Source organism: Trachurus trachurus (assembly GCF_905171665.1).
Source record: "Trachurus trachurus genome assembly, chromosome: 11".
NCBI classification, from domain to species: Eukaryota; Metazoa; Chordata; class Actinopteri; order Carangiformes; family Carangidae; genus Trachurus; species Trachurus trachurus.
The window spans coordinates 6,611,932-6,756,110 of NC_139904.1; the positions used below are offsets into that span (position 1 = coordinate 6,611,932).

General features: G+C 41.8%; 3 protein-coding genes across 3 annotated transcripts; 2 read left to right on the forward strand and 1 right to left on the reverse strand.

Annotated features, from left to right (window-relative positions):
* Positions 1–4,664: 4,664 nt before the first annotated feature.
* Positions 4,665–105,646, reverse strand: LOC310993877 (uncharacterized protein; the record flags this gene model as incomplete). The annotated part of the gene is made up of 12 exons (XM_083982360.1): positions 4,665–4,889; positions 5,706–5,840; positions 6,748–6,867; positions 9,564–9,745; positions 9,831–9,986; positions 11,943–12,083; positions 13,150–13,368; positions 16,827–16,932; positions 36,161–36,198; positions 86,383–86,437; positions 99,157–99,286; positions 105,564–105,646. 12 exons carry the CDS (start codon positions 105,644–105,646, stop codon positions 4,665–4,667), a joined length of 1,590 nt encoding a protein of 529 aa, XP_083838486.1.
* A 2,670-nt stretch (positions 105,647–108,316) lies between these two features.
* Positions 108,317–116,621, forward strand: LOC310993417 (glyceraldehyde-3-phosphate dehydrogenase-like). Its single transcript, XM_083981761.1, has 12 exons — positions 108,317–108,422; positions 108,759–108,806; positions 113,157–113,256; positions 113,524–113,633; positions 113,740–113,830; positions 114,485–114,600; positions 114,811–114,892; positions 114,997–115,148; positions 115,413–115,491; positions 115,673–115,756; positions 116,038–116,135; positions 116,274–116,621. Exons 2-12 carry the CDS (start codon positions 108,784–108,786, stop codon positions 116,341–116,343), a joined length of 1,005 nt encoding a protein of 334 aa, XP_083837887.1. The 5' UTR covers positions 108,317–108,422; positions 108,759–108,783; the 3' UTR covers positions 116,344–116,621.
* An 8,226-nt stretch (positions 116,622–124,847) lies between these two features.
* On the forward strand, positions 124,848–141,751 carry LOC310993878 (non-homologous end joining factor IFFO1-like; the record flags this gene model as incomplete). The annotated part of the gene is made up of 10 exons (XM_083982361.1): positions 124,848–125,264; positions 126,334–126,944; positions 136,634–136,694; positions 137,424–137,519; positions 138,329–138,469; positions 138,563–138,732; positions 138,866–138,983; positions 140,025–140,126; positions 140,253–140,383; positions 141,598–141,751. The coding sequence occupies 10 exons, from the start codon at positions 124,848–124,850 to the stop codon at positions 141,749–141,751; spliced, it is 2,001 nt and encodes a 666-aa protein (XP_083838487.1).
* Positions 141,752–144,179: the final 2,428 nt, after the last annotated feature.

A 144,179-nucleotide genomic window follows, 5' to 3' on the forward strand; every position in this document is an offset into this window, starting at 1 on the left:
GATTGACTGGGAGTGAATTGCTGCGCGGCCAGCCCAGTATTGGTGAGTGACAGCTATTCATCATCATGCTGCCTTTATGGCGCTAGGCTGTGCATTCAGCATGTTTCTTTATTTTATTCAAACCGAACAATAACTAGAAAACCCGCTATTGTTGTGCCGCCGGATCTCTATAGATGGTGAAGAGTGTCATAAGGTTGTTGTTGTTGTTGTTGTCGTCGTCGTCATCATAAGGTTGTTGTCATAGAATGGATCTGATCCCTAACAGTCTGTCTGTGTGTCTCCGTTGTGGCCTTCAGTAGGCTACTGAGTTGTTTGCTGCTCCCTCCTTGTTCTCATTTGCTCTGAGTTTGCTTTTGTCATCTCATGATGTGGATTCTTAGCTTATATTCTTCATTTAGGCTTGTGTGATTGCTACAGTGCATCCCTGATGAACACATCACTAACAATAGAAAACACTATAACTTGATAGTCCTGTAGAATTCTGAGGTGACAAGTTAATTTCTCTGAAAAATGAGCTCAGAACCAAAATGTTACTTGATTCTAGTAGATTATGGAGTGTCTTGTCTGTTGACTTCCTCTGTGATGGCTCTATCAATTCAGTACAATATAATATTTGTGTTGTTAAATAAATATTGAATGCTTTGAAAGTGGTTGCTTATTTATTTTTGTGTGAAAATGGAGGACACTTTCCTCTCTTTCTATGTAGTGGGTCAATTTTGCCAGATTATACTGATGCTGATGTGTTTTGTTTTCATAGCATCATATGTGAGTGAGTGGCTTTGACAAGAGGACATTGTGGTGTATTTGTAGTTCTGAGCATTTGCACATCTGCACATCAAAGTGCACTTAATGACAGTTAGATATTGAAGTATTGAGTATATTTACTGTGTATTACTGGAATTTATTCTGTATTTTGACAGATTATAGTGATCCTGGGGTCGTGATGATGGGGCCCTTGAATATTGTTGCCCAGGGTACGGCGAAGTGTTAATCTGGCCCTAGTTAGATTACTCGTTACTGAAAAAAATAACGCCGTTAGTATTCCCATCACTGACGTAACCTTTTAAAACTGTTAATATAGAACCTAGAGCTGCTTTATAATCAAAAATATGTGCAGTTTTGATTAAACTAGCCACAAAAAAAAAACATTTCTTTTCTTTGTGACCATAAAATTAATAAAAGTTTCTAGTTTAAGTTGAGCACCTTAAGCCAGTTTGATGGTCTGCTGTGTTATACTTTATTTTGACAGGATGACGGTCTCGTATCCGCCGGTGTTTTCATGCCTTACTGGCTTTTTATCCCGTTCCTTTGTTTTAAAGAGTAGGTGTCCTTTATTTATTCAGTGTTGCTCTGCAGGGAAGTGAAAGTGATGCTTAGCTCATTGTGTGAGACTTTCTTTCTGTGATGTGATGTGGTGGGCACAGGCTCTGCAGTGGTAATTTAAAGTGACAACAGTGAACACCAACGTAATTATTCATCATGACTGACGTCTCAGTCATTTGGATCTGACAGAAATACCATAGTTAGTTTCACTCGTGCTCAAAAAAGGACAATGCATTTTTTTTTCTTTTTCCTCCGCTCTTCATTCTGCACAAAAAGGTGTTGCTTATTTTAAGCTTGTGCTCCTCTGATGTGATCTGAGTGTGCGCTGTGGATGAGGATGAGATCTGTGAGCAACAAGAGGACAAATAGAGGACGGATGATAATCGCAGCGATCAGGGCATCGAGGTCTTGATCAGCGGAGTGTAAGAGTGAATCGGCCTCTCAAGCAGCTGCAGCCGGAGACTTTTAGAGGAGACGATGCTTAAAGTAATGTCACAGTAAAAGCTTGATTCCCCTCTTTATGTGTCCACAGGTTTGATCGTTTAGTGCCCTCCCATTCTCTGTCCGTGATCTGAAGGAGCATTAACACAAAGGCACACACAAAAGCCTCAATAGGAACTCAAAGGATAATAGCACTTAAATGGACGAGGGCACTTCTCTGCCTCCAGACAGTGATGAAGTCTTAACGCGGCCCAGTGTAATGAATGGGGCTGTAGCGGTGATCAGTTAAAGTGTTTTAGTGGAATTGATGACTACAAGAACTATTGCAGCCCTGTGGAGAAAACCTTTCACCTTCACACTGCAGCTTTAGGACATGTTCTTCCTCTTTTTTTTTTTTTACTCAGGGTTAGAAATAGGAGAAAATAAACCAGGAATTAAACTCTTGAGTTATTGCAGTGGTTGTGATGGTTTAGGCTGAGCAGTGGGCCAGCAGCATTATCTCAACAGACACATGTGCATGTGCTCTTTTATAAATGTTATCACTGAAGCTGCTTTTTCTGCCTCCAAAGAAAAGACGGAGGATTTGTGTATCGTGAACACCACATCTCAGTAACTTCACCTCGAGGCAATTTCTTCAAATTTCACACAATCGCTCACTTGCACTCGGAGATGAAGTGATCCAATTTTAGTTGTGAAAAGGTCAAAGTTCAAGCTCACGATGCCCTTGTGTTATCAGCAAATAAATGCCCTGAGGGAATTTCATTACGCCTGCCTCAAACATGCAAGACTTGGACTTTAGAGATTAAAAGGTCAAAGGTCATAGTGACCTCTGCAGTTCATGCACCAATTATGGCATAATTTAAAGAGGAACTATGCAGGATTTGTATCTTAACTATGCTACATTTTTACTTCAATTAAACAGCTTTGGAGTAATTGTGAAAACCAACCTTTTAAGATCAGAGCCTCCGACTCGGTGTCCCAGCTCTCGTCTCTGCAGCACTGACACACAAACACGTCCTGTAACCCGTAATCTCTTGTTTACGACAGATTAAACTACACAAATATACATGTTGTAACATCGTATAACATTATCTACTGCTATATTGATTGATTTCTCGCCGGCTTCGTTATAAACAAATGCACATGGTCAGGAGGAGGGTTAGCAACACAGAGGAAAAGCGACCGGACTTGCATAGTTCCTCTTTAACTCAAATATCTGACAGGATAAAATGACAATGTGATGATATTTTATATTCAAACAGAAAAGGGTAAACTTCAGTGTGACACTTTTCCTACATGAGGAATTCTTAGTGCAGTGGTGTTAAATGTGCGGCCTGCAGAGTGTCCAATCCAGCCCTCAGGATGAATCTACCAAGTGTGAAAATTACATAGAACACAGAAGAGGCATAATATTGTTGAAATTGCACATATTTCTTATCAAGAAAATCCAGGTTGTTCATAATGTTTTGTAAAAGGATAGCTCATTAACTGTAAACATCTTAATAATGTACTAAAACAAAGAGAAGAGCCATTATTTTACTGGTCCGGCCCACTTGAGATCAAATTGCGCTGTATGTGGCCCCTGAACTAAAGTGAGTTTGACAGGCCTGGATTAGAGGAAGCCATGCTAATGCTAATGCTAACTGGTTTGACTCCAGGTATGAGGGGGTTAAAGTTGGGACTGCATTAGTCTCAGACCTGGTATTAAAATCTGTCTCAGGTGATCAGACAACGTTGAATCCAGGTGTGAACAGAAGTACCAACCTGTGTGTGTGTGTGTGTGTGTGTGTGTGTGTGTGTGTGTGTGTGTGTGTGTGTGTGTGTGTGTGTGTGTGTGTGTGTGTGTGTGTGTGTGTGTGTGTGTGTGTGTGTGTGTGTGTGTGTGTGTGTGTTTGCACTAAAGTGACACGTTGGGACAAAACAGCACCAAGGAGAATGTGTTTCCCAGAATATATATATTTTACACACAAACAAAGCTACATTCATACAAACATACATACACACATACTATACATACATACAATCTTACATTCATACAAATACATATCGGTTTATTGGATTTTTTCTTTTATTATAAAAGGCAATTTGATATATTATTACTTTGTATACTGTGTTACACTGTTAGGGCTAGGTCACTGTTAAAAAGCATGCACTTTCTTTTGGTTGTGTCCAGATCACCTGTTTGCAAGTAACTCTGAGTGCACGCCACGCGCTCATCAGCCCAGACTGGGTTCACAGCGTCAGAACCGCTCACTTAGGGCTCAGACAAGCTGTCAATCAACCAATCAATCAATCAATCAATCAAACCAAAACTCATTCAGAAAGTCACACAGCTCCAGGTAGAGTTTCACACATCTCTCAGGTGCACTCAGAGTCATTTGCAAATACTGTTTGAAGTCTGGCTGTGTCTATGTTTGTTGTATTGCACTGAATTTTTTAACTAGGCCTCTTCTTCTTTTTCTTCTTTTTCTTCTTCTTCTTCTTTTTGTCCTACCTTTTTTATTTTTATTTTGTTTTATTTCATTTTTTTGAGAATTCACATCCATCTGTTCGCCCACTTGTTTGGCTTCCAGTCCCCTCGGTCCACTCCAAACTTTTTCCGTTAATCCGTCTCATCCTCTCGCAGATTGTTTCAGCAGTCACTGAATTCAAGTCTGTCATCTGCCTCAGAGTTTCACATACGTAATATTCCACATGTCCCCATGGAAACAACAGTTTGTGTACATTACATCCCATATTCCACCTGATAAAAAGTCTTCTGTTTCCTCTCACTCGAAAAGTGGGTAAATAGTTGGGAAGAGGTGGGGTGGGGGGAGGGGGGTGGGATAATAGCTTGATTGATTATTGGAGTATTTATTTCCTGTTTCCTCGGTCAGTCTGTTTGTGACCCGTATTATGATTCAGTTGGTCGCGACAACAACGACCGCCTCCTCGTCCTTCTCCAGCGATTGGACGACGCAGGGCGTGACGTCGAAGGGTATCCTCCCCGCCGCCACGGGTTCGGCGGCCGTCTGTGCTGACAGTCCTCCCGGGCTGGAGCCTCTGGTCGACGGGGCCTCCTCCCTCAGCGGGGACGGGGTCAAAGAGCACGGCTCGGGCTCCAAGGTCAATGTGACCTCCTCCACCTGTTGAGACAGGAAGTGGCGCGTTAAAACGATACGGCCACAGGTAAGTGAGGCTTTTTATGAGACCATGTTGTTCTCACTTATATTATCTAACTTTGTCTTTTCTCTTTTTGTTTTTAGATTGATCTCCTGATTAATCAGTGATTAAAGGGATAGTTGAACATTTTGGAAAATTCACCTATTGCCGTAATCCCTATAATTATCGGTGCATGTTGTTTTGAGATCCGCGGGGCAGAGAGGTGAGCTGCTCAGTGAACACAGTGGAGGTGAAACTCATCAAATACACAATCCAACAACTCCAAAACGCTCTGGTGGACAAGTTGTGACCTGCACATTCTCCACGCTATGAGATAATCATGTATAATTATGTAATATTACAACACATGAAGCAAATACTAGTTCCAGCTGCATTTGCCTCGGAAACTACTCGTCTGTCTCGTAATGTTACATGATTATTTCATAGCGTGGTGAATGTACAGGTCACAACTTGTCCACCAGAGCGTTTTGGAGTTGTTGGATTGTGTATTTGATGAGTTTGATGAGGGACAGGTGACCTGTACCGTTCAACTCCATTGTGTTCACTGAGCAGCTCACGTCTCTGCCCCGCTGATCTCAAAACAACATGCACCGAGAATTAAAGCCGGTAATGAACCTACTGCTATGACTATAGGTATTATGGCTATAGGCGAATTTGCCAAAATGTTGAACTATCCCTTTAAGACACGTGCAGCAAAAACCGAAACCAAAAAGGACGTTCCAGCTGAAACGAGACCTTGTTTTTAACGTTTGAACGAGGAGTTCATGTAGGAAACTTGCCTTCGTCACCTCCTCGTCTTCCTCTCCGTGCTGCCCAGGCGTGTCTTCAGACTCCGGCTCCTCCCCGACCGTCTCCACCACCACTCCTCCGACCATGTCCGCCATCGGTCCGCTCAGCTGCCCAGCGATCTCCACCTGCAACCAGGTAAGTTTACGCATTTGTTGCTTCTTTGGTCTTTGCTTGCACAGACTTTTAATTGGGGGAAAAAGGGGGATTCAACAGGCTACTGGCGTTTTTTAGCACGAAGTTCATCACTGACTGGCATCAGATCTGCAAGTCTAATATATCCTAGTTAACAGACAACAGGAAGAGATAAAGTACAAGGAGAGTAGATGGACAAGCAGCTCTCCCGTGCTGAATTTAGCAGGACATCAGATAGAGAAAACGCAGACACACACAGATGTTGAATCCAAATGCCTGGAGTTGTAAACTTGTGGACTTTACAGCATGCTGCTCTGAGGACCAGGCGGATTTACAGAGATCCGTTGTCAGAATTCATCAGATCCGCTACAGGCTGTCATGCAGACTTTTGGCAGTGCTCCATGCAGACTTCCAGCCTGTCTCCTACCTTGCCGACTCGCCTGGCAGTTTTTCCCCATCATTCACTGCACTATAGATGTGTGCTAAATATCCCTGCTGATATAAACAAAGCCAGAACCCAGAAGACAGAAATGACAGATATCAATGTCAAGCAAAGCAAAAAAAAAAAGAACTATTATCAAGAACTGGTTTCACCTTTTTGAAGATGGACGGCATCACACAACATAAACCTGGGCATCCTACAGTAGCAGGAGGGGTTAATGCACAATAAGACATTCCGCGTGGTCACGATGACTGTGTCGTTTCACTCTTTCTACAACAGTGACTAAAGGGAGACGTCTGTCCTGTTTGCCTCTGACGAGTCACGCAGCCCCGTGTGCCCTTGCAAACTCTCATAGCTCTTCTGTCAGAATACATTAAACCGTCATCTCGTCCGCACAAAGTCTGTAATCCGACCATTTGGATTCAGCAGGGCGAGTGGCCTACCTGGTGCGCCTCGACCTGCGCGGCTCCCCACAGGTCGGCTAGCCGGGGGTGGGTGGGGGGGCCGAGGCTGTGGATGGTGCTGTTGGGCGTGGCTTGGAGGGAATGGGAGGCACTGTGTAGCCTGTGATCCATCGTCTGAACAGAGACAGAGACAGAGAGAGAGACAGGAAACAAGACGTGCACATCAGTCACTACATTTAAAAAGATGTTTAAAACTAAGGCATTTGGGGCGTCGTTTAGCTCAGTTGGTAGAGCAGGCGGCCCCATATGCAGAGGCTTCTCTCGACTATACTATCAATTAAAGGCAAAAAAGCCCAAAAATATACTTAAAGCAGTAGTAAGCGGAATATTTGTGTTAATATAAGTCTTAAATAGTTATATCTTCCGACAGCAATCACTTACATAGAGTGTTTGGTCTGAAACACGGGTCTGTCAGTCACTCTGCTCTGCTGTAAGCCGAGGAGAAAACTTTCCTTGTATCCTACAACCTTTATCCAATGAGGAGAGAGAACGGCATAAAGGGGCGGTCCTCTCTGTGTGTGCAGCCAAGGGATGCGCGTGAATGTGGTGACGTAGGGACGAGGGCGGGGACTGCTAACTCAATCAGCTGACAAGAAGTTAGCCAAAACGAACGGATCGCTTACTTTTGCTTTTAAAGAAAACCCAAAAACGAAGGTATTCAATAAGCCGGTGCATATTCTCATTTGTCCAGGTCATAGTATTTCAAAGGAGGTTAAATCGAAAGCAACTGGACTTAGTTATTTGTCTAGGAATAGAGAAATAACTAAGTCCAGTTGCTTTCGATTTAACCTCCTTTGAAAAAAGAAGGTATTCAATGAATATAAAACATTATGATAAAGTAAGCCGTAAGTATGTAAGTATTAGTAAAAAAAATTGAACATAATAATGTATAATGACAAGTCAAAACAAAAATACGATACACAAGGATAAATGCATTGATTACTATAATGAATGTATTGACCTGTGTATTAAACTTGGTACTGCGATTGATAGTGCAGTCCATCCATAATATGTGTATATTATGGATATTAACACACATGTGTATGTATATAAGGTATAAGGTATAGAAACTTGATAAATTGTAAGACTCTTGCTGAGATTAATCTTGTTTATTCTTCTCAGTTTAGTTAAACAAATCAATGTTTAAATTGTGTTGCTCTGTTATGCAACTTTCTTTCTTTCAAATAGGCAAAATAAGCTGCTGCCTCAGCCTACACTCTGTATATATTATGTTCTGTTGAATGGACAAAATAAACTACTGTAGTCAATCAAATCAAAAGACGAGAGAGGAGAGTTGATATATTTGTTTTTTAGTGTTTGATTTGGTTTCCAGTCGAGACGCATGACTCAACAAGTCACTTGGCCCGGTGGCTGCATTTCTTGATTTTTTTTTCTTTTTCTTTTCTAATAAACTTTTGTTTTTCCCCCGGAACGAAAATATCGCCGCCCACTAGAGATTTAAAACAACCCCCACAGCTCCTGACATTTTCAGCTGCTCATTAATGGACAACAATGCCACAGCAAGCCGCCGCATCAAAATGCATTTCATCTGGGAAAGTTTTTAAAAGCCTCATCATGGCAAAACAAAATGACAAAGCAGTTTTATTCTTCCAGCATTTAGCAGTCTCAGTCAGACTCTTTTACAGGAGGATGATACTTTTCGCCATTTTTCACTTCCTCCCAGTCACTAGTAACCGTCTGAGTGTGCTTTTAATATCTCTTTAAAATATGAGTCGGTGAATGTGCTGCAGGGAACATCGGGAAAATGTCTCAGTCGGCTCTTCTGCATTGACTGATGCTCTGGAAATTTACTGACTGATTGTTAAGGCTTTATTATGAAGCTAATGTAATATATTCACAATGGTCTCCCTTCACTGGGGAGGGGAGGGGGGGTCCATACAATACACGCAGTAAAGCTAACGGGCTCATCTCCATTTTTTGGTTTCGGATGAGTACACCTTTTATATCGACACAGTCTCTGACCTTTTCAGGATATTATTTCTTAACCCTCAGTTATTTAATGAGCTCAAATACAAGAAGCCGAAAAAGTCTCTGGGTGTCACAGCGGAGCACGGAAACACTTTAGTTAGCAGAAAAACTCCCAGCGGGCCGAGCGACAACAGTTCATTTACAAAAACACACAAACTTTCACACTTTCAAACAGTTTAAAGTGGAACTATGCAGGATCTTCACCTCAACTATGCTATATTTTTAATTAAACAACTTGTGATGGTTTAATAAATGACTTGTAACTAGTTCCAGGGAGAATGGAGGCTCTCTGCCTTCCACCTAGCGTCTCTTGGCTGAAAACCAACCTTGTAAGATCAGAGCCTCCGACCCGGTGTCCCAGCTCTCGTCTCTGCGGCACCACCACAGAAACCCACCCCGTAACCCGTAATCACTTGTTTATGACAGATTAGACTACACAAATATACACATGGTAACATCGTATGTGATAAATATCGTTATCCACTGATCTATGGATTGATTTCTCGCCGGCTTCGTTGAAAACAAATGCACATGGCCGGGAGGAGGGTTAGCAAAACAGCGGGAAAGCGACCGGACTTGCATAGTTCCCCTTTAAGATAGTGAAGCCCTTCACCTTAGTGACAACACACATTATCTTCTTTGAATACTGAAATAAAGACTCAGTGGCAGTATTTTTGTTCCACTGCAAGATGTGTGACTGAGATGATAAAGTGCAGCAGCAGACCTACGTGTTTTGCTTTGCATTTGTGCATTTTGACATCATAAATAGTATCAGTAATCAGTGCGAGTGCATGAACGTCCACAGATGTAGAAACGCTCACCTGTTGTTGTTGGTACTGCAGAATCTGCTGCTGGTAGTGGTGAAGCTGTTGGAGCTGTTGGAGCTGTTGGAACTGACCCTGCTGCTGAATGGCGAGCTGAGCCTGGTGCTGCTGCTGAATGAAACCACCTACCGTCCCCTCGAAGCCCTCACTGGGCGTACCGCCCGCTCCGTTGCTGCCACCTGGAACAACCATAAAACACTTAGCACCTTTACAGAGCTCAGGGACGCCATGCGGTTGCTCAGAGACCAGATATTTAATCCTCACCAGCAGCCATGATGTAGGAGCCGGCTGCGGGCGAGGCCACGCCCGACGGCTGGCTGGTGATCGGGTCCCAGGCGTCGGAGGAGGACAGGCAGTACAGGCCCTGGGAGACGTAGGTGTGAGGCCAGACGTCCGCAGAGGAGTGGTGGAGCACCTGGTCTGTACGGGAGAGCACAGGCAGGTGGGAGGCGTTAAATGAGGACGCAAAGGTGGCACATGTTTAAAGGGATAGTTAAACATTTTGGCAAATTGGCCCATTGCCATAATCCCTATAGTTATAGCAGTAGGTTCGTTCACCACGCTATGAGATAATAACAGAACGTTACCAGACAGAGTTGTTTTAGAGGTAAATGCAGAGACTATTTGCTGAAAAACTGCCCCTGAAGGCAACGCGCATCAGCGGTTTTGCATGAATTTACCTCTAAAACAACTCTGTCTGGTAATGTTCTGTTATTATCTCATAGTGTGGTGAATGTGCAGGTCACAACTTGTCCACCAGAGCGTTTTGGAGTTGTTGGATTGTGTATTTGATGAGTTTGATGAGGGAAACCAAGAAATCCCATTAGCCTCCTTAGCGTAGCTCTGAGCAGCTCACGGCTCTGCTCCGCTGTTGTAAAAAATAGCTTGCACCGACAATTAAAGGTAACAAACCTATGAACTATGACTATAGCGACTATGGCAATGGGCCAGTTTGCCAAAATGTTGAACTATCCCTTTAAAGCACCTGGGTGTGTAGAGTTTGTTGAGAAATACAGACACTATAGAAGATGCAACTGTTAATTCAGACACTCAGTTAAATACCATAAAGCCACACACGGGGATAAAGCTGATCTCATCCAAAAGCAACAAACTCTAATAGCTGTAATAGGAGTATGATTAACCTATCCAACACAGTGTTGTTATTATAGAGCAGAGAGGGGGGGGGGGCAAACACTTAAACACTCTGGAGGAGAAACATCCCTTAAGTCCTAATGCTGATATTAAGGACCTTTTTAATTGTTTTTCTGTGTGTGTGTGTGTGTATGTGTGTGTGTTGGTGTTGCATGCAAGATAAAGCACAGAGCAGAGCCCATATGGTGTTGCTAATGAGAGCAGGGCTAAGTCCTTGTGCTAACCTACAGGCTCCCTCAGGGTTTGGGCAGCGGCGGCGCTTTGCTTTGCTAAACACCAGCAAGAGCAGAAAAAGGAAAAAGTGTTCGCAGCGTGAGCGGCAGAACCACGGGCCGCAGAAATGTTGTTTTGTTTAGGGTTTTTATGAGGTGATGTGGCTGCTCCCTCCCTGTGAGGTCAGACGGGGTTCCCTCATCTTGCCTGCGAAAATTGCTCCCTTCTCTTTCCTTTCTCTCCGTTTTATCGTCCTGTGTGCAGCTAAGCCACACAGACTTCTTACCACCTGAGGCTCAAACCACAAATCAGGATCTGAGTTTGTTTTCCAGCCAAAGTGGTTTTTGTTTTATTCAACCAAGTGTGAAGTGAAAAATCCTCCTCGCTTCATTTTCTTACTCGTCTTTTTTTTTCTTCGATTTTCGGAGGGTAGATTCTCTTATGCAAGCTTGACGTGACGCAGCGTCAGGATGTGCTCTGATATTTCAGATATGACAGGCTGTTATCTGAATTCGTCATTTGGAGATTTTTTTTTGAGCAAGTGCCCAGTAGCAGTGAAAGGCAGAAATGTGCAGCTGTGTGCCTGCCCTCCAAAAGTCCTTTACAGCTGGTTGGGAGAATAACTGACGTGGCTGTTTTTAGTTTCCAGCAGGGCGCTGTATTCCCCAAACTGCTTCTACGCACAACGGTTAAAGAATAATCACGGAATATGAAGTCTGGAGATAAATGAGTGAGTGAGTGAGTGTGCAACATTTGATGTGTGCACTGAGAATTGAGCTTCTGTAGTTATGTAATTTAAGGCACATTATAAAAGACTCACTGCTCTTCCTTATGTCCAACCTCTAACTGCAGGTTTATGACAGATCCACTCCCTCGCCCTGAGTCCAAACTGTGTGTCGCCATCAATAAAAAATAAATAAATAAATCCAACACAACACAGCAGCAGTAACACCCTGTTGTCATGCCCCGTGGCCATTTTCAGAGAAGCTTCAGGCGCTGGTCGGTCGGTACCTCTGCTGGTGATGCTCTCCTGGTTGACCTCGCTCAAGTGAGCAACGCTGCCCTGGTTGGAGCCGGCGCCCATGCTCTCCCCGTCCATCGAGTTCCAGCCAAACAGTGTCGCCTCGGAGATGGCAAACTGCTGCATGATGCCTGAGGGAGGGGGGATGGATGGATGGATGGAAGTGAAGCACAAATATTAGCTGAGATGTAGCAGCACAGTTAATAATAAAAACATTTATTTTAGTCATTCACTGGAACACAATTGGAGCTACGGGACATAAAGCAAGAATGAAATGATAATAAAAGCAAGGGTCATTAACTTGGAGTATTTATCCTAAATCCAGACTCTTTAAATGTGGCAGACAAATAATTGGGTGTAAATAAAAGACAAAAAAAATGTAATTGAACTTTGCTAGACGTCACAGATCGACCAAAACCAATTAGATTTTCCAATCCTCGGTGTGTTAACACTTTATAGGGCTCTTAGAAATTCAAAAACTCAACCCTGAACAATTGTTGGAGGATGTTAGAAGAGTCTCTCTTTTTTTCCCAGAAGGTGTGTATATAAAAAGATATATTTAAAAAAAAACACACGTTAAAGGAATATTTATTAAAGGAATAGTTCACCAAAAAATGAAATTCTTAACAAATTGTATTGCGCTCTGACGTTCACGTGCATGAACGTGAGAGTGCGCCCCAGGCAAATTCAATACAGGACTGTTTAGGCTGTAAAATTGACGTCGTTTTGAGTAAACTCTGGACTATATCCCCTCAGGACACTTGGATTGCAGCGGACGAGCAGTGTGGAGGAATATTAGAGGGTTTTTATGTAGTTTTAAGGACCATTTTGTGTCAGGCCCTATTGACTCTCATATAAGGATTTCGAACCCCCCTCTCGGGTCTCCAGATGCACTTTGAGGAATAAAAAACTATTCCGGAGTATTCATCAGCATGAAGGTGAATTTCCCCTTTTGGTGAACTATTCCTTTAATATATAAAAATGTGTTAAAAAAAATTCAAAACTAAATTCTTAGCTTACTTCTACTTGTCAAAAATTAGTTGTGGTCACTTGCCCAATAAAGGGTTCATCGTTGGCTTTCCTCCAGAAATAATGAACATGGTCTCGTTTCTCTTTCATTAAAATCCTTTGACGCCTTGTAGATTACAACACATCTGCACCTGTTTCCATTCAGCGAGCGCCCAGATGTTCCCTCACCTGCAGCGAAGCGAGCCTCCTTCTCGCCGTCGCTCAGGTCGCTGTACAAGTCGTTCTCCATCCTCCTCTCCTTTTCCCTCTGCAGGTTGGTGTGTCCGGCCCCCCCCATCGGCCCCGCGGTTGGTTTGCCCCAGCTCTGCCACTCGATCATGTGAGCGACGCGGCCCTGGGCCATGGCAGTGGGCTTGGTCACTTTGTCCTTCATGGAGCGACTCACACCTACAGCAGGTAATCGAGGTGGAGGTGGAGGTGGAGGTCGGGGGGCAAGGCGGGGGCAGACCAGCAACATACACACAACACACACACACACACAGCACACAAAACACACACCAGACACACACAAACACTGTCAAAACTACTTCTGGCCTCTGGAGTTGACGTCATCATCTCCAGCGGAGGCTCGGGGGGGAGATAGAATGATAATGAGAGACTGGGATGTAGGAAAACTGATTAGCTACAGCGTGATTGATAATGTCCGTGGGGTAATCAATGTATCAGTGTGGATGGGTTCGGGTACTTCTGTGACTGGGTATGAAGATATGACAACAACCTGGGTTTGCATGTTTAATTTTCTAGGAATTATCCTGCTTTAAGACTCGATTTGGCAAAAACAGAAGTTTTTATTCCTTTTCAATCTTTCTTTTTCTTAAATAAGTTCACTTTTATATTTTTTAACCAGCGATTTATTCCTCAAATCCACACTTTGAGGCTGCTCTGCCTGCACCGCCTCGGTCAAACTGCTGGAGAGGTGGGCGGCTACATGTCAAGAGCACAACAGTGGTGTTAACATTAAGCCGTCACACAAAAGCGTCTTCCCTCTAACCTTTAATCTGCTGCTACTTTTTTAAACTTCCTCCAGCAGAACATCTCCCACCAAACGTCTGCAGCCGCCTCGTCAAAAAACCTTTCTCAATCACTACTTACGTATGTGCTGCTAATTATAAAAAAATGAGCCGAGCGGTCAGAACTCACCATCAAGTCACATCATTATCTGCTTCAGGCAGGTTTCAGATGATAATGATGTGAGCACAGACAAGAGGTTAACTACTGCAGCTATGAGTTCGTCTTTACTCCCTGATATTTTATACTAGAGGTTTTGGTTCAATATTTCAACTCCTCTAATTAACTAAAAGTGTAAATATTTCACTCTTGAATAAGCGCATCAATTAACTCATCAGTCATGGTGCTGGGTTTACGTCCTGGGCTGACATAAAGACACACCTATGGGGAATTTAAGTGTCACCAATCGGCCTAATCTTTGCATAATGGGAGAAAGCTGGACCTTTGCTACATCTGCCACACCTCTGGTCAGCTGACGGACTGACACTAACAGGTCAAAGGTCAGACGACGGGAGCTAACCGCGGTGACAAATTGGACAGGGGTTGCGTCTGTGCGTTCGTTAGTTTGTCGATTCAAAGAGAAAAGGACAAGAATGATGGCCGATACGCCGTCAAACCCATATTAATAATCAAAGCCATTACTCTTCTCCCGGTAAACAGAATAAATGAGATTCATTAGACTTTACGTAATTAAAACCGTGTTACAGAGACTGAGAGAGGCAGAGGGACGTAATCCTTGGGTGTAAACAGAACGTCGAGGAGCCTCCACCGGCAAATCTCTGCCCAATTTAGATGCAAATACGAGATTCAAACGAGGGACATATTCACTGAGTCAAATGCTTGCAGAGACGCTGATCGATAAAAAATTAAATTGAAGTCAAACAGGCGTGAATAAACAGAGACGGAGCTTTGGAAATTGCTCCCTGGGTCCAGGGGGCAAGTTACAGTCTGAGTTATTAATAGAAACAGCCCCCACCCCCCTTCTTTAGACAAAGAGAGACAATCTCATTTGAAAATCAAACACTCCCTGCAGAGTCTAATTGGGGATGGAAATAGGAATGAAAAGAATGAGGATGAGGGATGAGGGATGAGGGAGGGTGTTGGGGTCTTGGCTTTTCAAAGACTCGAAAAAATAATAATAACTATACACTGTTAAATGATACCAACAGATTAAATTAATTAAAGTGCACCAGACACAACAGAAATAAGACTTTTTTTTTTTTAAACAAACACAGAAACTCTGAGGCGCTACACTCAAACAGTACAAAGCACAGAGCACTACAGTGTGAAGCACAAAGCACGAGAGAGCACAAAAGAGGCACCAGTTCACAGATATCGGCTCACACCACCACCACCAGCACTGCCACATTACAAATACACTACATTTCCCAACACGCCTGTGGAGATGCTTCAGGAAGTGGTTAAAGTAAGTTAATCCCACTTACTTTAGTTTCTTTGAAATTAAAGATCTGATTGGATTTCCATCAATGACTCTGCGAAATGTGTCCGTCATTGACGTCTGTTGTTGATATCAATGGAAGAGAGGGGAAAGTATAGGGGGGTGATATAGGAAGTGTAGGGGGGGGGGGGCACCCACAGGGGCGGCCATGTTGGTTCCAAGCTCCTCTTCCTCCTCCTCCTCCTTGTGCTCTAGAGTGAAGTTGTGTGTTGATGCGAAGATCGGTTTACAAAAGTCACCATTTAAGGCAAAAGTATATTTTAAAAAAAGATCATTCCTGTTTTTTCTCACTGTGTCAGGTGATTATTTGTCCTGAGAGCAACACAGAAGTCAAAGTAGAAGCAGAATGGAGTTTTTATTATTCACACAACAAGTCTCTGGTGGAGCATCCCTGGCCACAGCTCTTGTTACTTCCTGTTGGCTCTTTACTGCTTATACCACATAAAACTGATAAACTGATAATCGATAAACTTGACTAGTATTGGATCTGTGTTCAAAATAAAAAGTATATCTCATTCTTTCTGTTGCGATCCAGGCCTTCACGATCTTGTAAAATTAGATAATTGTCTTCATAGATATGGACTAGTATGGCTATTTGGAGCTATGATAGTAAACAAACTGATGATATTTTATGGCTGTGTGGTCTTTTTTAGGCTCCATGATGTCTATGTACATCACAAGTGTTGATTTCTTGCTTTTAAACGAAAATTTGTTTAGTAATTAGTTTATCTGTAGGTGGAGGTGTGTTAATTCAAGATGCAGTTTTAAATAATAGATACAGGAGTTAGAAAAGCCCTAGAAAATGTCAAAGCACAAGCACAATGAATGTGATTTATTAGTTTGAGGATTAAATTTTCCATCTTGAATAATCTCCCAATAATTTATCTAAACTAACTTTTTTCAACCTCTCGAGAAAAAATTAGTAAGAGCAACAAACTCCATTCTGCAAAGTGTAATGAATGATTTGGCCTTAGCATGCTAAAGCTAACACTAAATGAATGGTAGCACTTGGCAGATTTGATTTACAACTTCATCAATACTAATGAGTTGAGAAACTTTTAAGTCGCTTTTCTGCCCCATTTACTCTGATTTATGTTCCAACAGTCTGGGTAAAAATTAGTCGCTAATATTGTCGTTTGATTACAATTAACAGCCAAAGCAAAACATTGATCACTTGGCTGCTGCGCTGCTCCGCCGCCAAATAACCATCTGAACAACTCCGAAGGAAAAACAGAAACAATCTTTTCTTCACAAGACGGGGAGAAGACGTTTAGCCCCCGTCGCTGCTCAACAACAACTTCACCCTCGACCCCTCGGTTGCGGAGCGTGTGGAGGCAACATGGGGGCTGTTTTACCATCTAGCAGCACAGACACACACCTGACACACCTGTCAGAGAGGACTTAGCCAGAGCACCGATCCCATAGCTGTTGTTGGGCTTCCTCTTGAGACGAGGCAGAATGGAAGTAGTGTCCTCCATGGACAACTAAAGAGAGAGGGAGGGAGGGAGGTGAGGTGTGGTCGGATCAGGGAAATAAAGATGGAGAGCAGAGACAGAGAGAGAGCAAGAGCAGGGAGAGGAGGTAGATATGATGAGAGGGAAAAAAATGTAATGTGACAGGAAAAATGACAACACAAGAACACGAGAGAGAGGGAGATAAATGCGAGAGGGAAAATGGAATAAAAGAAATTGAGGTGAAAAGAGCAGATGATTGAAGATTCGGAAAAACAGTTAGAGAGAGATAGAAGAAAAGAGGAGGGAGGTTATAATAGAAGGGAATAAGAAAGGACACTTAATTATTCAAAGAACTGTAAAGGGCTTACAGGGATAACTGTCTGGAAAGAAGAGAGAGTCATACTGTAGATACAAACGTGGCTTAAAAAGGAAAAAAACGGATGCTTGAAGTGGTGATTTCAAAGCAAGACAACAGGGAGGCTGCTGTGACCAGAGCAGGTGGTAATTTGCACAAAAGATGGAGTCACTAATAGATGTAGTGTTGTAACCGGTGAAATGTGGAATTGATTATATTCGGTGCAAAGTTTACCGACAACCTGATGGATAAAAAAAAAGAAGAAAAAAAAGTGGAAACAACAGCCAAGAGACTTATTTATTCATAAGGATGTGTTTCAGCAGGAGATGGTTTTATGATAATGAGAAAATGTGGAGCTTGTTTTGTTCAAGGTCGAATCTTCAGAGCTTAAACCTGTGTCCTCTAGTTAAACACTGGTCCTCCCACACACACACAGGTTGTTGTTTTCTTTTCTAGTCTTGACCCTGACTTGGCGCATTGTGACGTATTTTACCGAGCTTACCCGCCTCAAACGCCCTTGGTTATATTCACCCTTTAAGTGGAGGGAAAAAATAATAATAATTATAGCTGCTGCGCAGCGATGGGTCGGGTCCGGGCTACTTTTGGGCAAATTTAGGCAATTCTGAGCAACAAACAGGAGAATAGGAAGACAAGACAGTTGACCTTATAATGTTCAATTTGCATCAGCTGAGGATTGAACCCACAACCTCGGGATCCTAAGACCGTTGTCTATCACACTGAGCTAATTGACAAGTGGCAGATCAACAGTGGCTTCACAAATTGATTAAGCCATTCACTGTCGTGTAGGCAGATTTGAAACCACAGTAAAAAGAAAAATCAGTTTTTGAGGTAAAATAATGATATTTGTCAAACATCTACTATGAGTCTAAGATGTTAGGAGCCTTCGCACATGGACCAGTCCAAGCTATTTGTTTTTTTTTTTTAATTTAGAGGCTTGCTGTGATGCCACCATTAGGACAATTGTCTTGTGTTTCATATTGAGGTCAACTGACATTTTGATCTGTCATCATCATCATCACCCTTGCTGGGTCTCGAACTCACAACCTCTGACACGAAGAACCAGCTCCTAACTCGCTGAGCTAATTGGCTGGTAGTGAGACCTGCTGTGTAGCTTCATTTATCCACTCAGGGAGTCAGTGCCCAGGCAGCTGTTGTCAAGGCAGATTTCAGAAAGTCAGAAATTCTATTATCTAAACAAAAATCTGTTAATACATAAATTGCATTTAGACAGCAAAACAGCTTAAGGACATCTGACATTTTGATCCGTCATCATCATCATCATCACCCTTGCTGGGTCTCGAACTCACAATCTCTGACACCAAGAACCAGGTCCTAACTCGCTGAGCTAATTGGCTGGTAGTGAGACCTGCTGTGTAGCTTCATTTATCCACTCAGGTGAGCCAGTGCCCGGGCAGCTGTTGTGATGAAATGGTCAAAATGTCAATAATTCAGTCATCTAAACAAAAATCTGATAATACATAAATTGCATCTTTACAGCATGGAAATGTTGGTGATTTGTTTTTAATGATAAGTGTTTTGCTTCATAAGAGAAAATATGATGTTTATAAATTCCACTCTCACATTGACTGCAGTTGTTCCCATGAGAGCAGAATTCAAAATGTTCTAGAAAATTCAGTTTTTGAGATAAAATTCTGATATTTGCCAAACTTCATCAACCATGACTCCAGAATATTGTCATTTTTTTTCAGGAAGATTGAAAATGTATTTATCAAGAATTTGATGGTATATGTTTACAGTACTGTTTGCAGTCAAACGTTTTCATGCACTGTAGGCTCAATTTTTGCTTAATCAAAAATCCGAGAAACAAGTTTTGTGGAGGACAGTCTGGAGATGCTCTGTAGCAAGTTTGGTGTCAATTGAGCAAAAATTGTGGGAGGAGATACATTTTAAAAGTTTTACAGTTATTGAAAAAAACAGAGTGATGGACTTCATAATTTGTAATAAGTTTAAGTGGACAAAAGTTTCAGCAGTATTGAGGCTACATTGTGGTGAAGTTTCAACACTGTAGCATCTATCGTTGGTTTGGTAGGAATTTTTAAAGTTTTTAAATTTAAACGCTTATTGTGCCCCCCCTAGGAGGGGGGGGCACATGTCCTTGGAGTTGAGTGAATCTGGCATGGGACTGGACCTTTGTGCAAAGTTTGGTGAGTTTTCGCCCATGGGAAGTATGACTTCCTTGGAAGAAGAAAGAAAGAAAGAAGAAGAAGAAGAAGAAGAATTCCTAGGAATACAATAGTGTCCTGTCAGCTGCGCTGCCCGGACCCTAATAAAGCCAACTGAGAGAGGCCATTGTAAACATTATCGGTTCACGCGGTCTCAAATGACACGTGCGTAGGGTAGGCTTGGGTGTGATCCAAAATGTCATATTACGATGCGGTGCAGTCCAGATATGGCGATTGTAGACTGTAAATAAAGATGGACGTAGCATCTGTGACCCCAACTACTAGATAATCTGAAGAAAAAAGGGCGAAGAGGTGGAGCAGAGATTTAAACCCCGTACGTTTGAGGAGTGATACTGTAACATCAAGACCGTGTGGTTATTTATAGCTCCATTACATAGCCAGTGTTTGGGTAACTGTTTGTAAAGCCAGGCCGAGGAGAATTAGGTTTGTAGAGAGTCCAGATCGCATGCGGTCGAGTGAACAGCGCGCCGACCTGAAGGTTGCTGCTCACGCTTGTGTGGTTTCTACTGTACTTCCTGGCGCCAGCGCCCGTGGCAAACCAACAGCAAAGTAATGAACACAGAGACAGATCCCGGCTCCTAATGAGGTCCTCCCAGCGGCTAATTACAGTGGGAAATAGTAGGCGAAACATGTGCTCTCTGTTAGACCAGGGGGATTCTGGGATAGATGTGATGTTATATTTTGAGTGAAAAGTGCATTAATTACCTCACGGAGGCAAAATGATACGAGCTCCCTCCGTGTGTGGTGCGCATGCAGAGTATCGTCTTGTTTGTGTGTAACAGTAACATTATAAGGTGTTGACTCGTAACACAGCAGCCAGTGAGTCTGCAGCATACAGATGAAGCTGCTTAAAGGATCCATGATCACGCATTTCTCCTCCATTAGTCCTGCAGCCACCAGTTCACCCTCGAATGCAGCTGAACACATAAAAAGCCTCGAATCCACAGTCTAATACTAATGATGCAACCGAAAAAACAGTTCACTACTAAGCAACATAGATCTTTAATCTCTATTTTTAGATTAAATCAAGTGGTGAACTCCAGATATACAAAGCTTTCTAACCTCTTTTAGCTCTTTGTTTTGGTTTTACTGCCGGTTTACTAAGTGGTCACCTGGTTTTCAGGAGCAGACTAAATGTTTTAAGTGGAGAGCGCTGAGGAAAATCCCACGGTACTTGACCCACACAGCTCCGAATAACGGACAGAAAAAAGGTTAAGAGACCAGCTTGTGCAGAAAGTGGAGCAGCTAAACAGCATTTAGACATGAGAGAGAATTTGTTTTAACTTTAATTCAGAGTTTAGCTTCAGGAGTTTCTCACATTTTAAGTATGAGGAGATCAGACGAGAACAAATTGACCATCAGTATTTCTATTTCTATTATCTAACCAGGTGCAGTGGGTCAGATAAACAAGCCAGAGGAGTGGGTGTTAAATCTCAGTCAGTGCAGCCTTAAGTTCAACAAGGCCTCTGTTCATTAGAATATTTCTTCACTCAGATGACAAAATGTGTGACATGTGAGATTATTTGAGTTTGAGCTGACCAAAATGTGCAAATAAATTCTGCTGAAGGTACAGAAACTGTGGAGTTGTGATGCACTTCATCACGCAGCGCTTCCAGTTAAAAAGCAGGACTTGTACAAAGGCTTCAGTTGTGGATAAGATAAGCTTATTACAGCCTGTTATCTGTGACTCTGTGTATATATGAAGCTTGCAGTACAGTAGATTAGCAGAGGGCCAAGAGAGGAGACGGATGGGAGAAAGAGTTTAAGGGGAGAAATAGGAAAAAAAAAGTGGGGGATAAGAGAGAGGCAGTGGGAGAGAGAGATAAGCAAGAGAGAAAGAGTGGCAGGGAGGGGAGGAAGGATAAACGAGTGGGATGTCAACTTATGTACTCAGAGCTCAAACTCAGGTAGTGGAGGAGTGATGGAGGGGAGGGTGACGAGAAGAGGAGATTTAAACAAGGAGACTTACATTGATTCCTTCCCAGGAAAACTCGGCATGGCCATGCTGGGGAGGGGGGAGTGGGGGAGGGAAAAAGTGGGGAGGAAGGGAGGAAGAGGAGGAGGAGGACAGGACAGGAAGGTGTAGTAAAGGAGAGAAGAGAAGAAGGAGATTTAAAAGTGGAAAAGAGGAGATTTGGAACATAGAAACTGGTTTTAAGCCTCAGCCCTGAATTATAGTAATTTGAACATTTGCATTTCTGAGGCGTCAGCGGTTTCCTCGGTAAATATACCAGATTTTGTTTTGTAAGCATGTGTTACACTCAGGGAGATGTCCAGCACTACAGCTCTGTGTGAGTCTACAACACACATTTTAAAGGTCATAAGGAATTTACCTGCAGTGAAGTCTTGTCTTTGATAGATCTACTTTTTTATTAGCATCTCTAAGTTAAAGGCCCATATTTTACACTTTCCTTGGATTTTATATTGAAATGTTGATCCATCAGAAGATATATTTGTAGCTTTTAGAGCCAAAAAACATCTTGGTGTAGTTTCCCATCTCCTCTCTCGGCTTCTTTCTGTAGTAGCTCTAGTAACAACAGGTCAGTGTCAGCCAATCAGAAGAGAGGAAGCTCCAAATCTTTTTTTTTATTGACTGACTGCTTTCTGAGTGACCCAATAGATAATAGAGCCGATTTCAGGTAAAACACTGAGAAAAAACAAATCCTGCAAGTGTTGGGTGGTGGGCGGGGCTTTGGGTGTCTGCTTTGTTGTGACATCACAAAGTGACAGGAAGTCCTGACGGCTGGTTTTAAGGCTCAGTTTCTGAATACAGGCTGTGTGCATTTTGATACTTTCACAGTATTAATATAGAATCTAGAGCTGCTTTATAATCACACTACACATGGACATCTACCTTTATACTGTATGGAGCTTTAATACAAACATCTACCTTTATACTGTATGGAGCTTTAATACAAACATCTACCTTTATACTGTATGGAGCTTTAATACAAACATCTACCTTTATACTGTATGGAGCTTTAACACAAACATCTACCTTTATACTGTATGGAGCTTTAACACAAACATCTACCTTTATACTGTATGGAGCTTTAACACAAACATCTACCTTTATACTGTATGGAGCTTTAACACAAACATCTACCTTTATACTGTATGGAGCTTTAATACAAACATCTACCTTTATACTGTATGGAGCTTTAACACAAACATCTACCTTTATACTGTATGGAGCTTTAATACAAACATCTACCTTTATACTGTATGGAGCTTTAACATAACATCTACCTCTATACTGTATGGAGCTTTAATACAAACATCTACCTTTATACTGTATGGAGCTTTAACACAAACATCTACCTTTATACTGTATGAAGCTTTAATAGAAACATCTACCTTTATACTGTATGGAGCTTTAATACAAACATCTACCTTTGTACTGTACGGGACCTTTCAAGAAGTCTTTTAATGTGCAGAGACATATTTGTGATAAGCCTTAGTAGGATTTCTACAAAAAATCTTTCTGTTTTCTGAGTTAATAAGATTATATATCAAAGTTAAGTAACTTGTATTTTAATCCAACGAGTCAAACGTGTTTCTGCAGTCAAGACAAGTCTAGACACTGTGTTCGTGTGTAGTAGTGAGATTTTGTGTTTTCAGCTGCTCCACCTCTTTGTTCATCCTCTACACTGCCCAGAATGTTTAGGTAACCATTGGATACCATTCACTAGTGACTCCGTTGCCAAGAGCAACAGCAAATCCGTCCAGGCCAAACATGTCGTGTCCTCATGCAAATGTATACGTATATATACAGTGCATGTACACACAACAACACAATTGTGCATCACACTACAGGCAACACCAGGCGGCGAGGGGAAACATTTTGAAAAGCTGCGTTTGCTCCAGAGAATTTAAATGTGCTGCTGCTGTCAAAAGGATTCTTTTCTACTTATTTTATTTTGTTTTTAACATCAGATCCTTTTGTCACAGTCGCTGCACTGCCCTGAAGAGTTCCTCCACCGGCACTTTGAGCTTGTTATCGTAGTCGTACCGTAGGAAGCCACAGATCACAGACTGCATGGGAGGTGAAACGGAAAATGCCCTAAACTTTGTGTCAAAGTAAATGCCAAACTTTATGTCACATCTTCACCGAGCGTGTGGTTCCCACAGAGGGGGATCAGATCATTAGAGACATTCAGGAGTGCCATTTATAGTCAAATATAAAGCTTAAACTATGTACTCCTGGTGTCATTTACACTCAATTGTGCTCTGGAAGGAGGAAAATGACATTTAAAGAGCTTTTCAAGTCAAATCTCAAGTTTTTTTTTTAGGAATAACAAGCTTTTGGGGTAAATATGGGCTAATGTAGATGTATGTAAGAATGAAAACATGAATCTGCATGAATTTGCCGTCTTGCCGTCCTCGGGGTGCCTTGTCAGAGATGATATTATTATTGCTGGTAAGCGTGGCCACAGTCCAGCATAAGAAGCAAAGCGAATTATAATAAAAATGCTAATACAGTAATAACACGGCCGGCGGAAGACGGACAAGCTCATTTTAATTTGGCAATAAAAGGATGAATAAGAGGAGAAAACCTGTAGCAGAGGTGATGAAACATTAAGATGGACGTCGCCGGCCTCTGTCTCTGTATTTATTCATTAAAGCAGCAGCTGCCGGGAACCGAGACTCCATAACCGGAATATCTAACATGCATGAATGTAAATCTGGCTGTAACTCGGTTTAAGGCCGCGCCACCCTCATTAACATTTCTCATCCGGTGTCAGACGCAGGGGTTGGTTAGTAAATTCAAACCGTGGCCCGAGCGGAAAGTGAAATCTAGAATTAATTCTCTCTTCCTTCCTTCAGGCCCCTTTCACTTCCTCCGAAGCGTCGATGTAATATTCATGTCAGAGATGTTTAGGTTCATGACAGGTGAATGAGGAATAAGAATAATCCTGCTCTAACAAAGCAGCCCCCGAGATGCGGCGCAGGGATTTAGCAAAGCCCCCCGAACAAGTCACCAGACGCCTTGTTTGGTTTTTGCCTCGGATCCACATTAACAAGAGCGAGAGGGAGAGAGACCGGGAGAATAATTCAAAGTGCCCATGCAGCGCAGTAACAAGCACAAACACACCTGAGTCGGAGCGGCGCACCTGAGCAGCAGACAAACTGAGAAAGAACTCCCTGTCTCTTTTTTAACCTTCGTTTATTCACGGATGAGATTTTCTGAGCAAACACGCCGTTAATCACCGACGCTCACTGTGGAAAAGTCACACAGCTGACAGACTAAACTGAACTAATTGAATAATGCTTTATTTAATCTCGGGGAAACTAATGAACATGCTCAGCTCAGCAGTGGAGCTGCAGCTCGGACTGAAGCAAATTAACTTTGAACAACAAGAATAAATCAGAGATCTGAGGCGACCGAGGACAAATCATCTCATCCTTAATGTGACGTTTTATTACAGAAATATTACGGCGGCAGTAAATCGTTGCTTGTTTGTTAAATGTTAATGCATTCAGTGTTCGCAGGACGCTGACTGATCTGTGACCTCTGTTGACCTCTGGTGTTGTTTACACTGATAAACACGGCCTTGTACTTCTTGGGTGGTACAACCTTCAAAATAAGACGCCCTTTGTAGAGAGATTATAAGTTCTTATAAGAATTTATGTCTTCGTATTGGTTTGTTGATAAGTATTAAACCATTAGTAAGAGAAAATTATGTGTTTCTCAGGCTATAAATCCTCCTTTTTTGTCATAATCTGCCCTATAGTCATGTTCTGGACTCTACTATTTCGTGTCTTATTTTGAAATTTCCAAGCATTTCTTTTGGTTGTTTTGCTTCTTGCTGAAGTGTTTCCTCCTGATTTTGCTCATGTAGTTTGGATTTTTTGAGTTTTTTTCACCACATGCCACAATAAACAAACTGTAAATATGTTCATTGACGTATTATTTAGATTTTACAGCCGTCAACGTGAACATGTTTTGTAATGATGCTCATTTTGTAACGTTTGTAACTGTTGGTACAGAGAGAGACACACAAAAACAATTTTAATAGTTTCTAATTGATCAAATATAGATGGGCTATCTCTTGACCATTAACACTAACTGTATGTGCTAAGAGCTAAATGCTAACATGCTTTCAATGATGATGTGTAGCCGATGTGAAGGGACATACAGTAGATACATTTAATGGTGATTCAACCATTACTTAACCACTCAGTGTCTCTCTGTCAAAGTCAAACCTAGAGAACGGTATCGGCCCTGAAATCCTGAAATCCTGAAAGACCGTGGTGCTGATCAATGACGACGACCTCAGCTGATAAATTATGATCAGTAGTTTGTGCTGTGGAGCAGAAAACTGTGGTTATTACCCTCTAATGATTCAGAAAATGCAAACACAACAGGGTTCAGGGTCAGTGTGTTAAAGGAATTAATAACTGTGTGTGTGTGTGTGTGTGTGTGTGTGTGTGTGTGTGTGTGTGTGTGTGTGTGTGTGTGTGTGTGTGTGTGTGTGTGTGTGTGTGTGTGTGTGTGTGTGTGTGTGTGTGTGTTATAGCGTTTGTGAGAGGTTTCAGGATCTGGATTCAGAGCATCCTCTCTCGTCTGCGTGTGTGTGTGCTCATATTTTTTTTGTATTTAACCCTCCTGTTGTCCACCTGGGTCAAGGAAGGAAGGAAGTTAGAAGGGAAAGATGGGAGGAAAGAAGGAAGGGAAAAGGAAGGAAAGATAGATGGAGGGAGGGAGGGAACAGATTGGGTCAAAAAGGAAGGTAGAAGAAAGGAAGGAAGGGAGGGATGGAGAGGGAGGGGAAAATGATTGTGGAAAGAAGGAAAGAGGAAGGACAGAAAGATGGACGGAGGGAACAGATTTGTTCAAGGAAGAAGGAATGGAAAGGAAAGGAAAGAAAGATGGAGGGTCAATTGGATCAAAAGAGGAAGGAAGAAGAAGGAAGGATGAAAGGAAGGAAGGAAGGAAGGAAGGAAGGAAGGGGAAAATGATTGTGGAAAGAAGGAAGGATAGAGGAAGGGAACAAATTGGGTCAATTTGACCCAGAAAGACAACAGAGGGTTAAATAGTAGTTTAAATAGTTTGTCTCAAAGGTCTTTACATAGCATCATAACAACATCCTCAGCCCTTAGACCCTCACATCGACTGAGGAAAAACTCCCAAGAAAAACCAATTTAACAGGGAAAAAATATATAAAATATTCACAGTCTATTACAGTTGAGCTCTTGAACATAACCTTGTGGTGGCAGCGCTGTGTAACTCACATCTATTCAGCCACAGTTAGATTGAGCCTCTGAGTGAATTGGTGTTTGCAGCTCGCGTCTTTAAGCCGTTTCCTGAATCACACAGTTTATTCAACCATAAATACCTTCTCTCCATCCGTTTGTTTGTCCGTTTCCTAGACCTGTTTATTCATGATCACTGGGGTGCTTCAGCCTTTCCCAGCATGCAGTGGGCCAGATGGAGGCTACATAGTGTAACTTCTTCTCATTTATTCTTAATTTCCATAGAAATATTTCACAGTCATAACAGGAGAATCGACCAGTCACTTTGCTGTATACTGTAATTTAATCTTTTAATGATAACAACCACTGATTTAAGTTGAGGATGTGTTCAGAGAAGAAGGAAAAACATGTTTTATAGTTGTGATAATGGAGGACAGGAGGTTTTTAATTACTGTTCTGACATTAAAAGTTTATTAGTGGTATAATAGAAGCAGTGAGGGGGGTTAAGAGCTGTGAGATCATCTCTCTGACAGCTGTTAATTGTTAAAGAGTTTCAAAAGCTTCCTCTCATTTAAAACATGTTTGATGGGAAACATCATGGGAAATTTTAAAAACATTAAAGCAATTGAATGGATTTGAATTATCTAAGTGTGGCTTTTAAGGAAATGTCTTTTGTGGCTTCATCTTTCAGAGGCTTCATTTGAAGTCTTAAAATCCTGCTTCTGAGGAGAAAAAAAAGACTAATGGCCGACACATTAAACCGAGAGCTGCAGCTGGATCTCAGTCAGGTCCGTTTTGTGTTTTCGTTAAGGACTCGTGCGAATCCTCTGAGGAGATCTGAGAGGAGCTCTCAGCAGCATTGATCCGACTTTTAGTGGAACCACAAACGGGCTGATGTTTCAGCTAATGTGCTTTTCGCTGAGACTAATGCAACAGGGATGTTTCCCTCTGTTCAATGTGCGAATGTGAGTCGATGAGCTCATGCCTTTGATTTCCATGTTCGCTGGTTCGACGTCGACTGTAGTTTGTGTCCGATGTGCAGCGAACGCTACGTTTAATCGCTGGAAGGAAGTTGTTTTTGTTGCATCTTCAGTCATGATTAAGGAAAGTGGAAAAGTAAATCAATGAAGATAAGATTATAGGCCACGATGAATTATGAATGAGCTCATGCAAACCTAATAAAAAGTTAGTTTGTTTTATCAAATGCATCTTAATAACCGATGATACATTTAGTGCATCATTTGTTGTGATGCTCTTCCTGTAAAACTTCAAACAGAACCATAATGTGGAAGTGGAAGATGAATCAGATGTATGTTAATTTCTTCTAGTCCCTACAGAGTTTAGAGGAAGCTGCAGGATTATACGTTTGTCGTTTTAAAGAGGAACTATGCAGGACGGTTTGATCTGCATCTCAAAGTGCTGCCTCTGTCACCTACGTAGCAACCCTGATAACAGGTACTGTAACTTTACGTCACAAAAACCTGAGGTTGTTACCAGGCCCTTTGGTTTTTGACAGTCGTATCGATCGCTGCAGAGCTGAGCTGAAACACAATCGGCTCTCTGTGTTTGTGTTGCTTTCATTACGCACCCGCAATGAATCTTGGGATGTATCGGGACAGGAAGGATCCCTGTGTCGGATCCCTCGGCCTCAGCTGTGGTTTTGATTTGATTTGATGAGTCTGAATATTAAAGGGATAGTTCAACATTTTGGCAAATTCGCCCATTGCCATAATCCCTATAGTCATAGCAGTAGGTTTGTTACCTTTAATTGTCATTGCATGTTGTTTTGAGATCGGCAGGGCAGAGACGTGAGCTGCTCAGTGAACATAATGGAGGTGAACGGTATAGGTCCCCTGTCCCTCAACAAACAAACAAACGGTTTACTTCTTCTATTATTGTTATTATATTAAAGGGAAAGTTCAACATTTTGGCAAATGCGCCCATTGCTTTAATCCCTATAGTCATAGGAGTAGTAGTAGTTTTGAGATCCGCGGGGCAGAGATGCAAGCTGCTCAAGTAACGGTAGATACAGTAGTCCCCTGTCCCTCAAACTCATCAAATACACAATCCAACAACTCCAAAACGCTCTCGTGGACAAGTTGTGACCTGCACATTCAGCACACTATGAAATAATCATGTAACATTACGTGACAGAGTTGTTTTCGAGGTAAATGCAGCCGGAACTACATTACAGACACGGCTGCTGGGCGGAGTGATTTCAAAAGCGCAAGTAGTTAAGAGTATTCACTTTGTGTGTCATAATATTACATATTAGCGTGGTGAATGTGCAGGTCACAACTTGTCAACGAGAGCGTTTTGGAGTTGTTGGATTGTGTATTTGATTAGTTTGATGAGGGACAGGGGACTACTGTATCTACCGTTACTTGAGCAGCTCGCATCTCTGCCCCGCGGATCTCAAAACTACTACTACTACTCCTATGACTATAGGGATTAAAGCAATGGGCGCATTTGCCAAAATGTTGAACTTTCCCTTTAATATAATAACAATAATAGAAGAAGTCAACCGTCAGAAATTTTGTCAACAAAATAATAAGAGCTAAATGTTTCACAGACGTTTCCCTCTGTCTGCTCCTGTAAATGTTTTCTTTCCACATTTCTGTCGTTCACCAAGCTGTTGTTCAGCTGTGGTCTGAAGTTTGGACTGCAGCAGCCTGTACTTTTCTCTTCCATCTTCTCTAACATGTGTTTGTGTCTCTGACCCTGAGTGTAGTATTCATCCAATCTGCCTCGTCTGTAGTGGTTTGTCTGTTGCACTTGGTTCAGTCTGAATCATCTCTCCAAGCCGGTGTATTATATTCTATCAGGTGCCTCTCCACCTGCTGGCCTCTCTCTCTCTCCGTCTCTCCCTCTCTGTCTCTCTCTCTGCAGGGCTATAAATTACACAGAGGAGTCATGTTTGAGGAAGTAAACAACTGGAGGGCTGTGGAGCCGTGGGATCAGCGCTCCACAGGAACAACACTTGATCAAAATGAATTCTGCTGCTGATCCTGTGACCCGCTGAATGTCAACACCTGAAAAAAAAATCTTGAAATATGTGTTTATGGGAAATCACCTCCAACATGTTTCTTCTCTGCAGCGGGTGGTTAGATTGCTTGCTTTGCTTAATTTGTTTTGTTTTGAATGCGCAGCTATTTTATTTTATGCTTTAGCGAAATGCAGAATTAATGTGTGAATATTATTCATTTGAACCTTTTTTGCACTACTTTTAATACAATTTATTTAGTTTATATTATAACTAAGTGTAAATTAAAGTGTGCAGAGGCTATAAAACCTTTTTGAGTTATATTGGAGTAAATGCTATCAAAGTTAATTCTTGTTTTTTTTAAGTGTTTTTAATCCGTGTTTGTTGGGATACTGTTTTGTTACATAATATCTGCTTCTGTGCTGCTCATTATGATTCATCTGAACAGATCTCTGTCGTTCAAACCACTCTGGATAGGCTTTATGCACAGCTCCACTACTTCCTGAACTCAAACAAGCTCCTTTATTTCCTGTCTTACATTATTGGACAAACTGATTAATCCAGGTGTGTCTGAACTCACAACAATGGTCAGACACACCTGGATTCATCAGTTTGTCCAATAATGTAAGACAGGAAATAAAGGAGCTTGTTTAAGTTCAGGAAGTAGTGGAGCTGTGCATAAAGCCTATTGTGGTTTTAAACTTTAATAGTACTGTAAGAGACAACTTATTACAAAAGAAATTGGGTTTAAACGCGAGTCGGGTCGGACTGGATCTTTAGGGCGTCAGAAAACCACAGGGGTTTGTGGGAAACGTGGTCCTGCTTTTAGAGGAAAACCCCCCCTGGGACTCACCAGCGACGAGGCTACAGGTCGTTTCTATCTGGCGTTCAGGTGCGTGCTGTAATTAACTCAGCGGTTATGTAATGATGTCAACAAACAGACCTTTAAAGTATTTATACAGTAATGAAACCACCGGTGCGTGACGGCCTTCCCACCGCCGCGTGGGAGGGAAAAAAATGACAACACTAAAGAAAAGAAAAGAAAAACAGCAGCCAGCGATGGAAAAACAATAAGATGGATGTCTCTGTTTTTGTCTCTCCCTCTCCCTCTCTTCTCCCATTCTTTCTCTCTCTCTCTCTCTCTTTTTCTCTCTTTTTCTTTCCCGTCCCCAGGGTCCACAGCTGAGAAGTGATACATGGCTCAGTAATAGTCTGAACCCTGGGGGGGGGGGCAGCGGCGGCTCTGTGGCCTTGGTAAGAGACTATCAACACACACACACACACACACACCTTCACACCCAGTCACGCACGGCCAGACTGCAGCAAACACACACACACACACACACACACACAGGTTTGACTAATATGAGCTCCTGAAGGCCGACAACACCTGAAAGAGCTGAAACTAGGGATGTCAACGATTACTTGTTTTCACAATTAATCGCGGTATTAAACACCACAATTAATTACAGTAATCGTAAAGATTCCTAAATACCGTTACTTTCCAAAAAAAGATGATGTTGGAACCGTATCGGCAGATGTGCGGCAAAATAAAGGTGAATGCTCAGATACTGGTCCATTTACTGTAGGTAGCGTAACATTGAGTTGGTAGGAATTTAAATGTTGAGTGTCATTTGTAATTTTAAAGAAAACAAAACAAAACAAAAATCGATTTAAAAAAAACGTAAACATTTGGTGTAGATGACAATTTATGACCTGAATATTTCAAACATTTCCTCTGGGGGATTAATAATTGTTCCTATATTAATAGATACTTGAAATATTTTGTGTAAACGTGGTATGAGTAATGTAATTATATTTTGACTGTATTTGATTTTACGCATTCATAGTGTTGTGAAATTAATTAATGCATAATAATTATTATACCGTGATTATTTCTCTGACAATAATCGTGTCAAGAAAATGTATAATCATGACATCCCTAGCTGAAACCAGTGACTCGTTTGTTGTGTTGTGTTGTCTCTGCGCCGCACAACAGTGGGTTTAAAACAAAACCTCGGCCATGGAGGAAACGTGCCGAAGCTCAGCTCTAATTTGACGGTGTTGACGTGCAGCCACGCCATTCATCCACCGTCTCTACTGTACCTGCCTATCTGTCGTGCCAGAGGAGCGTTTCCTCTCACGCCCTGGACAAGCTGGTGAACTATCGCTGGGTAACACGTGCAGACAGTCTGTTCACACCTCCGCCAATTTACAGCCGCTAATTAATCTCGACTGTGTGTGTGTGTTTGTGTGTGTGTGTGTGTGTGTGTTGGGGTTGGGGGGAACTGGAGCTCCCACAGACTCAGGGTTAACATCCAGACACAAAGGGCCGAGCTGTCTAGGAGATTCACCCTTAGGATCTACAATTAACATGAACTTTCTGATACTAATCAACATGAAGTTAAAGGGATAGTTCAACATTTTGGCAAATTGGCCCATTGCCATAATCCCTATAGTCATAGCAGTAGGTTTGTTACCTTTAATTGTCGGTGCAAGCTATTTTTAGAACGGCGGAGCAGAGCCGCGAGCTGCTCAGAGCTACGCTACGGAGGCTCATAGGATTTCTTGGTTTCCCTCATCAAACTCATCAAATACACAATCCAACAACTTCAAAACGCTCTGGTGGACAAGTTGTGACCTGCTCATTCACCACGCTATGAGATAATAACACAACGTTACCAGACAGAGTTGTTTTAGAGGTAAATTCAGAGACGGTTTGCCGAAAAACTGTCCCTGAAGGCAACGCACATCAGCGGTTTTGCCTGAATTTACCTCTAAAACAACTCTGTGTGGTAACGTTCTGTTATTATCTCATAGCGTGGTGAATGTGCAGGTCACAACTTGTCCACCAGAGCGTTTTGGAGTTGTTGGATTGTGTATTTGATGACTTTGATGAGGGAAACCAAGAAATCCCAAAAAAACCTACTGCTAAGACTAAAGCGATTATGGGCCAATTTGCCAAGATGTTGAACTATCCCTTTAAACTTTTCATATTCAGTGTTTCTGGGTTCAGATCACTCTTCGTAGTTTCAGTCTGGAGCTCTCCGACGCCCCCGGTGTTTCTGCTTCCGTCTGCTCCTCAGCGCTGAAACAAATAATGAGCCGGATTAATGTCAGATCCCCGTCTGACACGACAGGATGTGGAAACCCTCAGATAAAAGAGGAGCGGCTGTAACCAGCCCTCAGATAAAGTCACAGTCACAATAGGCCGTTTTTAAAGAAGCATCAGAGCTCGACGCAGCAGAACCAAAGATACCGTCTGTTTCATTCCACACATTCCTCTAACCTGTCAAAAACTCGGTGCACCTACATTACCCATAATGCATTTCAACCGCCAGTCGTTTAGAGATAACAGCCTGGTATTCTTATGACAGCAGATGTGACGTCCCTTCTTCCTTTGTTTATGTTTTAATGTTAAACAAGGGGTTTTATATGATCATATGATATAGCGAACGTCTTCTTCATAACATTTGTTTTAATTAAATGATGGACTGATTAGATTTTGATGTTCAAAGGTCAAAGTTCAAGGTCACTGTGATGTCACAAATCAGGGTTTTTGGCCATAACTCATGAATTCATACACTAATTATTAGGGATGAGCGAGTACAGCATTATCTGTATCTGTATCTGTATCTGTTAACCATATGAATTATCTGTATCTGTATCTGTACTCGGAGTGGGCGGGGCCTAAACCGGAAGTGGGCGGGGTTTAACCCAGAAGTGGGTCGGGTTGTCTTGAAATGGCCGAGGCTTTAACCGTATGTTATTTTAAGCATGCAATTGATATGGATTGATAAGAAATTGTTATATTTATTGCTGATTAGAAAACTGTTTACAGGACAGCATCAGCATTGAGCTTCAGATCAATGCGGTTTTGATCATGATAGCAAACAAACTATTCATTTACACAAAAACAAGTTTTGCAACAATGAATACAACACATGTGGTTGCAATTATTAAGTAAAATGTAATGAACAAGAGTTTTCATACTCAACATAACTTTCTTTTTTTTTACTTTAAATTTTTTTTTTAATGATCAGTGTGATTTTATTTTTTTATTTTATTTCCACACCAGGTGTGTGTGTGTGTGTGTGTGTGTGTGTGTGTGTGTGTGTGTGTGTGTGTGAGTAAGAGAGAGACAGAGACAGCTGAGTGTCAGCTACTCTGTGTATCACTCATTATTCTGTATCACTGATCATGAGAGAGAGAGGAGGGGGGAGAGAGAGAGGGAGAGGGGAGTGTGTGTGTGTGTGTGTGTGTGTGTGTGTGTGTGTGTGTGTGTGCTTAATTTGTAATAGGCCTATTATTTATACCACTACTATTTTTTTTAAAGAAATACAGCAAGAAAGTGTCAGACACTCAGTGCGTGAACTGGTTAGCGCCAGCTGACGGTTTAAAAAAAAAAAAAAAAACTCCGACGAACGGCGGAGAGAGGGAGAGCGTGTGTGAAAAAAAAAAAAAAAAAAACTCCGACAGGCAGAGACGCAACGCGAGTCGGCACCACGTCTGAACGAACCCACGTTTACCAGAACTCTACTGGTTCATATTAAGTAAGTGACTGAAGTAGGCCTAATAACAAAGCTAAAGCTGAACGTTAAGGGAAAAGACCGGCGAACCTGAGTGACTGAGGGAGAGACAGAGAGAGACAGACAGCTGTCAGCTGTTCTGTGTGTGAGTGATCAGAGGGACACAGCAACACACCTGCATGTGTGTAGGGGAGGGGCTGTAGCCTATCACAGAACGCAGACACAGTCAGCTACCCAATGAGGATTTTCATTCAATCTTTTTTTTTTTTTTTTCCGAGCACAGATATTGACTCGTATTACTCGTATAATACTCGTACTCGGCAAAAGTGCTTTATCCGTACCGGATACTCGTTTTAGCCGAGTATCCGGCTCAACTCTACTAATTATGATGTGATTTGACTCAAATGTCTTTAAAGGGTTAGTTCAACATGTTGGCAAATTGTTGTGACCTGCACTGAAATAATCATGTAACATTACAACACATGAAGCAAACACTCTGAACTACTTTTGCTTTTGAAATCGCTCCATCCAGCAGCCGTGTCTGGGATGTAGTTCCGGTTACACATTTGCCTCGAAAACAACTCCATTACATAATGTTACGTTATTATCTCATAGGGTGGTGAATGTGCAGGTCACAACTTGTCCACCAGAGCGTTTTGGAGTTGTTGGATTGTGTATTTGATGAGTTTGATGAGGGAAAGGCGAAAGTACCGTTCACCTCCCGCCAACCTCCAAACACCATGCAGCGAGGTAATGAACCTACCCCTAAAACTGTAAGGATTATGGCAATGGGCGAATTTGCGAAAATGTTGAACCATCCCTTTAAGAATAAAAATTAAAGGTCAACTTCACTAAGACATTATAATGTTTTACATACTGTAAATCCCTGATCATGATTTGGCTCTGTAACTCAGGAAGAGGAGGTTTTGAACATGTTTCCTGTAACTTGCAGAGTTCCTACGCAAGTATGGAATTAGATTTTATACATTTCCAGGTCTGGAAAAGTATGGAAAATGGAAACTATTGTATGGAAATATAGTTCATATCTGGGTTTGGTCTTATCTGAAGTTATTTGGGTTAATTATTTAGTAAATTATTGTAAATTATTTGGTGGGATAATGGGCATACAAATTCAGAATAATGAAAATAAATGATTAATTGCATGATTTATTTACATGATACACATCTATTAACTCAAATGTCACAAGTTATTTGAATTTTGAAGTCTGGAAATTAGGGTCTGGAAAAGTCTGGAATGGACAGGCTGATGATCTTAGTTTCATTTTCAAGCTGGTCGTCTTCAGACTGAACCAACACGGACTCAGTGCATCCGTCCTCACTGTGGCTTTATACAACTTTTATCAGCTTCATTCTCCATGATTCATGAACAGACCTCAGTGTGTAATAAAATAAAAGCCACATTTCACTGAGCTGCAGCGCAGAGACAAACAACAGACACTCCGGCACTGTCCTAATACCTTCCCAATAGTCTGTCTTTCTCTCACACACACACACACACACACACACACACACACACACACACACACACACAGATGACACACACAGATCAAGCCTCCACACATTATGACTCCGTCCTTTCTTTTAGTTTAGATCTGTTGACCTTTCTTGAGGCCGTGGTCAGGCCGTCTAACAGCAGGAGGCAGTTCTGGGTGAGTAGCAGCGCTTCTTTTTCTCACCTCTAAAAGATTTGAGGAGACATGAAATGACACTTTCACACACATACACACACTCAAACTGACACACACACGCACGTATACACACCACCACCACCACCACTACTATTTTTCAGATAGAAGAGGAGGAGAGCTGAGGACACCCAGCGCTGTCGTCTTTTGTATTCAGTCACAGTGGCTTTCAGCAAAATGGGAAAATAGATTGAGGTGTGCAGAAACGATGGTAGGCATTAAAAAAAAACCAAAAAGAAAAGAAACAGATAATAGCATTTTACCTGATCCCCATCTTTCCGTACCGGCACCGCATCCACGGCTGGAGAGAGAAAAAAAAGAAATAAAAGAGAGAAATGAATTTCAGATCATTTCATAATATCAGGTGTATTGATAGCTACAGGTATCAAGAAAATACAGAAAATTGCAGCCCCAGAATGAAATACGATTGCTTTTTGTCTCACACATCTCAGATAGCAACAGAGGAAACAGGGAGATAGAGGCGTGAGCGAGGAGCAGTGACAGAGAGAGAGAGGAGGAGGAGGAGGAGGAGGAGGAGATAACAGTATGTCAGGCTGATGCAGCTTCAACGTGCTCGCTGAGGGAACATGACAACACTGTCCAGTATTTCTCTCTCTCTGCTTCACACACACTCTCACACACACTCACACACATACACACACCAAGCTAAAATTAGATTAATTATCCACGCCAAGCTTTGGCACACAGAGGGCACCGTGGCCAGTGTGAGTCATGAAGGCCAGAGATGATTCTGAAGTATTTGCGGGTGATGAAAGAAAGGCGGGGAAGCCATTCTGCCTGTTACTATCATAGGAAAACGGAGCCGCTTTAATAATTTAGTGGTAATGAAATAGAAAACAGGGGGCTGTTACTGTCCAGCCGGGGAGGAAAAAAGCCAGACTCTGAGGAACGCTGACGACGGCTGACGTCACCGTCCTCCCTCTCTCTCTCTGTCTCTCTGTCTCTCTTTCTCTCTCTCTCTCCTCGTGTTACACCGCGACCTTGAGCGTGACCTCGGCGCTCCAGTGCAACATCATGTGAAGAGCCTGCGTGTGCGTGGAGCTGCTCTGAATAATCACCGACAGTGTGTTAACTCCGGGTCAGTGACAGAGAGTATTCATGTCCGATCATCACACCGATCGGCTTCGATTAGTTTGGTTTTTTTTTACTCCATTGTCTCCTCAGACCTCGGCTGCACCTCTCTCCTGTTTGTCTTTCTTGTCCCGACCAATTAGCAGCGAGAGACGTTTCGCATCCGTCCCATCAACTTCCACTCAACATTTATTGTCACGTCTGGTAACACAATACATCCATTATGTACTGTATAGTCTATGTAGAGTTGTTATTTCTCTCTTTGTGAGCTGTAATCCTGTGTACAAGGCAGGGCCGGCCCAAGCCTCCATGGGGCCCTAAGCAAAGTCTTTATTTTGGTGCCCTCTATTACTGCCAATAATACTATTTCATATTTTACTCTGTCATTACGAATCATCATATCCTGGCAGGTTTTTACCCATCTATGGTTTTTATTCTGAAATGGCACCAAATTTAACTAAAAGTGCAGCCTGGGGTTGATTTACATTTCTTCAAATTGATATAGTACTTGGATACTGAATGTCACCTCGGTTGACTAAAAGTAACAAAATAAACCAACAGACAATGCATTTACTGTAAACACATCATCTGCTTTTTAAAATTTTTACAGAAAAGTGCAACAACAATTTGAAATACAACAATAATCAAAGTTTTTTGTAATTACGCAGTGTTTCTATAAGGATCGACAAAACTTACGCACTACAATTTAAAAAAGTTACTTGCCTTTTGGGGGCCCCCCAATAGTAACTCTGGCACAAGGCTCTGATTGGCTCAGTTGTCTTTCCAACCAAATAGAATATTTCTTAATCAATAATAACAAAACTAAACATGAATTTTTAGTACATATAGTACTATACTATATGGTTTGAGTTCAAACATTTTAAAACCTGTAAATATGAATATCAATATGCCATGTTCAGAAACAGGAATACTTCATGAATCCAACACAGGAAATTGTTACCTTGCAGTCCTTCATTTTACATATGCATATATCATAAAAATAACACCACCATAACCAAAATATAAGCTAATGTAACCTGCCTACAGTATACTATACATAGATACAAACCTTTAGTTTTTTAGTTTAGTTTAGTTTATTTCAGTCATCATGTCATTAAAAGAGAGGTTACAAACCAGAAAGAAAAAAGTAAATAAAGAAAAAACATCAATCAGAATAAACAATAAGTAAACAGAAAAAGAAAATTTGGACCGAAAAGGCATAGGCTGAAGCATAGCTTATTACGCCTACCCTGTTACAACTCTGATTAATTAAAAAATAAAAAATAAAAATTTAAAATGTACAATTTGTTATTTATTAATAAAAGAAATAAGCAATCACAAAACAGTAAAAAGAGAGAAGCTGCTTGATTCGATTTCCCTTTCTTCTTCCTTTTCTTTCCCTTCCCTTCTCCTCTCCTTTCCCTTCTTCCTCCCCTACTTCCTTCCTCCTCAAAAGAAAAGAGGAAAAAAGAAGAAAAAAGAAGACAATCAAACAAACAGAAAACAGAACAGAAATAGCAGCAGCATAGCACGTGTCACCACTCATTACTCTAACTTATATAAATTAATCATCCTGTTTTTAAGTACTTTTTTAAATAAGATTATGGTATTACATGTTTTTAAGTCATTCTCCAATTTGTTCCATAAATTAACAGCTGTTACCGTAATGCATTGTAATTTGGTGTTGGTTCTTGTTTTTAACTTTCTAAATATACATACTCCTCTGAGATTGTAATGGCTTTGTCTTAAATTAAACATTTTCTGAATACATTCGGGCAGCAAGTTGTTGTAAATTTTGAACATAAGCTGTGCAGTTTTGAAATCCACCAGTTGTTTGAATTTGAGTTCGTTAGAATTAATAAATAATTGATTGGTTGGATGCCTATAGTCGACTTTGTTTATAAGTCGCAACCTTTCACAGTGAATTATAGACATGACTATTATGTTTTAGGAGGAAAACATCATTTTGGATCATTCACTGATTTGTTTAGTTGAATTAATCCACTGTAGTTTATTATTACTGAATTGGAGAGAGAAAGGCTTTCTGATTTAACACAGAAACATCAGTTCACTGGGCAGTTATGATGTTTGATGTTTCATCTCCTTGTTTACTCTCTGTTTACTCTTTGTTGCTGTGTGATGCAGTCGAGTAGGAAACACACTGTGAAAGTTGTGTGAACGGGCCGCTCAGCTTTAATCCAGCTCCAGTGTGAGATGTGTTGACGACGTACTCGGGTTTTTTTTTAGATGTTAAACAAAACTGTGTTGGATTTGACATTTTGTTTTGTTGGATGATGTTTCCTCCTCGACAGGTGACGTACGTCTGAGTGCGCTTCTGTCAAACGTCGACACCTCACTTTGCTCCTCTGTCTCTCAGCTCGGTGTGAGGCTGAGCCAGCAGCAGCCCGTCTTATTATTACAGATGTGTAGATAGATGGATAATAACACACAGTCTGGAGACATGACACCGGGATTAGTGCGTTTTGTGTGTGTGTGTGCGTGTGTGATATCAGTCGGTATCAGCGGCGGCTCAGAGGCTAAATGGGTTTAGATGTTGACTGTCGACTAAAAAACAGAAGAATAAAAGTTAGAATAAGTTGATCATGTTTATTGTGACTATTCATCTGTTGAATGAGAATCCTGTTTGTGTTTGCACATGGAAACATCACATCACAGCTCTGATTCTAGATTTGATAAACCTGAATAAGTGAAACTAATCAAAACTAAAATAGGAACCCTTTATACAAAGATGAAGACATTAAAAACAGTAACATCAGTCAAAAATATGTCAAGATTAACTTAAAACTGGAGCTGCACAATGTGTAAAACTCATCATATTGCGATTATATGGGCCGAGAATGTGATTGTGATTTCAGCTGCTTTTAATTTTTACTTAGAAAAACAGAAAAATAAATTAATGATTGATTATTATTTTGTACCAAACCTTTTACGTCTTGAGAGTATGATTTGTTCGTCAGGGCGTCTCTATAGCAACACAAGACTTACAGTACTTTGCAAACACAATAATAGAATTGCAGCTCTTATTATTTGGATACTGCACTTATAATGTGATTTAGATTAATTGTGCAGCCTAATTTAAAACTAATCAGTATTTACTTTCTCTGAAGAGTGAAAGTTTTATTGTGTTTAGTTGCAGTGACTCCTACATTTGACACAAACATTGTGTTTAGCAGACTGAAGGAGATTCTCTCTTCATGCTGTCGCTCCCATCACGACTTATTGAAACTTTTTAACATTTGAACTTTGAATAAAAATAAAAATAACTGCTTTGTTTTAGTAACAGACTGGTTGAAGCTTGTGTTTCATGCACAATCTGGCGACCTGGACGACGTGAGACGATGTGCGATTATTATTTATTTTAAAGGTCAAAGGCCATGTGAATGTTTTGCGGGAGAAAAAACTCCACTGGGCGCTGAGAGATCATGTTGAAATAGTTGATAGAAAACCAGTGTTGGCAGGTTTGAGGCGACATCATTAAATCGTGTTGAGGCAGCCAGACTTTAAAACCGAGGTGGGTTTGCTGTTAGAAAGGCTCCAGATCTCCAGCGAGACAGATCAGACACTGATCAGACACTTTGAGAACTTTTAAATCACGTAATCGGGGATATGAATAACAGCTCGGCGGCTTCCCTCCCACTCCGTCTGCTGAGCTGAGCTGAGCTCGTTGCTGCTGCTGCTGCTGTGACTCACAGCTGATGTGGTTCACCTGGTCGTCCCGGGGCCCTGAAGGCTGTTAGAGCTCACATCCAGCTGGCACCCACCCCGTGTGTTTTCCCTCTTAGATTTGGCACCGGTCAACACTTTCCACAGCTCACTACACTATCTCACACCTCTCTGGAAGTAATGAGTGTTCTTATATTATTATCACATGAGACACGGACCTGAGGAAGTGTCATTTGACGAGTGGATGACCAGCGTTGGTTTTAATCTTCCCCCCCCTTCGAGCTTAAATCTGAATAAAGACGTCCTGTCTTGTCACAATCTGTCACCCAGACTGTGACGGCGTATTTCCATGTGAGCTTTTGCATAAACAAAAACAGGAAATGACTCACAACCAGACACACCAGGGTGCATGTGCTGCAATAAACGCACCCCAGTCCTCTCACACGTGTTAATCGCGGAGAATCGTCTGAATCCGTTTAGTTTCCTCTCTGATTCGCAGCGTTAGGAGGGGTGAGAATGAAATCTGTGTCCAGTGTAAAACTGAGAGCCACCGCTAAAATTAGATTAATTATCCACGCCATGGTTTGGTGTACGGAGTGGGGGGTGGGCCACGACCTGTGTGAGTCAGCAAGGGCCCGAGATGTTGAAGGATATTAGATTTAAGTGGTGATGAAAGGAGAGCCCCCCCCCCTCGTTAACACAAATCATAATCTACGTCTCTAATATCTCGTGGTAAAACACGAGATAAAAAAAAACGTCGAAACAGGAGAGACGGCGAAAACGCTCAAAGTCAAGTGCTATGAAATTAGGCCGAACTTCATCTTAGAAAATAACCAGAAGTCGAGATAAGAGTGCTTGTGTAGAAATTTGCTTAAGTTGTTGAATATCACTTTATAGAGATAGTTTGGAGCCGGAGTAATCTCCAGTTTCCTCCACATCTCATCAGCGTTTGTCACCGTTGTCGTCGTCGCCCCTCTTTCATCTCCTCTTTGATGAAAGGCTGATTGAAGTGGATTCAACAGCTGAAATCAATGAGGCGGCCTCGACTCACTTTACCAGTCTACTTCGCACTAAATAGCCGATATTTCTTATGTATTGTATTCGCAACATATGGCCCCAACATCCACATCGATGGCGTCCGCATTGATTCCGTGCTCTCTGCCAGGCCCTGGCTGAAGGGAGCGCTGCTGCCGATCGACAAGGGAACCTAAAAATACCTCAGCCTTCATACTCCCCCCTTCCCCTTCCTTCAATGGAGACTTAAAGCTTTCTATCCAAATCAATATCAATAAATCCCCTCTGGGCGACGGGGCGGAGGTGGTGGGAGGACGGCGGAGGGGGGTTGTCATCACTGTTCAGAGGTAGAAGATACAGTCTCTGGATGGAGATGTTGGACGTCACCTCGAGGGACAAGGAAGGAGTGACAGCTCTGAGCCAAAGTTGCTCCAAAGAGATCGATTGGTACGAAGTGACTGTTGTCGAGCTGCAAGAAGAAGCTTCATTTCATTTCAAAGTTTTATCCATGTGTGTGTTTTTTTTTAAAAGAGAGAAACATTCGGTCGAAGGCTGCTAGTGTCTCATATAGCAGGATAAAAAAGTCCATGATGTTTCCAGAAGCTGTAACAGATAGCAGGGAGGCTGCTCGGCCACTGATACGTCGTCCTCCTCACCAGAGGCCTGTTGTGATGGGGAGTCCTCCTGGGGGGCGAAGCTGCAGACTAGAGACGGCTTTGATATCAGAAAAATATTGTAGAACATCACATCAAGGACGCTACATATAAACGTCAGGTTTTGGTTTCAGTCCGTCTCAATCAAAGAGCGAAGGTTTCTTTACAAGGTCTCCAGTCGGCTTCAAGGAATCCATCATCACAGGAGGCGAACAGAGAAACAGACCAGAGAGTGATGCAGCAAAAGTCAGATTACCAGTGCAACCATTGGAGATTAATACAGTAATTTGTATTGGATCGTATTGTATTGACAATCACCATAAAGCCACGCCCCTTATCCACCTGCAGCTGTATGGGATAATCTGACACAAGAAAAGAAGCTGAAAGTTAAAAAGTTTCATTTGCTTATAGACTGTAAATAGAGATGAGATGGACATGTCACCTACAGGTTTCTCAAGCTCAGTGTTGCAACCATCACCATCTTGACTGAACGGGTGAAGACCACGCCATTTACGATCCCATGTTTTAAGACTTAAGAAAATCAAAACAAATGATTTAGAGAAAAATTCAAACCCGATCAGTCGTCATGAATGAGGAGATCAGCTGTAGAGCCTCAAACTGTTTGTGTACCAGGCTGTAAACATGTTTATTTCTGCTGTAAATGTGGACATTTAAACACACTAAAGACCCTAAGGGGACTGAGTCAGACTGAAGCCGTTTGAAGAAGTGCAGTTTTTTTTTGCTGCTTTGTCGGCTTCATTTTTCAGCCTCCGAGGTCGATGCTGTGTTTTTACAACAAGCTCTTTGCAGCCAGATAACAGCGACTCCAGCGCTTTATTTAGTCTGATTAAACAACAACTGATGAGGACCGACTCTTAAAACACACAGCTGAGGGCAGCGCAGCTCTCCAGAGACCGGCTACTACAATAACACACCGCAGGTAACACACAGGAGAGGAAGTGAGTTTACACGACAGAAAAACAAAACCACAACTCCAACACTGAACTTTAAACTCAGAGACTGAAGGAGGAGGAGTTAGAAGAAGCTGTCTATGATTTCAGAAAACATTTTGGCAAATTGGCCCATTGCCATAATCCCTATAGTCATAGCAGTAGGTTCGTTACCTTTATTTGTCAGTGCAAGCTACTTTTAGAACGGTGGAGCAGAGCCGCGAGCTGCTCAGAGCTACGCTACGGAGGCTGATGGGATTTCTTGGTTTCCCTCATCAAACTCATCAAATACACAATCCAACAACTCCACAACGCTCTGGTGGACAAGTTGTGACCTGCACATTCACCACGCTATGAGATAATAACAGAACATTACCAGACAGAGTTGTTTTAGAGGTAAATGCAGAGACTGCTTGTTGAAAAACTGCTCCTGAAGGCAACGTGCATCAGTGGTTTTTCATGAATTTACCTCTAAAACAACTCTGTCTTGTAATGTTCTGTTATTATCTCATAGCGTGGTGAATGTGCAGGTCACAACTTGTCCACCAGAGCGTTGTGGAGTTGTTGGATTGTGTATTTGATGAGTTTGATGAGGGAAACCAAGAAATCCCATTAGCCTCCGTAGCGTAGCTCTGAGCAGCTCGCGGCTCTGCTCCACCGTTCTAAAAGTAGCTTGCACTGACAAATAAAGGTAACAAACCTACTGTTATGACTATAGCGATTATGGCAATGGGCCAAATTTACCAACATGTTGAACTATCCCTTTCAAGTCACTACAGAGCTGGTGGTGTTTCCTGAGCTGCGCTGACCACACACAAACACACACACAATCACATTTCATAACATCATTCAGGCCTGACCCAGTCGTGTGGGTGAAGGACGACATATCTGATGAGTTCAGCTGGCTTATTCAACTCACTCTCTCTTTCTTTCTCCCTCCCTCCCTCCTTCTCTCTCTCTCTCTCTCTCTCTGTTAATGAAAGAGGTGCAGTCTCAGTCATGACTCTGTTCTCTGTGAGTACATTTCAGATGCGACCCAGGGGATCCTGGAGGCCATTTACGCCACACAACACACCACACCCACCCACATGGCGGCCACAATACAGTCTCACACACCCTCCACACGTACACACATACACACACACACACCGTGGACCTCTGGAGCCACGGGGGGAGGGAGGAGAGGGTGAGAGAGCGACAGGGGGGAGGCTGAAGGCTCTCGAAGAAAACAGAGGGAGGAACAAAAACCGAGAGGCTGAATCGAAGCTGGAAACGACGGGGCACGGGGCTGTGATGAGGAAAGAGCAGCAAGGGCTGCTGGGAAAATAAGACAAAGCAAAAAAGCATGAAGGATAAGTAAAGGAGGAGGAGGAGGAGTGGAAGAAGAGAAGAGCTGCTGCTGCTGGTGGTTGAGAAATCTATTGTATTTTTTAGAATCATACAAACTTAACCATCTCTGTGATAAAAGCTGCTTTTGTAAGTCACATTTAGTCGACACGACAAATCAAGGGAATTAAATTAAGTCAGATTTTGCAGGTATTTTATTGAACACTGCAGTTTAATACCAAGATAACTCCCCGATGATTGACAGATCTGGACTTGAATAGAAAAAGAGGAGATGCCGAAGAGAAAGAGGAAGTAATTCCACGGTCCTCTGAGTTACAGGACAAACAGCCGACAGCTAGCAGTGTCTGTTGCCACTTGATGGGCATTTACCCAGAGTTCCCTGCAGTACCTTTTTATCTTTTAGTTTCATCCGTGCAATTCATATCAACTCATTAACTGTCAGTGAACAGTGGTCCAAGTTAAGTGTTTACTCATATTGATAAAAAAAAAAACTCTACAGCCCTGCAGCTGCTCAGCGTTTTATCTCTCTCCACTTTGTTTTGGTGCTTTCTCCAGCAGCCAGAGCTCTGCTTTCATCAGTCTGGTCTCCAGCCACAACAGGCAGCTGTTTTTTTAGCCCCCGAACCTGCAATAAGCAACACAGCACGCCACCTGCCCCGCACGGCACGGCACGGCAAACAGAGATGTGCAACTGTAGCTTGAGGTGAACGTAGCGGTGGAGAGTTTAGCAGCTAAAGAGCCAAACGTTTCCCCCCGAGGAGCTGGAGAACACCGAAACAGAGCTGGAAGGAGAGCGATTATTGGACTTAGATTTGTGAGGTGTCCAGAAACACCACTCTCAATGAATGTTAATGTTGCTGTGTTGGGTTGTGTGTTCAGTTGTGTGTGTGTGTGTGTGCTGGACAGGCTGTCGTTTTTTACAATGCCCAGGTTGTGTTTTCGATATCTGAGTCCAAACAGAGCGACTGACTGAGTGCATGCAAGCTTGTGGACACGTTGTCGTGTGCAGACATTCAGTGGAGTGTAAATAGGATGATTGGACATAGTTTTGTTTTTGTCCCTTAAGACTTAAGTTCACTGTAACAACACGTTTGTGCCATAAAATGAGTTTAACACCAGATACTTAAATGGCCTATAGGTTTAATCAGCTCTGTCCACAGTTGAGCTGTTGGAGCGTGGAGTCAAACTAAGGCCAAGGTCATCTCATGATTTAAAAAAATATAGGTTTTTATGATAGATTCATCTGTTTTTTACTAATTTTATTTAAATCAAATTATATAAAATAGTGAGGAATTGATGCCATCAGATCATTTGTTTTGTTTGTCCATCAGCTCAATACTCATACTTCTTCAAAACATAACAAGAACCAGACGTGGTTTGACCTTTTTACTAACACTATCAGTCATCAAACAGATCGACAGATTTATAATCAGACGGCCAAGTTTTAGTTAGGAGATTCTTTCCACCGGTAAGTGTTGGAGACCTTTGTGTAAATATGTGGATGGTTTTAGGAAAACATGCTAGTCTTACTGAGTAATTAATCTGAGTCAGAGTTTGTTTTCTGAAGCTGCCACGTCAGTTTTTTCTCGGTAGGCTGTGAATCACGCAGCTCAGGGCCGCAGAGGTTCGGTACAGTAGGTGTGAGGCTACTGACCTTTGGGGAAAAGGTCGTCTCTGTTTGTTAACATCTCCAAAGTCTCTGCAGTGGAGTCGGAAAAAAAAAACCTCACAAAGACCATCAGATATAAAAGGAAAAAACTTCACGTAGGTGTCGTTAAAACAGTTAAAGGTCCCTTATCACATAAATATAGATTTCTATATGTTCTTTGATTATAAAGCAGCTCTAGGTTCTATATTAATACTGTGAAAGTATCAAAGCTTCTGTCCACAGAGAAATGTACACAGCCTGTAATTCACAAACAAAGCCTCAAAACCAGCCGACTGACTTCCTGTCACTTTGTGATGTCACAACTAAGCAATCACCAGCCCACCTGGATCCACCATCCAGTCTTGCAGGATTTGGTTTGTCTTTATACAAACAATCAGCCAATCAGAGGAGAGGCTTACCGACCTGGAAGTGAATACACAGTTCAGGCCTTTGCCCTGCCCACCTCCACCTGCTTTGACAAGTGAAAGACCAGAGGGGATGGTTAAGGGGGAAACTTTGCCTCATGTAGTTTGAGCCATGTTTGAGATGTAGAAGTAGCCTACCAAAGACGGTTGTAAATGACCTTTAATATGAGCATAGTATTTTTATAAATGAGTTTTTATGTTTATTCATTAACATTCTTTAAAGCCAGGCTTTTATTTTTTATATATTAAGCAGACGGATATTCAGTGCTTTTATTTTGAAAGCGTCTCGCTGAGACCTCGTACACATCCGGTGCTTCGGAGTTTACCGGCAGAAGGAAAAGTGTGTCTGCATGACTCTGCAAGGCTAAAGGAATGTCTTCAATGCTAAAAGCAAGCAAAGTGTGTCTAACCCACATGAAACGCCCTAGCACCTGGCTAATAAGGGGCACAAGGTTTGTTTTGTTACCATTTCATGCTATATTTATGTCCGGCTCGAGTTTGGTTGCCGTGGATATTTTCATGCATAAAACGTATTGTGGTTAGCGGTAGCTACTATTAGCATCGGCCAAGCTGCCGTGTCGGTCTGTATTGAAGTGAGATGAAGCTATAAGCTAACTCGTAGGTTGTTTTGGTAATGCAACAGGACGTATTTTGTCTGTTTTATATGCGGTCTGCTAAGGTTAAAAACTGTTTATTGGGTTAAAAACGAACGGTTAAAAATGCTTATGTCATGTTAAATACTGTTTTATATTGCACTCTATGGGAGGTTGTCTTTCAGTTAAAATGTGAATTTTCCCTCATGACTGTAACATCAATCGTAGCAGTTAAAATATATATTTAAATTCATGGAGTAAAACCTGTGAGTCTACAATAAGTTTATTAGATAAAAGGTCAACTTACATGATTGTGATAAAGGCAGTTAAAGGTAATTTCAAGTAAGAGTAAAGGTAACTGTATTTTGTTTTCTTCTTTTCATAGCTCTTACGGTGTGTTTACATTGAATACGGTCCAAGGAATAAACCATTGTGAACCATCAGTTTGAGAGTCCGACCATCATTTAGCCGGGGATGCTACAGTAAGAGCTTAGTAAGAGCTTCACCTCATCCGTCACATCACGCCGCTGACCAAGGACAACTGTAGAGGGACCTGATGTGATGGTCAAGGATTGTGGTACCTGCTCACAACATGGAAGCATCAGTAAAGACGCCTCCAGACGACAGAGACTCCGAACAGATGAAGGATAAGGATACTGAAGAGGAGGATCTCCGTCGCTCTGGTCGCCTACGGAATCCCACGGAAAAGATGCTTGCATTTCATGAGGAGGAGGCCCACAAAAAGGAGAAAAGGTTGACTCACATTTATGAACAATGGAAGATCCAGGCACGTAAGGCTAGAAAACAGTTAAAGTTAAACATTCCTGAAAGTGACATTGCAACTCTTATAGACACACTAGAAGAAGGAAAAAACTGTGTTATAAACCTGTACATAGACATCAGAGCTCACCTCACTCCATCTAATGAGACAAGACGTCGTATTGATGCCTGTGAGGCAGTTACAAGGGACATTGTTAAAATTGCTCTTGAAAGGATATCAGGCATAGATGAAGAATTTGATAGTGAAGCTGTAAGGCAACGTCTTCATGAGCTTCTTAACAGAGACTACGCTCGCTCCATCTACGGATCCACAGCTTCACCTCCAAGTCAACACTCAAGTAAAGGTTCCAGTCAACACTCTGTCATAGCAGCAAAAAGAGCAGACGCTGCAGCAGAATTAGCAGCAAAGGAAGCAGAGTATGAAGTGTTATTGAAGGAGGAGAAACAAAAAGAAAAGATGCAAGTCTTAGAACGTGAGTTGGAAAGATTAAAGGCAGAGAAGGGCATTAAAGCTGCACGAGCTAGGTTCACAACTTATGATCAAGAAGTAATGCAGGAAGCAAGTGTTCATTCTGTAGATCAGATGAGAACGAGAGAACATCAGTTTGTGTATCCTCCTCCTTCAGCTCTCATACAGCAGCCCACTGATATCACAGTGACAGCATCACCTGCAAGGACAGATGTAAGTTATCTGGCTCAGGCAGTCCAAGATAGCATAGCTCTGAACAGGCTCCCAATGCCAGAACCGTCTGTATTTACTGGTGACCCTATCCAGTTCATTGAGTGGAAGGCTTCCTTCACATCCCTCATAGACAAAAAGAACATTGCTTCAGCTGACAAATTACATTATTTGAAAAAATATGTAGGAGGTCCAGCTCGAAAGACACTTGATGGCATATTTTATAGAAATGATGATGAAGCCTACAAAGATGGATGGAACCGTCTCAACCACAGGTATGGTCAGCCGTTTGTTATACAAAAAGCATTCAGAGAAAAACTAACAAACTGGCCAAAGGTCCATCAAAGAGATGCTGAGGGACTTAGAGCATTCGCTGATTTCTTACACTCATGTCTGGAAGCCATGCCTTATGTCAAAGGTCTGGACATTTTGAACGATTGTGAAGAAAACCAGAAATTGGTCCAAAAGCTACCTGATTGGGCAGCATCACAGTGGAACCGCAAGGTCACTCAAGTCATGAGAGTTGACCAGGAGTTTCCCAGCTTCCAGGAGTTTGTCTTCTTCATTGTAACGGAGGCAGAAATTGCATGTAATCCTATTACTTCATTCCACGCTCTCCACTCATCAGAGGCTAACTCATCACGTCATCTGAAAGAAAAGAAATATAAATCCAGTGTTTATCACACACAGACAGTTACAGAGAATGAAACACAAGGACAGTTAAGAACAGGTTTAAAGCCACCATGTGTGTTTTGTCAAGACAGTAAACATCAACTTCATCGCTGTCCTGAGTTTAAAGGGAAAGCTCTGGAGGAACGACGGAAATATGTGAAAGAAAAGAAGCTTTGCTATGGCTGCTTGAGGACGGGCCATAACGCCAAGGACTGCCGCAATAGACATTCATGCGACAAATGTAAAGCAAGACATCCTACGCTTCTCCATGATGACACCTACACCAAGGCCAAGCCCACGTCAGTCTCAAATCAAAGTAACACAGAGGAAACAGCAACCACATTGGCTCTCAGTGTGGCAACTAAGGAGCCATCTACCAACACTTCAATGATAGTGCCAGTGTGGGTTTCTTCTGTCATCAATCCAGGTACGGAAAGACTTGTTTATGCGCTGCTTGATACCCAAAGCGATACAGTCTTCATTGACCAAGAAGTCAGCAATAGTTTACAGACTGAAACTCATCCTGTAAGACTGAAACTAACAACCATGACAGGAAAGGATGCATTAATGCATAGTCAAAGAGTGTCAGGTTTGAGAGTGAGAGGTTACTGCTCTGCTATCCACATTGATCTCCCCCCTGCTTACACCAAGGACTGTATACCAGTGAATCGAACACACATTCCTACCTGTGACACGGCACGGAACTGGAATCATCTCATCAAAATAGCAGATGAAATCCCACCACAGCTGAAATGTGAAGTCGGTCTGCTGATCGGCTACAATTGCTCAAGGGCACTGGCACCACGGCAGGTAATCCTTGGAGGAGATAGCGAACCATATGCAGTTCAGACGGATTTGGGGTGGAGTATCGTAGGCTGTTCACCTCACCACAACTCACCAAGCATCACCAACATGTGTCACAGAGTTTCAGTCAGAGAGCTTCCTCCAGTGACCCCAGCTGAGGCACTCAGGGTTCTCGAGTCTGACTTTAAAGATGCCAATAAGGACGGAAAGACTGTGTCTCAGGATGACATCCGCTTCCTGGATGTGTTAAAGGAAGGGATCAAGAGGAACATTCATGGACATTACGAGATGCCACTCCCCTTTAAAGAGAGACCCTATCTCCCTGACAACAAACAACTGGCGATGGTACGGCTCAGTCACCTTAAAAGAAAGCTGGCGAAGGATGACAAGTACAAAGAACATTATGTGAAGTTTATGAATGAAATCATTGAAAAGGGTGAGGCACGTCGTTTTCACACTGTCGTGTCAAATCGGATACAGAAAATACATCTCAGCTCTTCTCCTCAACAATGGAGATATGTTTCAACCACTGATAACCCCGCAGACATCGCATCTAGGGGATCAAGCGCAAATGAGATTCTCACATCAAGCTGGTTCAAAGGACCTCAGTTTCTATGGGAGAAAGAGATACCTCTAGCTACAGATGTTAGCGCAGAAATACAGATTGGAGATCCTGAAGTCAAGAGGATTCAGACTCTAAACACACAGACACAGGAACAGCTGAGTCTCTCAGACCGCCTGTCAAAGTTTTCTTCGTGGTCAAAAGCAACTCAGGCTGTCGCTCGTCTCATTCGTCGTGTCAGACATGATAAGTCAACAGACCACAGCACCGTCCAAGAACGAGAAGACGCACGCTGCATCATCATAAGAGACTTACAGAGACACGCATATCCAGAAGAGTTAAAGTTGCTCAGTAAGGTAATTCAACTTCCCTCTCAGAGTAAACTGTTTCAGATGGATGCTTTTCTTGATCAGGATGGACTCCTCAAGGTGGGAGGAAGACTGAAAAATGCATCACTCCCTACCTCACTGAAGCATCCAGTGATCATACCAAAGAGTCATCCCATCACCAAGGCAATAATTGCTCACTGTCACGAGAAAGTCCAACATCAAGGAAAAGGCTTGACTATTAATGAGATCAGATCAAATGGATTCTGGATTCCAGGAATCAACAGAGCTGTGGCAACGCATCTGCGTCAATGTGTTACATGTCGAAAACTCAGAAGATTCACAGAGGAGCAGCGAATGGCAGATTTGCCGTCTGAGCGTGTGGATCCATCACCACCTTTCACCTATTGTGGAATGGACTGTTTCGGTCCGTTTTTCACCAAACAAGGACGCAAGGTACAAAAGAGATACGGACTGCTTTTCACCTGCCTTTGCTGTCGAGCTATCCACATTGAAATGTTAGACGACATGTCGACAGATGCCTTCATAAATGGACTTCGTTGTTTCATTGCAATAAGAGGAGCAGTACGTGACATAAAATGTGACCAAGGAACGAACTTCGTTGGAGCTAAAAATGAACTGAATGAAGCTCTCAAGCAATTGGATGCTGATCGTCTGACTACGTTTTTGGCTGAGAAGCAGTGTGACTTCAGCATGAACGCTCCGCATGCAAGCCATGCTGGAGGCGTATGGGAGAGACAGATCCGAACGGTGAGGAATGTTCTTCGTTTAACTCTTTCACCCTCATCAGGCAGGCTGGACGATGCCTCTCTACGGACATTCTTTTATGAGGCAGCAGCTATTGTGAACAGTCGTCCACTCACCGTTGACAACTTAAATGATCCAGATAGTCCAGAGCCGCTAACGCCCAATCACCTGCTCACCATGAAACCCACTGCAGCCTTACCACCTCCTGGCAGATTCATCAGAGAGGACATGTATGCTCGGAAGAGGTGGCGCCGTGTTCAGTACCTTGCAGAGCAGTTCTGGGGCCGGTGGAGAAGAGAGTATGTGTACAACATCGCCACCAGACAACGCTGGCATACCCCAAGGAGAAACCTCAAAGTCGGTGACATTGTGATGGAAAAGACAGAAGATCAACCTCGCAACGAATGGAAATTGGCTAAAGTTGTAGAGACAGTGACTGATAAAGATGGACTAGTGAGGAGAGTGAAGATTCGTGTTGGAGACCAGAAGATGGGAAAGAAGGGACAGCGTTCTGGCAAGCCATCCATCGTTGAACGTCCAGTGCAGAAGCTGATCCTGCTCCTTGAGACTGTTTAATCACCCCCTTCACTCCACAACCTATCTTTTACAGTATGAAGAGTTTATGGACATTTTTGACTCAAACACTAAAGGTTAAAGGTCACATGGTTTAGAAATCATTCATGCTTTACATCTAATAAGGGGATGAAAAACCAGTAATGATTTGGTGGGAGTGTAAATGACCTTTAATATGAGCATAGTATTTTTATAAATGAGTTTTTATGTTTATTCATTAACATTCTTTAAAGCCAGGCTTTTATTTTTTATATATTAAGCAGACGGATATTCAGTGCTTTTATTTTGAAAGCGTCTCGCTGAGACCTCGTACACATCCGGTGCTTCGGAGTTTACCGGCAGAAGGAAAAGTGTGTCTGCATGACTCTGCAAGGCTAAAGGAATGTCTTCAATGCTAAAAGCAAGCAAAGTGTGTCTAACCCACATGAAACGCCCTAGCACCTGGCTAATAAGGGGCACAAGGTTTGTTTTGTTACCATTTCATGCTATATTTATGTCCGGCTCGAGTTTGGTTGCCGTGGATATTTTCATGCATAAAACGTATTGTGGTTAGCGGTAGCTACTATTAGCATCGGCCAAGCTGCCGTGTCGGTCTGTATTGAAGTGAGATGAAGCTATAAGCTAACTCGTAGGTTGTTTTGGTAATGCAACAGGACGTATTTTGTCTGTTTTATATGCGGTCTGCTAAGGTTAAAAACTGTTTATTGGGTTAAAAACGAACGGTTAAAAATGCTTATGTCATGTTAAATACTGTTTTATATTGCACTCTATGGGAGGTTGTCTTTCAGTTAAAATGTGAATTTTCCCTCATGACTGTAACATCAATCGTAGCAGTTAAAATATATATTTAAATTCATGGAGTAAAACCTGTGAGTCTACAATAAGTTTATTAGATAAAAGGTCAACTTACATGATTGTGATAAAGGCAGTTAAAGGTAATTTCAAGTAAGAGTAAAGGTAACTGTATTTTGTTTTCTTCTTTTCATAGCTCTTACGGTGTGTTTACATTGAATACGGTCCAAGGAATAAACCATTGTGAACCATCAGTTTGAGAGTCCGACCATCATTTAGCCGGGGATGCTACAACGGTTTAGAAACCAAGACGCCCCAAGATGAGTCAGCTTCCTGTATCTATGTCGTGTGGGTTTCTCCACAGCCCCACCCCTTTAGGAGACTAGCGGCAGTCTTGAGTCTATTGACTCAAATGAGAGAAGTGAACATGAGCTCAGATTGTGGTCGATTCTTTCACCCCACAGTCACTGAAGTAAATGTTGGACTCATTTTCACACGACCAATCTCTTCTGAACATTTTGACACTGAAATAGCAAATTTCAGACAGACATATCAGGAGAAAATGAACTTCAAGTCCTGTCTGTCTCAACAACACACTCGCGTGAGATTTGGCGCAGATCTCCACTAACTTATTTTTGTAATGTTAAATATGACATAATAATATAAATATTGTTGTTACCATAAGAAGATATAATTAGCTCACTTTCATCTACCAACAACATCTTCACAACACATGCGGGGGGACGGCCGGTTGACCACGCCCACTTTAGGAGACAGGAAGTGTAGCTGAACCATTTCATATCATTGGCACAGCTTGCCATGGGCCATTTCATAGTAATAGAGTATCTTTGGAAGTACTATAGTAGTAATATCAATGGTTAGCACAGCTAGCATCATGTTGTTTGTTATCTTGTAACTGACAGTGACTGACACAGTGTTAGCAGCTGTGCTAACGCTAACCCTCTGTACTAACAAGCTCTCAGTGTTCCCATGCACTGATGTGATTGGTTCCTCTCTGTCAGTACGAGACCGTCATTGGCTCCAAGGTGGAAACACTCAGTCGTGGTGCAGAATGATGATGTTGCTCATTGTGTTTTGTATCAAATGAAAAACGTCTTATGGGCCCGTTAACAAGGCCCAACACCTGATTCTCTCCAGAGGTGGTCTTCAGCACGGTAAACAATCAGTGAGAATATGACCTGTTTAATGGGTGTTAATCAGCTCTGGTATAATTAGGAAATACAGTGTTCTGATTTACATAATTGGATTGCAATATTTAGTGTAGGACATTAATTTGCAAAGCGAGAATTGAACTTTAAAAAGATTCACATTAGTTTCTGACTGCAGCTAAACTTCAGCTTTAGTTTTCCGTCGCATTTCCAGCTGTTACAGTTTCTCTCTTTTTATTGTTGTTGTCCTCAGAATCCCTCCTCCTCCTCCTCCTGCACCCGAGGCTGCTCCTCTGCAGACCACAGGGCGGTGGTTGGTGGTAGATGCTGGTGCTGCTCGCTCTAATCTGTTTGGCAACACAGCAGAAGGTCTAAGGGAAAAGAATCTGAGACATCAAAGTATGACGGAGAAGTGCCGCCTGCCAAATGGCCTGCTGGAGCCGCACGCTTCATTTAGCCGGTGAGAGTTTTTATCTCAGTCAATCTGCTCCACGGTCTTGGCAAACGCACTTGTGTTCTTTTTTTCCCCCTTTTTTTTTTTAAACTGTCAGACCAACATTTTTGAGATTTACGCTGAAAGAGGGAGCCAGAGAGAGAGATTTGTGGCTACTTTATTTAATCTGTCTTCAAAGCTACACCAGAAAAAGATATTTATGTAGAAATACATCCATTTTATCAGCATTAAAACATGAAGCATACGATTCTGTCTCCACTACAGCTGCAAATTTAGCTTCTGCTTCTTCTTTTTCTTTTTTTTACTCCAATAATATTCTGCTGTCGAGAGCCGCGTGCTCGTTTCTCCACTCACAGGAAACTAGGAATTACAACTTACGAGCAGAAACTACGACAGCATCATGATGTCTGTCCTCTCGCCATGGGGTGTATTTATCATTTTAAGTATCTGTTAATCTTAAAACTGTCCAGCTACAGAGTGTCAAAGCATCAAATGCCTCAAAACAACATATATGTCGTCATTTGGGGTCAGCAGACAGAAGAAATCTGTGACAACGCAGCAGGAGATGGAGGGATGAAGAGACAGAAAAGGGCGGATTTAAGTTAAATATGTTACATGTAGAGTGGTGTCTCGCTTTAATGGCTCTGTGAGAAGTAATAAAGCTGCATTACTGCACCACAGGGATACAGGTGGGAGGGGGGAGGAGAGAGAGGAAGAGTTTAGAGATTAGAGAAAGAAATGTGACAAAAAATAAGAGAATAAAGGCGGAGAAGGAAAAATAAGAAGCGAAGGATCAAAAGAAGCTGGAGGTGATGGTGCTGAGTGGAGGAGAAGAGGCTGCCACAGTCGAGCTGTCGTCCACAACATACTACACACATGGACACGGTTACACATGATGCACATGCACCTGCACATGTACACTCACTGACACACACACACACACACACACACACACACACACACACACACACACACACACACACACACACACACACACACACACACACAGAAATAAATGTCTAAGGAAGGGTGGCATTGTGGGATGCTGCAACAATAGGTCCTGACAGCTCTCTCTGGCAGAGCCTCGCCTGTCTGCTGCCATCGCTCAGGGCACGGAGTGTGTGTGTGTGTGTGAGTGTGTGTGTGTGTGTGTGTGTGTGTGTGAGGTGACACACGGTCTATGACAGTGATCCGAAGTGAAGTCTGGAGTCTGACTCACCTCCGCTTCAGCGGCGGACGCTCTGAACCAAACACTAAGGGAGTCCTGCTCACCGTGGCTTTGTTGGGGTAATACCTCCATCCATCCATCCATCCATCCATCCATCCATCCATCCATCCATCCATCCATCCATCCATCCATCCATCCATCCATCCATCCATCCATCCATCCATCCATCCATCCATCCATCCATCCATTCTTCTGCCTGTCTATGTGTGTAGCATCTTAGATCTCCACAGATTCCCTCGAGCCTCTGGAAGCTTCTGTTAGATGTTTAACGTCCCAAAAAAAAGGGAAAAAAACACAATGTCCTCTCTCTCTTTTCTGAGCCATAACAACATCATCATAATCACGGTAAATGTCTGTTTTCCTCCTCAGTTCACCTCAGTGAGATAAAACAACAGATGCTCAACTAAAAAAACTAAAATCCAGTGCATCAGTTTGGAAGCGTTTATCACACAGAGAGACAAACACGAAGAGGTCGAACAAAACTTTCAAAGCATTGGACCAAACTTCCCTCGTGTTCCCTAGAGTTTGAGTGATATAAATATCTATATTATAATAACATCCTTTCACCAGAATTGTACTGTTTTGCTAATGATGTGTTGTCTCATTTCTTAAATTACTGTAGCAACCTACAGTACAGAACTGTGGTGATGAGCAACAAACAACTCAGATCTTTCATTATTTCTTTACCTTTCTGTTTTGTTAAGTCATTTTTTTGCCTTTTTTTGACAGGACAGAGACAGTAGGTAGAGGGGTTGACACACACACAGCGAGGGACTGCAGGTCAGATTCAAACCCACGGCTGCTGCAGTTGAGACCAGGTGAGTCACCTGTCATGTTATTTAACTCTGGCGCTTTTGTATTTTGTATTTTCACCAAATACTTTGTGCAACCTAAGAGGGAACATGTGAATCTGCTGCTCACCGATTGGTCCATTGGTCTCCGAGCCAAATTGAACACACTGACTGCTTTCCTTCAGAGTGACGTCTGCTGAGTCTGCACCTTCTACTTGAACCCTCTCACTCAGCCTCGTGCTTTATTATGTTCCTCCAATAAATGTGGTCTGACATCGTCACCATGGTCCTCGGAGCAGGAGCGTCCACCTCTGACCTTAATGAATCCGTTGGACACTCATCTTGTCTCCTAACGCCTCTCACTCTCCAGCAGCGCTTTGGCTCCACGTCTTTACCTGATCTAATTGAACAGACTGAGCCTTTAGTGATGAAGTTACTCTAAAACATTATGATCACGTACTAGATATTAAAATATACGCAGCTCACATGAGGCCTTTTCTAGCACACGATTGGCCAACAAAAGCTCCCAATCAGCCGAGTCGACGGCCTCCCTCGCTGGAGCTCGTATCACGCTGCTGATATTGTTCATTCAGAGTGAGTAACACACACATTACCGCTGCAGTTTGATGATATCGTTTACAGCCTTCTCGGCGTGAGATCCTGCAAAGACATTTTTACACGCTGGGTAAAAAAAGGAAGAAAAAAAGAAAAAAAAAGAAGCGTAGTTAAATTTGTCTTTGTGAGTTGTTGCTTCTGCCTGCTGTTCAGCCTTCCTCCAGGCAAACTCTAATTCTGTTTCTTAAACTCCCCCCAAAAAACAGTAAAGCTTTATCCAGCCAAGCAGCTTAAGAGGACTCAGAGTCCCCGGCGCTGATGGCTGAGCAATTTTTAGGGGGTTTCTTTTAAAACAAAACCTGCTTCCTCACACGGATTAGACCGGAGGAGGCACGAGGAGACGAGCATTCATCTTTATCTATTTCTTTTTCCTGTTGAAACGTGACAACATCTTCATGCTAATGGAAATGGTCATGGTCTCTGTGTCCCTGTGTCTTGTCTTGGTGTCTGTTTCTTTGTGTAGTTGAGTTGTTTCCTGTTTTATTTTGAAGTTCCTGTCTTGTCTTCCTGTTTGATCACCTGTCCTGATTGCACCACCTGTGTCTTCCCTTGTGTATTTAGCCTCAGTGTGTCTCCCTTTGTCCTTGTCTGTGTTTATCCCCTGCGTTACGTCCCGTGTGGCGTCTTCCATGCCTGCCCATCCTGCGTCCTTTTGTGTTTTCTTGTGAGTTTTGTGTATTTCAAGTCCCTTGGTTAGTGCTTTGTTATTTTTCTGTTGTACTTTGGATTCCTTGTTTTTTTCCCATGTCCGAGACTTGGGCTCATTGACTCTTGTTGCTGCTTTGTTTCTGTTGTACTTTGATTACCTTTTTATTTATTTACCTTTGTCCTAAATAAACACTTGCTATTCCGTAACGTGACAGGAAAACCAGACGTCATCACCCAATACCACTGTTGGATCTTCTAGATCTAGATGGTCCAGTTTTTTTTTTTATCCACCTTTTTTCCGAACGTCAAAAACGTAAGCCGGTTTTGCTCTTCCGCTGGAATTGTATGTTTACATTTCCATGGTTTCAGTAGTTGCAGTAAATGCATGGATCTTTTTTTTTTTTTTTTTTCATTGAAAATCTGTAAAACGCATGGATCATCACACCAGCTTTTAACAATGGATATCACACAAATGGACATCCATTGTTAAAGCCCCAGTGTGTAACTTATTTGGCTTTTTATTAGCAAAAATCAAATATTGCTTTCATAAATACGTATTTCACTGAAGTCAAATCACACCCGCATACAAATGAAAGCTTTTTCGTACTTTAGAATGAGTTGTTACAAATACACAAGTAAAGGGGCGTCGCCATTTTTTACGTTCAGTGGCAGCGTGACCGTAGGTAACCATAGAAACTCAACCGGAGCTGTATCGTTTTGCCTCGTGCTGGCGGACCACTTGTTTACATACTAGATGCTTGTTTATCCTGTTACATGCAGCGTCTGTTGTCTGTCTCACGTCTGTCTGACATCTGCCCGATTTCACGTGAATGCAACATCAAGAATACGTTCCGATATGCAACCGCACCGCTAGATGGGGGGAATTCCTACGTATTATACCTTTTAAAAGCCAACGTTAATAGATCCATGTGTTTACCGCAGCTATGACAACTAGTGAAACCAAACCAGAGTAAAACCGGCTTACGGCTTCGGAAACCTGTGGATATATAAGATAAATTGATTATTTTCATTATGAAACGCACCCTCCACTCCCCTCCCTCTCTCTCTCTCTCTCTCTCTCTCTCTCTCTCTGCCCTTCAGGTCTCTCAGGTCAGAGATGCTCACGGCCTCCTGTCAATCAAATCATTGACCCGTCGCCTCGCTCTGCGTATCCGTCACCCTTTGACTTGGAAGCAAGATCACACAATCCATCTGGAAGTGTGCGCACACACACAGAAACAAACACACACACACAGCAGCAGCAGCGTATAGTACACAGGGCATCTGTCAGTCGGTCTGTCTGTCTGTCAGTGAAGGCAACACGGTCAATATTTAGGAGCTGGGGAGGGAGGGAGGGAGGGTTTTTCCTGTGTAAGGTGAAACCTCAAACACCTGACGGAGGAACAAACACAGCGCAGCGTTAAACAGATCAAACAGGAAGTGGAGTCTGGAAAAGACCGACATCCTGTCAGAGTCGACTTGGGATTTGTACAGAACATAAATTGTGTCAAACTCTCTGAGTTTTACGGCCGATTCATTGTGTCACTGTGTCTGCTCTGCCTTCAGGATATTTTAATATATTTTTATCTGCAGTTATTTCAAAGACCTGTAGCAGTTAACGCCTCCAACGAAATGATTTATAGGCCGAGATGAAGGGAGAGGGAAACCAGGCAAATGTTAGGGGCCTTCGTGGAGGATAAGGGCCCCTGATGGCCCCTCAGAGTGGCAGCCATAAATCTCCTCAAACATCCCATAAATACGCTATACAGTGCACTGGTGTCACCCTTTATGAAATCGCCTGCATGTGAGACGTTTACGTGACATCTGTAAATTGTAGTCTCTTGGATTGTCACTGTTTATTAACATAAACAACTACATTATGGTCTGTTATGATTTAATACTTGTTTAGTGTATATCAAAGCCTGATACGGATCATTAGGCCTCCACTGTTTTATAAGCATTTTCCTTTTTTAGCATCAACACACACTGTGGTCAAATGTGGATTAATCCGCTGCAGAAAATAGTCCCCAAGTTTGTGAAACTTGTATTAAATCTGCAGTTACAGTGGCCGCTGGATTTGGACTGTGTGCAACTGAGCATCCAAACCAACACATTATTGGTTTTGGTCCTTTTTGTGAAGTTTGGCAGTTAATATACAAAAAAAATAAACATCCATCTCGCTGAAGGGAGTTATGAGGAGAAATCTTATGTGCTTTCTAAATCTTCCGTAGCTTTCCAGATATCCTGCAAACTGCAAACGGACAAACAGGAAGCGAGTCGGGCTGTCGGAGGTAATAATAAGTGAAGGAACAGGAACAGACGGTTTGACCGAACGAGACTCGCTGTGCCATCGAAGTATGTGGAGAGCCGGGAGATAAGCTCTGGAGCTCGTCCTGATAAATGTTTTTGTGAGAGGACGGAGTGTGCAGGGACAGACTTCGGCCCCCCGTGACTGTGGAGAGGCTAAGTGGGTTAAGACAGTTAATTAATTAAGAAATGTGTGTGTGTGTGTGTGAGAGAGAGAGACGACAGTTTTGGGCGACTGTACATCCACACTGACTCCTCACATGTCTCCTCGTACGTTTGCACCTGACAACAACTACGACGACTGACTTGGATGCAACCCGTCTCTTCTCATTGGCACCGGTAGGAACTGTAAACATGAGCCGTGTGCACTTCACTGACATCACCTTACAGGAATCTTGAGTATTGAAAATTTAAGCAGTTACCTCTGAGTGCCATTTAGAAAAATGTGAAATTGCCTGCTGCAGCTCTTCACTTTACTTCCCGAGCTGCTTGTCACATCTGAAATTCATCTGGCGCGGCAGCTCCAGGCTTCCGTGTCCGCACAAACCATTGTGATGCAAATTTAGAGGAGAAAACCGGGAAACGAGAGACTCAGAAAAGACGAGCCCGAAGGAGGCATCACCTTCTTTTTCCATTACTGGCCTGAATCGATTTGGTTAAAAATAAAACCAGGACGACTCCGACTCTCTGATCTCCGAAGCGTTCGCAGATGACCGCGCGGGCCAAAGTGTCACATCAGATGCGACTTGAATTATCTGACCTGCGTTTATTTATGTGGAAACGAAGCTGCTTTCTGCCAAACACCGAGCAGCAGCGTCTCACTCTGTCTCTGTTTCCTGCCAGCTGAAACACAGCAGCAGAAACCCGACTTCACTTACACACTGACGGATCTGATTCCATCTCATGTGGCAAAAACAAACAAACGTCTGATTAATGTATAGAATCCACTATTTATATCTCCGTGCTATGGATGTTTCACAGGAGGAACACGACAGTGAATCTGCACAGCTGATGGTCGAGATGTAAAGTCTGGAAGCACAACATAATCGTGAGCATATTTACAAGACATAAAGGGATAGTTCAACATTTTGGCAAATTGGCCCATTGCCATAATCCCTATAGTCATAGCAGTAGGTTTGTTACCTTTAATTGTCGGTGCAAGCTATTTTTAAGAACGGCGGAGCAGAGCCGTGAGCTGCTCAGAGCTACGCTACGGAGGCTCATGGGATTTCTTGATTTCCTTCATCAAACTCATCAAATACACAATCCAACAACTCCAAAACGCTCTGGTGGACAAGCTGTGACCTGCACATTCACCACGCTATGAGATAATAACAGAACGTTACGAGACAGAGTTGTTTTAGAGGTAAATTCATGCAAAACACCTGATGCACGTTGCCTTCAGGGACAGTTTTTCAGCAGCAGTCTCTGCATTTACCTCTAGAACAGCTCTGTCTGGTAACGTTCTGTTATTATCTCATAGTGTGGTGAATGTGCAGGTCACAACTTGTCCACCAGAGCGTTTTGGAGTTGTTGGATTGTGTATTTGATGAGTTTGATGAGGGAAACCAAGAAATCCCATCATGAGCCTCCAGCGTAGCTCTGAGCAGCTCACGGCTCTGCTCCGCCATTCTAAAAACAGCTTGCACCGACAATTAAAGGTAACGAACCTACTGCTATGACTATAGGGATTATGGCAATGAGCCAATTTGCCAAAATGTTGAACTATCCCTTTAACTTTGTGTCTAATGAGTGGGGGACTCACCATTATGAGCATGTAAAGTGTGTGTGTGTGTGTGTGTGTGTGTGTGTGTGTGTGTGTGTGTGTGTGTGTGTGTGTGTGTGCATATCTCACCTGTGTAACACTGCAATATTACTGCTCAGTGAGCCAACCGACGCCGTATAATGACCATGCTGAAGCAGGAAATCTGTTAATTAAGGGCTTCAGGGTTGAAACGTGAACGAAATATTCATGATTTCCACTCAGAGGTGACTAAACCCCCTTGTTCTCTGTTTTTATATTCCCAGCTTCTTCTTCTTTTTTTGTGAAAAAGTAAAAAGCTGAATCTAATAAATTTCCTCTCCCTCTCTCTTAGCTAATGGCTTGAGGCGTTTATCTACGATTCAACAGAGGTGTTTCCAGGGGACGTTAAAAAGTGATGAACCTGCTGATTGTTCGACGCCCAGATGTGACTGTTGAAGTCAAAATAACTGAATAATAATGAAGGTATTTTTTACATTAATTCGGATTCAGAGGATGACAGAAGTCAGGGAGAGACAGAAATGATACTGTGGCAGTTTACACATCAAAACGACATAAAGCATCATCAGCGACTGTCCAACATTCACACCCATTATATTGGCTGATAATATATATATATATATATATATATATATATATATATATATATATATATATATATATATATATATATATATATATATATATATATATATATATACTGTATATATATATATATGTAATAACCTAAAAAGTCTATAATCATCATCATCTGCAGACATTCAAATTTATGCAAATGCAAAATTGCTTTCTCCAATGCCTGTAAAGCACCAGTAATTGATCTCATTTGTTTGTAGAAAGAATAACAGAAACTTGGTGCTTTTCATGTCAATAAAAAAAAAACGTTGATCATTGATCAATTCTTCCAAAATGAGTCTGAAAAAAAAGGCAAAAATCCAATATAAGATAGCCCTATTATATTATATTATCCTCTGACCGATTAAAGCTAAATGCTTCACTGTATTCACCAGATAGGTGCTAACGTTTATGTATCGTTTGATTCTGTTGCATTAAGATTGATTAGATCCATTATTAATGTAAAATATTGATTACAGCAGCTTTAAAGTGGAAATGTAGCTGTTAATCAGTTGGACTCATGACTTTAATGCAGTTAAATGGTTCAGTTTTATTAGCAGAGGCATTAAATGTTGTGTACCTGGCTTTTTAATGTGCTGTAAATTTAAGAGTTTGACATCCCAGCTGTGAAACGCGATCACCTGCTATTAGACCCTCGGTGAGAACAGCCCGTCCCACTGAGCTTCACTCTGTGACCTTGTGCTTTTTTTTTGTTTTTTTTACTGTGTTTATTAGGTAGCATTACTTTTTAAAAAGCACAGAAGAGTGTTTTGATGTTTTGAACGCGTCCCTGCTTCCATGTGATGGTGACCAACACCTGATGTCCTGTTTTGCAGCTGCACAAAAAAAAAAACGTGAGAGCAGCAAGTCATGTGGAGGAAAGTGAAAGCTCGAACCGGCTTCGTGCTGCAGAGCTGAGCGTCAGCTGCTGCGGCTGCATGTGGACGGAGTGAAGCAGCAAACGCAGCAGGACAGAGGTGGAAGCCAGTTAGTTTCTCTGCATTATCAGACATTATGTGTAATTTGACAGAGCTCAGAGACGCCTTGTTATCTGCTGCTAAAATACACTGCACAAGTCAAAAGATCAGACGTCGCACAACTGAAGCACAACATCTCACCCATTTTGAATTGTGTTGTTAAAGCTTAAAGCTGCAAATCAAAGCCCTGTTTAATATGTTTTTCATTTGTAGTGCAGCAGCAGTGCAACAAATCAATCACAGTCTAAAGGATCTCAGCTCTCACAGTCTTCTTCAATTCAACCAAAGAAAATGGTAAATGGACTGAATTTACATAGAGCTACTTGTCATTTTTATACAGCGCTTTTACCCACACAATGCACTTTTTTTCTACCATTCACACACTGGTGATACATTAGGGGCAAATACAGCCAGGGATCGAACTACTGACCTTCTGATTTGTGGTCAACATCAACGTCTTCAGCCTCCCCGAGGGCTTGGAGCCAGAGGGGCGTAAGTGGCTTTTGACAAACTTTACAGGAGAGACAAAACAAAATTTTGACCACACTTCAATCAACTGTATTCATTAACCTTAAACCACAACATTGCAACCACAGACATACTTATATGAATGAGTATTTATGTAATAAATATAATAAATATTAACACAATGAACATGTTCTAAAACATTTTAAAATCAAAAAAATATGGCAAAAACGTCAGATACGCCCTTATGGACATATTGGGCATATCTGCTGAACAATGCATTGAATTGATTGAATAATTAACACTTGAATAAGTAATTAATTTTCATTTAACTCATTCATTAATTATTTCAAAAGGATCCTATGTTCCCCGCTGTTGCCGATCAATTGACTCTCTCTACTTATCTGGACTGTCTCCATCTATCTGGCCTGTCTAGCCTCTACCTGGTCTTTTTACTGTATTAAACTTAACCAACTCCTTTCTTCACTGCCTAAACCCAACCAATGGGGCAATTACACGTCCCACTTAAAGTCACAACTCAACTTCTCACTCCAAAATAGGCAAACATCTGCAAAGTCACAACTCCACTGCAGGTATGGGACCAAAAATGGCATGTTCCCCGGATCCTTTTGGGGAAAAGGAACACAAAACAGCTACATAGGACCCGGAGAACATAGGGATGACCCCAGTAAGGCTCTCAAGGCATGATTCTGTCTTACTGTCATCACTCTTGCGAGGACATACATTCAAAAACAACTCTGGCTCATCTTCAACTTCTTCAATATAGGATTAATCAGTTTGTTTCATAATATTCATCAAAAGCCCTTCTGGCTCCAAACATTACTCACACTTTTGTGTTAGGTCTTTATTGTTTTGTTGCTTTATTCAATACAGTTTGATCTCAGATAGGTCTTTTTTGAATAGAGCTAATCAAGACCTTTCTTTTGATATATAGAACTCATTTTCGCCCAAAATGCCACTTACGCCCCTTACGGCTCCAAGCCCATGATCCACTACATCTGCAACATATACAGTAGAGGAAGACCAGGAGGAGCTGCTGTACAAAATCCACAGTAAGTGACCTTGAGTCAAGATTATGTTCCTTTTCGACCACTGCTTCTTCTTCAGGTGGTGTCTCTAACCCTGACGCTCAGTAACGTGTCTTGACGTGTTCAGTCTCTTTACTGGAAGGAAAGAAGCAGATCCTCGATGTGTTGACGTTGCCTTTTATCTACAGCCTGAAAGCTCAGGCAGAACTGTAATGGCTTCCCTGCTGGCATGATTGGCAGTTTCATCTGAGCGGCATGACGAGTCATCACCCTGTCATGTCTGACTCAACAACTGGTTATTCATCCATCCAACCATCCATCCATCTATTTTCTTCATCTTATTCAAGGTTGGTAGCCTGAGTTTACCCATGCTGCCTTGTGCACGATTTTAATCGCTCTGCAAGTCAGCCTGGAAACTATGGACCCAATTTTTCCCTCAACGAAAGGGCCAGTCAAAGAACAGGGGAGGGGGCAGCAAGATGATGACGACACACTGAAGCGACTTTGTTGATAGCTTGTCGATCCAACATGGCAACAGACGCTTTACCTTTCGATGCAGCGTTAGAAAGTGTTTTAAGTAGTTTAGACTGCAAGTTTATCAACATTTAGCGTTTTTTTCCTCATCGAATTTCTGTCGCTCTACATACGTCATCAGGTATGATTGATACGATTGGCTATAAGCTACGTACAGACGCATTTGATAGACATTCGTAGCGCCCAATAAACAGCTCTGGGCTTTCATAAACCACGCCTCAAATACAAATAAATAGGGCTGTTCGATTAATCGATTTAAAATCGTAATCGCGATTATTTGGAATTGTAAAAATCGATTTTTAGAAATCGTAAATATCGATTTTTAGAAATCGTAAAAATCGATTTTTTACTCTAACTAGGGTAATTACGGTAAGCCCCTGTTCATGAATCTGGGCTGCGCTGAATTATCGTAATGACTGCTGCCTCCTTCCTCCCATCACGCTCTCCCACTGCTCTCCCCACACACTGTAAACAAGCATGTCGGCATTTTGCTAAGACCAGTGAGGATTTCGTTGCCAAAAAGACCAACGGCCCTTTTCCACTACACAGTTACAGCTCTCACGGTCCATTAGGTCCATTTAAAAAGACACAAACAGCGCACAAAATAGTTTGTCATTTAACAAAAAAAATCGTAATCGTAATCGGAAATCGATTTTTCAGAGAAGAAAATCGAGATTTTATTTTTGGGCAAAATCGAACAGCCCTACGAATAAATGAACGGGTGGTTCCCAGACTGATCTACATTGAGATGAGGTCTGGTGTTAGCCAGGCTACAAGGTTGGGTCGTAGTGGCGTCTTTCCACTGCACAGTGTTTTCCAGCTTCTTCTGGAGGAGAGCTCCTCCTGAGATGTTCCCACACCAGATGAAATGTACAGTACAGACTCTCTGGGGGGTCTCTCTCTGTTCTGGTTCCTCCTCAGCACCTGATAACCAGCTGGGCCTTCAATTAGCAGACCCTCAGGAGGCCTCGTCCTCACCTGCTCCAGACACCTCAGCTGGCTCCTTTTAATGCAAAGTGCACCGAGGTCCCCTGAGATGTTAGAACCTCCTAATCCAACATCCATCTCAGCAGACTTCTATCTAATATCTCAGCTCAACTAAACGCTGTAAATACATCGAGAACAGAGGATCAACAGGGCAGTTACTCTCCAGCTCTTTAACGGTCAATTTGATGGTGCGAGACATTTAGTTGGAGAATCTGTTCCCCTCCACTACCGCTACTTGGTTTAATTTCTGCTCTGTCTGATATAGGTATTTCTAATCCTGAGACGTTATCCGTTCAACAGATATATTTAGGCGCAGTCTAGACTCAGCTGCAATGCAGTACAGATTTTGTTTTCCAGGTAAAGTAGCTTGAAATCTGCAGGGAAGATCTCCCTCTCACTCACTCTCTCTTTCTCTCTCTCTCACACATACACACACACACACACGGTGGATGTGAACAGACTGCAATGACAATTTACACTGTTTCAGCACATCAAAGATTCCTCGTCTCTCTCTCTCTCTCTCTCTCTCTCTCTCTCTCTCTCTCTCTCTCTCTCTCTCTCTCTCTCTCTCTCTCTCTCTCTCTCTCTCTCTCTCTCTCTCTGCGATTGCGAAAAAGCGCTCGTCAAAACCTGCAGAAAGAAGTCTTGGGGGGGAGATGGAGAGGCGACCGTTTCCCTGTGACCGACGACCGTCCTGCTGTCTAAGTGACGACTGCTGCACATCAGCCTCCGTGTAACTGGAGGATAATTGAGTGTAGTGTGGCAGCCGGCGATGCTTTGGTTAAATGGCACTCCACGACAAACACACACACACACACACACTCACACACACACAACACTGAAGCACCATGATGCTGCAGAATCACTGAGGTAACGGACAATTCAATATGAAATCTATTACTCTGATTCATCGCATTGTTTTCTGACTGAGAGACAGGAGAGGTATTTTTTTCTGTGAGGCACAAAGTCAAGGGTGAGATGTGAGCGAGGGAAGAAGAAGAAGAGGAAGAGGAAGAAATGCAGAGCGGGAGAAAGAGAGAGAGAGAGCGAGAGCTGTTGACCGATATTTACTGTAACATTTTCCCTCCCCTCCCCTCCCTCCATCTCTCATTGACCTCCCTCTTTTACCCCGCGTCTATTTTTAGCAGCAGCCGCTCTAACTCAGGCCTAATATAAGAATAGATGTTCCTCGCAAGAAATGCAGCAGGAAAAAATATTCTGCAGGCGATAAAGTCCCATCACCCTGACCGATTTAACATGCTCGTGATTTTAAACAGTTTGTCTCTTGATCCTTAAAACGCTTCAGTTCAACCCTTCAATCTGAGGACCTGTGGTTTTTCTTTTTTCTTTATCTTTTTTTGTTAAGGAGCCTCTGCTGCTCGAACTGAAGGATTGAAACTGTTGCTTTATTTTAGTAAAACAACAAGTTCCTCCTCCGCACTCATCTTGATGCTGTTTTTGTTAGGTTTGTTTGTCAGTATGTTCTGCTTGTTAATGTTGTATACCAGATGTTTTCTTTGTATACCGGTATTTATATACAGTATAATGTATCTGCTCTGTTCAGGCGGTTACACATTCCTATGCAATTTTCTTTGCAATTAAGGTGCTACACTGCCTTTCTGGATAAACAACATGAAGTGTGAGCGTCTTATCTAGAACATAAAATGTACATTTGGGAGCAACATTGCAGGGAAAAGCATAGAGAGGTTGGATTAATGAAAAAATATCACATAACTTTATCAATGCTTGAGGATTGGGGTTGATGGAGGGGGCTTGAGTGGTTTGCATTTCCATCTCCAACCAAAGGTCAGCATAATAAGATGCCCTAAACTAAACCAAAAGAGAAGCTTTAACTTTCCATCTGCCTTTAAAAAAATTGCAGGTTCAATTACATAATAAGACATAGAAATTAAAAACACTCTGTCCCTGATCAAGGTCACATTAGATGCATCCATAAAAGTTGTTCTCTTGTTAAATCCTTAATGATGTGGGTTTTTCTTCAGTTCACTTGAGATCTAATGGAGCAGTTTGTGGTGGGACTGTGAGGTCTCCTACCTCTGGTTCATTTCTGTTTCATTAGTTTCAGTAGGTGACTCACACACAACAAGACCAACTGTGAAAACTACTGAGCTCCTTGCACAGTAAAAAAGAAAGAAAAAAGCAGAGCCATAGTGCACTGGAGTCGTAGACACTAAACTGGAAACAGACTGAATCACGTCCTTAAGCTGCAGCTCCTCTGGAAGCAGAACAAACATTTGCACGAAATGTCACGGATTGTCAGATTAGCTCGAGTCCCACGGTTTCAACACCACAGTCACATTCATTGTTTCCTCTACTTTTCCCCTCCTTAAAACAGCCCACTGCCTTTTTTTTTTTTTTTTTTTTTTTTACTGCTCCTTCTCCCCACATTTATTTATTTATTTATTTTTAAAGCACAGAGGCGCTGCTGCAGACCCAGTCGACCTCGACTCTTTTTGTCTGGAGCACAGGTTTCCCCCCCCAAAAAAAGACAATTATCAACAATATCAGAGTCAGATAACGTGCCCAGGACATGGCTGGTGTAATACGCTTTGATCTACTTCTCACTCTGCAAATAATGGAGAGAGAGAGGGAGGAGGAGGAGGAGGAGGAGGAGGAGAGGAAAAGAGAGGGAGAGAGACAGAGAGAGAGAGACAGCCAGAGGAGATAAGATGAGAGCAGAAAGCTAAACACAAAGAGGAACACACCCACTTATGAAACCAAAAAAAAAAAGAGAAAAAACACCGGGACGTTTTTTGGCTCTTCACACCAGCAGCTCCAGCTCCCTCCCTGTCCTTATCGCTCCTGACCAACCAACCAACCAACCAACCACCACCCCCCGATCCCTCGCCATCCGCCCGTCCGTCCTCTGCCTGGCTCAATGACAATCAAAGGTCAAATTTTTCCCTCCCTTTATTTATTTAAATCCCCCTCCTCCCTTTCCTTCTCCTCCTCCTCCTCCTCCTCCTCCACCTCCAGCAGCTTCCATTTGTTTTCATAAAGGACCTGATGAGGCTTTGATGGAGCGTTTAAAAGACAGAGGGAGGTGATCGTCCTCTGGTACAACGTGTGTGTGTGTGTGTCTGTGTGTGTGTCTGCATAAATGAGCACACACACCAGCTGTATGCTTCTATTAATGGGAAATGATGATACACAAACACACACACACACACATACACACTCTCTCTCATGGAGGAGTGACCGCGCTTTCCTCGAACAGACAGCGGAGCAGTTTGAAGTGTGTCTGTTGGGTCTTAGCGTCTGTAGCGAAGCGGCTTCTGTAGAAAATTAAAGCTGGGTGTGTGTGTGTGTGTGTGTGTGAGTGAGTGTATGTGTGTGTGAGTGAGTGTGTGTCAGTACGCTCTCGTTTTCCTGTCTTTCTGAGGACTCAGTCGTAGACCTTGACAGTGAGGACGTTTGTGGAAAGTGAGGACATTTTGTTTTGATCCTCGTGTCTTCAAAAAGCTGCTTGAGGTTTAATACTCAAAGCTAGAGAGTTTAAATCAAACTATTTAATATAAGGAAATGTAAACTATCACTGTACAGCAGCTGTTGTGCATGTGGTCCAAAGAGAGGTTAGTTTTTTGGACATTTCTGTGTATCCGTCTCAGATTAGATTAGATTAGATGAACTTTATTGCCCTTTCTTGGACACATTCAGTGACTGCTTTTTAAGAAAAAAGAAATATAATTCAAGATTACAGTGCCTATGAACACTACACCTCACAAAAAATCCACATAGCTACATGTAAAACACAAGCTGAACACTTCCCCTGTATGAATTAAGTGTCTATACCATGTCATGTTATAGACATAAGATTGTTTCTCAACAATGTGACAGTAAACTCTTGACTCTTGATAAAAGAAGCATTAAATAAGAAATCATTAGTTAGTAGTTAACGGTTGACGCCGGATTGTGGGAGGTGCTGATCCTCAAGTCCTTTAGGTTTGGTGCTAATGTCAACAGAAATGTACAAGACTCATATAAGTTTTCATAGATGTTTTATCCTCTTATTAAGAGACAAAGTGAAACCAAAACTTCCACTGAAGGACACAATGTGTGACTTGCAAACATTAGCGCTGATTGTTAAGTGTAGTTCCCACTGTTATCACAGACTATTTATCGCTGTAATTCATGGAGCTTGCTGCCCGGGATCAAACCTGTGATCAATAGACAACACACTCTACCTGCTGAGCTGTACTTATGTGTATAAGTGTGTGTATGTGTTTGTGTATCTGACTTAGCATTAACTGCCCTGTCCTTCACGAGTCCACCGGTTGTGATGATGGGCTGTTTAAACATCTCGTGACCTTTAATTGTGGCCTGTTTGTTGCTCAGTAGTGAAATATGAAACATACAAGAGTCACAGGATATTTATTAGATTTTTCATTATTTTCTATGTTTTGCACCAATCAATCTGTCAAATATCAGCTCATGAACAATTGGTGCATTTGTTTGCTATAGATTTTTAGAAATGCACCTTACATTTTCTGTCCTTTACAAGTTGCATTTATGCCACTTTACTGCCTTTATCTGCATCTTTATTATAGCCTTTATTCCGTGTTCCCTGTGTTTTGCATTGACGCTTTTTGAATTCCCTTGTTGTATGTGTGTGTGTGTGTGTGTATGTGTATGTGTATGTGTGTATGGCTCTGGTTTGGTGTAGAAGAGCCGTGTGTGAAGCCGGTGGCACCATTGACTTTGCAGAATTGACCTACATGTGCAGAGCGTTCAGACTCACACCTGAGTTTACCAGCCCGGTTCTGACTCATCCTGCACGAGCCCCCCTATGTGAGAGTGTGTGCCTATCAATGTGTGTGTGTGCATAACCCGGTGTGCACTGCCTGCGTCTTCAATTTATTACGTCGTTGCATGACGCACAGTAGAGAGCGAGAGAGTCAGAGAGATGGAGAAGAGAGAAGAGAGGTGAGGGGGGAGAAGAAGAAGAAGAGGGAGGATGGAGATAAAGAAGAAGGGATGAGGAGGGGAGAGAGTGCAAGGAGGGAGGAGAAGAGGGAAGAGGAGAGGAGAGGAGGAGGAGACAGAGGAGAAGGAGAAAGAGAAGGAGTGAGGAGGAGAGGGGGAATTTTCTCAGACACCCAGCACACAATGACCTTAGCTTTATGTCAAGGCGGAGGTCTCTCTCTCTCTCTCTCTCTCTTTCTCTGTTTCACGCACACACACACTCTCTCTCTCACACACACAGACACCCACGCGCGCCTGCCTGCCTGGTGTCATCCATGTGGAGACGAAACCGTCAAGCCGCATCTTATTCCGCTCACATCGCCTCCTGCTGCCTCCTGTCTGTCCCGCCTCTCCCCTTCTCGTCTCCGCTCCAACACACACACACAGACACACACACTAAACACACACGCACACACACACTCGGGTGCTTCAATAATCCCTATAGTAAACTATACAGACAGACACTACATCCTTCTCCTTCCCAAAAAAAAGAAGAGAGGAGCGGAACCAGCGGTGAGCAGCTGTGCAGCGCTGCAACTCCCCGCAGGTTTATTATTATTATTACAGAAGTGTTGGAGCTCTCATCATCTCATCCCTTCTTCTTCTTCCTCTTCTTCTTCTTTTTCTGCCCTTTTTCACATCTCCGCGCCCTGCTAAACAATCTATCCATCCATCCATCCATCCCTTCATCCATCCATCCATCTCTCCCTCCACATGGCACAGTACAAAGCGGTGTGTTCTTACTGATCGTCCGGGATCCTATGCAGCCCATGTTGTCTTACAGAGGCTCGTGCAGCTCGGGGAAAATAAAATCCATCCGTCCAGCGGGCATCTCTCTCTCTCTCTCTCCCCGGATCTCTCTTTCTTTCTGTGCTTTCCCCTCTCCTCCTCTTCTTCTTTTTCTTCTTCTGCTTCTCCTCCTTTCTCCCTCTTCTGCTTCACCACTGTCCTCCTCCTCTCCGTATGTGAGAAACACAGAGGGTGTGTATGTGCGTGTCATCCGCGTCGCTTCCTCTCTCTCCCTCTCTCTCTCTTTCTCCGTCGTCACACACTCCTGTTTCCTCCAGTCATTGTAGATGTTGCTCTATCTCTCTCTCTATCTCTCTCTCTCTCTCTCTCTCTCTCACACACACACACACACACACACACACACACACACACACCCATGCTGCAGACAGACACATGGGCAGCGACACAAATGAACTCAAGGTAAAGCTGTTTTATTTGTTTGCTACTTCATATCATCATTAAATAACAGCAATATTCATGTCCTAATATTTCATTGGGATTGATTTTCATACGATAAAAATGTGATTGTAAGCTATGTCTTTGTGCACATTGATACTATAGTTCAAATAGCGCAGAAACTGTTGCAGCAGAGGGGGAAATAATAATTAGCCATTTATTAGATGAGTTTGGTTTAATTCAACAGTCCTGCAGTAAAATAATGTCTACATCAAGATCATCATTTTCAGTTGAAAAGCAATGTTTTCTTCTGAAAATTAGCTGGTTTAACGTGAGACAAAAAAATTACATTATATCACATGTCAATCATATTTAGAAAAAAGGCTTTATGCAAGAACTATAAAAATTATCACTTGTACATCTTGTTCAGGGATCTGAGTACTTTTTAGTTTGTCCTTGAACGTAGCTAAAATATCTCCAAATGAAAAACTGTACTTTTACTCCTTAATCTGAGGCAGTTGAAAAGACACCAAAGTATATTCAAAACAAAAAACAGTTTTTGCAGCAGCTCATTATGACCCATAGTTGCATTTTGTTGTCAGGCGACACCTAGTGGCCACAGTGATAATGACAGGAGCAAAGAGGTAAAGTGGGGTGAAGTAGCCTGGAACATGACAGAGGAAAATTGAGTTTGATTCCTGTATGAAAGTAGCAGTTTATTTCGTTTTGTTTAACCATGTTGTTATTATTGTAACCACGATGCCAGAGACCGTGTTAATGTCGAGGAGGAACCAAACCAAAGATTCAGCGCCTGAACCAGATCAAACCATGACAGTTATTATAGTAACCAAGGTCGTAGGGCTGGTTTGGTTCAGGTTGGGCAACTTATGTTGCTAAAAACCCATTGTCTATGTTTAAAGGGATAGTTCAACATTTTGGCAAATTGGCCCATTGCCATAATCCCTATAGTCATAGCAGTGGGTTTGTTACCTTTAATTGTCGTTGCAAGCTATTTTTAGAATGGCGGAGCAGAGCCGTGAGCTGCTCAGAGCTACGCTACGGAGGCTAATGGGATTTCTTGGTTTCCCTCATCAAACTCATCAAATACACAATCCAACAACTCCAAAACGCTCTGGTGGACAAGTTGTGACCTGCACATTCACCACGCTATGAGATAATAACAGAACGTTACCAGACAGAGTTGTTTTAGAGGGAAATGCAGAGACTGCTTGCTGAAAAACTGCCCACGACGGGAATGCAAATCAGCTGATTTTGCATGAATTTACCTCTAAAACAACTCTGTCTCGTAACGTTGTGTTATTATCTCATAGCGTGGTGAATGTGCAGGTCACAACTTGTCCACCAGAGCGTTTTGGAGTTGTTGGATTGTGTGTTTGATGAGTTTCATGAGGGAAACCAAGAAATCCCATGAGCCTCCGTAGCGTAGCTCTGAGCAGCTCACGGCTCTGCTCCGCCGTTCTAAAAAAAGCTGGTAGCACTACATAATACGGCCCGCGACTTACAGCGTACCTACCGCTCTCTTGCCGCGTAGGTTGCCGCTTATTTCACGCAAGTACTGAGTAACTGCAGCTCACTTTCCCCCCTGTTTCCCCCGTGCATTTACAGTGTAACTAGGCTGCGTCTTAGCGCGTAATTTACATCCTGCTTCACACCAACTTCCACAGAAGTACAGAGTAACTCTCGCTGTTTTACAGTTTAACTAGGCTGCGTCTTGGCACGTAACTCCTGTCATACTTTACACCAAATTACACAGTAACTCTCGCTCACTCCGCCACTAATTACCCCGCATTTTACAGTATAACTAGGCTGTGTCTTAGAGCGTAACTCCCGTACAATTACGTCCTACTTTGCCCGGACTTACAGTGTAACTCCTGCCAGGTAGCCTACATTAGAAATTAAATAGTCTACTGTACAATATGAGCACAGTTGCAATCCATGTTTTCCAAAAGTGTCAGCAGCGACATTTCACCTCTATTTCAGAGATTTATTATTCATTATTTAATTGTATGGTTTGGAATAGGTGAGAAATGGGTATAGAGTGTGGACATTTTCCAATACAGTAACAGGCTGGCTGGTAGCAAACTTACCTCTCTAAAATGCACATCTATGAAAGTCTAGTTCTGACATCCAAGGGCAAAACACAAACTATACAGTAATACATCCACAATAATGAGTCATTCGGAGAGTTAGAAAATATTTTATTATTTATTAACCAGAAAACACATGACACATCCACATCCATGATCATTCATAAACTTTAAGTACAGTAAGCACTGTAAGTAAACACTGTTACCCCTCCTTAGTCTGCACCTACACTGTACTTGTCTTATAGTTACCCAGTAACTAGAGGGTAACGGGCTGTATTATAAAGTAATGGCTGTTACTCCCTCCTTAGTCTGCACCTACACAGTAGCTGTCATGCACCTATACTGTACTTGTCTTAGAGTTACCCAGTAACTAGAGGGTAACGGGCTGTATTATAAAGTAATGGCTGTTACTCCCTCCTTAGTCTGCACCTATACAGTACTTGTCTTAGAGTTACCCAGTAACTAGAGGGTAATGGGCTGTATTATAAAGTAATGGCTGTTACTCCCTCCTTAGTCTGCACCTACACAGTAGCTGTCATGCACCTACACACTACTTGTCTTAGAGTTACCCAGTAAGTAGAGGGTAACGGGCTGTATTATAAAGTAATGGCTGTTACTCCCTCCTTAGTCTGCCCCTATACAGTAGCTGTCATGCACCTATACTGTACTTGTCTTAGAGTTACCCAGTAACTAGAGGGTAATGGGCTGTATTATAAAGTAACGGCTGTTACTCCCTCCTTAGTCTGCACCTATACAGTAGCTGTCATGAACCTACACTGTACTTGTCTTAGAGTTACCCAGTAAGTAGAGGGTAACGGGCTGTATTATAAAGTATTCTTTGTTATTCCCTCCTTAGAGTGCAAATACACTGTAATTGTCTTGCAACTACAATGTAGTTGTCCCGGAGTTACCCAGTACCTACAAGGTAGCGGGCTGTATTATAAAGTATTCTTTGTTATTCCCTCCTTAGTGTGCAAATACACTGTAATTGTCCTGCAACTACACTCTAGTTGTCCTGGAGTTACCTAGTACCTTCTACTACAGCTGTAACTACTGTCTAAGTAGAACCAGTAAGTTAGAACACAGTTTGTTTCACGAGATAACATCATCTGAAAGTACAGTAATACAAAGACAAAACTAACTGAAGGGTCCCTGACATAATAAAATAACAGATTTCTACTGGCTTTTGTTATTTACATTAAAGTTCAGTTTTGTTCCTTCTGTTATAAACTGTTTCATTTAGTTTTGATCCATCTGTCTGGTCCTTCTAGGTCTAAAATAGTCAGTCAAGTCAGTTTCATTTGACAAAATGTACTCTCTAAGTAAGAAGAGTCAAGTTGACAAAATGTACTCTCTAAGTTAGAAGAGTCAAGTTGAAAAGATCGTTGTGATACTACTATCACACCGGAGTGTGACACTCAGTAATGGAGAATGGATGGGCTCCTCCATAAAAGGTGATCTTGATCTTGATCCAGCTCCTTGGGCCAAGGCAGAGATCAGGGTCATGGGTGGCGTGCCAACTCCCTCGTCAGGTACCATTTTCATGGCATCTCAAAAACCTCACCTGTGTAGAAACATAATTATATATTGTATCATCAACTTCATCACATAAATGCATCACTGTAAAACAAAGTGAGAAAATTCATAACTTTGAACGGTACAGTTTTTCTCATCATGGAATACTTAATCCCGGTTTTACCTTTCACATCATAAATCATTAGCCTTTTAAACCATAACTTGTGATTTTTAAGCATATTAATCAATTACAAATTATACATATTTTTTTCTTTAACTATTGAGTAAATATTTTAACCATTTAAAAATCTTCAATTTTACAAAATCAATGCTATTACCATACTGTTTCACAACTGTAGGCTGCACCAGTACATTAGCCTAACTGTTAATGTTACTCTTGATTGTATTCATCATAACATTCATGACCAACAGTAACGTTAGCTAATGGAGCTAATGTGTACAGTACTAACACAAATACAACCTCAAAGCAAAACAACCGCAGCACTTACAGTTGCCGGTTAGCGCGGTGCAGGGGAAAACACACACTATTATCTTTAGCACAAGCTAACATTGCTAGCTGCGTTAGCATAGCTACTTAACTCACCAAGAGGTTGATAACGCGGTGAAACTGCCGTCGCACAGGTCCTGGGTTCATCCCTCACGTCTCCCGGGGTGTTTACTCTGTGTTTATATCAACATATCACATCGTAGACATTGCATAATTTCCCTCATTTCTCCACTTCGTCTCCTCCTGTCGTCCCTGCGGCTGTGTCAACAAGCTCCGTCCTCGCTGTGAGGTGGGACTTTCTACCTTCTCAACAGGCAACCAATGACAGGTGAGCAGCTTCTGGTCTGACCAATGACAGATGGTCAAAGGTGAGCGACTGTGATTGACAACTTATTTCATCCTATTTGATTCTAACCTGTCTAACTACGCTGCTCATCATTGATCACATAAGGTGTCAATCACAGTCACTCACCTTTGACCATCTGTCATTGGTCAGACCAGAAGCTGCTCACTTGTCATTGGTTGCCTGTTGAGAAGGTAGAAAGTCCCACCTCACAGCGAGGACGGAGCTTGTTGACACCGCCACAGGGACGACAGGAGGAGACGAAGTGGAGAAATGAGGGAAATTATGCAATGTCTACGATGTGATATGTTGATATAAACACAGAGTAAACACCCCGGGAGACGTGAGGGATGAACCCAGGACCTGTGCGACGGCAGTTTCACCGTGTTATCAACCTCTTGGTGAGTTAAGTAGCTATGCTAACGCAGCTAGCAATGGTAGCTTGTGCTAAAGATAATAGTGTGTGTTTTCCCCTGCACCGCGCTAACCGGTGTTGTGGCCCTACTGGTTTCAAGTTAACTGGTTACAGCTGCAGATGTTTTGCGCTCCCTGAGCAGATTCGTCACAAATTCACAAACATACACAACATATTACCAGCGAGTTTCAAGCCACAATTCACATCTACCGCGGCGAATATGCTGCTGTGAGTGAGCACTAACAGTTACGTACCAGCCACATGGGAAAAAAAATAAAGTGGAGAAAAAATAATCTTCACATATTTGCGTGGGTCGGGACTCGATCTCGCTTCAGCAAAACCAATTACACCACTAATCACCTGTCTAGCTCTGTGAGCCACTCAAGCTCACAGGTGACAGCCGTTTCACTGGATATCAGTCAATTACGTCACTACATGTAACGTTTTGACTCGAGCTGATCTGAGACAACTGGTTACCATTGAAAATACACAGACAATGCCTCGGTGTTTATTGTTCTCTTTCCTCCAGTCTAATCAACATATTCAGCGCTACACTTCTCTCCGCACAACGCTACGCACCACAACAAAGCCTGTCGTGTTGAGAAAGTGATGAACTAGCTCGGAAATACTGTCAAAATACGCTCAACAATATGTAAACAAAAGCGAAACACTTGAGCCACTGCATGTGTACATGGGTGAAAAACGTACGACTTGCATTTAATCACATTACTGTATTGCGAATGTTTTGTGTACTTACATTTCTTTACACTTCTCTACAGATCTTATAAAACGCACAACGTATTTATTGGCGTGCATTAAAAGAAATGTTCACTTGAAGTCGCCGTGGTTCGCGGAAGAGGTGATGTTAACCTCTGCTGTTTCTGCCTTGTGGCTATGATGCGTTCAAGGGAACAGGGCAGCGTCGGACGGATTCACAGAAAAAACTGACAAACTAAACAGTTTTGGGTCCATGGCGATCTAAATGGCAAGAAAATTATCAATCTCTATTTGAACATTAGTCCAGAATGATTTTCTGTCATAGATATGTCAGTTTTTTTTGTGAATGTCAAACTAGTTTTAATGAAAAGTATACCTTTACAAAGGGCAATGATAAAATATGTCGACACACGAAATCTAAATTTCAAACAATCGACTCACGTCCGACGCTGCCCTGTTCCCTTGAACGCATCAGGCAGAAACAGGTAGACTCAGAGCTAACTTCACCTCCTCCTCGACCACGGCGACTTGAAGTGAACATTTCTTTTAATGCACGCCAATAAATACGTTGTGCGTTTTATAAGATCTGTAGAGAAGTGTAAAGAAATGTAAGTACACAAAACATTCGCAATACAGTAATGTGATTAAATGCAAGTAGTACTTTTCAACCATGTACACATGCAGTGGCTCAAGTGTTTCGCTTTTGTTTACATATTGTTGAGCGTATTTTGACAGTATTTCCGAGCTAGTTCATCACTTTCTCAACACGACAGGCTTTGTTGTGGTGCGTAGCGTTGTGCGGAGAGAAGTGTAGCGCTGAATGTGTTGATTAGACTGGAGGAAAAAGAACAATACACCGAGGCATTGTCCGTGTATTTCAAAGGCAAACCGATGGTAACCAGTTGTTTCAGGTCAGCTCGAGTCAAAACGTTACCTGTAGTGACGTAATTGACTGATATCCAGTGAAGCGGCTGGCACCTGTGAGCTTGAGTGGCTCACAGAGCTAGACAGGTGATTAGTGGTGTAATTGGTTTTGCTGAAGCGAGATCGAGTCCCGACCCACGCAAATGTGTGAAGATTATTTTTTCTCCACTTTATTTTTTTTTTCATGTGGCTGGTACGTAACTGTTAGTGCTCACTCACAGCAGCATATTCGCCGCGGTAGATGTGAATTGTGGCTTGAAACTCGCTGGTAATATGTTGTGTATGTTTGTGAATTTGTGACGAATCTGCTCAGGGAGCGCAAAACATCTGCAGCTGTAACCAGTTAACTTGAAACCAGTAGGGCCACAACACCGGCAACTGTAAGTGCTGCGGTTTTGCTTTGAGGTTGTATTTGTGTTAGTACTGTACACATTAGCTCCATTAGCTAACATTACTGTTGGTCATGAATGTTATGATGAATACTGTCAAGAGTAACATTAACAGTTAATGTACTGGTGCAGCCTACAGTTGTGAAACAGTATGGTAATAGCATTGATTTTGTAAAATTTAAGATTTTTAAATGGTTAAAATAATTACTCAATAGTTAAAGAAAAAAATATGTATAATTTGTAATTGATTAATATGCTTAAAAATCACAAGTTATGGTTTAAAAGGCTGATTCATGATGTGAAAGGTAAAACCGGGATTAAGTATTCCATGATGAGAAAAACTGTACCGTTCAAAGTTATTAATTTTCTCACTTTGTTTTACAGTGATGCATTTTATGTGATGAAGTTGATGATACAATATATAATTATGTTTCTACACAGGTGAGGTTTTTGAGATGCCATGAAAATGGTGCCTGACGAGGGAGCTGGCACGCCACCCATGACCCTGATCTCTGCCTTGACCCAAGGAGCTGGATCAAGATCAAGATCACCTTTTATGGAGGAGCCCATCCATTCTCCATTACTGAGTGTCACACTCCGGTGTGATAGTAGTATCACAACGATCTTTTCAACTTGACTCTTCTAACTTAGAAAGTACATTTTGTCAGATGAAACTGACTTGACTGACTATTTTAGACTTAGAAGGACCAGACAGATGGATCAAAATTAAATTAAACAGTTTATAACAGAAGGAACAAAACTTAACTTGAATGTAAATAACAAAAGCCAGTAGAAATCTGTTATTTTATGATGTCAGGGTCGGGGACACTTCAGTTAGTTTTGTCTTTGTATTACTGTACTTTCAGATGATGTTATCTCGTGAAACAAACTGTGTTCTAACTTACTGGTTCTACTTAGACAGTAGTTACAGCTGTAGTAGAAGGTACTGGGTAACTCTAGGACAACTACAGTGTAGTTGCAGGACAATTACAGTGTATTTGCACACTAAGGAGGGAATAACAAAGAATACTTTATAATACAGCCCGCTATCTTGTAGTTACTGGGTAACTACGGGACAACTAGAGTGTAGTTGCAGGACAATTACAGTGTATTTGCACACTAAGGAGGGAATAACAAAGAATACTTTATAATACAGCCCGCTATCTTGTAGTTACTGGGTAACTACGGGACAACTAGAGTGTAGTTGCAGGACAATTACAGTGTATTTGCACACTAAGGAGGGAATAACAAAGAATACTTTATAATACAGCCCGCTATCTTGTAGTTACTGGGTAACTACGGGACAACTAGAGTGTAGTTGCAGGACAATTACAGTGTATTTGCACACTAAGGAGGGAATAACAAAGAATACTTTATAATACAGCCCGCTATCTTGTAGTTACTGGGTAACTACGGGACAACTAGAGTGTAGTTGCAGGACAATTACAGTGTATTTGCACACTAAGGAGGGAATAACAAAGAATACTTTATAATACAGCCCGCTATCTTGTAGTTACTGGGTAACTACGGGACAACTAGAGTGTAGTTGCACGACAACTAGAGTGTATTTGCACACTAAGGAGGGAATAACAAAGAATACTTTATAATACAGCCCGCTATCTTGTAGTTACTGGGTAACTCCAGGACAACTAGAGTGTAGTTGCAGGACAATTACAGTGTATTTGCACACTAAGGAGGGAATAACAAAGAATACTTTATAATACAGCCCGCTATCTTGTAGTTACTGGGTAACTCCAGGACAACTAGAGTGTAGTTGCAGGACAATTACAGTGTATTTGCACACTAAGGAGGGAATAACAAAGAATACTTTATAATACAGCCCGCTATCTTGTAGTTACTGGGTAACTCCAGGACAACTAGAGTGTAGTTGCAGGACAATTACAGTGTATTTGCACACTAAGGAGGGAATAACAAAGAATACTTTATAATACAGCCCGCTATCTTGTAGTTACTGGGTAACTCCAGGACAACTACAGTGTATTTGCACACTAAGGACAGGATAACAGTGCTCATTTACAGGGAAATTAAGATCTACTTGCATTAAAGTTTATGAATGATCATGGATGTGGATGTGTCATGTGTTTTCTGTTTAATAAATAATAAAAACATTTTCTATCTCTGAATGATTCATTATTGTGGATGTATTACTGTATAGTTTGTGTTTTGCCCTTGGATGACAGAACTAGACTTTCATAGATGTGCATTTTAGAGAGGTAAGTTTGCTACCAGCCAGCCTGTTATTGACCAATTTCCATGCTCTATACCAATTTCTCAGTATTCCAAACAATTAATTAATTAATAATAAATCTCTGGAATAGAGGTGACATTTTCCTGCTGACAATAAAAAAAATGGATTGTAACAATTGTGCTCATATTGTAGTAGACTTTTTAATTTCTAATATTGGTTAAAATCATTGGTGGGAAATGACCAGGAGTTACACTGTAAGTCCGGGCAAAGTAGCACGTAATTGTACGGGAGTTACGCTCTAAGACACAGCCTAGTTATACTGTAAAATGCAGGGAAATAGTGGCGGGGTGAGCGAGAGTTACTGTGTAATTTGGTGTAAAGTAGGACAGGAGTTACGTGCTAAGACGCAGCCTAGTTATACTGTAAAACCGTGAGGCAAGTGAGCGAGAGTTACTCTGTACTTGTGTGGAAGTTAGTGTAAAGCAGGATGTAAGTTAACCGGAGTTACGCGCTAAGACGCAGCCTAGTTACACTGTAAATGCACGGGGGAAACAAGGGGGGAAGTGAGCCGCAGTTACTCAGTACTTGTGTGAAATAAGGGGCAACCTATGCGGAAAGAGAGCGGTAGGTACGCTCTAAGTCGCGGGCTGTATTATGTAGTGTTACCAAAAAGCTTGCACCGACAATTAAAGGTAACGAACCTACTGCTATGACTATAGGGATTATGGCAATGGGCCAATTTGCCAAAATGTTACACTATCCCTTTAAGGTGCTTACATGTCCTGCATCCTCTCTGCTCCGTAGGTGCATGGGAACTAAAATCAGCATCGCCTGTTCTCATTGGACAGGGCCAAGATCTGTCTTCAGGATGGAATGATTGACAGATGCAGGAGCCAGCAACGGTGTTTTCTGCAACTTGCTGGTGTTTCACTCAGGTACGTTCGCTGTTTCCTGTCGAGTCTCCAGAGGTGAAATTCTGAAAGGAACTCTGCATTGTTGTTGTTGTTGTAAAGCTGAATGTGGATATTGGCTGAGCAGGTTTGTTCATGTCTGTACAAGCTGCAGGTTTTGTGTCAGACACGTAGGCGTTGTGATGTAGAAGCATCTTAAACAGGTTTGCAGCCTTGAGACTCTTTTCTCTTCCCTCTACAGTACCTGTGTGGATGTAAAGCTGAACTGTCCTCGGTCTGCGTTCAACAATGAATAATACAACATACACACTGAGACATGAGACTAACACACCTCTCCAGGCTGCATGTTTACACGACAACCATCCGTAATTAATCATGTAACATTTGGATTTTTCATTCTTGTCAGCTTCAGACTCATCAAACAATCGGCTCCCCCCCTAGCACTCAGCTCTTATAGGTGTGTGCTACCTACAATTACCCATAACACCCGTCACTGTGCAGACCCGTGTAGCCTACATCAGTCTTTAGAGAGCCGGGGCACAGCCTTCAGATTTCATAATTTATCGCCGACACAGAAGTTGTTTTGTTCGTGGCGAGGGAACATGCAGACTGAGGCCGTGGTTGGTGGGCGTATGAATCTGCCTCCGTGCTTCGTCCCCTCTGTTTTCTGTTTATATGATCATTAAACATGAGTCCTTCATTGTTAAACTCAACATTCAAACTGTTGAAGTTTCACAGTGGACTCTGTGGTTTGTTAAAGGGATAGTTCAACATTTTGGCAAATTGGCCCATTGCCATAATCCCTATAGTTTAAGGAGTAGATTCGTTACCTTTAATTGTCAGTGCAAGCTATTTTTAGAACGGCAGAGCAGAGCCGCAAGCTGCTCAGAGCTACGCTACGGAGGCTCATGGGATTTGTTGTGACCTGCACATTCACCACGCTATGAGATAATAACAGAATGATACAAGACAGAGTTGTTTTCAAGGTAAATACAGAGACTGCTTGATGAAAAACTGTAACTGAAGGCCACGCTTATCAGCGGTTTTGCATGAACTTCCCTCTAAAACAACTCTGTCTGGTAACGTTCTGTTATTATCTCATAGCGTGGTGAATGTGCAGGTCACAACTTGTCCACCAGAGCGTTGTGGAGTTGTTGGATTGTGTATTTGATGAGTCTGATGAGGGAAACCAAGAAATCCCATGAGCCTCCGTAGCGTATCTCTGAGCAGCTCACGGCTCTGCTCCGCCGTTCTTAAAAATAGCTTGCACCGACAATTAAAGGTAAGGAATCTACTGCTAAAAAGACGCTTCTCCACTAACGAACGTCATCTCAAGGCCTGAAATTCACAAATTCAAACTCACTCTTCACCCATCATTTGGTCTGGGACGCCGCCGCCCCATCTCCCCAGATGAACTGACTAATGCTTTGTTTTGTTTTTTACCTTCATCAGCGCCCGAGGAGCTGAAAGTTTTATTCTGCTTGAGTAAAGGCGAGCAAGTGTTGATACGAGCGATATCTGATGCATGTAATATGTATCGCACTGACTGGAGTCTGCTTCAGTCTGCAGCTGGGCTTCCCTCCCTCTGCCTCCCTCTGCCTCTCGCCCTCATCTGTCTCTCTCTAACAATGCAGTACAGCTGTTCTCCTCCTCCAAACATCTCCGCCCTCGCCTCCTCTCTGCCTCCCCCAGCTGCCTCCCTCCGCCCTCGCACACACACACACACACACACACACTCGCCGTGATTCAGCGAGGAAGGAGCTTCCGACTCTATTAACTCCATCTCCATCTCAGACGGAGAGCGGAGGCACGGCCCGGCTGAACTCGACTCTCTGGACTCTTCACTCAATAAACACAGCGACGACTGAGCTGCAGAGACACGGCGACGACTTCAGCAGCACACTTTAATTTAGTCCGACAGAGACGATTAAAACAGCTGCGGGAGGAAGAACTCAGGTTTGCAGGTGCATCAGGCTCCTTTAAGCTCACCTAACCTTACATATAAACTTTTTCTTAATGACTGAGCATTTCATGACCAACATTCAAAGGATAATTCCAACATATTAAAACTTATTTTTGTTGATTTAATGGTTTAAAAAGATTATTTTTGACATTGTGTGTGCAACTTTAACTTTTCCCTCTGATCCATTGAAGTAATCACTAAAAACACTAAGGAAAAAACATCTGTTTCAACAATAATCATTAACAAATCCATTATAAATCATCATTATAAACGCTATAAACGTTATGATCACTTTTGTTACTTTTATTGAATGACAGATTCAATAAAAGTAACAGTCTTTTTGTTTTAGCCATGTACTTCCCATATTACATTATACATTATACATTATCCCCTGTAAATGACATAGGGCTGCATGATATGCAAAAAAAAACATATTGCGTTTAGTTTAGCAGATGTGATTTCATTTGTTTTCAATTTTATTTCCATTGAAAATGATGTGAATTAATACAAAACAAAAAAATATGATGTATTTTTTGTTTGGCTCTTGTAACCGAACAGAAATCACCAGGCTGTGATTTGGATATTGCACTTCACCATATTGAGATTACGACCTGTAACTCATCGTGTTTGTTAAAACAGAAAGAAGAGACCAAGCTGCAGCTTCACAGTGTTTGTGTCTTGTGTCTTATGTCGTCAGATTTTGGCAGAGACAAAATGATTCTTCTGTGTCCTCCAGAAACCAGCTTGTAAAAAGATTCATCAGCGCCGCAGCTTTTTTATTAACGACGACCTGTTGCTGTGGGAGCTCTTCATCCTGACTTCTAATTACAGCCGTCCCGTCACCGCGGCAGCAGCAGCATCACTAACATCCTCACAAACACCGGGACAGTTACACGGTGCCAAACGGCTTCTCCATCGTCACCGAGGTGTCTGACAGCTTTACAGCTTCTCCTGACGTCACCGGACGAGGACAGAGACACCTGAGTGATAACTGATCTCAGCACATGCACAGAGGTCAGAGGTCAGAGGTCAGGCTGCAGCAGCGGAGCAGCAGGTGGAAGCTGAACTCAGATCAGATCCTCAGTTTTTTACCTGAAACCGTCATTCATTCCCCCTCGCTGACAGTTGTAATGAGCAGAGGCGATGTATCTCCAACAGTGTATAATCTAATTTGGGAGGATGTATTGTTTTAGTTGAGTGTGTGTGCGTGGGCTTTTTATTTCGGCGTCTCTGTTTTTAGCTCAGAGTCAAATAAAGCTTCAGCAGGAACAGCTGAGAGCTGAGAGCTGGATTTTGGGCCTCGGCTCTGACGGCTGAGACGTTGACAGCCGGGCGCAGTAATGAATACCAACGTCTCTGCTGCTGCTGCTGCTGCTGCTGTGTGGACTCGGTGCATCCGGTTTTAACCTGCAGGAGAACAAATCACACAGAATCAATACAATATTTTTAGATATTTATAATCTGTTTTTATCGTATGTGTGTGTGACTGATTCTTCTGTGAGCTGTTGACCACACCTGAATTTCCTTCGGGATTAATAAAGTAAATCTATCTATCTATCTATCTATCTATCTATCTATCTATCTATCTATCTATCTATCTATCTATCTATCTATCTATCTATCTATCTATCTATCTATCTATCTATCTATCTATCTATCTATCTATCTATCTATCTATCCAGCAGCGACGAGCTTCTTTAACATCTCGGCTTTGTTTCACGTGCAGCACGTCAAGGCACCGCCCACGATGTTTGACTGACAGGTGGAGTCAGGATGGATGGAGGTGCAGCACAGAAACATCAACTTCAACAAGGTGCATGTGAGTTTTTTTCTCTCTTTCTCACAATTAAAGGAGAATTACGGTCATTTTCTAGGTAACACTCTACAGCTCTAGGTCTCCGAGTGCGACCATAGGAAAAGACCCGAGAAAAATATGTGCAGCCCGGACCTGCATTAGCTCTCCTCCTGCTAGCTGCGCTACATAAACAGCGAAGTAATGGGGGCAGAACTTTAAAACCGTGACTTTGGCCTCTATTATGCACAAAATATCACTACACATGCTTTGCAACATCCACCAGTTCCTTACCACACAACACTGACTATGCATAAACTCTGTTAATATGAGAGAGAGCAATGCTATATGTGTGTTTTTGTCACGTAGCTCTGTTCATGCTGGCTTCCTTGGTAGACCTTACTAGTCGACTGTTTCCATATCAATGAAGACCGCTCCTTATCTGCATATTCTGGTTCGAATAAACACGCATGACCATCAAATTCAAAATGTTTCTCCAACATCGGATCCAAACATATTCTCCTTCTTTCACTTTGTGCACCGATGCGCTGGACAGTCGACTAGTAAGGTCCTACCCAGGAAGCCAGCATGAACAGAGCTACGTGACCAAAAACACACATGTAGCACTGCTCTCTCATATTAACGGAGTTTATGCACACTCAGTGTTGTGTGATAAGGAACTGGTGGATGTTGCAAAGCATGTGTAGTGATATTTTGAGCATAAGAGAGGCCAAAGTCACAGTTTTAAAGTTCTGCCCCCATTACTTTGCTGTTTAACTGCAGTGTAGCGCAGCTAGCAGGAGGAGAGCTAGGTCCGGGCTGCACATATTTTTCTTGGGTCTTTTCCTGTGGTTGCACTCGAGGACCTAGAGCTGTAGAGCGTTATTTAGAAAATGACCAGAATTCTCCTTTAAAGGTGTTAAGAAATGGCCGTTTGTCCTGTTTGTCGCGCCTCCTTCCTTCTACAAGTTTCCACGAGTTGCCGCACGAGTTTACCAGATTAAGGAAAACAAATTTGATCGGTCGTCCAATGCGAAAAAAAAAACTACCCCACTTTCATCCAGGATTTACTCGAAAATAGAATTTTGCACAAAATTTGGCCTACATCGTCTGATAGATTAATTATTACACTAATGATAAGACCCACAGTGGGCTCAAATTAAATGTTCTTTTCTGAATACCTTTAAGCTCCTGATTTATCGTGATTCAATATTTATGTCGCCATACGTCATACAGTGAAGACTTCCCCATATTGTCATATAAGTTAAGTTACAACTTAAAGGCAAGGCAAGGCATCTTTATTTATATAGCGCATTTCATACCAAGGCAACTCAATGTGCTTTACATAAAGACAAAACTTTTTTTTTTAAAGAACAGCATAAAACAGCATAAAAACAAAAAACACAGTTAAAAGCAGGAGCAAAGAAGAATAAAAAAGTAAAATAAAAGAAAATAGATAAAGTTAAAAGTTCTTAAAAAGAGCTCAGCTATAAGCACATGAAAAGAGAAATGTTTTTAACCTGGATTTAAAAGGGCTTAGAGTTGGAACTTCACAGTGAAGTTGTAACTTAACTTATATGACAATATGGAAAAATTTAATAGAATGAATTGAACTTCATTGTATAGAATAAAAAACAATTAAAAGTTTAGTGTGATTCAATTGTGTAACATAAATGTGTATTTTTTGTTCTCCCAACTTTACTAATGTTAATTAAAATAAGAGGAAATGACGCAGAAAAGTTAAAAATACACAGCAATTATGTAAAAAATCAAGTCTGAGGCCAAACGAGTGATTTATGTGGTTTACTATGATAAATCAATGCATTTAGATATTTAGTTTGGACGTAGAGAGAGTGGACAGTATCCAGGTAACTGTCACATGATGAGTCTGCAAAAACCTTCACTTTCTGAGACGGACGTCACCATGACAACGAGTGATGTCCTGCACACACACGGAGAATAAGAACGAACAGCCACTTTATATACTGTGATCGCAGTGGAACCGGTCGACTCATCTGCCTGCCAGAAGGGGGGATGAAGGGATGAAGGGATGGAGGGAGTGTGGGCGGTGTTTTGGTGAAGAGGTGTTTACGTCTCGTCTGTGTGTGTGAGGAGGACGGAGGGGAATTAGAGAGGAAGAGAAGAAACACAGGAGGGGGGGAAGAAGAAAAAGAGACCTGAGCATTCGTGGATGTTTTCCAAATAAAACTTGCCCGGGAGAGTGAAGAGATGGAGGGATGAAGAGGAGGAGAGGAGAGAGGGAGGAGGAGGAGAAGGAGGAGGAGGGTAAAGTGTATGAGTCATGCTGAGAGATGAGGACAAAGAATACAAGCAGAGAAAAATTTATGGGGAATATGAGCTTCTGTAGGAAATAAAAAAAAGAAAACATGAGATGAAGAGAGAGATTTATTAGTATTCTGTCTGAGAGGAAGAGGAGGAGGAGGAGGAGGAGAGACGGAGGAGAAGAAGAAGAGGAGCTGGAGGAGGAGCTGACAGGTGATGTATGTGGATATGAAGACAAATGCAGCCTCCTATTTATAACTGTGTGTGTGTGTGTTAAAGGTGGACAGTAGTGAGCCTTTAACCTGTGTGTTGACAGAAGACACAACCGAGGACAGAAAGAACGAGGGAAACCTGCTGCACCGGACGGAGGTAGAGTGACGTTTCTCTCTGTTTGTCTCCGTATGAATGATAGACGAGAGGGACGTGTCCGTGTCCGTCCTCCTCTGACGTTCTCTGGTCCATTGGTTCCACCTGAACAGACACATTTAAACACTTCATAAATGTTCTGTATAGTTTCATTTTATTTAGAAACAAAGACAAAAAGACTAAATCCTTCTCTAAAAACAGAAAAAGTCTTTATATATGTTTACATTAGTTTTAATGGAGTTCAATGGAGTTTTTCCTCAGTGGATGTGAGGGTCTAAGGGCAGAGGATGCCGTGTAAAGCCGATTTGACACAAACTGTAAAAATGGGCTATACAAATAAAATCACCTCGCCTTTTAATGTAAAGCACCTTTAACTTACTGTAAAACATCCACTGCTTCAGAAGAAGTAAAGAGAATAAAAATGATCATATAACCATGATAATGTGCTAAATTAAGAGCAGTCGAAGTGAATAATATGATTCTTATGATCCTGTACTATAGGAAATCCTGTTGTGGATAATGGGGGGGAACAACATCTTTTTTAATTGTAACGGATGTAAAATACACATTAAAACAAGTTAGAGTATATAAACATCTCCAAGTCGTATGATAGAAATTCAGTTAAAACGATAAAAATATAGTTCAGAGATGTGTTATTGATTGTTTTTTGGTGATTTACACATACGTTTGCCGATAAAGTTGGAATAATTTTGTTTTCAGACACATTCCTCTTTTTATTCCTACTAAAAAGGTGAATTGTCCTTTAATGTTTTACAGTGATATGTTACGTAAGAAGAGCTTGATCAATAGAGTTTTGTGATAGAGATGAACTTGTAAATCACATTGTCACAATCATTTACTGTAATATAAGAGGTAAAAAAAAAATTCTTTTCCAACTTTATGGGCAACAGTGTGTGTAATGTGTCAGGTTTTATTGGACGATATAAAAGTGAAAAAAAAAATCCTCAACTCTCTGTAGTTGTCAATCAGGATGTGAGGTTCAGTTCAGGATCAGGCTCATTGAAGGGAAAACCTGTGTGTGTGTGTGTGTGTGTGTGTGTGTGTGTGTGTGTGTGTGTGTGTGTGTGTGTGTGTGTGTGGGGGTCAGGACAAGGTGAGGACAGCGGTGCCGGTGTCTGCTGGGTAATCCTGTCCTTGGCAGCCGGAGACGATGGACTCACTCCCTTTAAGTCCTCGGTCCCACTGCTCCGAGACGCCGCCACGCACAGGGTTTCCTCCGCAGGACCGGAGGGGCGGGGCCGAGACGGAGAGACACAGAGAGAAAGAGAGAGCGATGACACGTACAGGTGCGTCTGAATGATGTCATGGTGATAATCAAACACAGAAATGATGAGAGGTGAAGATCACTGAGGCTAATGTGTCATATTAAGCTTTATAAATGAAACTGATTTGGCTTAATTCATATTTAAATTTAATTATGACATAATTCTGTAATATTTTTGACCAGGTTTCACTAACCCAAACAGGAACTTTGTGTCACAGCAGCAGAGAAGTAAAAAAAAAAAAAAAAAACAGTTGAATAACATCAAGCCTGTTAATATTCTCCTTTGTCCAGGTCATAGTTATCGCAAGGAAATTTAAATCGAAAGCAACTGGACTTGGTTATTTGTCTAGGAAGACGTTTCACCTCTCATCCAAGAGGCTTCAGCAGTTCATGTACGCATCTGACCAGGCTTCCTAGACAAATAACCAAGTCCAGTTGCTTTCGATTTAAATTTCCTTGAGTTGAATAACATCATTATATTGAAAATATTATATTTTATATACAATATTTTTTATTGAAATTCAATGTGCAAATATAATTTATCTCCTCATGATAGCAGCAATAACTGATCATAAATTAACCAAAATAGATCATTAGATTAAAGGGATAGTTCACACAAAATTCAAATTTCACTCATTATCTACTCACCCTCATGTCAACTAAGGGCTGGGAGAAGTTTCAGAGTCCTCCGTGCCTTCTCTGAGTTACGGGGGGGTCCGTGCAGCAGTGCATGTTTATATGACGGTTGCGAATGGGCCTCACTTTTCTTCGTCCAAAAAGACACACCAAAAACCATCCAAATACCTCCATACTGCTCGTCTGTAATGTCCCTCTTGTATTGAAGCCCCGAAATGAGAAATTGTTCTGAAAAAAATTAAATAAGTCTATATTTTAAGCTTTTTTGTAGCGGAAGCTCCCAGCACTGCTCTTCCTGGTCTGTCCAAATCCGGCGCAAAAGCTTAATTCATATTTTAATTTAATTATGACACCATTCTGTAATATTTTTGACCAGGTTTCGCTAACCCAAACAGGAACTTTGTGTCACAGGCAGCAGATAAGTAAAACAAAAACAGTTGAATAACATCATTATTATATTGAAAATATAATATTTCACATACAATATTTTTTATTAAATTCAATGTGCAAATATAATTGATCTCCTCATACAGTCAGACATTCACATGGACAAATAGATTAGCATGATAGCAGCAATAACTGATCATAAATGAACCAAAATAGGTCATTATTATTATTAATATACAGTGGGGAGGGGTGCGTTCATGGACATTATGTAAAAGTCAGTGTCACGGATTAATTTACCCGAACACAATAAAGTGACTGTACGTTTTATTTAATCTGTTATGAACTTCCTCTGTTGCTTTAGTTCGACCTTCACACACGACACATCAGGAGTGTGTTTCCTCGCCACGGCTGACTGCAGCATCATCACATGACTGGTGATATTCACACACACACACACACACACACACACACACACACACACACGGTGCAGCAGAAGCAGCAGCAGCTTATATTGGTTTCACGGAGCTCACAGTAAATGCCATAACGATTGATCTCACACTCGAGTCGGGGCCGAGTCGATACTCTTTGTTTTCCGCTCACAGCGCCGCCCGCCCTGCTGATTGGCTCCCCGCCGCCGCCCCAAAGGCCTCTGACGCTGCGTTCAGGGCCCACGTCAGGCGTCTGAAACCAAAACACACGACTCCTGAGGGTCGAGTTCGCTGCCTCTGTGTGGACGGAGGCCCAGAGAGAGAGAGAGAGAGAAAGAGGGAGCGCTCATCTGCCACCAACATCCGTCCTCAGGTTCCCTCAGTTTCTTTATCTTGTTCTTTTCATGCAGCAGAAGGGAAGATGTTTTTATTTCTGTTTTCATTTGGCAGTAAAGTGGCTGTAAACTGACTGTCTATACAGTGTCATGCAAAAAGTTTGGGCACCCCTGGTCAAAATGTCTGTTAATGTGAACAGTTCAGCAAGTGGAAGATGAAATGATCTCCAAAAGGCAAAAAGTTAAACATGAAACAATCTTTTGCAATATTTTAAAGGGACAACGAGGAGTTTCGTAAAGCGAAATGTTTTCACACTACATTTTCCATGAGCCCAAGACGGACAAAAGCGAAAACATTTGCCAAGAATGTTTTCATTATTCAACAATGAAAGTCGGAGGTTGGAAGACGATCAGATACCGTCGTAGTTCCGACCATAAACGATGCCAACTAACGATCCGGCAGCATTATTCCCATGACTCGCCGGGCAGTTTCCGGGAAACCGGGAAACTAGGAAATGCTGGGGGCGTCGACCACTAAATAATATCAAAATAACTATGAAGACAAAACGATCTATTTATCTAAAATGGACCCATTAACCAGTGTGGGTAACGTAGATTCATCCACATTAATATGAGACTCTTTTATAACCAAAAGCAAACTCCTCGGGGTCTCTTTAAGCAATATGAGTGTATTATTTTAGTTTTCTACAGTTTTAGAGTGAAAAAGGGAAACAAAGCAGCATCCTGCAAAAGAATGGGAAACCCAGGAGACTTGAGCTCTCATAAAACAGGCTGTGATATAGTTTCCAAAGGGGGGGCTGCTAGGTACTAACTACTGTATGCAGGGGGCCCAAACTTTGCTGCGGTCCCTTTTCCTTTTCTGTTGTTTTGAACATGTAAAGGGAATGTATCTTCTGTACCTTTATGCCTTTTGGAGATAATTTCATTTTCCACTTGCTGAACTGTTCACATTAACAGGGATTTTGACCAGACCAGGGGTGTCCAAACTTTTGCACGATGCCGCTGTACGTCTGTCATGTTTTCATGGACCTGATATCAGGTATACGTTGATCGTTGGGAAAATCAAATATGTCTTGTATATTCAGGTTAAAACTGAAAGAATGAGGCAGTCTGACATCTGATACATCATTGTGAGGTTTAAAGTAGGTGAGGCTCTGGCACTGCAAGAGAGGAGACATTGCTAGGTCTAACATGCTTTGAATTTATTGGTCAAAGAAAGTTATATTTAACAAAAGCTAAGAACAATTAAAGTTATTCACTGAAACATATAACCTATATTTATCAACTGTGGTTCTTACAAAAATTATATCTTATAAAATATAAAAGTAAAAATGTATTTTAAAGCTATAAGACTTTTTATTAAACTCTATCATCAGACTTCTTCAACTTAGGTACAAATGAATCACCAGGACCTCACTGAGCACTGTTTTGGCCTTTTGAACACACCAACACTGTATCAGCTTGAACAAATTTTGCAGAAACATTTAGAAAACCTTATCTCACATAACACGTAGGACAATAGAAAGCAAACTAGTGTTTGATAGAGACGACAGTGAGGTGGTTAGTCTAACAGATATGTAATTGATCTATAATTATGTAGTATGCACCACAATGTTAAACGGTGGAGACCTGAGCAGTGTTCAGCAGCTGCTCTGACAGACACAGTGAAGTGTTTAGCAGCTGAAAACCAAAACAACAGGTGAAAGAAACAGAGGAGATGCTGATCACATGTACAGTTCTTTAATTCAAGGGATCAATCGGATAAAATAACAATTAGTAAGGGCATTTTAGCAGATATTTGACCAATCTGGGAACTAAATCCTTACCAAGAAATTTCTTCACAATTGTCTTTAGGAACATGCGTAGTATGATGTCTTAAAATGTTGAAATTCAACTCCCGTGGGAAACCCCCTAAAAAACTACTCAAAGTTGGGGTACCCGTAACTGGATTTTTGAACATTCCGTAATGTTAAATTTGGCCTTAAGTAACTTGTGAGGGGTCAAACTAGGGGTTTTTCATGATTCTGAGTTGATCGCAAACATTAGTTTTACACCCAAAACACTCCTTGGTGGAGAAAAAAACAGCCACACCCACTTTTCTTGATCATCGGAACCCCCATCACCACCACCAATAGAATGTATTGCAGAGAAGCCATTCCATTCATTATCATTGCAGAGGTTGTGTTACATAATACTACTAAATACTCAATATAATAACTTGTATTCTACCCTTTTTTCTATAGGACATTATACAGACCCTCCAGGATTTTGTGGTGTCGCTAAATTTATTAAAAAAGTTATTATAAATGTAATTTATTATGCAGATCGGTAGCAAGCAGCGAGAGAGAAAAGACAGTGGACATGCACCAGATTTCACATACCAGCAACAACTGAAACAATTAAGTTTGTTCGAAATGAAGATAGGAAAAGCACAAAAAATACACAGTGGTGCTACATTGATTGCAAACATGATAATGTTAATCTGCACACACATTGAGCATCAATCTCCATCGAGCATCCAGGCTCTAAGAGGTCGTTTTTGAAGAATGGAAAAAGATAGATGTTGCAGTGTGTCACAAACTTGTTCATTCCAGCTTGGGCCTATTGCTTCGTCATGACCGTACGGTAGCTGTTGTAGTCAGTCAGTTGTAGTGGGCCATTATTAACATAATATTTTTCTTGAAGGCCATATAAAAGTGTATCACAGGACAGATCTGGCCCCCAGGTTTTTGACATGAGATTGACGTGTGTGCTAGATTAATGTCCAACAATGGAAAAAGATAGAATATAGTTATATTAAGTATTCAGTAGTAATAGTAGAAGTTTTTTGTGACATTAAAGAAAACCTCTGTCATGCACAGGAACAGCTTACTGTATCTCTAATGTATTCTATTGAGTATAGTAGATCACCTTTATTATAATAGCCTAAAACTGCAAAAATCCTCGTGAAGACAATAGGCCTACACCATGTTATCCTAGCTTGATAGCTAATGGAGCAGTCAGCTAGCATTTAGGAAAATAAAATGGTCAGATGGTCATCAGATTCAGTTGCACAGTGGAGTTAGCTAACTAACCATATTATTTACTGTTAGCCAACTAACAACCATTTTGGTAAGACTTTGACGCCTATCTCTATAATGCATTATAACCATACTTATAATGAGTTATAATGTGGTTATAGCACTGTATAACTATAATTATAAACATTCATAAATTATCATAAGGCTTTATAACAATAATCATAACACACTATAAAGCATTTTATTGTGACTTAGGTATTATAATACGTTATAATTGTTAGTAACTCGCTGACAATGCCCATGTCGATAATACATTATAAATATAGTTATAATGTGTTATAATTGTCTTATAAAAGTGTATAACCATCATTATAAATACTCATAAATGATCATAAGGCTTTATAACATTTAGCATAACACATTATAGAGCATTTTATAATGGCTTAAGGTCAAGTATTATAATAGAGTTATAATGCTCTATGATGTGTTATGCTTATTGTTATAAAGCCTTATGATCATTTATGAGTGTTAATTATGATAGTTATACATGTTTATAAGCCCATTGTAATACATTATAACTATATTTATAATGCATTATCGATGTGGTCATTGTCAGCGAGTTACTAACAATTATATTATAATAACATATTATAATACCTGATCTTATAAGTCATGATAAAATGCTTTATAGTGTGTTATGATTATTGTTATAAAGCATTATGATCATTTATGAGTGTTTATAATTATAATTATACAGTGCTATAACCACATTATAACTCATTATAAGTATGGTTATAATGCATTATAGAGATAGGCATCAAATAAAGTGTTACCACAATTTTTGAGTTTCTTATGCATGTTATCAACACAATGACGTGACATATTTCAAGTTCTTAAAAAAAGATGTAGATAACACATATCAGGTGTAAAAAGTAGTATGCCTGTCAATGATCGAAGGTTGTAAATGGCTTCAACATGTCTAGCACTAGCTAACTCCAAAATTCTTCACTTTTAATGCTAACCAACTACAACTACCACTAAACAATACTTAGGCCGATTTACCATGGCAATAAATAAAAAGAAGAAGAAAGCAACCTTATAATGTAGCTACATGTACCCAATAGTGGTGTGTGTGTGTGTGTGTGTGTGTGTGTGTGTGTGTGTGTGTGTGTGTGTGTGTGTGTGTGTGTGTGTGTGTGTGTGTGTGTGTGTGTGTGTGTGTGTGTGTGTGTGTGTGTGTGTGTGTGTGTGTGTGTGTGTGTGTGTAGGCTGTGTATGTTTCCGTTTTTACTGGTATGTGAAATCTGGTGTGCATCTGATTTCTTTCCTTCTCTCTCGCTCCCAATCCACATAAAACGTAATGTTATATGAAAACAATAACTATAATATATAATATCTATCTACATCTATCTATAATAACTAATAAAAACACAGACATGCAAAAAAAAAAGGAAAATGGAAACACTGTGGCCACAGCTGACCACAGCTAGCCACAGCGGTCTATGACAGCAAATTTGCTGAAAAGTTGCAGTGGCAAGGCCAAAGAATTCATGATTGAATTTGCATTAATAGTTGAAATCATGACATCATAAAATCCTGGAGGGTCTGTATAATGTCCTATAGAAAAAGGGTAGCATAAAAGTTGTATTATATTGAGTATTTAGTAGTATTATGTAACACAACCTCTGCAATGATAATGAATGGAATGGCTTCTCTGCAATACATTCTATTGGTGGTGGTGATGGGGGTTCCGATGATCAAGAAAAGTGGGTGTGGCTGTTTTTTTCTCCACCAAGGAGTGTTTTGGGTGTAAAACTAATGTTTGCGATCAACTCAGAATCATGAAAAACCCCTAGTTTGACCCCTCACAAGTTACTTAAGGCCAAATTTAACATTACGGAATGTTCAAAAATCCAGTTACGGGTACCCCAACTTTGAGTAGTTTTTTAGGGGGTTTCCCACGGGAGTTGAATTTCAACATTTTAAGACATCATACTACGCATGTTCCTAAAGACAACTGTGAAGAAATTTCTTGGTAAGGATTTAGTTCCCAGATTTCCATATGTTGCCCTTACTAAATGGGGTTTCTTAATTTCATTCAGATCGTAATTTCAGAGAAAAGATGGAGGAGGAGACTTGATGAGATGACGACACATCTGCATCTGGAACAAGATGAGTTTTAGTTTTGTGGCAGAGAGAAAGATCAAACTTGTCCGACAGAGAACAGGAAACCTCCGACTAAATGGCTGCACCATCCACCTGTATGTCTGTTATTATTATTACTCTAGATACGCCGTCTTCCTGCTGAAAGTCCGACTCAGCTTCACCTTGTCTGGTGTTTTGTAAAGAAGCAGGACACCGGAGACATTAACTTTGAAGACGCTGCTCATCTTGGACGAGAGCGTTGGCTCCAATGTAAAGAACGTCTGATGAACGTCTTGCTAATGTTTCTCTGCCGGAGTTTTGGCTTTTGAATTCACTTCACTAATTGAAGCACTTTGATCAAACTCAGGCTGCTGCTGCTGCTGCTGCTGCCGGTACCGGTTTCTCTCACAGCTTATTTGTAAAAGCCTTGGCAGCTCAGTTCGGCCAATGTTTGGAGAGAACATTTTCCAAAAAAGCCTTCAGCTCCCGTCTGTGTCACAGCGAGTGACGTCCAGCCACAGAGATGCTGCTGAATCCAGACCTGAAACTTTAAATTTTAATCGTAACATCATCTAAAAAGGTTATCGTTCTTCCTGCTCACACCGACCACATCAGCACCAAAACTCACCGTCCTTCTTCTGAGTTGATTCAGATCTTTTCATTCTGACGTTTAATTGGTCAATTTAACCCAAGGTATCACTCATTATTATGGATGAAAATCTTTAACCAGCCCAGTGATGTCCCTGCAGAAACCTCTTCTTCTGTCTTTGTCATCTTCTCTCTCTTCTTACAGTTTCTATCCATTTATTTTTCAACTGATATGAAAACATTAAAGGGATAGTTCAACATTTTGGCAAATTGGCCCATTGCCATAATCCCTATAGTTTTAGGAGTAGGTTTGTTACCTTTAATTGTCGGTGCAAGCTATTTTTAGAGCGCCGGAGCAGAGCCGTGAGCTGCTCAGAGCTACGCTACGGAGGCTCATGGGATTTCTTGGTTTCCCTCATTAAACTCATCAAATACACAATCCAACAACTCCAAAACACTCTGGTGGACAAGTTGTGACCTGCACATTCACCACGCTATGAGATAATAACAGAACGTTACAAGACAGAGTTGTTTTCTGCTCTGAGCAGCTGGCGGCTCTGCTCTGTCGTTCTAAAAATAGCTTGCACCGACAATTAAAGGTAACGAACCTACTGTTAAGACTAAAAGGATTATGGCAATGGGCCAATTTGCCAAAATGTTGAACTATCCCTTTAAAATCTCCACATCTCGAGATGAAAAGTAGAATCAAGCGCTGCTCTTCCTTGTGATGCACTTTTCTGTCTGACATTTCATTTTGGTCGCAGTTCTACTCTCATCATTTCACACCTGCTGCAGAGAAAAGTCCACTCAGGTTGTGTGTTTGTGGTTTCATCCCCTCACAGTCGTCGGGGGCAACGTGAGCGACAGCGGCAGACCTCGGATCAGCCCCCGAGTCTCAGCCTCCGTCTCTGCACGCGGCTGCAGATAAGCAGAGGAGGCGACGAGCTTGTCGATGCCTCGGCGTGAAAATCTGACAGAGCCCGAGACGACACAAAGACCAGGTGACACGTACAGAGTGGCAGCTAAGTTATCAGTGTGTGTGTGTGTGTGTGTGTGTGTGATGTTTAGCAGTTTAATGTGATTCATGGAGATGATGTAAGTGAGCGGCTTCATGCTGTGTGGAGGTCCATCTGTCATCCTGTCAGTCTGCGGAGGCCACGCCCCCTCAGTCAGTTATGCTAATGAAGGGAGGACGGAGACATAGAGTTTCTGTTCTTAGGAAGTCGACGGCTTCAGTTCCTGCTTCCTGCCTGAAATGAACACACACACATAACCACAGAACGTTCCAATTATGTTTAAACATAAAATGACAAATAAATGAATCTTGAATCTTGCTTCTTTAAAAAAAATCAAGTATTTCACCTGCAATCAAACCAGGTGTGGATGTTAAACCAGTTGATGCTGGAGACACACTGGAGGATTTTAGGGCTCAATCACCTTCCTCAGTGATCGAGGGGGCGTGGCCTAATTCAAAGTTTGTTCTGTTTTGTGTCAATGCAGTGCCGGCCCAAGGCATGAGCGAACTAAGCGCCTGCGTAGGGCCCCCGTGACCACTAGGGGGCCCCAAAGAGCAATTAACTTTTTAATCTATAATGCCTAACTTCTGTCGATCCCTAGAGAAACTCTGTGTAATAACAAAAACCCTTAATTGTTGTTGTCGCAGTGTATTTAAAGGTACCATCCCAGGCGGCTCATTTTTGGCAAAATGTTGGCAAAATTATAAAAATCTTGAGTATATCTGGTAAGTATTAGACAGTAATCAATTACATAAGTCATTTGACATATCAATGATGAAATTTGGTCGTCTGTGTAAAGAGCAGGGGCCAAAATGTGTCCTACTAATCAAATTAGTCTCAGACAACTTTGGTTGGTTGGATGGCCCATCTGTCAGTCAAACCGCCAAATCATGCATGTGATGTGACAACGGGTCCGAGGCTCTGATCGCAGGTTTGGTTTTCAGCAGCGATGTGTAAGGCAGAGAGCCTCCACTCTCCCATTTAACTAACATCACAATTAGTCCCAAGCTGTTTAATGACGGTAAAAAAGAAACACAAGGTCTATATCCTGCATTCTTCTGCTCTGTGCTACTCCGATCAGAGCGGCTTCCCTAGCAACGGTCTATTTAATGGTTTTGGTGATTCCTGATTGGACGGAGGGGGTGGCTGCTTATCAGTTGTGCAATTAAAAAAAAAATCATAAGTCCAGCTGCCTGGGATGGTAACTTTGAAACCAAAATTAAAAAAGCAGATGATGTGTTTACAGCAAATGCATTGTCTATTGTTTTATTTTGTTACTTTTAGTAGTAGGCCTAGTTCACATTCTGTATCCCTCATAATGTTGAATAAGTGTAAATCAACCCCAGGCTGCACTTTTAGCTGAATTTGGTACCTTTTAGAAAAATGGGTAAAAACATGCCAGGACGATGATTCATAATGACAGATTAGAAAAATGAAATAAGTTTGTAGTAGGTGAGTAAATTATCAATATTGAGTATTTTTGGCAGTAATAGAGGGCCCTAAAATAAGATTTTGCATAGGGCTCCATGGAGGTGTCAATGTGATCAATTTACTGATATTTCAGACCTGCAATCATAACTATCAAACATGTTTAATGTTCTTTTCTTTCTTTTTTCACACGAACGGACGGCCAGCTGACCACATCCATCCTCCACCATATTTATTTTTTCTTCTGAAGTCAGATGATCACGTGAGATTCTGTGAGATCGATTATCTGGAGAATCTCTACTGTGAAATCAATACTACAAACAGCAGGTGTGTGGTTATATCCTCTACTCAGAGGTGATAGAGATGATACAGGTATGGTATTTAGAGTGATACAATATTGAATAGAGTTTATAGTGTCTTTGACAACACTACGGAGGAGCTATACGTCAGGTGCAGTTTGATGCTTCTGCAGAGTAAAATAACAAACACAGGCTCTCAGTATCAGAGGGTTTAAGATTTTCTGTCTCTTGTCACTGTGTTGAATTGAATCATGAACAGAGGAACAATTTTAAATTGTTCGATAACCTCACATAACCTTAAAATGAGTCAGGCACTTCAGTCGAGACGGACAGAATTCATGAATAAAAAGACGGATGATTCAGATTATTCAAAGAAAGAAGAGAGGAAGGTGAAAGAAATTAACCTAATAAGTGGATGAAATAATTAAAACTTTGACTTTTTTTGTGAGAAAATTTAAAAACAATCACACGGTATACAAATAAACTTTTGTTTATTTGAATAAACCTTTATTTAAAGCAGAAGTAAGCGATCCGGTCGTTTTGGCCAACTTCTTGTCAGCAGATGGAGTTAGCAGTCCCCGCCCTCGTCCCTACGTCACCACATTCACGCGCATCCCTTGGCTGCACACACAGAGAGGACCGCCCCTTTATGCCGTTCTCTCTCCTCATTGGATAAAGGTTGTAGGATACAAGGAAGTATACAAGAAGTTTTCTCCTCGGCTTACAGCAGAGCAGAGTGACTGACAGACCCGTGTTTCGGACCATGTTACACTCTATATAAGTGATTGCTGTCGGAAGATAGAACTATTTAAGACTTATATTAACACAAATATTCCGCTTACTTCTGCTTTAAATATCATTCTGTGTTTGTTTATATGCCACAATCATTCACATCCACGCCACTTTATTTCTTTTTTGCAGTGTTAACTAATAAACAACCAGGTGAATAAATTATGAATGAAAAATCCCACACGGTCCAGCTCAGCAGCATCCGTCCCATCTCATTTACCTCTCCTCAACTGGTTTCCTGCCAGTTGCCCCTGCATCCTCTCTGCAGAGCTGATTAGAGCTGCCTTCCTGTAGCAGAGGACGGCACAAGGACGACGCTCTCTCCGTCTGCCAGCAGAGCTCTCAGACTCGGGCAGGCCTGGCCGAGGCAGAGAGAGACAGAGAGGGAGAGAGAGAGAGAGAGAGACTGCAGCTGAAGATGAAGACGGATGGTCTAATCCTGGCGGGTTAAAATGGCGGCCGGCGAGGTGGCAGCTGCTCAGGACTTTTTGTTTAACGAGTTAATCACAAAACGGCTCTGGTTTCTGGTTTATGATCTGCAACTCATCAGCTGTTGTTTGATTTCCCTCTCTGATTGCAGCGTTCGCCTCTTTGACCTCCAGAGTCTTTTTTTTTTTACAGTGTGAGAGAGAGTGAGACTCAAACTCCACCAGCAACAAATGACAGTAAAGTGATGTCTGAAAAATGAATTTGTTGCACTTTTATCAAAACATTGAATTGGTGTCGTGGTTTTAAAACTTGATTATTACTTGATATTTTCCAGAACAGGAGCAGGAATGTGAACCAACGTGGCTTTTTACACTGTAAATACTAAAACCTCTCATCTTTTATTCCCAAAGGTGAAGAACTTCAGAGCTTTGTGTTTGTCACTGTGGGGATGTTTTCACTAGAGGGAGCCACAGCAGTGCAAGTGTGCACGTCCACCTTCACTCCCCTTTTTTTTTTTTTTTTTTTAAACTGAGCTGTGTTTGTGTTTGTGAAGGTTTTTCCCTCTCTTTTAATTTGGGCCCTGAAGGTAGCGCTGAAGAGTTTCTCTTCCTGAACCTCCTCTCACCTCCTCACATCTCTTTTTCCTGCAGGTTGTGAGATCAGATCAGTTCACGGCTTCTTTATTTGCTTGTTTCAGTTGACAATAAGTTACTCTTGACTGAGGTATAAAGCTTTACATTTCTTGTTATACCCAATTTATTTTATCCATATTTATTTTTCACATATATTAAACTTAAATGTTTTACCACATTTTGTCATAATTGAGGCTTCACATGTCAAAAGAATTAGAAAAATATAGAAGATGTAAAAAGAAAATTGCTGAAGGAATAGTTAAAGGTTGCCATTGATTTAATCAAGTGATAGGTCCTAAAAAAAACAACAACAATTTTCCTTTTTTCTTTTTCTTTTAACTCCCCATTTCAACCTTACTCAGTACTGTGATTATTCAGTAATTTGGTGTATTTTGGACTTGTTGTCATTATATTTTGTCAGAGTTTGGTCTCCATATGTCAAGTCCAATGTTGTCAGAAAATAATTTTTATCAGCTCATAAAAAGAAACATGTAAATCTATAGTTTTTTATTTTATATTTAAATAATCAATTTCATTTGTTGGCAAATTCAGATTAGATCAGATTATTAGATTTTGTCAGTGTCGCTCCTCCATACACAGATGTTTTCTAATCAGTCCAGTTAAAATCTGCAAGTATCACATTTTTTAATATCCTAATGAGTTTTGTTTGTTTTCTTTGTATGTTTTAATTAACTGATGCACGTCATCTTTCTTTCCAAGAAAATAGCTTTTTGTTAAACACCATCATTTAAATCAGACTGACTATTTTGACTCATCACACCTGAACTAAATCGTCTTTAAGGTGCAGACGTGAGTCGGTGGACGCGATGTGTTCACGTCCCGGGGGCTCAGCGGGTTTCATCGCCCACTGCCGTCGTTGTCGTCGTCCAGACTCGAGTCTGCTTCGTGACCTTTCTTTCTCTTTCTTTCCTCCTGCACCTGATGTCATACTCACCCTTTAATGAAAAGGAAATGCTATAAATGCCATCAGCTTAAAATGAAATTATTAAAGGTCATCGCCATAAACAGTTTGAGTCTCCTGGGGCGACTCGGATTCAGATTCAGTCACTTCAGGTAAGTGAGTGAAGAAAAAACACTATGAAGATGGTTGAGGAGATTTGACGTTCTGCTTTCCTCTTCTTCTTAATGAATTATTTTTGCATTGTGGTTTTTGTTTTTTATGTCAGGAAAACTTCCAGTTCCTCTGGATTTCCCCTTGCTGACGTCCCGCTGACTTTTGGATAAGTGACCTAGGAGCGTGACCTCACTACACACCTGTAAGCTTTTATTTGACCTTTATGTATTTCTGAATTTAATTTTTCAGTCCTGTCACTACCAAACATGTTGGTTCAACATTGACCTTAGAAACAGTAGCAAATAAATAAAGAAATCAAGAACATAACTAGAAGTTGAGATTTTTTGTGATCCCTCCCAAAAACAACTCTGATATCAAAGCTCCATACTGTATAAAGGTAGATGTTTGTGTTAAAGCTCCATAGGTAGATGTTTGTGTTAAAGCTCCAAACAGTATAAAGGTAGATGTCCATGTGTAGTGTGATTATAAAGCAGCTCTAGGTTCTATATTAATACTGTGAAAGTATCAAAGCCTCAGTCCACAGAGAAATGCACACAGCCTGTATTCAGAAATTGAGCCTTAAAACCAGGACTTCCTGTCACTTTGTGATGTCACAACAAAGCAGTCACACTAAGCCCCGCCCACCTGGACCCACTATCCAACACTTTGCAGGATTTGTTTTCTTTTTGAGTGTTTTACCTTGAAGTCTGCTCTATTTTATGTTTTGAACAGCCAGTCAATCACTTGACAGACTCAGAGCCTCCTCTCTCCTGATTGGCTGACACCGACCGACAGTTGTTACTAGAGCCCCATAGAGGAGATAAGAAACTTCACTGAGATGGTTTACGGTTCTTCTGGATCAACTCTTACAATAAAACTGGGAAATGTAATTACGTAATGTGATAATAATCATAATTTCCTATGAACAGAGACTCGTCACAATAAAGAGAAGCTGTTTTCTGATGAGTAACAACAACAACAGAACAACAGAACGAGTCGGAGCAGCTTCAGGTCACTTGAGGCAAAAAAAAAAAAAAAAAAAACGTGAGAAAACCCACAATGCAACAGGTTCATGTTGCCAGAGCCGCACAAAGACAAACAGCAGACAGGAGAGAGAGAGAGAGAGAGAGAAGGAGCCAGACCTGAATTATTAACTAACCGTCTAACCACAGGGTTTCCATGGCAACCAGGTTCTAGATTTTTTTTTTTTTTTTGGTTATTGTTGGTTGTTTTTTTGATAAAGCACGACTGTGGTGGATTGTGGGAATTATCAGTGAGGCTGGAATGTGCCATTGACCGTGGACAATACACGTCTGCACCCGGGTCTTATATAAACTGCAGGTTTGCACACAGTTGCACCACAACACACACAAACACACACACTCACACAAAGGAAACACCTCTATCTTATCTCAGTGTTTCTGTGTTTTACTCTAAACTTTCATTCACACTGGACTCGAACCTTCGGGGCCTGGACGACGTGTTTTCTTCCTCCTCCGTCCAAATGTCACACCCTTTGACATATAGAAACTATATGAAGAGCGCTCAGGCTCTGTCATATTTATAGGTTGACCTTTACCTCACCCCGAGCTCGCTGCCTCTAAAAGGATGGTTTGTCCAGGAGTGGCAGGTTCTGGCGGAGGTGGTTTGGATCTCACGCATACTGTAACTCCTGATCTACAGTACATATATAAGTCTGACACTGTTTTATGATAAAGATAATAATAATTATGAGTGTTTGTTTGTGTGTCAGAGAGTTGAGCTTCATTGTTTTCAAAGCACATCAATGATTCAGATGCATCAGGTGTTACTGTTACATACTGAAAAAAGTCCCATAATGCACCATTTCCTCCTTTATGAATAAAAGTTTACGAAAACTACACAGCTCAGATATTTAAAACATGTTTTAGAGCAGATTTACATGTTTTTTTTTAAATTTAACAATCAGTTTACTTTGAGCCACACACACGGTTGGAAATCCAGAAAGTTCATGTTTGATTCATGAGTTGTTTTGGTCTTTATATAGGATTTAATGACAGTAGTACGGTGGCCCTGAGAGGACAAACACTGCAGCTTCAGGAAACATACACAAAGACATACTAAATGTGCCACAAATTTTAAGAAAAGCTCCTCGACTGTAGAAGTTGTGCAGACGGCTTCCTGTTAGTGAGGTTTACGAATACGAATAGTATATTACTTTAGCTTTCTATGATATAATCACATTTATGAGTTTTTTCAGTTCATGTGTTGTCAAACTCACTGTACAAAGCACATTTTCGTCTTTGCATGCGTTGGCTTATGTCGTAGTGAGTTGAATCTTCAGGGCCGATGTACTTTAATAATTATACATAACATATCATTTTAAAACCATATGAATTCAATCTCAGCCACATAGGAGCTACTCAGGGCCTTTTTTTCACAGCTAAACATTTGACAACTACTTATTGGACTTGGCTCCTGTGACTTCATATTTTTGCCAAAGATGTGAAAACTGTTTTAGTTGTTGAACTGGAGATTTTGTGAGTAAACCATGGGAAATAAAAAAGTAGAATTAAATCAAAACTAAATGATAAATGATGATTTCTAACACGTTAAAACATTCATCATCTCTCAGACTTTGGTTGTGTCCTGTCTCTTTCTCTCTTTCTGGTCCAATAACAACAGAAACTTAAAGTGAAAACGGTCTCAGATATTTAACTAAACGTCTTGTCACGATGACAAGTCGTGTCAACACATTTTAATTATGTGAGTTATGATCTGTGGAGTTTTGGACCGAGGAGCGATTCTCCAGAAATAGACTTGGACTGAGTCTCGGTGTGAACGAGATTACACACAAACACAAACACAACATTTGACTCTGTTGATGAGATGATAAAATGAATTACTTCAGTGTTTTAACTGATTTTACTTATTATTTTTATGGATTTGGTCATTTACAAACAATCAAGGCCAAAAGATTTGTGATTTTTCAAGTTTAAAGGTCCTGGTTGTTCATTCAAATATATTACGGATTCAATCAATGAATCAGTGTTTACTACGGTGGCCCTGAGAGCTCATTCACAGCACATAATATTGATGCATTGATGAGGAAGGTGTTTTTGGGTGTGCTTTCTTAAGCTGCAGTGTTTTGAACTCTGATGGCCACCGTAGTAGTATATATACCACTACTTCTACTACTACTACTTTCTTTGGTACTGTTGCTTTTTGGTCTTATTTTATTTTATTTTATTTCATCGTTTATATTGTAGCTTTGATAACACAGATAGATTAAATGTATCATTATTATAAGTAGTCTAGTAGTAGTATGTCCTGTCTTTAAGTGTTATACCAGCCTTAAGAGTCCACAGGGGAAGATAAAACTGCTCACAAACATTTTATAGTGAGTTTTATATACTCAATAAACTGTATATACTCTAATTAAACTGTTCTTATTAAATCATTTAACAATACTAATGTGTAGTTTATATTAGTTTAAGAGTCCTGTAGCAGCACGATGGGACACTAAGGGACTGTGGCAACTCCAAGCCTCGAGCTGCCGTGACATTTCCTACACACACACACACACACACCCCTCCTCACTGTTCGTGCTGTGGTTCACGTAGCAGTGAGCTGCTCCTCAGCATCACATGGTCAACACACCCTCGATGTCTTACAGTGAACATGAGACTGGACAGGAGGGGGTGTGTGTCTGTGTGTGTTCTGATTTCATTCACAGTCACTTACAGGAGTGAACATCAGTATCTTTGTCATCAGTTAAATGACAAAATAAATGTGAGAACAATGTTGAAATATTCTATATAATATATATATAAATATGATGATAATGTGATATTGATATGATGACACAATAAAATGTTTTGTGTTGTATCATAAAACCAGTTGTTAATGTTACTGTTACTGTCTATCTGTCATGAATGTTTGTATTTACATTAAATGAGTGAAATAATCTGATTTAATATTGTTTAATTTGGGGAACTAATTTCATTGATGCCCATGTGCCACAAATTGCCAAACTGCAACAGCAGCTACATTGTTATTCAACATCCGCACAGGAACTACTTTCCTTGGCGGAGGAATCATCATAGCCATCAGAAACCAGTCAAATCCAAATCTGAGACTGTGTAAACAGAATAAACATGACGGTCAACGCGTTTTTCACCTGAGTCCAGGTGAGGCAAAGTGTTTTTAAAAAAAACATGTTTATGTTTAATGTTTATATTAGAAATAAAAAACCCTGCTGTGACCTGTGAACCGGTGGGTCTTGTGCTCTAGTCTAAACCACCTGACAAACAAACAGCGACCTTGACATTCAGAGTGGGAGAGGGAGGGGGCGTGTCCGGCGGCGGCGCGTGGGGATAAATGGCGGCGACACAGCACCGCTCGTCCCCGCTCTCACTTCTTCGTCAGAGGACAGAGACAGGTGCCTTCATCACAGACGGTACTGGCACCACTTCACCTGTTGTTGTGTAGAGTCAGTTTTGCAGTGTATTTTCAGTTTTTGCAGAGAGAGAGATTGTGTGTGTGTGATTGTAGCAACAGGTGGAGGACAAACTAAAACAAACTAGTGTCTTTGTGTTGAAGCTCCTGCTGTTTAAGTAGAAATTAACACTTAAAGTCATTTAAAAGTTTGTTAAAATGTGGAGAACAGGTTGATTTTTCTGTTTAAGTTCAGTGATTCTTCAGTTTTTGGTTGTGCACAGTTTTCACTTCCTTTGTGTTATGTTGTGTTGTGTTGTGGTGTTTTTGGGTTTGACTCTGCTCCTTCTCTTTGCAGTGAGGATCAGACCACATCAGACAAAATGGTGAAGATCGGAATCAACGGGTGAGTTCACGCTCTTTTCCTTTTTCTTCTTGACCTCCTGTCAGATTATTTATCTTCTCCTCAGTGATGAAAACACCTGTCACAACTCACCTGAGCTCAGAGTTTGTGTCTAAAAAAGCCAAAGAGGCAGCCCAATGTCACTGCACATCTCAGAGTTGATTTTTGTGCATCTACTAATGTTTGCAGCTCTTAAATTCTGTATTTGAATCATTTTTAACAAGTGCTCAGTGTTTAATTTTGCTGAAATGCAACACAATAATCCTGCAGAACACAAACAAATAAAAAAACCTGGGAAAAAAAGTGTTAAATTGTCCAGAAAGAACCAGAAAACAGAGTGACTGTCTTCAAGTGTTGACAGATGACGGTGTTGTCACCCTGAGACCTCAGACATTTACTGCTGTGCTAACATTACTTTAAAGTTGGAGAAACTATTTGATTTGGCGACGGTGAAGTGATGATCATCAACTGGCACTAAAACAAACCGGAGGAGGCTTCCGGCGTCCAAAAAATCCCCCCCGCTCCTTAAATCCCTCTTGAGTTTCATGTCTGAAATTGAAGCTTTGGTGTTGGGACGCGCTGCAGATGATACTCAACTCAGCAGAGTTTCTTTTTTTAGCTGCAGGAGCAGAAAAGCCTTTATTTCCTAAACCGCAGCTTCAAAGGGCAAAGATCATCCGAGCACAGGACCAGAACACCGGCTCTGTGACCTCGGGTCTGTCAGGGTTTTTATTATATTAGTTCAAGACGAGAAGAAAATGATAAAAGACAATGTAGAGACGATGTGATTTTCATATTTATGTGTAAAAACCAAACGAGCAAAGTAACTTTCATGCACACTTCAACTTTGCGGTAAACTGAGTATTTGGGGGTTTTATCTGCTAATTGGACAAAATGAAGAACATGAAGTCGTCACCACAGGCTCTGGAGCGTTATGGGCTGTTAGAATCTGTTTGTTAATGAATGATTGGGGGAAATCAATCAATAAATAAAAGATATTACTGCAACCGTAGACCCCACATAAGACCAGAGGAAGGAAAAAAGAATCTCTGGATGATATAAAGTAAAATACAAACCTTTTGCTAAATAAAATAGTCAAAGTCTAAATGCTGAAGTTTGAGGAAGTGACATTAATGATGCGACTTTTCACAATAAAAGTATCTACAGTTTTTCCCCCTCGAGCTCTTTGATGAGACTTTCTTTGTCCAAGTGTTGGACAGTGACAGGACAGGACAGGACTCAGGGCCGGACCCGTCTATTCTCTGGTTATTTATAGTCGGGTGGTGGTGTTGTGCTGTCACGGTTGGTGTCCCCTCTTCTTCTTCTCCAATCCCCCCCACCCTCATCACCCTCCTCTCCCTCCTCTCTCTCTCTCTGTGTCGGTATCACTGCTCTCCGTCCTCAGCTGTCACATTCCTTTTCTTCTCCCCTCGACTATTTTTAACCCTCTAACCTTTCCGCTGAAGTTCAGTCTCCACCCGGCCGCAGGTTTATGGACGCTGCTCCGGCTTGGAGACGGCCGGCGAAACATTTTCTCTCTCCTCTCCCTCTCCCTCTCTGTCTCTCTCTGTGTGAAGCAGCTGCTGTCGAGCTGCAGGGAGGTTTTAGCTCCTCGGTTCTGGCCCGGTACCAACGCCAACACTGAGCCTCAGAAACAAAAGATGGGCTCGGCTCCATTTGGCCTTCTGGCTGCTTGGTGGCTTCCCAAAACGAAGCGAGGAGGAGAGCTGCCTGTCCGCTGACACCGTCCCTCAGGTCCCCTCTGTTTGTGAGCGCGTGGAGGCGAAGGTTTCCAGAATCTGGGGGAAAAAACAAAACAAAACAAATCCAAAATGGTTCAGTTTGCGTTTTGGCTCTGGACCTTTTTGCGGTGCATGTTCTCCCAGTGGTCGTACTGGTTTCCTCCCACCTGAGGAAAAAGTCCCTGCAGCTGCATATTATGAACTCATTTTGACGTTACTTTTCCTGCTTTGTGGCGACGTCCTTCACTGCAGGACTAAAAAACTTGTTCTCCTCCAGACACAAAGACTTTTATTCCTGTCACTTCAGTTTTAAGTTTACGGCTTTTAATCTGCAAAGCATCTGTCTGTTTTCCCTTTGGACTCAGATCTGTCTCAGCTACTTTGATTAAACAGTTGTCTAATGAAAAGTGCTGGGACGACCTCGGGCCAAGAACAACTTTAAAAAAGTGTTTCAGTAGATTTCTAGATGAGGGGGAAACATCCTCGGTGTGAATCACATGAGCTTCTACGGTAGTCGTTCATGGTTCATATTCACAAAACCTCAGGTGTTGATACCGACATAAAGTTGAGTTTGAGAGGTTTGATTGGGAACGTTTGGCGTTTTCTTAGCCTTTATCTGACATTTAATGTTTAATATTGCAGTGACGATAGATTATTCAGGAGTGCATATTATCCATACAGTTGAGGTGTCTTATCTAATATCCCTGCATGGCACCTGTAGATAAAACATACTCATCGCATTTCAGGCGACCTTTTGCGATGTGTTTATCGTGCATTTAGGATTAATCAGTCAGCCGATTCGGTCAGATGTTCAGCTACAGACACAGACACTCATCCCTGTTAGGAAACTGTCCTTGGACGGGGTCTCTGGTCCCAGCAGACACAGGGGGGATTGTCTTTGTCACGGGTTCAAACATTAATCAGTATCATAAGGACATACTGTAGACTGAATGTGTAATGTGAGCTTGAGATGAGCGACGTTGCATAACAGGACTCAACATGTGAAGTATAAATAGTATAGTTACAGTAACATGATAACAGCGCAAAGTTTCTACTTTTCTTTTTGTGACAGTCAAAGAAAGTTTATTTATATCAGACCTTCAACCACAGCCACGCAAACCACGCCACACAAGACGTTGTTTAAAAGTCACATCATCAGGTCCTAAAGAGCTGAAACTCTAGAAGGATCAGTGGACGGTTAAGACTCACTGACAGTTTGTTCTTGTATGTTTCTGATCTGAATAATGAAGAACTCACAAGAAACAAGTCTGAAGAAAAAAACACTTCAAGTAGATTTTATTTCCATAGTGTTTTTATCTCTAAGGAGGTTGTATAGACATGTTGAGGCTGCAAACACTTGTGTATCTCTTAACACCTCTGATGCATCGCTCTCTGCTCCCTCATGTGTTTTGAAGCTGCTCCACTTCACCTTCTTCTTCACAATGAGACCTCAAACGAAGCTTCAACATCCAGTTTCTCCATCGCACTGTCGAGCCCTTGAGCAACGCTACGAAATATCAGCAAGAACTCGACAGATCAATAGAGATCATGACTTTCCACTGTTGACTGAGTCTCCTGCTTCATTGTGGTGTTTTTTTTCCCCCTTTGTCAGCGCTGCAGTCTGGTGCTTTAGGGTTTAACAGTCGGCCCTTATCAGACCAGAGTTCAGGTGTTTGGATAAACTTTATAAAATGAAGCAACTCTGCTGTGAACCTCTGGCTGAACTTCTTATTTTTCTTTAAACCATGTTAGTTAAACTTCATCACTAGGAAATCCTGCTGCAGGTTGTTTTTTTACACTGGGGTCTCGTTCCACCTTCCTCCTTTCTTTCTGCTCCATCAGAGTTTGAGGTCACGTCGTCCTCGTCCACAGGTGCACTTCCACCTCATCTCGCTCTGTAATCTAAAGCTAAATTGAGGGGAAAGGAGTCTCCTCCTCCTCCACCTCCACCTCTTTAGCTCGCTGCTTCTCTCACAGACCATCATGCATCATTACAGCTCCACCTGTTTTTATTCCTTCAGCTTGAATCTGTCATTTCAGTGGTTAACATGAAAGAAAAAAAAGAAAAAAATAACCCCAGTTCAGCTCCGGTACAGTATGAGGATCGTCTCTCTGTCCACTTTGAGGCCTCTTGCTGTGTGACCTGCTGTAACGGCAGCCATATTAGGCGTAAACAGGCTTTCAGCTGCCGGTGCCAACTATTGTTATCTTCAGTCAAGGTTGGCAGGCCTTGTACGGCCCGTTTGTCCTCTGCAGTGGCTCCCGTTGCAGTTTGAGCGCCGGTGACACCTGCTGGACACAGAGGGGAAATGCAGCAGCATGACTGGTTCTGCAGCCGAGGCAGAGAGAAAGATTTTTACATTTAATTTGGATGGAAATGACAGTTTGTGGAACCTAAGTTGCTTTTTGGTAAAACTATTCAACAGTAGATCTCATAAAAGCAGATATTTTGATAATTCAGGCTTTTATTCACACATTTTCTCTTCTTGCGATCTAATACTGGCACAAATCCTCATTTAAACTGTTAATCCGTCTATCTGGTTTCCCTCTGAGTCTGGACACGTCGGCTCTGCTCTGATCTCTCTGGGTTTTTCTTCTCCTTGTGTTTCAGATTCGGTCGTATCGGCCGTCTGGTGACCCGCGCCGCCGCCACCGGTGGCAAGGTCGAGGTTGTGGCCATCAACGACCCCTTCATCGACCTGGACTACATGGTGAGAGGAACACGCCCTGGGTCATGATCTTCTTGTAACTGCGGTTCTCAAAAATTCTCCAGAGTTCGTTCTGGATCAAATGTTGTTTTTTGTCCTGAAAGCTAAAAGTGAAGTGTAAGTTGAGGACAAGTTTGGTTTAGTAAGATGGGCAAATATCAAGCTTTGGTAACTTACTTACTTAACTTATTTTTTGATTTTCTTATTTCGTATCAAACGTATCAAATGTTTGTTTTTAAATGTCTCCTCTCCTGTCGTCCTCGGCTGCAGGTCTACATGTTCAAGTATGACTCCACTCACGGTGTGTTCAAGCACGGAGAGGTGAAGGCCGAGGGCGGCAAGCTGGTCATCGGCAGCATGCACATCACCGTCTTCCACGAGTACGTAGTACATGTGGCACTTTATATCACATTCATTGTCTTTTAACCACATCGTTGTGTGACTCAGTCTAACCTGCTTTTATTTTTATTTTGATGCCTCATGCAGGAGAGACCCCGCCAACATCAAATGGAGCGATGCTGGCGTCGACTACGTCGTGGAGTCCACCGGTGTGTTCACCACCATCGAGAAGGCCTCTGTAAGTTGCACTGGATAAACCTCCATGTCCGTTATGAAGCAAGTTTTTCATTAGTTTTTATTAAGTTTTTCAGTTTGCTTTTTTATTTCAGTTTAGTTTTAGTTAGTTCAACAAGTGATGAAGAAGTTTTTGGTTTTATATTTTATTTTTAAGGAATTGACTAGTTTTTATTTAGTCTTAATTTTAGTTTTTCAAATTCAAATAGCCTTTATTGTCATTGCAACAAAGTGCAACGAGATTTGTGGTGCCACATCCATTCCAGGGCTAAAAATGACTAAAAAGGACATCCTCAACGACACACATGCATGCTCACACAGGAAAAAGAATAAATAAATCATCCAGTTATTAAAAATCAATATTATAGATAGAACCTGTAAGAATAAATGTATATTTTCAGGTTTTAGGAGAAAGCCTCCGTGAGACCTCTGAAGATGAACTTCCAAATTTTGTGGGATTTTACTCTTTTAGTTGCATCCCTTGCAGCTTTAGCATCTCTAAGAAAACTAAAACTAAGCTGATGTTATCTGTCATTCAGTGTAGTTTTAGTTTTAATGCATATTTCATTGTGGTTTTTCTTTAGTTCTCGTTTTTGGAAAAATTGCCACTGTAATTTTTATTTCAGTTTACTAACCTCCATCCTCGTGTCTCCTGCAGCTTCACCTGAAGGGCGGCGCCAAGAGGGTGGTGATCTCTGCCCCCAGCGCTGATGCTCCCATGTTCGTCATGGGCGTCAACCACGAGAAGTACGACAACTCCATGAAGGTTGTCAGGTGAGTTTCTGCTGATGGACGTTGTTTTAATTCAGGACAATGTCTTAAACTCCTCTGTAGCTTTTTAATTCTAGTAGCTGTTGATGATATTGACCTTGTAGACTGGACAGGGTGATGCAGCGTGTTCAGTGTTTTCAGACCTGCTGAGGACAGATGTGGATCATCTCTTAAAACATATTCCAATCTGTGTTCCCTGTCTTGTCTCTGTAGCAATGCTTCCTGCACAACCAACTGCCTGGCTCCCCTCGCCAAGGTCATCAACGACAACTTCGTTATCGTTGAGGGTCTCATGGTAAAGAACTCAGACATTTAAAAAATAAAACGTTAAACCAAACACGCCACATAACTAGAGTCGCTAACCTCGGATGACGTTTCCTTCCTGTCTGCGTCCTCCAGAGCACCGTCCACGCCATCACCGCCACACAGAAGACCGTTGATGGTCCCTCTGGTAAGCTGTGGAGGGATGGACGCGGCGCCTCCCAGAACATCATTCCCGCCTCCACCGGCGCCGCCAAGGCCGTGGGCAAGGTCGTCCCCGAGCTGAACGGGTGCGTTGTTCCTTTTCCTTGGTTGTCTGAGCGCTGTCGGGAACAATTAGAAGAAACATGTCATGTCATTTAGATACGTAGACTTTAGGATTCTGTGATTAGACACAGCCTTGTAAATCTTCCCATAGTGGAGGAAATGAAGTGTGAATTGACTTGGAAGTGAATACAACTCATTCCTTCAGGATTCAGTCGTGAGGCTGTTTAGGAGAATAAAATAAGTGGAACGTGACCTGAGTTTTGACTCTGATCGTCTTGTTCTCACAGCAAACTGACCGGTATGGCTTTCCGTGTCCCCACCCCCAACGTGTCTGTTGTTGACCTGACTGTCCGTCTGGAGAAGCCCGTAAGTATCTGTTAAACAACCAGCTGCTTTACTATGGATGTAACATTGAGCGGATATTAACTCCTTTTTATCTGGATTTTACTTTTTTTTACTGAAATCTAATGGTCAGATTTTAATTTCTTATGCAATTCCTCATAATGGCTTTAATTTAAATGTTCTTAATTCATTTCCTATCACTCAGGCCAAGTACGATGACATCAAGAAGGTTGTCAAGGCCGCCGCTGAGGGACCCATGAAGGGATTCCTGGCATACACAGAGGACCAGGTACAAAAAAACCCCCACCTTGTTACAAGATGGTCATCATGGGTATTTTTTTCTTTTTAGATTTGAATAGAGAGAGCAGCAGAGGTGACTGTCTGACTGGTGTGTGTAATGTCATACAAACACCACTAGATGGCAGCACCCTTCTATATAACCTTGTAGTTAAAGCTGAATCTGCTGCTCTGTTTGATTCATTTCATGGACCATGTGCTGATTTAATAAACAAAAGCATGAATGAACACATCTATCATGTCCAACATCTGTGTTCATCTCTTTCCACTCAGGTTGTGTCCACAGACTTCAACAGCGACCCTCACTCCTCCATCTTTGATGCTGGCGCTGGCATCGCACTGAACGACCACTTTGTCAAGCTGGTTTCCTGGTTAGTAAATGAAATGTCTTTTTTCCTGCTCTTCAGATTGTCTGTCACTCTGATGACGGGATATTTTCCTAAGTCCGTGAACATCACCACATGAACCTGCTCTCTCTTTAACCTCCCTCATTCTCTGTTACGCTGCAGGTACGACAACGAGTTCGGCTACAGCAACCGTGTGTGCGACCTGGTCCAGCACATGTTCACCAAGGAGTAAAAAAGTCTCGTCATCGTTCCTTCCCATGATTCCCTCCTCTTTCACCTGTAACTAACTGGATGCCATGCCATCCGTCCCGGGAGCAAACTCGGACGTCTATCTGATGCGTTTTTATATCAAAGTCACCTCTGTTCTGTTCTGTCCCGTCCAGCAGTGAGGACTGCAGCAGGCAGTGTTTGTACAGACGAGTTCCCACCACCAAACTGTATTGTACTGAATGGATCTTGTTGCACTAAACATACAAAGTGGCTCCTTTTAGCACTTAATGTGACAATAAAAGTCGTCAGTATGTGGAAAAACATGCCGTTTTTGTTGTGTTTGTTGGTGTGCATGTCTCTGAATAGTTTTCAGTCAGACTCCTATAAAGCTCTGCTCGACTTGCCCAGACAGGTGACGTTGTTTGGTGCAATATATTTAATTTATTTTCGGGATGGTGGCCAAAATGTAATTGAGCAGTTAATTTATCCAACTTTAGACTGAAGCTAGGAGAGGTAAACAGGATGTAAGTTTTCTAAAGAGGCTGTCGCAAGTTCACCTATTCTCAAGCTCCAGGAAAACAAACACATTAACATGTTAATACATCACCCACATGTAGTTACAAATGGTTACAAAAGCACAGGTGTTCAATCTGAAGTTCACATTTCCTTTAATTTATCCCCTGTCTGTGTCCTGCTGTATTTCACAGCCAGAGTCACAATAAACCTGTCTCATTTGTACTGCACATTGACAGATTTTGGTGCAGAGTAGGAAATTGGTTTCTTGGGAAATAACTGAATATTATGAAGCAGGTGGGATGTAAGTTAAACTGACACCAAAAAAATAAGACTTCTGGACAGTGCATGGGGACACTAAAAGATTATTTTTTATAGACTCATGAATCTCACACATTTATATTTAATGTTATATTTTTCCATATTATTAACAGATCAGATTTGCTTATCATTATTTCATTTTTCGAGTAGTGTCCTGAAAAACAAAACACTATTACATTTCTATTGAATCTTTAAATTGCATTTCACAGAATTAACTCACCAACAGCAAAATTAAACTTATTCCAGTGATTAATCCGTAGCCCTGCCAAATCAAACATGAATTTATTCTTTTTATTCCTATTTAGTTTCTAGTTATCTTTAGGTATCATCAGATTCACCATAACAGAATAACTTGTGATAGGTTGACTTGTTTTTCACACATTTCAAGGACCATGTCATGTTTGAACATCGAAATAGAGTAAAAAAGTGTTTTTTCAACGCTTTGCTTCTGTAACAGGAGCTGCGTCCCTCTGAGTCGCCGTAGTTCCGAGGTTGCCGCGAAACTCCGCGTTGAGTTCACTTCCGGCAACATTGACGAGGGAACGCCGCTGCTGCCCAGCAACCGTTGCTAGGATCGGCAATTCCTTTGATCGCCGGGTTGAGAACCCGAAGTTATGACGTAATCGATGGTCGCACCCAGACTTGATGACGTTGTAGAATGTGGTCTGTGATCCGTGACGTCACAAGGAGATGAAAGGAAATAGCTCTTTGTTTGTAAGTTTTTCATTCTTGTTCCAGACACAGAGTCGATCAGTTGTTGCTAGTGAAAGCTCATTAGATCGAAGACAAGAAAGTTATATAGATATAGGACTATATATATATATCACCATGGATGACAATCACGCATCGAATGTTCTGGATGAAGTCCTCGAAATTATTCTCAATTTTTACGAGAAGATTTCAGCAGAGCAGTGGCTTGAGTTGGAATCAGGTAGAGCTGAGGGTGCCACAAAAACTGCGTTAGTGGTGCTGCTTTTGGAGCTCAACATGTGTGTTTCAAAAGCTGCGTGGACAGTTCTCAGGTCCACCAATGATGATTCTCCGTCTAAGGTTCAAGTCCTGTCCTGTGTGGACAAAATACTCACCCAGACCTTCAAGTTTCTGAAAATGGAAGACAAAGCCAAGGATGGAATCGTAAAAATCCTGAGGAGAGTAATCGTTGAAGAGATGGCTCAAAGTGTCAGCTCTGCCCTGTCCTCTGGTGCCTCCCCTGCAGAACCTGTTTTTACCCATGTCGTTCCCCCGTGTACGCTGAATACCATGGCCACTCAGGTCTGTAAGGTTTTATTTCTCCTAAAGGACAGGGTGATGGAAGTCTATCTCCCATTTATGACTCACTGGCATAAAACGACCAAAGACCAGGACGAAATCAAAAGGACGGATCAATCAGCCAACGAACCCGAGGAAGAAAAAATCAAAGTGTGGCTGCTGGAAATAATGGAAAAGGAAGCATATGAAATCAACGACCCTCTCCTGAACTGTATGCCACCGTTGAAAAGGGAGAAGCTGCTGTTCGAAGCTATATGGGACATAAACAATGCTTCAGATGACATTGCTTTGTTAATGACTAAAATTAGAGCTGCGCGATCAAGTGAAAAAGACCAACCACGCGTGCAGTTAAAAAACAGCATAATGGCCACTTTTGCACAGCAGTTTGTCAGACATTCAATCCATCATACGGTGGCAAAACTGGATGCAAAATTTAAGTCAGTAACAGTAACAACCAGTGACTCTGTCCAAGCGCTCAAGGACAAGGTTAACTCTTTGCTTTCCGAGGTGACGGGCGAATGTAATGAGCTCAGCCTGTTTTGGAAATTGAAGCACATGTGCGGCGGGAAAAAGAAGGCATACAGAGTCTTTAGACAAAGACTTATTGACTTTCTTTTCACCCATTTAACAAGTCAGGGAATTCACAAGACAGGACCCATTCCTACGTCAAATACCACTATGTACACTGAAATCCAGAACCAAGTGGTGTGTTGCCTAGGACTGATGAGCTGGTGGCTGAACACCCAAGCTACCATTCACACGGACAGAGTATTGAAGACTTCAAGGGATAAAGTCAAGGAACCAACAACAGCGTTTCTGTTCAGGTCATTTAAATCAAAACTACCACGACCCATAAGGGTTGCAGTCGAGAATGTAGTACCTGTACCAGAAGGTAGGAATCCTCCTTCCAAGGCCTGCAAACCTTCAAAAACACCACAGCCCGCAAAGGTCACAATTAAGGATTTTATGCCTTTGGCAAAAGGTAGGAAGCCTCCTATCAAGCCCTGCAAACCTTCAAAAACATTACAGCCCCCAAAGGTCACAGTTGAGGATTTCAAGCCTTTGGCAAAAGGTAGGAAGCCTCCTATCAAGCCCTGCAAACCTTCAAAAAAATTACAGCCCACAAAGGGGCTTGTTTGCCATGGCATTGATTGGGATGATATACCTCTGTGGGTTTCACCCAATGACATAAAAACACAACATACACCCAATACAGTACATGAGATTACAGACAAGGACAGTCCACGGTCTGCAGAGGTAGCAGTCCAGGATGCAGCACCTGTGGCAACGGTCGCAGAGTCAGCTCCAACACAACCCAAGTCACCGGAAAGACCACAGGCCAAACCAAGGGCAGCACGAAAGACCCAATGCTCAAAGGAACAACCAGACACCCTGCAAACCTTCAAGCCCTGCAAACCTTCAAAAAAATTACAGCCCACAAAGGGGCTTGTTTGCCTTCCCTACGGCATTGATTGGGATAATTTGCCTCTGTGGGTTTCATCCAATGACATACAAACACAACATACACCCAATACAGTACATGAGATTACAGACAAGGACAGTCCACGGTCTGCAGAGGTAGCAGTCCAGGATGCAGCACCTGTGGCAACGGTCACAGAGTCAGCTCCAACACAACCCAAGTCACCGGAAAGACCACAGGCCAAACCAAGGGCAGCACGAAAGACCCAATGCTCAAAGGAACAACCAGACACACAAGACTGTGAGCCACAAGAGCTTGCCTCGGGTCTCCAGGAGGCAAAGGATGCAATGGGCGATGGGGTAGAGGAGTTCTGGCTACTTTTGGAGATGTTTATCCAAAAGACACTAAAAAAAGCTAAAGTTCTCCCTTCCCCCGAATCAGACGACATGAGGGACGAGCTGTTTTTCGAGTTATGGCCCGAGGTTGAGGACATTGATTTTGGTAAGACCAGCAGAACCTTCTTAAAGCTCCATACGGCCATTTACAAGGACTTGTGCGAAGAGTGGGGCTCTGCTGAGATGATGCTGCTTGCCATAAAATTGAAGAAACCAGGATTGAAAAGGTCTTTTGTTCGTAGCTTTAAAAATAACCTGGAAAAAGCTAAATTAAGAGGAAACCGCTTGATCCCCAACATCTTCCCAACTGTTGGCAAATCCATCGTCAACATCTTCAAAAGTAGAAATAGAGTTAATCCCATGTAGGGGGGATAGTATTCAGCTTGAAGGACAAAAACCTTCCAGGAACATCCTTTTTTCCCCCTTAGAGCTGAAAACAATAAAACTCAAGTCTTCCCTCACACCCAGACTATCACATCCCCCCCCCCCCCCCCCCCCCCTTTGACCAATATGGGTGAGAACTTGAGTTTTATTAGCCACCGTAGACCTCAAACACTCTGACCTCACAGCTCTAAGGTGACACAACATCCTGGGACACACTGCACCAAGGACTCAACCTTCACACACTGTACCAGGTGAGTTCCCAGTGTGCCCCAAGAGCCTTACAGTGCGTTCACACCGGGTGCGAGACAAATTTTTCGCGCAACACGATTACATACAAAGTCAATGTACAGACGCGAATTTGTGCCGGAGGTGTGAATGGCGCGACGCGAATGAAGCAAACACGCGAAATTCGCCTGTTTGTGCAAGTTCAAAATATTGACCTCAAGCGAAATATTTGCACGAATGCCGCGGATAAAAACAAATATTGCAGCGGGCAAACTCGAGCGAGTAGAGCAAGGTGAATATTTTACTCGCGCCCGGTGTGAACGCACTGTTAGACTGTGAGTGTTATTGATTACGGTGGAACGGGTTTTCACCGGGTGCTCCGGTTTTCCCACAATCAATCATAACATCAACAACAATTAAAGAAAAAGAAAAGAAGCTATTTCTCTCAATAATCTGTTTCATTTGGTTTGACAGCTGCTCTATTGAAAAAACATATTAGAAACAGTGATGTAATTTTTGAGAAGGTAATACTGCCATCTGCTGCGCACACAGAACCGATGCAGAAACACAACTGAAAAAGTTTTTTAGAAAATGTGGTATGACAAAGAGACTGAGTGAAAACAAAAGTGGAAGAGGGTTTCATATTCATTACATTCATTAAAATGAGTGGACTAACAATAGTCAGTCACAAGTTAAAGTTTTAACTAATATCATAAACAGTGTTTTCATGTAGATTCTGAAAGCAGAGCTGGTTTAATCAACTTTACGTATTCGGGAACTTTGGTCGGTTTCGAACCTTTAAAATCAAAATATGGGAAAGTAGAATTAAACATTCAAGCACTATAGTGCAGACTGCATACGTTAATCTGTTACACCACTACTAGTTAATATGGAAATAGAAAACAACCTTTCACTGTCATTTAAAGAGAATACATACTGTAAGACTTCATTTTGAACTAAACCTGAAGTGATCTGACATTTAGCCTAAACTTTTTAGCCTGTTGAATTTTTAGATTAATTTAATTTTACAATTCATTTAGTCATTTGGTGACTGTTTCTATAGTGTGCTCTGTTTTCACTCTCATTTCACATCTGCAAACAAACAAAAACACATTATTATGTTGCTTTACATGAGAATAAAAACAAGTTGTGTAATATCAGAGAACAAGGCTGTTTTATTAGAGTTATTAAGGTTTTTTTCTTATGTATTTCATTCAGAGGCTCATGTAAATTTAATATATCACATTGGATCAGTCAGGTTTTGATTTTTTCGATCAGGTATCATCAAGTTCCTGGACTTACTTATTTTGCTGTGGTAACCAGGCAACGCGGTGCGCATGCGTACTGCGCTTCCCCTTGTTGCCTAGTTACCACGCCTAGAGAGTTTGTAAGATTTTGTTTACTTCCAAAGTTTTAGCAGATTTCTGTTAACAATATCACAACAGTGTCGGTCTAGTTCAGCTGTAACTTTAACTCACAACAGCACTCACAGGAGCTTTACGGCGAGGGCAAGCAACATAGGAGCTGACACCGTTTAGCATATTAGCATATCTTTGTATGATAAAGTGGGTTAAACAAACTGTGAGATCAGTCAGATTTTTGTCATGAAGTCATGTTGTAGTTTATAGAGAAATATGTTGAGAACACAGAAACAGCATGTATTATTAATGCGAAAAGAAAAAAAGAAAGAAAGTAAGACACTTTAAGAACAAGAATTAACTTTGAAGGGGCGGTGTGTGGCGCAGTGTAGAGGCTACAGTCCTCAACGCAGGCGTCCCCGGTTCGAATCACGCGTCGGGCAGACCTTTCCTGCATGTCATTCCATCTCTCTGCCTCCCCCTTTCCTGTCTATACTGTGTGCTATCAAATAAAGGCAAAAACAATTAACTTTGAATAGTTGTAGTCCAGTATTAACAAGGTAAAATGAAGAGGAACACACATCCGGATGTGGCATTAAACATTAATTTTGCACATGGTTGAAACATGAAACTGGCTCCATTTTAGACTGGTGGTTATGTGACTGCCCAATTTCCGTAACAGCCTGTTTGCACATGTGCGAATGGACCGTTACAGTGGGTAGGCTACTGTCACAGCCTGTGGTGTGTCCCAAATCGCATACTTAGTCAGCCCAGAGCGTTTATCAATCGCTCTGAGTCAGCCTAGCCAACCTGTAGCTGTGGCGGTTTGTTGCCTCCCGGTTGCCGTAGCACCAACGTATTCTTCGGCTGCGTAGTGCGTACCGTAATTACATCAGTGGCTATACAACAACCGAAAGAGTGTGCAATGAACCAAAACCTGGGCAAGGTGGGAAAAATACATTAGCCTATTAAAAATCGATTTTGAATAGTTAAAGGGATAGTTCAACATTTTGGCAAATTGGCCCATTGCCATAATCCCTAGTCTTAACAGTGGGTTTGTTACCTTTAATTGTCGGTGCAAGCTATTTTTAGAGCGGCGAAGCAGAGACGCAAGCTGCTCGAGCTACGCTACGGAGGCTTATGGGATTTCTTGGTTTCATCAAACTCATCAAATACACAATCCAACAACTCCAAAACGCTCTGGTGGACAAAGTTGTGACCTGCACATTCACCACGCTATGAGATAATAACACAACGTTACGAGACAGAGTTGTTTTCGAGGTAGCCTAAATACAGAGACTGCTTGCCAAAAAACTGTCCCTGAAGGCAACGTAAATCAGTGGTTTTACATGAATTTACCTCTAAAACAACTCTGTCTGGTAACGTTCTGTTATTATCTCATAGCGTGGTGAATGTGCAGGTCACAACTTGTCCACCAGAGCGTTTTGGAGTTGTTGGATTGTGTATTTGATGAGTTTGATGAGGGAAGCCAAGAAATCCCATGAGCCTCAGCTAATGCTTGCACGGACAATTAAGGTAACGGAACCGACTACACAATGGGCCAATTTGCCAAAAATGTTGAACTATCCCTTTAAAAACAAGAATCGATTTTCTCTTTTCTGTCCAGCTATCTAGCTAGTTAGCTAACTTAGCTAAGGTAGGAAACGTTTCTGTTTGCTTTAAAAGGGCGCAAATTGTTAAGTTTGGATTTAGCAGGCTTTATTTAGGCTCCTACATTAGCTCACTTAGCAATGATAGCCTGGGGTGTCCATAAGCTATTGTTTGCCATGATCGTGGTACGTGGCACTGTTTTGTCAAGTTTCGCTGGATACTTGAATGACAATAAGATTTTACGGGTTGAGACTGCGAGTTTACATCGATTAACATTAAACCTATCAATTAATGTAATCCAAAGTAGCCTATGTGGATGTTTTTAAATTAATTTGCTGCTATAAAGAGGAGCAACTCTATTTTATTTCCAATATTCAAATGCCTTCAGGCACCTGCGTCTCCACTGTGGTTATTACGGGATGTAAACAGCCCGTGTGCTCCTCTTGTACAGTCGTTACGGTAACCAACAGCCGCAGTCATCCACTTGTGTTTATTCCGGAGCTCTGCTGCACCTCAGCTCGACTCGGACTGATTTCACCTCTGTGTCGGGCGCCACGCTCCGTGTTTCCTCCTCCTTCTCACCATCATCTCTGCCAGGTTCGTTGCGTTTATTTACATATTTGCCTCCTTTTAGTAGTGGTTTATTATGAAGGGTAAGAATCAAAGGTGATTTTATTTGACAGTGCGTGTCGCCTTGAAATGAGTCCTGCGTAAAAAAGTGAACTCGGTAATCTCAATTTTTGCTGCAGGGGCCATCATCGATGAAGCTGCGACTCCAGCAGCGTTTAGCAGGTTTTTATAGTGATGTTGTGTTGTGTTTTCAGGTCCTCTCAGCCTCCTCTGAACCGCATCATCTGACCCACCACAGCTCCTCTGCGTAAAAGGTGAAATCAGTGGGGGAGGAGGAGGAGGAGGATTGTGAAGGAGGCTGCAGGGCCTGGTCCTGGTTCTGGTTCTGGTTCTCTACAGTAATCAGATTTCATACGGACTTATCTTATCTTCCGAGCTGACTCCATAGAAGTCTGAGTTCATGCCGGATTTCGAGCACTTCAGATTTTCCTACTCGAGTATGAATCCGGTCCTGGGGGAGAGCGGCTTTCTGGCACCGCAGCTGCAGCAGCACCATCACCACCAGATGATGACAGGGGGCCAGATCGACTCAGCCATCCCGGAGCCCGGCTACTTCCTCGGGGATCACGCCGGGTTTGGGCCGGACGGGCTCTCCGGGCTGGACCTGGGCGCTCTGCCGCCGTCCGGCCTCGCCTACCTGCACCTGAGCAACAACCCGCTGCTGCACCGCGCGCCCCCGGCGGCCACGGCGCTGCGCAACGACCTGGGCTCCAACATCAGCGTCCTGAAGACCCTCAACCTGCGCTTCCGCTGCTTCCTGGCCAAGGTGCACGAGCTGGAGCGCAGAAACAAGGTGCTGGAGAAGCAGCTGCAGCAGGTGTGTAGTGTATTATCATTATCCACCTTCATTTTCTTACTTTAAAGGGATAGATAGTTCACCCAAAATTCAAATTTCACTCATTATCTACTCACCCTCATGTCGACTATATAAGAGCTGTGAGAATTTTCAGAGTCCTCCGTGCCTTCTCTGAGTTAAGGGGGTCCTGCAGCAGTATTTGTCCATAATGGTTGTCAATGGATACCAACTTTCTTCGTCCAAAAAGACACACCAAAAAACATCCAAATATAGTTCCAGCTGACCAACATATTATCAATAAGCATAAGGACATTATAGTATTTGCTACTTTGCTTGCCTGCCTGGAAATCCCCCAAACCACCCAGCACCTCCTTATGGATGAGTGACCTTATGCTCCATTTAAGTCTTGAAAAGATCAAATACACACCTAGAGGGTCGAAAAACCTATTTTATTCCACCTGGAGCCCAGTAATGTCTTTCATAAACAAACTTAAAACTCTCCCTGATAACTCATGAATCCACTGGTACTACATCCTGAAGGGTGTACCCTGTTTTTAATAAAAAGATAGTTGAAAAAAAAAAAAACAAACATCCAAATACCTCCATAGTGCTCGTCTGTAATGTCCCTCTTGTATTGAAGCCCTGACATGAGAAATTGTTCCGCCGGTCAGTGCAAATCAGGAAGAGCAGTGAACTGAGACACTGGGAGCTTCCGCTACAAACAAGCTTAAAATATAGACTTATTTAATTTTTTTCAGAACAATTTCTCATGTCGGGGCTTCAATACAAGAGGGACATTACAGACGAGCAGCATGGAGGTATTTGGATATTTTTTGGTGTGTCTTTTTGGACGAAGAAAGTTGGTATCCATTCACAACCATTATATGGACAAATACTGCTACGTGGACCCCCCCGTAACTCAGAGAAGGAACGGAGGACTCTGAAACTTCTCACAGCTCTTAGTCCACATGAGGGTGAGTAGATAATGAGTGACATTTGAAAGAATAAACTCCTTTTTTGAATACAAGCGAAGACGTGTCAGCGGTGGTGATTCCTTCTTTTCATCAACACATCAATATACCACACACAGGCCCTGGAGGAGAACGGTGGCGGCGGCGGAGATGCAGGACACCCGAAGCCCCTGACCAAGGAGATGGGGGTCCAGACCGGGTTCATCGGGCCCATCGCGACCAGACCGGGCCTCATCCCGCTGCACAACGCCAACAACTCGGCCTACCTGCCGGGCGGCCTGCTCTCCCCCACGCTGAACCCTCCTCCTTTCTACGACAACAAATACCTGGGGGGGAACAACCTCAACCCGTTCGCGGTGTCCACGGATTCAAACTCCAACCTCACCACCACGTCCGGCGGCTTCTCCGTCAGCCCGGCGCTCAGCCCCAGCAGCGGCGACGCCTTCAAAACCATCACGAACATCAATGAGAAGTACTGCACCGCCGACACCGGGACCAACACCAACAACCCGCTCCCTCCTCCGCCGCGGTTCCTCCCCGGGACCATCTGGTCCTTCAACCACACCCGCCGGTTCGGCGCCGGGAGGGAGTCGAGCGTCACGGGGCCCGGCGTGTCCTGGACGCACCCGGACGGCGTCGGAGTCCAGATCGACACCATCACCCCGGAGATCAGGGCGCTGTACAACGTGCTGGCCAAGGTGAAGAGGGAGAGGGACGAGTACAAGAGGAGGTAAGGACGGCTCACTGCTTCTTCCTATTCTTCTCTGCAGGTGGAGATGGTTTCTAGTTGTTCAAAATCAAATGAACTTTATTTGTCTTGCAAGCAGGGCCGTTGCTAGGAATTCTGGCCCCCCTTAAAGAATATTAAAGTGGGCCCCTACCCCCTAACTTTTCCAGTTATTTTGTCTTTTTTTCTTAGACTACTTATGTATTATCATTTTTTATTTAGCCTACTTTGTTTTGATGCTAATGCAGCATTACTATGAGTATTAGTCAGGGTCTTATGCAGAATAATTCAGTCATACAAAGATTAGAGAACTGTTTTTTTGTGGGCCCCACTGGGCACTGGGCCCCTAGAATTATTATCACCTTTCTCCCCTATACAACGGCCCTGCTTGCAAGGGAAATTTGTCTTGGGAAAGTAGCACCGTAACAACTGCCTTGTACATGCAATACATACATACACAATACATACACAATATGCAACAGTAACGGTGGCAAACATACTTTACACCAAGAAAAGAGAAAGAAAGAAAGTGTGGTGAGTGCAATAAATAGGTTAAAATACTTATACTACAAGTACAGATAAAAACATACTAAAAACTAAGTGGATGTTGATTTAAGGCTTCCATTGGTTACGTCAAGAGCAAAGGTAGACCTGCATGGTGCATGAGCCTCTACCTGGGGGGCAACACAGGGCCAGCAGGTGGACAGGCAAACCCATTGACAGTGATTGATGTGATTGATTGATGGGTTGATGGGTTGATGTTTTTCATGTCTGCAGCTTCTCCTGCAAGTGGTTTCACTGTTAGAAGAATAGTTTTTCCAGTAACATGCACTTGGCAAACACTTTATAAGGAACCTATAGCCTTTGTTGGAAACTTTCCTCCACGCTGCTGCTGCTGCACATTACACCACATTATCCTCCACTGTGGCATCCAAACCAGGATTTAATGACAAGGTAGCATTTGTGATTATTTTCTTTAAACCACTGATCTGTATCTGCAGGATTCTGTGAATTTCATTGCTACTTATTACATTAACCAGCAGGTGCAGTGGTCAGTGGGAAAATAAGGTGTTTACAGACTGGTATTTTCTCTCGCTGCTAGTTTCTTTGCAATATTGACTGATTGTTTCCACAGTTTTGCAGAGCGTTGATCAGTCAGTGTCTTGTTTTGTCCAACATTTCAAGGAAATACTGCAAACTCTCACATTTAGGAACGTAGAAACATCAAGTTTAATCTTTCATTTTTGTTATTTAATGGTCAAAATAGTTGGTGATGAACATTGGAATGAGTTGATCAGCTTGTGAGCAGCTGATCTCTTGGTGTGGTCTGTTGAGTTTTCCCCACAGGGGGAGAAGCATCAAAGCAGGGCGTCAGGCTGCGTTATTATTGTTATGATGATGATGTTGATGACTGTCTGAAGGTCATAATATTCTTTGGATGGTGTTTTGTGGAGCTGTGCAGACTTTAGAGGGCAGGTTGTGAAAGATAAAAGCACCAGTGACAGGATGTGCTGACAGTCTGACACCAGCTACAGCACCTGTGTCAGAAACTAACAACACACCAGAGCTAATACACAATAACATACAGTCACAGAGCAGCAAAGGGAAGTGGAATAACACATAAAACATTAAAAAAAAAACTAAAATAGCTTCATATCGTCTCCATGAACATGCACTAAGCTGGTTCCTGTAGCTCGGTGTGTTTTGGCTCAGAGGGTTTTATCCATCGATCGCTCTGAGCAGCTGAAACATGATAGTGATACTGGGGGGTTGGATGATGTGGTGATGATAATCTGTCACCCCAGAGGGAACTGCTCGTATATTTTATGCCAAGGAAGAAGAAGATCTCTCTTAATCTTAACTGTCTCCTCCCCCCACCCCCCACCCCCCTCCCCCATGGGTGTGTTGGATCACTGAGGACGAGACTGTAAATCACTGAGCAGCAAGATTTGCTTTAAGTGGATTTTTTTTTTTAATTAATCTATCAGATGACTTTGTCCAAAGATGCTCACAGTGTCTGGTGTGTCTGGTTTCTGCTTCAGTCTGATAAAAAGCACTTGTTTTGTCAGGTTCTAGTGTTTGTTTAAACATGAATGTTAAAGGACACATACTCTGGTTTTCTCACTGTATTGACTGAAATATTGGAACTTTTTTAATAATGTGGGTTATGAAATTTTAAGCTTTGTACTACTACAGTTTAAAGCTGAAATGATAAGAGCAGTAATTGATGATGATCGTCTTTAAATGGATTTGAAAAAGAAATTAAAACTGCATTTTAGATTAAATGGGTTAATTGAAGACGTCACCTCTGACTGTTGGAAATTACAAAGAGCAATTTCTGAAACTTTACACATCAGGGAAATAATCAGCAGATTAATGGTTTATGAAAGAATAATTATCAGTATTAAAGCCTGACAGGAACTTAATGAACCTGATTGGATAAAAGGAGCAATAGGAAGAAGAAATAAACATATTTAACCTGAGGGAATATATTTATTTGTGCAGTGTTCAGTGTTATAAATAAGAACTAAATCGTTTCCAGGAGCTTTAAATATTATAATTGTTGCACAGTTGTGTGATCTATGTGGTTCAGTGAGTGTAAACTGTGTAGAGGATGTGTGTGTCTGTGTGTGTGTGTGTTGCTTTGACCCACATGAACACACACACAGTCGTCCTCTGGTGAAAACACTGACCTCACCACTTTGTCCCTGAGCTGCTGAGGCAGGACGGAGGCTCGGAGCCATCGATCAGCAGCAGCAGCAGCAGCAGCAGCAGCTCTCTCATTTACAGTTTACAGCTGCACTCACCTACATTTCAGTTTCTTTACACGTTTGAAATGTGTGAAAACCATCAGCAGGTTGAACAGTATTTTAGAGTCTTTAATGTGAACATCAGGGAAGAGGAGACGGTTTGATCTGATTTAAAATAAACAGGGACGACACTTGTGTTGTAGTTTGTGGGTGAGGGAGTTCATTCATCATCATTGTTCTGTTTAGAAACTGTCCTCTCTCTATGAACCTCTTTTCTATTCATTAATAAAAAAAAAAGAAGTGAAAATTAAAACTTAATGTATCAATAAAACTCTTAGATTGACCCACTAGTATTTCTAAGTCATAATCTCAGTCCACTTTGGTAAAACCCTTACATTTCAAGTGATATTGAAGAAATAAAATAAGTAAACAGATGAATAATGAGAACTAATCCGTGATCGCTATTGGATTTTTGGGGCCAATATTGATACCAATATGAGGGAGTCGAGGGACGATGAAAAATCTGATAACTGATCAGCCTTTTTTTTTTTTTTACATTGCTTCATACAATTTACAGTGTTTCCTCTATCATAATATTTTGGAGGCTGCATCAACATTACTGAAACTTTGCAAACACAAACTGAGTGAAGCTGGTCTCAGATCAGCGCTCCTCCTGGAGCAGAAATGTCTCGTCAGACTGAGTTTTGTGGCACTTTGTTTTTGCGTCATGTTTATGTTAGAGGTTTTATGTGCGTAACTTTTGAGCGTAGTTGGAGCTCCGGCCGCCGGTCTCCTGTCTGCTCGGTTGTTCTGTGCAAAGACCCTGATTGGTCGCCTCGTTTGCGCCCTGAGTGCTGATTGGCTCCAGATGAGAACATCATAAAACCAACTTTGAGTTTGACTTTGGAGGTTGTTGTTTGTTTTTCAGGAGCTTTTAGAGCTGCAACAAGCTGATTAACTCTTAACTGTTTATCACCAACTAGTCTGACAAAAAAAAAAATCCAATTTTGGTGTTTGGGAAAGAAGATGGTTCACTATGCTCTTGAAAAATTGATAAAATTTGAAAAGAAACAATAATAATGTTGATAAGTTGACACAGAATGAAGATATAGAAATAGAAACTCATAATTCTGAGGAGACAAAGAACTAAAATTTGAACTTTTTGCAGCAAAAAAAAAGCAGGCGCTCTGCAATCGGATAGTAATGTCTTTCCAGGATGTTTCAGAGTTAGGCTGTCTGAGGTGAGTGACTACATGCAAAAACAAAGTTTATACTGTTTATACTGTACACTATATGAGTTCAGTGGTGTCTCGTTAAGGATTCGAGTCATGTACCATAGATATTTGATTGTTTTTTGAGTGTTTGTTGTGGTTGAAAGAATTGCCCCCATATGTTAGCATTGTGGCTATTGCTAGCGTCGTCTAGCCATGGTGTAACTCGGTTTGCCTGCATCAATTTTAGTCGCGTTTTTTTGCTCCCCCCAACACTGAGTGACCATCAGGAAAACGATTTAGGGGTCAAAAATGGCCGGAATTCTCCTTTAACTCTCAGATAAAGGCTCATAAACTCTCTCCAGGATGTTCAAACCTCTGAATTCATAACACTGAGGTCGTGACCTCTGTGTGCTGCCAGTGTTCACTTCCCAGAACAAACCAGTGTGATGTTTCCAGTCTGGTTATAATAAACCAGTCAGTGTGTTTGTCTGAGGGGAAGAGGGGGAGGAGGAGGAGGAGGAGGAGGGGGGAGGTGTCTGGGGAGAGACACTTAACATGCGCTGTTGTTTTCCTCCCTCACACTGTCGCTCTCCATCTCTTCCTCCGTCTTGCTCCTCTTCTTTTTTGTCTTTCTCTCCTCTCTCCTTCCTTCTTTCCCCCTCGTCCTCCTCCTCCTCCTCCCTTTTGGGTTTTGTCCTCCTGCCTGCAATGCAGCACCGGCCTGTGACCGCCAACAGTGATGTCACCCAGGCTGCCATCTTTACCTCCTCTGTCTTCTCTCCATCTTGTCTTTTACCCTCAGTGTTTCTCTTGTGTCTCATTACTCATTATTATCATCTCTTCTCTCTCTCTCTCTCTCTACCTGCCTCCTCACATCTCTCCCTCTACACCCATCATGTTCTCTCTTCTTTCATCTTGTTCTCTTCATCTCTTTCTTTCTCTTTCTCAGTTTCTGTTTCTCTCTCGTTATTACTAAACTCTTTGCTGCTGACTCCTCATCCCACCATCCTCCCATGTGACGTTCTGCAGCGTCAGCCATGCAGGCGCTGACATCATCTTTAGCATCACCATTTAGCATCTTTATCTCCCCCTAAACACACACACACACACACACACACACACACACACACACACACACACACACACACACACACACACACACACACACACACACACACACACACACACACACACACACACACAGCGCCACAGTTCAGTTCAGTTCAGTCGAGTTCATTTCAGGCTTCATTTGGACAAAAGTCTGTGGACGGACCGACATCGATCTGCTGCTGTAATAACCTCCCGGCTTCTGGGAAACGTTTCTCATCCTGTTCAGCCACAAGAGCATCATCTTCATCTTCATCATCATCATCTTCATCATCTTCATCATCATCCAGCTCTGATGTGGAGGTGATGAGGTTCATCTGGCACCAGTTCATCTTTCATCTGTTTCTGCAGAGCCGTTACTGTAACACTCCTGTTGTCCACCTGGGGCAAGGAAGGAAAGGAAAAGAAAGGAAAAGGAAGGACAGAAAGATGGAGGGAGGGAACAGATTCGTTCAAGGAAGGAAGAAGGGAAAGAAGGAAGGGAAAAGAAGGAAAGAAAGATGGAGGGTCAATCGGATCAAAAGAGGAAGTAAGAAGAAGTGAGGACGAAGGGAAGGAAGGCTGGAAGGAAGGCTGGAAGGAAGGAAGGAAGGAAGGAAGGAAGGAAGGAAGGAAGGAAGGAAGGAAGGAAGGAAGGAAGGAAGGAAGGAAGGAAGGTAGGTTTCTGCAGAGCCGTTAACACTCCTGTTGTCCACCTGGGTCAAGGAAGGAAAGAAGGAAGGAGGGAGGGAAGGAAGGAAGGAAGGCAGAAAGGACAAAGGGAAAGATGGGAGGAAAGAAGGAAGGAAGGGAAAAAGGGAGGAAAGATAGATGGAGGGAGGGGAGGGAACAGATTGGGTCAAAAAGGGAGGGAGAAGGAAGGAAGGGAGGGAGGGAGCGAAAAAGGATTGTGGAAAGAAGGAAAAAGGGAAAAGGAAGGACAGAAAGATGGAGGGAGGGAACAGATTCGTTCAAAGAAGGAAGAAGGAAGGGGAAAAGAAGGAAAGAAAGATGGAGGGTCAATTGGATCAAAAGAGGAAGGAAGAAGAAGTGAGGACGAAGGGAAGGAAGGAAGGAAGGAAGGAAGGAAGGAAGGAAGGAAGGAAGGAAGGAAGGAAGGAAGGAAGGAAAGAAGGAAGGAGGGAAAGATGGAGGGTCAATTGGATCAAAAGAGGAAGGAAGAAGAAGTGAGGACGAAGGGAAGGAAGGAAGAAGGGAGGGAAGGAAGGAAGGCAGAAAGGACAAAGGGAAAAAGGAAGGAAAGATAGATGGAGGGAGGGAAGGGAACAGATTGGGTCAAAAAGGAAGGGAGAAGGAAGGAATGAAGGAAGGGAGGGAGCGAAAAAGGATTGTGGAAAGAAGGAAAGGGGGAAAGGAAGGACAGAAAGATGGAGGGAGGGAACAGATTCGTTCAAGGAAGGAAGAAGGAAGGGAAAAAGAAGGAAAGAAAGATGGAGGGTCAGTTGGATCAAAAGAGGAAGGAAGGAAGAAGAAGTGAGGACGAAGGGAAAGAAGGAAGGAAGGACAAAGGGATAGAAGGGAGGAAAGAAGGAAGGAGGGAAAGATGGAGGGTCAATTGGATCAAAAGAGGAAGGAAGAAGAAGTGAGGACGAGGAAGGAAGGATGGATTGTGGAAAGAAGGAAGGGACCAGATTGGGTCAGTTTGACCCAGAAAGACAACAGGAGGGTTAAATCCTCACGAGCGCAGAAGAAAATAAAAAATAAAAAAACAAAAATCCCAAATTGAGTTGTCACAGTGCGGCTGTTTGGCTGCAGGGATGAGATCTGCTCTCTTATCTCCATGGAGATATTCTTTCTGACTCCGTTATTATACAGTTTAAGGAGCGTTTGCATCATTGTGCAGTGAAGTGCGAGCGTCTCTGCAGAGCCACGTGTGGAGACTGACAAACCCATCAGATGCTCGGAGCCACAAGGACGTCAGCTCGCTCACTGTGACCCCCCTCCTCCCCTCCTCCCTCCTCCCCCCTCCTCTCTATATATGATATCTATCTCTGTCTCTCTGTGTCTCAGCTGGAGTTTCACCTCCTCCAGCTAAATGCTCCTCATCACCACTCAGCTGCTGTTTCCTAATCACTGTAACCAGCAGAAATCTGCACAGAGTCACGTTTCGCTCCGCATCCGCACATGATTCAAGATTTTTTATTTATTTATTTATTTTTTAACCTCAGAGTCTCTGTCAAGTCCCCACGATACGTCGCAATGTGATATTATTGGTTTTTAGTTCAGTTTCAACATATTCATCAGTTGTTTCTGCTGTTTTAACAGATTTTCAACAGAAAGAAATATTAACAGGAATGTAATAAACAATCAGGACAAAACAAACGAGACAAAATGAACAGAAACAGAAACAACAAATGGGCAAAAAAACTAAAGAAAAGTATCAGATTATTAATGTAGACCGGATTCATATGTGTTAATGGATCAGGCTTTAACCACTGAGCTGTGATGCATTTATTTGCTGTTTTTTCTCAGTATTTGTAGGAGATAAATAAGGCCACTGTTCATTGCAGTGAAGTTATTCTTCCCAGAATATTTTCAATTTAGGGTATTGACTGAAATGTATATTATTGCGATTTTAAACATTTTGTAATGCAATAACATATAACAAAACATAATAGTGCGATTCATCACCTTTTTGCAAACTGCAAATGATGTCCTGAAAAGAAAAAACTAAAGTAAAACATCTGTTTTATCTAAGAAGATAAATGTCTCGGTTTATTCATCTCACATTTTGCTCCACTGAACTGCATTGTGGGTGATGTAGTAGTTGGACTGACTTTGAAAAAAGAAAATAGGGTTCTGCTGCTTTTATATTTGATCCAGTTTCTTTTGACTGGCCTTTATCAGTATGACAGTGGACGACGACTGTCTGAAAAGATGTTGTTGAAGCAGCAGGAGACTGAACAGCTGGATGGATCAGGTTGTTTCAGTGTGACTGATGATCAAACAGGATTTCTCAGCTTTTTAAATTAAAATCACTGTGAGTTAACATTAGTTTTTAAAGATTAAACCCCTAAATGAGATGCAGATCAGTGTCTCTCCCTGTGTCTCCTGTTTGTTTATGTCCTCTCCATGGCGACTGAGTGGCTGCTGCTGCTGCTGCTGTTCGTGCTGCACATGCTTCACATGCTCGTCTCTCCTTATGTAACTCATGCTGAGTAACACAGGAGGAGGAGGAGGAGGAGGAGGAGGAGGAGGTGGCAGGTAACGGTGGTGGGCTGCGTCTTAACCCTCCTGTTGTCCACCTGGGTCATGGAAGGAAGGAAGGAGGGAGGGAGGGAGGGAAGGAAGGGAAAAGGAAGGAAAGATAGATGGAGGGAGAGAACAGATTGGGTTAAAAGGGAAGGAGAGAGGGAGGGAGCGAAAAAGGATTGTGGAAAGAAGGAGAGGGAAAAGGAAGGACAGAAAGATGGAGGGAGGGAACAGATTGGTTTAAAAGGGAAGGAAGAAGGGAGGAAAGAAGGAAGGGAAAAAGAAGGAAAGAAAGATGGGGAGTCGATTGGATCAAAAGAGGAAGGAAGAAGAAGTAAGGATGAAGGGAAGGAGGGAAGGAAGGACAAAGGGAAAGATGGGAGGAAGGAAGGGAAAAAGGAAGGACAATAGATGGAGGGAGGGAACAGATTGGGTCAAAAAGGAAGGAAGAAGGGAGGGAGGGAGCGAAAAGATTGTGGAAAGAAGGAAAGGGAAAAGGAAGGACAGAAAGATGGAGGGAGGGAACAGATTCGTTCAAGGGAGGAAGAAGGGAAAGAAGGAAGGGAAAAAGAGGGAAAGAAAGATGAAGGGTCAATTGATCAAAAGAGAAAGGAAGAAGAAGTAAGGACGAAGGGAAGAAAAGAAGGAAGGACAAAGGGAAAGATGGGAGGAAATAAGGAAGGAAAGATAGATGGAGGGAGGGAACAGATTGGGTCAAAAAGGAAGGAAGAAGGAAGGGATTGTGGAAAGAAGGAAAGGGAAAAAGGAAGGACAGAAAGATGGAGGGAGGGAACAGATTCATTCAAGGAAGGAAGAAGGGAAAGAAGGAAAGAAAGAAGGACAAAGGGAAAGAAGGAAGGAGGGAAAGATGGAGGGTCAATTGGATCAAAAGAGGAAGGAAGAAGAAGTGAGGATAAAGGGGAAGGAAGGCTGGAAGGAAGGGAGGGAGGAAGGAAGGAAGGAAGGAAGGAAGGAAGGGAGGGAGGGAGGGAGGAAGGAAGGAAGGAAGGAAGGAAGGAAGGAAGGAAGGAAGGAAGGAAGGAAGGAAGGAAGGAAGGAAGGAAGGAAGGGAGGGAGGGAGGGAGGAAGGAAGGAAGGGGGGGAGGGAGGGGGGGAGGGAGGGAAAAAGGATTGTGGAAAGAAGGAAGGAAGGAAGGGACCAAATTGGGTCAATTTGACCCAGAAAGACAACAGGAGGGTTAAAGCTGCACAGAGGAAGAAGGTCGGGGAGCTCCACCAATCACAGGCCGGGACGTCACCGTCACCAATAGACGACTTGTTGAAGTGTCTGTGTGAGTTTATGAACGAACGTGACGAACCTCACAAACACTCAGAGGGAACAGACGGACGCTCGGCTCCACAGGCCATGAATGTTTTATTAAATACTTTGTGTGTGTGTGTGTGTGTGTGTGTGTGTGTGTGTTTGTAGATGGGAGGAGGAGTACACAGCCAGAGTGGACCTGCAGGAGAAGGTGGCGGAGCTGGAGGAGGTGAAGTTACAGTAACACAACTAACACACTGTTTACATTTGTCTTATATTTAGTTTAGTTAATAGACAAAAACAGAGTTTAAATCACATTTTTACCACCTACATGGAGTTCCTCTTCCCTCAAACACAACGAATGACATGGAGGATGTGGCCCAGATTGAAACAACACAGTGTTTAGAGGAAATGTAGTCCTTATTTAGGGAAAAGATTACATTTGCAACTGTAAAAGAAGAGTATTTACTTTGCTATAAGTTAATTTTATTGATTGACCAAACAAAACAATTAAATTCTCAACAATATATATATATATGTATATATATATATATATATATATATATATATATATATATATATATATATATATATATATATATATATATATATATATATATATATATATATATATATATAATCTGTCCCTCTCTCACAAGACTTGAATTAACAAAGCAAATAATTCAATAAAAATGAAGATAAAATAGAAATATACAAACATATAATAGGATATTTTCAACAACAAGTACAATCCAGCTTCAAGGTGAAGTCCTAAACATCAATAGCGACATTTTAGTTAAGCAGAAATTAAGAGTCTGAGAGTAAAAATGGAAAAAAGTAAAAGTCAGTTTCCCACAGTGAATATATTTACAGCTGCACAACAGAGCAGAAGTTTATTCCTTTGCGTTAAGTGGCTAGTGTTACTAATGTGTGTTAATGTGTGTGTGTGTGTGTGCAGGACCTGCAGGAGAGTGAGGTGTGTCAGGACGAGCTGGCTCTGCGGGTGAAGCAGCTGAAGGCCGAGCTCGTCCTCTTCAAAGGCCTCGTCAGCAACGTGAGTCTCACACATTTAAATATCACGTTATTTTCTGTCATTTTAATGAAACTTCTCACAAACTGAACAAAACTTTAATTTATTCTCATTCATGGACTGACCGAAAATTCAGATTAGAATCAGATTTAAAATTTAAAGGGATAGTTCAACATTTTGGCAAATTGGCCCGTTGCCATAATCCCTATAGTCTGAGGAGTAGGTTTGTTATCTTTAATTGTTGGTGCAAGCTATTTTTAGAACGGCAGAGCAGAGCCGTGAGCTGCTCAGAGCTACGCTACGGAGGCTAATGGGATTCCTTGATTTCCCCTCATCTAACTTATCAAATACACAATCCAACAACTCCAAAACGCTCTGGTGGACAAGTTGTGACCTGCACATTCACCACGCTATGAGATAATAACAGAACATTACGAGACAGAGTTGTTTTAGAGGCAAATACAGAGACTGCTTGAATGAAAAACTGTCCCTGAAGGTAACGCGCATCAGCGGTTTTGCATGAATTTACCAAAACAACTCTGTTCCGTTATTATCTCATAGCGTGGTGAATGTGCAGGTCACAACTTGTCCACCAGAGCGTTTTGGAGTTGTTGGATTGTGTATTTGATGAGTTTGATGAGGGAAACTCATCAACTCGTTCTAAAAATAGCTTGCACCGACAATTTAAGGTAACGAACCTACTGCTAAGCCTAGGGATTATGGCAATTGGCCAATTTGCCAAAATGTTGAACTATCCCTTTAATAATATTTATTTAGTAATTAATGTTAATAATAATAATAAGAAGAAGGAGAACGTCTTGTTTCTCCACCAGAACCTGTCGGACCTGGACAGTAAGATCCAGGAGAAGGCCATGAAGGTCGACATGGACATCTGCCGCCGCATCGACATCACAGCTCGACTCTGTGACGTCGCCCAGCAGAGGAACTGCGAGGACATGATCCAGATGTTTCAGGTTCGTCTGTGGCCATCAATTAAAAGATAAATAAATCAATAAAAATCAATCACTCTCTTTAAGTTCATCGGTAAACTAACTCCGCCCCTTCAGGTGGCCACGCCTCCGTCCACCCTGAACCGCCGGGCCAGGAAGCAGAGCGGCCGGGACGGAGACGACCTGAGCATGTCCGAGAGCGAGGGGGGCGGGGCTAGAGACGACGAGTCGTGCAGCACGTCGGCCAATCAGATCAACGAGCAGATGCAGAAGATGCTGAACCAGCTGTGAGTGAATTTAAAGATAAAGACGGTGAAATACAAACAAACACCCCACATTGTTGATATAACTGTGTGTGTGTGTGTGTGTGTGTGTGTGTGTGTTTGTGTGTGCGCGTGTGCATGTGTGCGTGCGGCCCAGAAGAGAGTGCGAGTTTGAGGATGACTGTGACAGTTTGGCCTGGGAGGAAACTGAGGAAACTCTTTTGCTGTGGGATGATTTTTCTGGATACACACTGGGAATGGACACACAGGGAGAGGTACACACACACACACACACACACACACACACACACACACGCTCTAATATTTGATTGATTGATAAAAAACAATCAACGGTATAAACTTGGATCTTAAAAATCTAAAACAAAAAGTGAATTCAAAGCCACAGTTTTCCCACGGTCAGTGAATGCACCGTCAGTGTTTCCTGACCTGGTGGACGAGTTGGGTCTTCACTGCTGCTGAAGCATTTATGTTTAGAGCTAATCTTTAATTTTCAATCAATTAAATAGATCATAAATCACCAAATTTCACACATTTTCATATTCTCATTTTGCAAAGAGCAAAGAAACATGTTGATGTGATTAAAGACCCATTAAAAATCACATAATCAATTTTAAATTGCAATATCTGGTCATGTCATCACACTATGATGCTGTTTGCACACCATGCAGCTCTATTACATGATTTTTACATCCATATTTCTAGGATTTTGGTCAAAACAAATAATAAAAGAGTGATTTAAAATGTTATATAAAAGGCTATTTTCTTTCAGTTATTTTTCCAATCAATACATCATGGAATGAATCAATGATTTCAGCTGTAAAATTGTTGATAATCATGGATACAATCACATTTTCAAAGGAGTTTCAATGCGATGCAAACTTTTTCCGAACATGTAGGCAAAAATATGGTTTGTAAATAACATCAAGCAAGTTAAAGAACAAAAATTGAAAAACAAAAGTATGATCATTATATTCTTTACACATATTCCAAAAGGAGTGATCCCACCCCTTCTCAAATAGTAATTTGATCAATGTGGCATACAGTATGTATAATAATGTATCTGTGCTCTGCCCCTGTAGAATAACACATCAGGAAGTGGACAAAGTCATATAAAGGCATTTAAAAATCAATTTTCCTTCAAAAATTTTCAACTTTGTAGAATAATATTCACGTTTTATCATTATTTATTATTATTATAGGCTTCATTCAATTATTCAGTGTCTGTGAGAAAGTCTGTGAGAAAGAGAAAACGTGTAAATCCGGTGTTTTCTGACCTGCAGTCTCTGACGGAGCAGCTGCAGCAGCAGGACGAGTCCATCGAGAAGGTGATTAAAGACACCGAGTCTCTGTTCAAGACCAGAGAGAAGGACTACCAGGAAACCATCGACCAGATCGAGGTGAGACCCGGGAGTCGCCACGGTCACAGTCTGACAGGAGAATGAAGTGTCTGATGGCTTATAATAATCATCATAATAATAATAATGATGATGATAATAATATAAACATGTGTGTGTTTCCTGCAGCTGGAACTGGCCACAGCCAAGAGCGACATGAACCGTCACCTGCACGAGTACATGGAGATGTGTTCGATGAAGAGAGGCCTGGACGTCCAGATGGAGACCTGCAGGAGACTCATCACACAGAGCAAAGACAGGTCTCACACACACACACAAATGTGACAATAAAGTTGAATCAAACCTTTAAATCATATTCTTTAAATTTCATTATACATCACATCACATTTTATGTTCAAAACGAACCTTGTAAGTGATATTTTCTGGTGTTTAATACTGAACAAAAAAGCTGCTTTATTCAAATGTAACTTTATTATACATGAACCAAAGACAGTGACAAATACTGTCCAGAAACCCTCAAGGGTCTCTCAAAAAATACACTCATGACAGCTGTGGAAACTGTGAGCAGAGACAGTTAAACTTGAGCTCCCTCTGGTGGCTGAAGTCAGGAACTACACAACACCTGCAGTGAGACCAGGAGGACATGTTCTACTGTTGATCACATTTTTACTAGAGTAAAAGAGTATTGCAGTATTGAAAAGAATCTGTTTATCTCTTAAAATAATAGTTCACCAAAAAATGAAATTCATTATGAAAGTCATTACTGACTCACCCTCATGCTGATGAATACTCCGGAGTAGTTTTTTATTCCTCAAAGTGCATCTAGAGACCCGGGAGGGGGGTTCATAGTCCAACGAAAACTTAATATGAGAGTCAATAGTGCCCGACACAAAAATCCATAAAACAACAAAATAAAACATATAATCCTTCCTCCACACTGCTCGTCCACTGCAATCCAAGTGTCCTGGAGGGAGATAGTCCAGAGTTTACTCGAAACAATGTAATTTAGGACATTTTTACAGCCTAAACAGTCCTGTATTGCGCTCTGACGTCTGAATACAGGACTGTTTAGGCTGTAAAAATGTCCTAAATGACGTCGTTTCCAGTAAACTCTGGACTATATCCCTTCAGGACACTTGGATTGCAGTGGACGAGCAGTGTGGAGGAATATTAAATGGTTTTTGTGTAGTTTTATGGACGTTTTTGTGTCTGGCGCTATTACTCTCATATAAAGTTTTCGTTGGACTACTGGGTCTCCAGATGCACTTTGAAAACTACTCCGAATTTCATTTTTTGGTGAACTATTCCTTTAAATAATGTACGTATGATCATCTATCACATTTTCAAAAAGATAATTAATCCCGCTTGACTAAAAGCTCCACTTCAAAACAAGAGTTCTTCATAGAAATGTAGTGGAGTAAAAATTGGGTTTACAAGTTTACAAAAAGTACTTTGACAGTTAACCTTCTTCCTCCTCCTCCTCTTCTTCTCCTCCTCCTCCTCTCTTCTTCAGGAAGTCCGGCTCCCTCATCACGCTGACGGTCGACGACACCGACGGCGACAGGGAGGAGAGGAAGAAGCCGGCTCTACCCGCCGATGCCGAGGGCAACGACTCCTACTGCGACGCCAACGCCGCCATCCCCCCCCTCACCTGGAGGAAACCCTAACACACACACACGCAGCCGGTACCGACACGACGTGTGTGAGCCCACGGTCCACACGTACACCGGTGCTTCACCTAAAGGGGATAAAACAAAACAAAACAAAACAGAACAAAACCATATAATAATCTGTTGAGAGCATGTCAAACCAACAGGTGGTGATGTCACGACGACTGCGAGGCCACGTCAGCCAATCAGAGGCTTGTAAAGAGGCGTCGCCAGTTCCTGTAGAAACGACTCACTCGAGTTTTGCAAAAGATAATTTTTCTGTGAGTTCAACCGTTTGCGAGTCAATGGCTTAAAGTCGATATATTAAAAAAAAAAACAAGAAAAGCACCAGTGTACGTGTGGGCGGGGCCTAAAGTAGTGGAAACTAAAACAAGTTGTTTTAAAATAATGTAAAAAAAAAAACTCCACATGTGCAGGAGAGTTTTCTTCTGTAGATCTGAAGTAGAAATGAGTTTAAAATCAGCATATGTAAAGAAAATTAAAGTAAAAAAAGGTCTGATATCGAGCTTTAAGCTTCTCTTAGGGGCTCTGTTATGGTCACAGAGATTTAGATAATGAGGTAACCCTTTAATTTAGGCCGTTAATTACGTGATAATGTCAATAAATAACCAAGAATTAACAAATAATTGTGTAGAAATGTCCAGAAATAGCCTAGAAATAACAGTCAATTTCATAGTAACATCGTGTTTTTCATAAACATCACACATGCTTTTCATGCTTTGAATTTTTTGGGAAAGGCCAGAATTTTTCTCCACCAAGACTATTTCTACGCAATCAATCGCTATTTCCTGGCTCTATTTCTCGACATTACTATGAAATTGACCGTTATTTCTAGGCTATTTCTAGACATTATGACGCAGTTAATTGTTATTTCTTTGCTATTTCTTGACATTATCACGTAAATAACGGCCTGTAAATTAATTACCGATAATTGAAATGTGGATTTGTGTCAGTTTAAGGAGACAGGAAACTTCCACCAAAATATAATTTCCTTATTTAAAAAAAAAAAAAACAGAATAGAAACAATGGCTGCTTCTATTTTCGTGCCCTGAGACACAAACAGGACACATTTTCTTTCTTTTCCCACGTTTGCACACTGATCCTGTCTGTCGATGCAGGATCCAATGATTTGCACAGTTTCTGTCGTGAAGCCTTTAAGGTGTGAGCACAGAGAGGAGGCAGCGCAAATGCACAAACACATAGTTTGCACATGAGCGTGAAAAAGCTCTAGTTGTTATGATTTATTTCCACTTATTCTGATGAAATGTTTATTATTTTTATTCTCTATTTTTCTGATGCGCAGCAGCTTTAACGTATAAGAAGAAGAAGAAGAACAAGAAGAAGCTTCACCCAGCATTTTCAGTGCAGAAAAACTATGAGATGAAAAATTAATTTTGCAAAGAAATTCTCCACTTATTAAAGCCCAACATGCCTTAAATAGATATGCAATAAACAAGGAATATGACACCTTCTCTGAAAATGTAACATTTAAAATGTTTTTTATTTATTTGGATAAATCTCCTGAAGATTTTCTACTGAATGTCACAGTAAACAATAGAAACTTTATTAATAATTAACCAAAATTAAGTTAAAAAAATATTCCATATGTAATTTATGAATCAAACCAACAAACACGGAATGAAATTCTTGATTTTGATCTGCAGTTACAGTTTTTTTTAGACTATTTGGAGTCAAACTATTTCAAATGTGACTTACTTTTACATTAAACAATACATTTAATTAAAGGCCCCAGACTGCCCTTCAATGGGGCCCTTTTGCCCTTAAATTTTGAGACATTGCAAGTAATTTTTTATCTACTTGCGCATGTACAACCAGTAAATTCGATTTTTTTGTTTATTTTAACACTGAAAGAGAATGAATCTGGTTTCTGATAATAGACAATTTTGACTTAATGTTTGGACTCTGCTAAGAATAGCTATGCTAATGTGCTGGTGCTAATGGAGATCCAATAAATGAAATGAAATAAAAGGCCAATGTGTGTGAGGATCACGACTGAAAAGGGAAATGTGAATATTTGCTTTATAAATCGTTTTACAATGTGCGCCCCTCTGCTCCAGAAAAACTTAGTCTGGAGCCATAAATAGATTTAATATTCTTCCCCCAAAAAGGATTTTCCTGTGATGTGGACAATTCTTCCAAGAAGAAGTATCACAGAGGTCACAGGAAACATTAAATCAAGTTTCCTCAGATCTGTTCCACACAGCTTTATCAATACATCCTGTAAAAGTTACAAATCTGAACCTGTTATTTATTTATTCTTCCATCTGTTAATTAATATGTTTGAAATTGTGATGAATCCACGTCTTGGCTGCGGTGGATTTTCCCTCTAAACTTAAAGAGAAGGTGTCACGTTTCATTAGAGAGCTGGCCAGCATTAGAAGCCAAATAAAAAAAATTGGTGGTA

What these genes read in the sequence shown, in the direction of transcription:
- LOC310993417 (XM_083981761.1), top strand. Translation starts at nt 108,784, where the DNA reads ATGGTGAAGATCGGAATCAACGG. An exon ending in CACATCACCGTCTTCCACGA is followed by an intron (nt 113,634 to 113,739) that starts GTACGTAGTACA and finishes TGCCTCATGCAG; the next exon opens with GAGAGACCCCGCCAACATCA. An exon ending in TTATCGTTGAGGGTCTCATG is followed by an intron (nt 114,893 to 114,996) that starts GTAAAGAACTCA and finishes TGCGTCCTCCAG; the next exon opens with AGCACCGTCCACGCCATCAC.